We start from the raw sequence: 144,179 nt of genomic DNA, 5'->3' as shown, positions 1-144,179 counted from the left end.
ACTGCATCTCTGTTGTTAGTCATTAGCACTAAAACATAAGTAACATGATAATTATAATTTGAATACTAACCCTCACCTATTCTGTTTCTTTCTCGGTACTCAAATGTGGCATTGGTGCCACGCCCACCTGCCAAGTTGTTTGCCTGCCTATGGTAAAGTCATCCCTGATGGAGGATCACAGGAATCATGGGAAAAAGGGGTCCTTTCATGGCTGGCCAAGCAACGTTTCAGCCGTGGAATGGCCAAATGGGGAGGCAGCTTGATGGATGAGGTCTCCAGGACTCTAAAAATATCCAAATCCTATTATGTGATATCATCTACTGTTAAACTGTACTTCTAAAATCTTTATTATTATGCTGTATTAAGGATTTGTTCTGTTCTGTGTATTGTATTGACCCCCTTCTTTTGACACCCACTGCACGCCCAACCTACCTGGAAAGGGGTCTCTCTTTGAACTGCCTTTCCCAAGGTTTCTTCCATTTTTCCCTACAAGTTTTTTTTTGGGAGTTTTTCCTTGTCTTCTCAGAGAGTCAAGGCTGGGGGGCTGTCAAGAGGCAGGGCCTGTTAAAGCCCATTGCGGCACTTCCTGTGTGATTTTGGGCTATACAAAAATAAACTGAATTGTATTGTATTGTATTGTATTTGAACTTTACTTTGTTTCAGTGTCAACTTTGTTTTAGTCCCAAGAGATTCTTGTGATAGATAAGCCAATGTTTCTGTATTGACAATATTCCCATCTCATGACTACTCTTCTCTCAAAACCGTAGATCACTGCCACTCAAACAGTTAATTACTCCCATAGATTTTTCCATTCTGTCTATACATCCATGTCAGGGAAAATATATATTTTTTCTCTCTTTCTGCAAAAACATTTTACTTTTGGATGGTAAAGTCCATCATACCTAAATAGCTTGCTACAGGCATAAATAATCACTTGTCAAACATCTAAAGGGGAACCTACAGAGGATACATCAGTAGCCTTGTTTGCATTATGTATACCCCAGGAAAGACAATCCAGAAACCACAAATATTTTTCAACAGGAAAAATGTTATTACATGTAACAGAAACATGTAAATACCAAAATATCAACGTAAACACAGTAGGAAAGGTATGTCTAAGTGTGCACTGCTGTAGTGAAGATTTAGTACACATCCTTCATCTGATATGTTTTTAGACAGTCACCTACGCACAGCCTGATGTTAATAATAATAATAATAATAATAATAATAATACATTTTATTTATATAGCCCTGTCAAGATATAACTGGGAGAGCAGAAGCATGTTTCTTTGTGCAGTTTTCCTATATTTCATCCTTTTCCTGTACATGAGAGTGTAAAATGTTGACACCTGACTTGGACAATCAATGCGCTCGGGTGTTATTGCAGGCTACCACTGCACAAGGCTTTGTGACTTCCAATGCCAAAGAGGTTAAAGGATAAGAATCACCATTATAAAGCACAACATCAGGCTAGGTACTTTTTATAATTTATTAATTACGCTTCAGTTTTGAATGCAATTTTATGTGGCAAATTAATACTGCATACACCATGACTGTAAAGAAATAAGTGTTGACTTGAAAAATTCTAAACATATCCTTTAACCATTCCATCAAAAGTTTAGAACACATTCTGCATAAAGATCTTTATCTGTAAAAACAAAAATGCATAACATTTGTAAAAATACAAAAGTTAACACTAAAAAACAATTTACATAAAGGAAAGAGTATTTATTGTAATTCCTTAATTGTAAATAAAGTTTGATCAGAAAATCTTGACTGATCACTTCCTGGGATTCCTAAATATTTTTAAGATCAACTCAGTCGACTAATTCTCTGTTTCATTTGAATAGATGGAACTTCTGTGTTTTTACTTTTTCAATAACAGATAAATTATACAATTGTATATAATAAGACTATGAACACTTAAACTTCATCCTCTTCAGACAGCACCTCATTCCCAACCTCATCCTTTCTGGCTGAGAAGTGTTTGGCGTATATTACAGTATATATGTGACATCGACAATCTAAGGAGGCAACCATTCCACCCCCTTTTTATTGTACTGCGACACCCAGCCACAGGGGATGCACCAACCAGGGTGTTTCTTCATGCCAGTCCCAAGCCCAGATAAACTGGAGGGTTTACGTCAGGAAGGGCATCCGGTATAAAATTTGCCAAATCAATATGCGGACAACAATACAAATTTCCATATAGGATCGGTCAAGTCCCAGGTTAACAATGACTGCCACCAGTACTGTTAGCCAACAGGGTGCTGGCGAAAATTGGACTACTGTTGGCCGAAGAAGAAGAAGGAGAAGAAGAGGGGGGAGACGTGTCCGGAGGCAGGAGGAGAGGAGGAAAGTAAAGAGAGTGGAACTATGAATAGAGCTGCCAGGGAAGAGGAAAAGAGGAAGGCCTAAGAGAAGGTTTGTGGATGTGGTGAGAGGGGACATGCAGGTGATGGGTGTAACAGAACAAGATGCAGAGGACAGAAAGATATGAAAGAAGTTGATCTGCTGTGGCAACCCCTAATAGGAGCAGCCGAAAGCAGAAGAAGATCATGAGGAAGACAGATTAGGGAGTACTGCATGTGTCCAATAATGCAGCTTGATAAGCACGTCTACAATGAGCTTTACAGTCCATTTTTGAGATTTTGGGGTATTTCATTTTTTTATTGTCTGTGGAGTGTTACCCCTAAATACTGATATATATAAAATGTCATTTCTTAGCAGATAGCTACAGGTCTAGATATAAAATTATGCCAAATTTCAACTTCTTAACTAAACGGTAAATGGAGTTTTTGTTAATGAGTCAGTCAGTGAAGTGAGTCAATGTTGCATTATATTTATATAAATAATAGAAAGAGAGTATGGTTTTCAAGGTTCATCAAGAAATATCAGAATCAACAGATGAATGTCTGTGTCCTTCTGCTGCAGCATAGGCTGAGGACAATTTCTCCAAGTAGGTGTCTCAAAATGTGTGGGACTGCACAGTCACCATGAACTTATGACAATTTGTGTCTCACTGTGTACTTCTAGTAGTAGTAGTATGACAACAAATGTTCAGTGAATATTTTTTTGTATTCACATCTGCAGTATACTCAAGAATGATCTGAGTAATTAGTTTTGAAATTAAATTGGGTAAAAGATCTATGAATGGTTTACTGTTTACTGTATCTTATTTTGAAAAAAAATATTACTAAAGTTTATTACTGAAGTTTTCCTTCAGCTATATGCAGAGAACATAACTGTTATGATGTATGTTTGTATGCATAGAAACATTTGTATACAGTGGTACTATGATGTGCTTATACCTCTTATGGATGAAATCATCAAAAATGTAGTAGCAATGCATTTTCTAAAACTCATAACAGTGTAAAACGTAACATACTACACTAACAGCCTAGTCTGAAGAAACACAGCTGATTTATTCATGCTGACACAATTGCTCCTCATTTTCCCTGAACAAAAGATCTCTATGGGAACCAAATGTGTTAGCTTTATGCATTGCTGAGCACCAGTTGAACTAGTTTTCCGAATGAAAGGGCTGTTTCAGACATGCTGAAATAATTATATTACACCTGCTTCAAATTTTAACTGCATTAGAGTTAATAAATATACAATAGCATGGTGCTTAAATGTGACTCAAGACCTGCAAATACAAATTTAACATTAGGAAAGGATTTAGAGTATAAAGCACACATCTTGTTTCGAAGTGAAGTAGCCAAGACAGTCACTTTGTTAACATCTTTGACATGTTCTTGTAGGGTAATCTGTTAAGCAGGTAATACAAGCTTGCATGTTGTACTTTCTTTTGTTCAGTGTGACCAAGTTGACATGTCTTTTTTCTCCAAGTAGGAATATGTCTAGTATTTGGCTATTAATTGTGTTGAAAAGGAACTCTGAATAGAATCATTCCACTTATGAAAAATTATAATTAATCAATATTTTTTATTTAATTTCAGTTCTAATAATAAAATGATGCAAAAAATTTAATGTAAAGTATAAACACCATTTAATGTGTGAATTGTATGAAGAGATTACAGTGACACAAAATGTCTTATACTGTAATTCAATTTTTATTTTGCCTTAAACTCAAACTAGTATTCAGCTGGAGCATGTTTGAAGAAGTGATGTTTGCATTGATTTTCATAGTCTAAAAACAATATAATCACCCTACTGTTTGATTTTTAATTCATTAAGAGTGTAGTACCACTTGGTCTTAGTTTTTAATGGAAATGTGTTACTTTCTGTGATCATCCATCCCCCAACACGGGGTCACGGGGGTCTGCTGGAGCCAATCTCAGCCAACACAGGGCACAAGGCAGGAACCAATCCCGGGCATGGTGCCAACCCACCACAGGCTTTCTGTGATCAATTCATGATAAATTTGTATGATTGATACTGTATTGTAATTGTAGGTGTTCTGTAAAGATCTTTATGGAAATTCATGTTGTTAATGGTAAAAAATAAAAAATGGAATGGAATGGTCCACACAGTATTTCCATGTAAATTACACCTTAGTGATGCCGCAGGAAGTCACTCCATGGAAGATGTTATAATACAATATAACCAATTGTACTGAACAATAATAAAGAATCAAGTACCTCACCTTATTTATTATGTATAGAAACACATGTAAAGTCAGATGAACAAGGAATTGAATGAAATAATAAGTTGTTATATTTAATTTGAAACAAAACACGTCAGTTCAAATTAAGTTAACTAGTTGCAGAGATAGATTGGTTGAGGGGTGGTTTAATACCTCTGTGCAAGTCAATCTTTACAGACCTAGATGGGTGTGTTTTCTTCCCCTTCATATAAAACGTATGCTTTGATGGGCCAAACAACCCATCAGCTATCTATGCTTCTAAAAGTCTTTGATTGTGTATGGGTATATATGCTTAAATTTGTAGACTTATGTGTATGTAATTTGTCACACACATGCACATACGAGGCAGTCAAAGGGCTTAACTGAGGGTAAGATGTCGAGTTGAGGGTTGATAAAGTGCACTAATGTCTTTACTCCCTCTCCTACAAATCATCAGAAGAGAAACCCACTTAAACCAAAATCAAATTCCTTATCCCAGTCCAGACCACTCCCTCCTACTGACCTTACTTCCACCAATTCCCTCACAGACCCGGCTCTTCCTGCCCACCACTTATAAAAGCCAATCACCTCACCTTTTTGTGTAGTTCTGCTTGGGATTCAGTCTTTTGAGACTACTGTGGTGATATAATTTTTATATTTTCTTCACAATATACAGGGTGGATCTCCAAATCTTTTTTTGTTTGTGCCTTCCCTTCTTTCATCATGTATATTTAAATAAATTATTACTCAAAAACTAAGCAAAAATCTTTCAAATCCATAGGCCTAGTCCTATAACTAAATGAAGTAGACTGCAAACAATCCTGGTTAAATTAAACAATTTACATTTACTTATTTGGCTGACACATTTATCCAAGGTGACCTACAACATGTGAGATACTGTACGTTTCTTTTGTTTTTCCAACTGAAGCAGAGGCAGGTGAAACAACTTGCTCCTGGTCACACAGTGTCAGTAACAGGATTTGAACCCACAACCACAGGGTTCAAAGCCTTAATCACTACTCCACACTGCCTACAATTTCTATGCCAATTACCTTTAGACATAGGATATGGGGATAAACACTAAACCAGACTGGGCCAAAAACAATAGGCCTGAAGCCTGCAATAATGCAAAAACAATGCAATTTGTTTGAAGAATGTGGGTAAGTCATTGAACATATGTCTCAGCATTCACGATGGATATCTTGGAAATAGCTTGTTCTTTTCTGTAATTTAATCATCCAGAATCTCTGCACAAGGCAAAAAATTCACCATTGTCCAACAAAAATGGTCATTTTTAAGATGTCAGAGACACACACAAACAGACACCATGCTAAAATATTTTTTTTTCCTTATTTAGAACGTCGTAGAATCAAAATCTTAATTTAACTGTATAGCAAATGTTTGACCGAAACATGAAACTTACAAACTTACTTGGAAGTAAAAATAACTGATTATTGATTTAATACAATTTTTTAAAGAAAATTTAAGGGATAAATTTAATGTGGCAAGTTAAAAGCAAGTAATGACAAACTAAAAGTGCTCTTTTAATAGAACATTAAGTTAAAAAAAATGAAAAAAAAAAACATGTAAAATGGATTTTTGGTTCCAAGTGCAAACCTTTATTAGAAAATATTGATACACTTTTTCCTTTTTTCTGTTTATTGATTTTAAGAATTTTATTAAAAAGATTACATTTACATAATGAAACAACATTAAATAAGATCTGATTCTAGAAAAAAATGAAAGAAAAAAAAGATTTAAAATGACAATCTCTAAAATATAATGAAATATCCAAAATCTTAGCAATGTTTTAGCATTTTCAGTTAATTGAGGACAACATTTATTAATGATGAACTGCTCATTGATCTTAGCCAAAATTATTTAAAAGTGCCTGCTGGTTTCTGAAGAACTTTTGAACTATTCCTCAAGAGAATTTCTATTTTTCATTCTTACTTTCCCTTAGTGTTATGGCAGGTTGATCAGGATTCTTCCAGTTTTGCAAAATAAGGCAATACTATTGCACTCTAACGTGTTGTAATTACTCACAGCAGATCAGTACAAATGTCCCTTTGGGCTCTACAACATAGTAGTTAAAGGATTAGGGATTATTGTAAACCCACAAATCTAATAAACAAAGATTTTATTTTAATAAGTACTGAGCAGGAGACTTTCTCTGAACTTCCAAACCAATGAAACAGGTGTCTGTTGATATTACTCTGGTTTGGGGTCTTGACTACTAAATTTCAAATAGTCCAGCGAGGGATTGTGCAAGGTTCAGTTTTGAGTTGGGTTAGACCGTGTGTCTCACAGATGGTGGAGGAGTGGATTTTACCTAGCACTGCCTGTTAAGAACCAGCACACCTAATTAGAAATTTTTGTTGCTTTAGATGTGCTTTTTCCATTCATTTGTTATGGATAATTTGAAAGGTTAAACCTCATTAGACATTACCATACAGTATATGTGTTTGGTATAAATAATTTAGTGTAAGAAAAATATAAATATTTTTGTTGCCTACTTTTATATGCATCACTCTGCCAATGTGTGACTGTAGTGTTTTGTTAGCAAGCTGCTAAGGGCTGTCTCCCAGGAGGCACTATGTGCAGATTGACACCTTGAACAGCGATAGCCTTGTGCTGTTAGAATCTGCCTTTCTGGTTAATGATTTATATTATTCCACATTTTTATTCCGTTCAATTTTAGCATCTTGGCTTTGGTGATAATCTCATCCCTTTGTTAATGACTCTTGGCCAACCTTGTTTAGATTGTGTTTATATTTTAGCCTTCTAATTTCTGATAATGGTATTTCTGAACTTTTAGATATCAACTCTAATTGCAGTTTCTCAAAAAATGTGTAGCTTTTGGTTCTCTTTAACACACCCTTGTGGTTGCTCACAATCTACTTTATCAGCAATTCTGAGAGGTCGTCAAGCGGGTGGAGAAAGCCTATTCTACAGTTCAGCTGAGCCACTTTGGATAGATATGACTGACATAACAGTCACTCCTAATTTACTTTCGAAAAATCTAATAGAAAGATCCTGTTTAAAATGATGTCTCTTCTATTACACCTGTAAGTATAGTAGTACACTATAGTAGAAAGTAATGGAAGGTTAAAACATGTCTTTACAGTTGTGCTTGAAAGTTTGTGAACCCTTTAGAATTTTTTATATTTCTGCATAAATATGACCTAAAGCATTACCAGATTTTCAGTCAAGTCCTAAAAGTAGATAAAGAGAAACCAGTTAAACAAATGAGAAAAAAATATTACACTTGGCCATTTATTATTAAGGAAAATGTTCGAATATTACATATTTGTGAGCGGCTAAAATATGTGAACCTCTAGGATTAGCAATTAGTTTGAAGGTGAAATTAGAGTCAGGTGTTTTCAATCAATGGGATGACAATCAGGTGTGAGTGGACACTCTGTGTTATTTAAAGAACAGGGATCTATCAAAGTCTGCTCTTCACAACACATGTTTGTGGAAGTATATTATGGCACGAACAAAGGAGGTTTCTGAGGACCTCAGAAAAAGAGTTGTTAATGCTCTTCAGGCTAGAAAAGGTTACAAAACCATCTCTAAAGAGTTTGGACTCCACCAATCCGCAGTCAGACAGATTGTGTACAAATGGAGGAAATTCAAGACCATTGTTACCCTCACCAGGAGAGGTCGACCAACAAAGATCACTCCAAGAGCAAGGCGTGTAATAGTCGGCGAGGTCACAAAGGACCCCAGGGTAACTTCTAAGCAACTGAAGGCCTCTCTCACATTGGCTAATGTTCATGTTCATGAGTCCACCATCACTGAACACTGAACAACAATGGTGTGCATGGCAGGAATGCAAGGAGAAAGCCACTGCTCTCCAAAAAAACACTGCTGCTCGTCTGCAGTTTGCTAAAGATCATGTGGACAAACCAGAAGGCTATTGGAAGAATGTTTTGTGGATGGATAAGAACAAAATACAAAGATACTTTTTGGTTTAAATGAAAAGCATTATGTTTGGAGAAAGGAAAACACTGCATTCCAGCATGAGAACCTTATCCCATCTGTGAAACATGGTGGTGGTAGTATCATGGTTTGGGCCTGTTTTGCTGCATCTGGGCCAAAATGGCTTGCCTTCATTGATGGAACAATGAATTCTGAATTATATCAGAGAATTCTAAAGGAAAATGTCAGGATATTTGTCCATGAACTGAATCTCAAGAGAAGGTGGCCTAAGGTCCTAAGCGCACAAGTTGTTCTACCAAAGAATGGTTAAAGAAGAATAATGTTAATGTTTTGGAATGGCCAAGTCAAAGTCCTGACCGTAATCCAATTGAAATGTTGTGGAAGGACCTGAAGCGAGCAGTTAATGTGAGGAAACCCACCAACATCCCAGAGTTGAAGCTGTTCTGTACGGAGGAATGGGCTAAAATTCCTCCAAGCTGGTGTGCAGGAATGATGAAAAGTTACCGGAAACATTTAGTTGCAGTCATTGCTACAAAGTGGGATCACACCAGATACTGAAAGAAAAGGTTCACATACTTTTGCACTCACAAATATGTAATATTCGATCATTTTCCTTAATAAATAAATGACCGAGTATAATATTTTTGTTTCATTTGTTTAACTGGTTTCTCTTTATCTACTTTTAGGACTTGAGTGAAAATCCGATGATGTTTTAGGTCATATTTATGCAGAAATACAGAAAATTCTAAATGGTTCACAAACTTTCAAGCACAACTGTATGTTTTTTAAGTAAAGCCTCTAACTTGCATGTAGTAAAACAAAGTTACATTTGGGATTACAGTTGTTGAATTGTTACAGTTGATATCAATTGTTCAAATACTATCAATATTCAGATTTCATACCTGCATTAAGTACTTTTGGAACTATCAAAATGTATGATTGTGCTGTTTGGATACAACTGACAGTAACATCTCAGCTCTAAAATATCAGTATCTTCTATATGTTTTGCTATACTGGTCTTCTTATATAATATGCTACTGTGGCTGTTTGTTTGTCTGTCCAGGATTTTAAATCACCTGTAGCTCGCAAACCGCTGATTGACCTGAAATTTGGTACACATATACTACTTGACGTCTACTATCTGCTTTCAGGGTGATGATTGACCTCCAAGGTTATTCCTCTTTTTATTATTTTATTTTATTGTACAATCAATTCTCGGTAGTGGCCAGCAGGGTGGTCGTGCAGTGCATGCTTATGGGCGCCGTTCTCATCCCTCCCACCTTCACCGTCACTTCCCCTACCTCTTCATATCTTAAAGCATTCTTGAGGCAGATTGAAGACATAAGAGCCAGTGAAAAAGTAAAGAAAAACGTACTAAGTAATTGCAGCACAAACAATGACTTAATCAGTTTTAACGCGAAAAGATGCCAACGAAAGAAGAGAAGAAGTGGGCCGCTAGGGTGGAGAAAAGAAGAGCTGTTCAGGAAGCAGCAAGCACATCAACCTCTGAGCAAACAAATGCTAAACATACAGAGAAAGAGGATGAAAACTATGAATGCTCAAGTCAAGTGTATTCACTGCATGTTATTGTGCAGTGCACCATTACTGGGCAAAGTTCATTACCCTATGAATCCTTCCATACTGTCATAATGTCCATAGTCACAACCCGCTGTTTAAAATGAAAGTTAGTTATTATAATGTCCCCTTTTGCTTTTGATATCTTCAATTTTACTTTTCCATAAATGAAGTATAAGGAAAGTATTGTAATTGTTCAAAGATCAGACTTCCCTGACTTTCTCGTATATAAAGTATACGGAAAGTAGTGGAGACCTCCAAAAATTTCATTTTGGGATTTTAATGAATCTTGATGTTTTAGACTGTGGTGGTGTGGATCCTCCTCCATGTTCCCTCTTCCCATTTGGGATCCTATTGAACCTGACACCGTCAGTGATATAACTGGATGAGCTGAGCAAATGGGGGCAAAACACTCTTAAGGCAAGGGGAAAGTGCAAAGTGCAAGGGTGCTTTTAGTAAAACAAAAACCTAATAAATTCAAAAAAGTGTCCATAGTGCAGTGCTTCAAAAAATCCATAAATAAATAATCCATAAAAACACGGTGAAAAAAATGGAGGTTAAAATCCAAAAAAACCAAACCTTTAAAACGAGGTTAAAATCCAACAGACTGGAAACAGTCTCTTTTTAAAAAGCCTGTTGCCTTCTCCCTTTTAACTGACCCATATGAGCCCTGCAACAGGGGAGTTGCCCTATCAGCAGGTGGAGCAGACCTTACTTCTCTCCAGTTGCCTTCCTTTCCCTGGCTCCGTACAACTACCTTACTTGAGTTCCCCAACAGCCAGAGCATTCACGCTGAGGCTAACCCTCCCAAGTCTCATCTACTCCCACTACCTTCTCGGCCTTACGCAGTGAGGGGTGCATTATCCTGGTCACTCCAGCTCTTCGGAAATGCTCAACTGGAGCAACCACTTCCTACTGCCCCCACTGAGTGTCGGCCAAACACTCCTCCTAAGTTGGTCTCCACCCAGCTGCCTGCTGTCCAGCGAGCCTGCTGTCGCTTGCTAGCTCCCGCCTTCCTCTTCTCTCTTTAACCTTCTCTTCCTTTATTTTTTCTCTCCTTCTGTGCTGGCCTGTACTTATATGGCGTCGTGGGCACAGCGTCTCAATCACTCACCACAGGAAACCAATGAAGCAATTGAGAACGATCACATCTTCATATGCAGGTGCGTCTCACTCCAATTACTTCATCAACTCCCTGCGGCTGTGCAAGTGCACCCACAGAGACTGACACGGCCAATGGATTACTTAGAAAAAACGCTATTCTTTCAGAGCTGTGGACCAGCTATATGACACAGACCTCCCCAAGTCCGAAAATACCACTTTTGGAATTATGTCTGTGCATCTGTCTGTGTATGTGTGTGTGTATGGAAACATGATAACTTGAGTCACTTCACCTGCCTGTACTCCAACTGGAAAAAGAAATGTAATCAATTATATCTCAAATGTAAGCTGCTTTGGATAAAGGTGTCGGCCAAATAAATATTTGTACTGATACAGTTTTTAAAAGGTCATTAATTTTCATATCAATTCCCCAAGCCAACGTTAGATGCAAAATGATCAGCTAATAATGTTTTTATTAACATAACACATATGTTGTTAAAATTAAATTAAAGATTGTTTAAATAAAATTACAATTAAATATAGGTCTTTAAATTATTATTGCTGTGAGACAAAAATATTTAATCTCAAAACCATTATGAAATACACACCCAACCCTTTCTTTATTATTGATCTTTATTATTTACATGTGCCTGCAGTAAGAAAGCTCTATTTGACTTCAGTGAGCTAAAATGCGATAACGTTTATTGTTTCTAATTCATCACTGAGACCTTTGACATTCCAAGTAATAAAGTTTAATGACTGACCATAATTATCTGGTTGTTAAAGCCTGTGTCTAAACTCTTAAGATCCACCTCTGGTCACTTCTCTCTTTGGTTTTGCAGCTTGCTTGCATAAAATGGCATGATGTTTACTGCAGAAATATTTAAACGTGGGTTATCCAAAAGAAGAAACACAATAATGTGATTAGTGGAGAAATTGTCTCAAGCATTCATGCCTTACAAGATCAAGCGCCAACCTAAAAGGACACAAGTTATGGATTTTATCCTCTGCTGAAGTCGTACTACACTACAGTTCTAAATAATTATCAGTTAAATGTAATAGCCACTTTGAGATACACCAGATGAACACTGCAGATTAAGGACTGCTAAATCATCAAAACATATACAAGAACATTTGCTTCTCATATTATTATATTTTCTAACCATGTGCAAGAATCTAAATCTGCATACTGTATTAAATAAAGTTTAGTTTATGCCTAAAGAAATGATCTAAAAAGGAATATCTAAGATCTGCAAATATAAAGATGCAATAACATACTTCAGTTTCAGTGCATTTTTTGCTATCAAGTGAATTCCAAACATGGAAGTTAGGGAGTTCCATAAGCACTTTGGATATATCAGTGAGAGTAAGTAGCTACTCTTGAAACAGGTTAATATCCACAAATAGTTTTGTCCTACAACAACTTGTGTTATTTCTGTACTGTTTTTTATTTTCTTAGCCCGCATTCAATTATACAAAATAAGAATTAAAGAAAATGAAAGCACGTAGCTGGGTTAAAATTAAAAGAATAAGCTAGAGGTATCTTGTGACAGTTTCTTGTGCACAATGTTCTCTCCATTTAAACAAGTTTGCAACTTTGTAAATGTTTACTACAAAATCAGTGACTAATACCATGCACCACATAATCATGGAAAATTACATCTGAATGCACCTCTTGGTCTAATTACACTGCCATGCAGGAATGTGCGCTTTTGAATTTGCTGTGTAATAAGCGGAGAGAAAGAAAAATCAGAAAGCTGCTACTAAAAATAAGCTGAAAACTGATTAAAATATACAGTATACCTAAAGTAAAATGTAAATGACCCAACAAACTACACATTCCATGCTCTCAGGTCTAATATTTCACAAAAATAAGCAGTTAAAATCCAGTTCTGAATGTACAATAATATCTTCCATTACACTAGAATTAAGTTAATCTTAAAAAATGTGTGCTCATATAATTCAGGAAGGGCACTGTACAATGATGAATACAATTATTAATTACAGTAACAGAAGCAAATGGAATGGGAATTTGTAATAAAAAGAACAGCTGTAAGCCAAGTCAAAGTCATGCAAAGATGGACATGTACAATGAGCAGGCTGACTCACTGAGAGCAAAGGAAGTCTAAATCAGACTTTGACACAAATGGTGTGTCTCCAGTAATCTGAACCCTCTGACATCCAGACCATTGCATCAGTTGCAAAATAATGCTATGTACAGTTCATCCATGTTCATTACTAAGTGAAACCTATCATCTGTTAAATGCCTGTGCAATTTTAAGACAGACCCAGTAAACCAGCTGTTATTTGGTCAAGAATGCACATACATTTCAGTGATGAAGGACGTGCAATTACTTACTCTAATGTGCTTTGCTGATCAGGAATAAATACTGCAGCTAACAGAGTAAAACTAAAAAGAAACTGATTTTCTCCTTGAGTAGTGTTCTCCAATCATTATTCACTGTTTCTCTTTTAATGATCTTTACATGTTAACTTTTTATAATGCAAACTACTCTTCTGGCTCATGATTCAACACCATTATGACAATATTAGAACTAAGTGAAATGGTCCTCTTCAAAAAAAAAAATCTGTCTTTGTATTTAGGATAGATGAATAAATCTCAAAGCCAACCTTTGTTGGTTTTTCCAGTTCTATAATTTAGAATAAATAAACAAAATAGGAAATTATTGGGTTTACCTAAAACTTTTTACAGTTTGAGAAGGCAACCATACTACATTCCTCTCTGACTCCCTTCTTTTTTTTAAATTCTAAGTTAACCCCCTTGCCATCCTGACTCTGACATAATTAATTCAATGCGACAGAGAATATGCATTTTACATTTGTACAAATTAGACCTTATACTCATAGAGTAGTGACCACAAGAACTCTGAAGAAAGAATAGAAGACACAAAAAGAGAACAGCTTTTCAGTAGTGGGAAGGGGTGACTTCTGGAAGCCAAGGACTAATCGATCATCTGTCATCCAAGTCAAATATATTATTAAAAATCCTTTAATGTATCCAGTTCATACTGTAGATCTTTTACACAGAAGCAACATTAGAGATAACCAAAAAACAGCACCAAAATACAAGAAGATGATAAATGGCTTACATGTATTAAGTGCAACAGCAGATGCTGAATGTATAAAATAAAGTATATATTGATTAAATATTTTATTGAGTGAATGTTATTCTCTATAATGATTATACATTCAACACCAAAATAGAAAATATCAAAGTCAGATAAAATATGTATGCTTACTCTCTGCTGTGTAATTTTCGGTGAAGAGCAAACCCAGCAAACTTTGCTTTGTTGTGAGTTGGACAGAATCGAGGAAATGTTTGGGAACTTTGCAGGACTCCACACAATGCACTGAAATTGATAGGTATGGAAGAACTGAACTAGTTTTGAGCAGATTATAATGGTGCAGTGGTCTTTTAAGAGTCCATGAGAGTTTAGGAAGCATCTGCCAACTATGCTGGGCTGATTATTGTGGGCAAAAATGTGATTTGGGCACTTTCAGCACTATCCACTGTGCCACCGTGTCTCAAACAACAAAAGACAGAATGAATACCACAAAAAAATTGCCACAAAACAACAATAAGTAAATAAAATATAGATCATTGTGCTGACAGAGTTCCAATATTGGGGCACACATTGTTTGTACCATGAAGCAACATTGCGAGATTGGCTCATTTCATTGTTTGAAGTTGTGGCTCTGGGTACAGCTGGAATGTAACTTTTGTTTCATATTTATCCATGCAGATGCTTCACCCTTTTTTTCATCAAGAAGAAAGAAACATCTTTTAAATAGTAATCAATCTTCCATTAGTATTATTTCACATGGTTTCCTGTGTTTTCTGATGAGTGTAGGGGAGAGGGCCCCTTTTAGGATCATTTTGACTTGCAGTTGTGGCACATAGCTAATTATGTATGTATAATTAGACATGCTGTGCTGCACTGCCAGTGCACAGGGGTCAGTGTTATATATCTGGCAGGGAGGAAATCTGGGTGGAGTATTTGAATCAGGTCATGAGATCATATATGTGCAAAGCAGATTAGCAACGGTCGTACAGTAGGCATGCAACGTACATTGTTGAAAGTTTACACTGTTCTCACAAGGCATCATGTGGCCTCGGGGAAAAAAATGTTAACTTGAGCCATACAGAGGGCAACTTTTCAGGAAAATGTTTGGCAAACTAGGTCACCAGCGAACACAGCATGTATTTTATGGTGAATTTCACAGATATAAATTATCTATGATCTACCTGTATATTAGCGACTTTGCATGCATGTGCCTCCTAATATTATGCTGAGCTACTGACAGCACTGAATAACCAATCAGGCAAGAAATGTAATCAGGGTTGTTAGAGGAATGCTTTTCAATTTAGAAAAAAAAATTTTTTGTGAAGTTACAAATATATGTACATATTATTTATGTCTATATTGTCAGTCACATACACCTATTAAACATTTTGAGGGCTCAAAAAAGTAGAAAATATGGTATTGGAGAGGGGAGAAATTGGGATTTTTTAACTGTTCCTGGGAACTGGGAATAGAAACCCGGACTCTTCTGCTTCAGCTCTGTTCCTGTACATTGACTATTCCAACTCATAATTAAACAGGACCCTGCCATGGATACTACCACTTTATTTGTGTTGTCTTAGTGTGTTTTTTACTCTACATAATATATATATACAATTTTTAAATACAGAATGAAAACAACAAAGCATTAATGGACAGACCTAGCAGTCTGATGGGGCAGGCATGGCCCCTGAAACCTTACCAGTAAAATGGGTCTGGATAGATAGATAGATAGATAGATAGATAGATAGATAGATAGATAGATAGATAGATAGATAGATAGATAGATAGATAGAATAGGCTAACCCCATATAATGAAAACAAAATGTGGGTTTGTAAAAAAAAAATATCCTGCAAATGCAAGTCTCTGGAATAGACTGCCTCAAGATGGTGGAGCATCTATGGACTCTTGGCAGGAAGACGTTGGTCCAGGCAGGTGGACACTGTAAGTGATGACAGAGTTGTTAAGATTGTCAGTCTTATGCTCTGCAGAGAGAGAAGAAAAAAGGTGTCAGTCAACATCGCCCTCTAGTGTTCCGTCAGGAAATGACTATTATCTGAGCCTTGAAGCTGCTCCCCATGGTCATGCTTGTGACAGGCACCCTTGTCCCCCCCGCCCCTACCATAGAACCGTCAGGTCAGGCATTCTGAACCGCAAGGTCATAAACTCAGGAGAGATCAACTTCATTGGCATGGCGATAACCTTGATGATGAAGGACTTTGAACGGACAAAGTTGTAGATCCAAGAATCACCAGGTCATGTGATGATTTGACTCATTGTGAAGAGCCATCCATTGTCCAGAGTGAACTCATGACCTAGGAGGTAATAAAGCAACCTTCCTCAATAACACCAAGGTCTATCAGCCTCCTGATCTCAAGTTTCACTTCTGCCTTTTTAGCTTCTGGGAGATAATATGGGGGTTCTTGGACGATGACCCATGGTTCTATAATGATGTGAGCGATCAGGAAAGTACTTCTAGGTCACTCATTCACTACTTCCTGAACGGACAAGATTAGGGCTCAAAGTAAGGGTGTTATTTCAAGTGAAGAAAGAACATGTTGCCAAAAGTAAGGATCGGGGTCCCTTTTCTTCCATGACTTCAATAGGTTCATGTGGTACTCGCTCAGTTGGACGACAGTTTGGTTGTTTCACCAGATACTCAACTAACCACTTCCTCTACTTAATTTCATGGGGGTCTTGCCAATGCAGCAATGATTTTGAATGAGTAGTAGGAATCAAGACCATGACACAATCTCTAGGCAGAAATTCCTGAAGTATTGTGCCGTGTTCATAATTGTGAGCCTGGGCTGATGATACACACTCCGTATGCTCTTTTAGAATTGGAAGAATTTTGTCACATCTATTGTGTAATGGATTTTAAAATGTTAGTGGAGGGCACGGCCTCTTCCTCTCATCCACCGTAGAAACATCTGTGAAATGCACACTGGGTGGCCATGTGATTGTGCTCTGCTGCAAGCTGCTGATGCGGCATGGGGAGAGCTTGAGATGGTGATTCTGCGTCTATAATAAGGACCAAATATTTACACAGGGTGGTTTGTGTCTTTCTTCTATTAATATTTGATCAGTGTCATCTCAGTATCACAGGATAAGGCTGACTTCGCATGACAGACACCCTAAGTTTTCAGGTTATCCCATTGTTGGTTATGATACAGGAGGTGGGCCTGTACCACCGAGTTACTCTATGAATACAGGTCAGACTGGTCAATCCAGATTCTCATTATTGCCAGAATCAATAACAACCTCAGTGAAAAGAATTGGCAGAAGGTTGGCTATTAAACAGTACCTTTCTTCTTACTACCAAGTGCAGTTCATCAGTTCATTGAAACAGGGACAGTAGTTGGTGGTGTGGCCCACCTCCCCACATTTGTAGTAGTGGGGAGGTACAACTACTTCTTCTGTGGTGCAACCACCTGGCCCATTATGCGGTGGGTAGGCTTAGAACTAGTGACACATTCTATCAGAGATTTATGGTGAGCAGGCTTTTCTGAATCCTCATGTCGTGAGGCTGTGCGGTGTCACTCAAAAGTTGCAATCAGATCTTCCATATTTTTAATTTCTTGCCTATGGACCTGCCAGGTGAGAAAATTGGGTATTTACTAAGTTGTCAAACGCTACCTTCTCCACTCCCTTCTACACTATCTTTTTGGGAGTATTAGCTTCTCAGCCAGCTGCCTACTCTGTCCCATAATTTGAAAGCCCTGGCCTCTCAGGGTCAAAATGGCACTCCCGACACGCTCATGCCTACGTCAGGCTGATGCCATACCATAGCAACACCTTGGCCTTTAATTGGTCATACTCAGGATCAGACTGCACATCAATGCCATAATAGCCCCGCTGTGCCAGTCCCCTCAAAAATGATGCCAGTATGTGTGCCCACTCCATACATTCCCAGTGATGATGGCCAGTGGGCAACTCGAACACTAGAAAAAAATTCTCAATATCGTTATTGAAGTGCAATGGCAGTAATATCTAATACATGTTTAGATGTGTCACATGACTGTGATCATTGCATTGAAGATGTTGAGGAAGTGACATTATAAATAGGATGCCAGGTTTAGTTTATGTTATCCTTCAATGCATATGTAACATATTGAAATCTCTAGCGTAATTAGCTTAATTTCCAAGTAGGTGCTAGTAACAGGTTTTGTTTTGGTTACAACTTTCTTTTTGACTGTTTATTTCTAATCTTTCCATTCTTTTACAGTGTCTTGACTTTGAATCTCTGCTTGTCCTGACTACGATTACATTTGTGTTGATCAAATTCTGGTCTCTTTCTATCTCATAACAATCCTTGGACACTTGCATCTCTCTTTACAATACTCAATATTGAAAGCAAAACTCGAAGGTCATAAAAACAATGCCAGAAAGACCTTGATAACTAAATAGCCTTTCCTTAAATAGCTTAAACAATCATAACTAATGATTCTTTGTTTTTAATCCAAAACCTCGGAAACCTGCATTACCATAACATAATTCCTCACGGAATAAAACCAAGAATTACAACACCAGAGTATTAAAATTTGCACTACCTATTGTCATTTAATAACAAGAGCTTTGATAATGTTTGCAATGTAACCTGAGGTGAATCAATAATTTCTTAATGTCTGGTTCATCAATGACTAATTGCCCATGCCATCTAAATTGTAAATCCACACTTCAAGTATCACAATACTGTACATTTAGTTTAAATTAAATTAAACTACAAGGTTTTCATATTTTTTAAAATCAAATTTACTCTCTCCTCCAAACCACATTTCAGAGAATTAATTTTTTAACAGAACAAACTCTATCACCAATATCCCTTTTACATCCACCTCTGTAATGATAAAATCCCTAAATTATAGTTTTTGCACTTTCTAGTAAAATAATATAGGATGTTTGTGCAGCTGTTTTTTCTTACCAGCTGATGTTAATATAACCTTTATGTGTGAGCCAATCAGTTGGCAATCACACAATTAACAAACACTCTCTGTCAAGACAAACAATTAAATTCCTAAAAATCCCCAGTGTCCACTATGAAGTCAATATGTAATTCATTCAAGATCCTGTTGTTTGTCGTCGTTATTGATACGATGGATTGAATTCCTAACAGCATCTGACATCAGAAAGAAACCTGACAATAGGCTAACATTCATGGTGGGAATGGCAGTAAAATGAATGAGGTTTATTCTTTTTTAATGCAACTGATTGATTTATAGCTAACCTGTAATGAAACAGGCAGACCGCTACACATGGCTGTGCGTTAGGGCAGCCAGTCAATAACAACGAACACATTCAGGAACTTTGGAACAAATTGCAGCTGGCAGGCCTTAATGGTAACGGATGCAGGGGACTCAGAATCTTCGACAGCACGCTGTGCCATTTCCATTCCAGTAAACCTGATCAAACCCATTTCTGATCTCCTCTACCAATGTTTTCTGTCACTTAATTAAATACAAAGCATTACACATTTTCAGCGTAAGAAATGTCGACAGCAAAAGTCATTTCAACCTTGACTTGTAAGTCTTTTTTTCTTTACAATATTGTGGGCAGTCTTTTTCATAGGAGATCTTTTTACTTATTTATTTGATGCTGAACTGGATTAAACAGGTTAAGAATATATGTGCTTCTGCACAGTACTTATGTTTTGTTATACAGAAAATATATTCATATATAGTATGAATTACAGTTCAAAGTACAAGTCCTTTCATTTTATCATGTTTTTACATTTCAGGAGATACTCAGAAAAGGCAGACAATAAAAGCCATGCCTCCCTGCATAAAAATGACTAAATATAAAAATATATATATATTTTTAGGAGGGGATCACATTATCTGAGTGATGGAAAACCACAACAAATATAAAGATTCCTTGTGGTACTTCAGAGGCAGGTAATCATGGTCAAAGTCAACCTATTTTATCAGTATGTACCAGTTTCTCCTTATCCATCCATTATCCAAGCCACTATATCCTAACCACAGGGTCACGGGAGCCAATCCCAGGTGCAAGGCAGGAAACAAACCCCAGGCAGGGCGCCAGCCCACCGCAGGGCACACGCAGACACACACCATGCACAATTTAGGATCACCAATGCACCTAATCTGCATGTCTTTCGACTGTGGGAGGAAACCGGAGCACCCGGAGGAAACCCACACAGACACGGGGAGAACATGCAAACTCAGGAAGCGAACCCAGGTCTCCTTACTGCGAGGCAACAGCGCTACCACTGCGCCACCGTGCTGCCCTGTTTCTCCTTATGGACCCTCCTAAATTTTCAATGGTATTCCTTTTCGGTGAGAATGATAATAAATGCATTAATTCATTATACTTTGAGCCATTCACCAATAATGACACCACAGTTCAGTCTTTCTTGTCTGTCTACTTATAGATAGTTTTTGAGTTTCATGCTGTCTTAGCATTGATGACAGCTACTGGCAAGGATTGTATCAAAACAAATTTACAATCATATTTTAGAAATTGGGAGTTTTAATGTTTTAAAAAGAAAGCATGGCAGCTTAATGTCCACACCTTGATTTAATTTTCTACAACATATCAGTTTCATTGAACACATTTTTCCTGTCAATCTAGTATTCTGAGGGTATGTACCCTTATGGAAGAACTCTGTTCCAGCTACAACTTTGCTGGATTGTCCCTGTGCTGGTGTAGTGTCAGACTCTCTTCTCTTCCTTTATGATTTCAAAACAATGACAATTGGAGGGTTCCAGATTGGGACTCTAATGAGCACATTTCTCCAGTTTTGATGTCACTACACTGGTTACCTGTGTCATTCAGAATTGACTTTAAAATACTGCTTATGGTTTACAAAGTCTTAAATAATCTCTCTCCATCTTATATATTGGAGTGTCTGACATCTTATATTACAAATCGTAACCTTAGATCTTCAAATGAGTGTCTGCATGTGATAAGCCTTTTCTAAACCTAAACATTACAAACACTAAGGAACTAATCATTGACTTTTAAAGAATAACCATTTACCCAGAAGAAACAATCATCAATGTCTAGGAAGAGGAGGTTGTTGGCAGTTAAAAATATCTGGGGACAATCATTGTCTTAATTGAAAATAACAGTAATATGACAGCAGCACCTCTACTGTTTAAGAAAACAGAGTCTTTTTACAACACTCCTTTTTAAATCTTGTATCGAGTCTTTCTTTATTGATGTTCTGCTGGCATGGTTTGTAAATCTTAATTTAAGTGACAATTGTACAATGGAGCAGTTAAATAACAAGGTGTCAACAGTCTGACCTAACAGACCAGTTTCATAAGCAGAGTGTGTCCTGTCAGACAGATATCATGCACTACATTTTAAATTCCAGTTATTGCCATCAGGTCACATATTCAAAGATCCGAGTATAAAAAGCAGCTGATTCATATGCTCTTTCATCCCAACTGCTAGTAATCTTGTAAATAAGTTCAACTTTAATAAACATCAAACAAGCTTAAATCATGGGATGAACAGGTAGCATTTGAATCAATCACCAGTCAAGTCTAAATGTTGATTTGACTTTTATACATAATATGTTTAATTCACCATAAGTATACTGCTGTATTTTACTGTACTTATTTTAGCACGTTTTTGTTTGGTGGTTGTATTCTTTGTGATTTGCTTTTAATGGTATGTTGTGGTCTCTCTGTAGAACCCCTGACAAACCAAATTTCTCTCTTAGGACGTTAAAATTTTTTTTAATTTAATTAAAAACTGAAAATAAGGATAATTTATCATTTAGAAGGTGAAAAATCAAAATCATATTGTGTATTGGAGCTCCTCACCGTATGATCTGATACAGACACTACAGGAGAATTCTAGTTCCATAATTTATAGATTGTGGCTTTGGGGAATCTCTATACAACGTGAAGTGCATTGCAGACATAAAGGAAGGCCATGTTGTATCCACAAAGAATCAGAATCAGAGTTATTGGCCATCCATCCATCCATTATCCAACCCGCTATATCCTAACTACAGGGTCACGGGGGTCTGCTGGAGCCAGTCCCAGCCAACACAGGGTGCAAGGCAGGAAACAATCTCCGAGCAGGGCGCCACCACACCGCAGGGCACACCCACACACCAAGCACACACTAGGGACAATTTAGAATTGCCAATGCACCTAACGTGCATGTCTTTGGACTGTGGGAGAAAACTGGAGTACCCGGAGGAAACTGTTATTGGCCAAGTATACAAAGAGTTTAACACTGGTTTTGGCGACTCTCCAATTATTAGGCTAAATACCATATATATACTCACGTATAAGTCAGGTCTTGAAACCCAAAAAATCTTTCATAAACTCAGACCCCGATTACATGCCCGTTCAAAAATCTTCTTGCCTCCTCCAATCTCGCATTAGTTAATTAATTCTCTGAATTAATTCAATGTTATATTGGAAATTGTTATTAAGTGCTCAGCAACATAAATGCAAATGGAGGTTTGGTTTGGGTAACAGGTCTCTATCTATCTGATTGTTCTCTTGACTCCTTTTATGTTAGCCAGTGAACCTGATAATAGGATGAAGCTGAAAAAAATACCCACTCTAATATGAATTTTGTTGTTTCCATGTGATTTTTAATGTTTAGTTATACATTTTCAAAATATTAATGAACTGGATACATTAAAGGATTTTTAATAATATATTTGACTTGGAAGACAGATGATCGATTAGTCCTTGGCTTCCAGAAGTCACCCCTTCCCACTACTGAAAAGCTGTTCTCTTTTTGTGTCTCCTATTCTTTCTTCAGAGTTCTTGTGGTCACTACTCTAGTATAAGGTCTAATTTGTACAAATGTAAAATGCATATTCTCTGTAGTATTTTGATTACATGCACTTTACGCTTTATTAAATTTGTATGTTTCTACATTTCAATGATGAAAAAATTTGTACTGCATTACACTTTATTGTGGATTCTATAAATTCTCATTTTGCTTTCACAGCCTTCAGCTAAAGAAATAGATATTTCTGTATAATCCAATTAGTGGCTATTCTGCGCCCAGGGATCACAAACCAATAATCAAAAGTAGGTTAGGCTGCAATTTATGAGCACTCCTAGAGAAAATGCACCTCCTTTGATATTTTAGATCAATATTTGGTGTGTGTTTTAAACTGAGTGTTGGAGCCAAAAAAGATCAAGTAAATCAGAAAAGCACATTATTCTTATAAAATATTTAATGTGGACAAAACTGCAGAACAGTGTGTAATCTGGATTGACTTTTTAGCAACTGTCCTGTCAAACAAAAATCACAAATTGTCCTAAATGCCACACACTGAAGGGCATATTTGATGTTTAACAATTTTTAAGACGATTGTAATGATATAGTTTGTCCTTGTTCTCATTTATGAAGCCTATCGTAAAGTTTGGAGTTCTCTAATAATGTAATTTTTTTTCCGTAGGCAACCATTATCTGAGAGGAAAAAAGTGTCCCTAAAAATGTGTTTTGAACACTAATGAAAAATGAAGAAATCAATATAGAAATTTAATGAGAAGACTCTAGGCAATGAACATACATATAGCTACCGGGCCACACCATCCTGGCTGCCTGCATTATGTGATTTATATTAGCAATGAATGTGTAGCTCCTGGTAGGTAAGGCAGGATCAAGCACAGGTCAAACACATGCCGAAAGAAATCTCTTGGTCCAAAAGTTCTTTTTAAAAGGTTTAGTGAAAATTCAAAGCAAACAGTCCACACAAGAATTAAGAAAAAATGTTGTTACACACGTAGAATAAAAGGCAAAGAAAAATGGAAAAAATGTCTCTTCTCTAAACTTAGCCTTTTCTTGTCTAAGTTGGTGACTTTAACTTTCATATCAATAAACAGTGTGACCCAAAATTAAAAGAATTTATGAACCTCCTGGACTCATTTGATTTGAGACAGCTTGTTAATCAGCCTACACATAAAGCAGGTCAAATGTTAGACTTAGTAAATACTAAAGGACTGAAAGTTGATGTGAAGCACATCATTGATATTGGTATATAAGACCATTTTCTTTTACTATTTAATATAGAAATAATGATAGAAAACATTCACAAGAGCATATTGTTAAAAAACACTTCTTTGACTCATCAGCAGCTTCAAAATTTACAAACATTCTAAGCAACCAGTCTGTTTGTAGTGCTACCTACAATAGCGAGGATAATGTAAATAGTAAGGTGGAAAAATGTAATACTAAGGTGAGAGCTGCTGCACCTGAAAAGATAGTTAAAAAATCTTCTAGCATTGTTATAACATGGAAGACCCAAAGAGTGTCTGATTTAAAGAGAACATGCCGTAGAGCTGAGCGTAAATGGAGAAAAAACTAAACGAACTATCCACTATGAGATATTAAAGGTTAAAATAACAGAATAAAATAACACAGTCCATCTTGAGAGGCGCTGCTATTTCTCTAGAATTATAAATAACAATGCTAGTAATCCCAGAGTCTTATTCTCTACGATTGATCGTCTGCTAAACCCAGGTCACTCAATGGAATGCTTCCAGAATACGTCCAGTGAAACTTGTAAGGCTATTGCTGTATTTTTCAATCAAAAAATTAATTATATTAGAAATAATATAGTATATCTCTCCAACACTGTGCGTCCTCTTAAGCCCAAGTACTCAGTTATAAACAAATTAAATTCTTTCACCAGGATAGATTTACCTGATTTACTGTATATAAAATAATTTCTCACCTGAGACCCTCCACCTGTGTCCTTGACCCAATACCAACAAGTTTTTTCAAAGAAGTATCGGGCATGCTAATTGATAGTATTCTTGACATAGTAAACTCGTCATCAGATACGGAGGTCTTCCCAGACTGTCTTAAGACTGCTATAGTTAAACCCCTACTCAAGAAAAATAATCTCGACTCCTCTGCTTTTGAAAATTTTAGACCTATTTCTAACCTGCCTTTCTTAAGTAAAATTCTAGATAAGGCAGTCATTATGCAGCTAAATGACCACCTCAATAAACATGCTATTCTTGATAAGTTTCAGAACAAATCACAGTACAGAAACTGCACTCGTTAAAGTAGTAAATGACTTGCGGGTAAATGCAGACAGAGGCCATTTATCTGTTGTCATCCTCTTAGATCTGAGTACCGCATTTGATACCATTGATCACAATATTCTTAGAAATCGTCTTAGTGAATGGGTAGGCCTCTCTGGCAGTGTCTTAAATTGGTTTGAATCCTACCTGGTAGGTAGAAAATTCTTTGTTAGTTGTGGTAATTATACTTCAAAGACCTATGATATTCTATATGGTGTTCCACAAGGCTCTATCCTGGGTCCACTGCTCTTTTCAATTTACATGCTTCCGTTAGGTCAGATTATCTTGGGGCATAACATGAACTAGCACAGCTATGCTGATGACACGCAACTGTATTTATCAATAGTACCTGATGACCCCAACTCTGTTGTTTCACTAACACAATGTCTTACTTGTATTTCTGAGTGGATGAGTAGTAATTTTCTAAAGCTAAATAAAGAAAAAACTGAAATTTTAGTGATTGGCAACAATGGATATAATGAGGCTATTAAAAATAAACTTGATGCATTAGGATTAAAAGTCAAGACGGAGGTAAAGAATTTAAAGGTAACTGTTGACTGTGACCTGAATTTTAAATCGCATATTAATAAGATCACTAGGACAACATTTTTTTACTTAAGAAATATAGCAAAAGTTAGACCGCTTATATCATTGAAAGATGCTGAGAAATTAGTTCACTGTTTTGTTTTCAGTCAACTAGATTACTGTAATGCACTCCTCTCAGGACTACCCAAAAAAGATATAAAGCGACTGCAACTAGTGCAAAAAAAAAAATCCAAACACATTTCTCCAGTTTTGATGTCACTATATTGGTTACCTGTGTTATTCAGAATTGACTTTAAAATACTGCTTATGGTTTTACAAAGCCCTAAATAATCTCGCTCCATCTTATATATCGGAGTGTCTGACATCTTATATTCCAAATCGTAACCTTAGATCTTCAAATGAGTGTCTGCTTAGAATTCCAAGAGCTAAACTTAAAAGAAGTGGTGAGGCGACCTTCTGCTGTTATGCACCTAAAATCTGGAATAGCCTGCCAATAGGAATCCACCAAGCTGATACGGTGTAGCACTTTAAAAAACTGCTAAAAACACGTTACTTTAACATGGCTTTCTCATAACTTCATTTTAATTTAATCCTGATGCTCTGCATATTCAATTAATTATCATTACTATTCATGGTGGCTCTAAAATCCGTACTAACCCCTACTCTCCCTTCTGTTCTTTTTCCGGTTTTGTGGTGGCGACCTGCGCCACCACCACCTAATCAAAGCACTGTGATGTCCCTACATTGATGGATTAAAGGCCAGAAATCCACGTGACTCTCATCATCAAGTCCTTCCATGAGAACCCAGAATACAATGAGGACTAATCATTTATGTTAGGTAGAATGCCTAGAGGGGGCTGGGCGGTCTCATGGCCTGGAACCCCTGCAAATTTTATTTTTTCTGTCCTCCCTAGCCATCAGACCTTACTTTTATTCTATGTTAATTAGTTTTCTCTGATTTTAATTCTTATTTTGTCTTTTTTCTCTTTCTTCATCACGTAAAGCACTTTGAGCTACATTATTTGCATGAAAATTTGCTATATAAATAAATGTTGTTGTTCTTGTTAAACTTCAGTTTACTACAGTTTTTCTACACTAAAGGATGCTTCACTTCACCTTCAGTATGTTCTATACGTACAACACTGCACATGCAATAGAGTATGTTGCATTGCATACTATTGGGCACGTTAAGGCACGGTTTAAAACCATATGCCCTCCATGCCTTACTTATGGCAAGGCAGGTCACTAACTGAGACTAATATGTAGTCAGAGAGACAAGAAATAGTTAGAAAGCCCTGGCAGGCTTTTGAACTGAACTGATTCTTGCTAACATGGGTTGCAAAGCTGGAATCAGTCCTGGACAAGACACCAAAACATTGCAGAACCCAGTTATACACACTACTGCACTCCCTCACACAAGGATAGTTTAAAGTCACAAGTTCAATTATGGGAAACTGGATAAAAGCTTCAAAAGCTGACATTTGAACCCAGGGGCTGTTAGGTCACAAAACTAACCCCTCAGAAATTGTGTGTGTGTTCTGACTTAAATAATAAAAATATATAGCATATGTAAAGAAGCCACTGAATGATTTTTACTTTTGATTTTTAAAAGTAGCCTTATTTTGTGATGAGTTTATTTATTCATTTTTTACAAATGTTACTTATTAGTTTTGTTTATTCTTTGTAATGGATTTGTGTCCCTGTTTGGATTGGTTATTCAATTGGAATAAGCTAGTTCAGAAAACAGATAGAAAATTGTGCACCAGAATCAGGATTACTCTATATCACTTATGAAATTAAATAGGTATAGCTTCAGATTGAAGTTAATATTGATATAAAGGAAGAAACGGGAGATCAACAGATTTTGGAAAAGCGATGTATGAATTTTTGCTTATCTTTAGAATATGTACTTAATAAAGTTTATCACAGATTATCATCCCAAACTCTGTCCCATTCCTGTATTTTCTTATGTGTTTTGACTTGCTTCAAACATTTTTAACTATAGATCTCTACTGTCTTGTAAATGTAAACAGATATTTGTGTGTTTTAAGCTTCCATTACTCTCAAAGCTTCTATGCATCACTACACTCTTGCACATACAAATATTTTAGAAAGGGTGGAAAATAAAACGTTTTCCAAATCCTGAATTAAAAAAAAATGTTTTCATATTAAAATATGTTCTAGGAATAAGAAAGATTGGTACCCAAAATAAAAATTGTAAGAACACTATTTGAAGAAACAATGTAAATGAATAATGAGAGGATAAAACCCATTTTGAATGTCACAGAAAGACCTAGAAATTAATTCTCAGTTGTACATTGTACGTGTAAAAGAAGAACAGTTCTGATATTTATGAAAAATTAAATGCTTCGTGGCTAATATTTATATTTATAAATGTCACTTTACTTTTATGAAGCAAGAGATACAAAGCTACAGTGCCTATAAAAAGATTTTTACACTTTATTGTTATATAACATTGAATCACAGGGAACTTAATTTAGCTGTTTTGACACTAAACGTATCTTTAATATAAAAGTGATAACAGATCCCTTTCAAAGTGGTTTAAATTAATTACAAATCTAAAACACAAAACAATTGATTACCTAAGTATTCACCTAATTCTTTAAGTCAGTATTTTGTAGATGCACCTTTAACAGCCATGGCATCGTTGAGTCTGTGTGCTCAAGTCCTTTTCTTCTTTACTCATCTGGTCACTGCAATTTTCTCCCATTCTTCTTTATTACAACTGTTCAAATTTTGCCTGGTTGAATGAGGGTCATGAGTGAACTGACTTGTTCAAGTTCAGGCAAAAATTCTTAATTAGACTGAGAGTCAGACTCTGATTATGCCACTCTAGAATATTAATGTTGTTCTTAAGCTATTCCTGTGTAGCTTTGGCTTTATGCTTGGGGTTGTTGTCTTGCTGGAAAACAAATAATCTCCCAAGATGCAGTTTTCTTGCAGCCCACATCAGGTTTTCCTTCAGGATTGCCCTGTAATTTGCTGCATTCATTTTATGCTCTACCCTTACAAGCCTAGCAGGTCCTGCTGCATAGAAACATCTCCCCAGCATAATGCTTTCACCACAGTGGGGGTGATATGATTTTGATAATGTTCAGTTGGGCCTAGGCCAAACATGGTGTTTTAGTCCCATAGCCACAAAGCTTAATTTAATATCATCAAATCACAGACTCTTCAAGCTGAATTCAGGGATCCTTGTGAACCTTCTGGCAAAGTCTAGATGTCATGTGTTTTATTTCTAACAGTGGCCTACCTCTTTGTCCCTCTTTCGTAAAGCTGCAACTGGTGAATCACCCAAGGAACGGTTGCTGTATTCACAGTCTCTCCAGTCTTTGCTACTTTGGCTTGTACCATCTGAGTTATCATGGGTCTCTTGGAGGCCTCCCTCACTAGTTTTCTTCTTACATGATTGATCAGTTTTTGTGAACAGCCTGCCCTAGGTGGATTTACAGCCATGCCATACTCTTTCCACTTCTAGATGACTGATGTAACTGGATTCCAAGAGATGTTCAGTAACTTGGCCATTCTCTTGTACCATTCCCTTATCTTGTGCTTTTCAAATACCTTTTCTGTCAGTTGCTTGGAGTGTTCTCTTGCCTTTGTTGTGTAGGTTAGGCCATGACATTGACTTAAGGTGGACTTTCGACATAAAGTTGCACTTATATAATAATCAACAGAAGCCACTTCATTACAGACAAGTGATTTCTAAAACCAACAAGCTACACCAGTAGTACCAAAGTGGTGAACATTTATGAGATCAATTGTTTTAAGTGTTATATTTGCAATTAATTTGGTGCACTTTTGTAGACTTCTGCTTTCACTTTAACATAAAATAGTCAAATTAAATCCACCAATATTCAAATGATGCTGTCCTCTTAGCCTCATCACTTAGTTATCTATGTGCTTTCAAATGGAAAACCTCCTTTTTAAAATCTGGTCCAGCTGCCTACTTCCTCCTTGTGTTTCTTTTATCTTTCTTATTGTTACTGTGGGGTTGTGCATGTACATCTTTGGGGATGTGGGAAGAAAATGAATGTCCCTAAAGAAAGCCAACACAAACATGAGGAGAACATGTAAATTCCATACAAAGAACAAACTGCTGCAGGATTTAAAACCAGGATCACAAATGTATGAGACAACATTGGGCCTCCCTATCACTCCATCATCATAATCATTCTGAAACCTGCCTAACAGAATTCAGGAGGGCAGCATGAGATTGAAGACTACAGAGTACAGTGAAATTTTTAGGTGGTGTTGAGTGAGTATAACAGCCTTTCCTGAAAAATGTCATAACACACTTTAATTTTTTTTTTCATTAATTTTATTGTAATCATTCCATACAAATCAATCAATTTTTACAAAAAATAGGATTGAGAACAAGTCGACCCCCACCCCTGAGAGAGACAGCATGGCCAATGGGGTAAAACTTAAGGCTTGTAAACATACCTAAATTGATGAGTTTGATAAGCAATAGAGATGAATGGAGAAGAAAAAGAAATGCGAAAATAATTGCCTCCTTGGTGCTTTTAAAGCTTATTCTAAAATATTATTGATTATATCCTGCCCTGTTTTGAAAAAAATCTGCACAGATCCACTAACTGAGTATTTTGATTGTTTCCAATTTCAAATAATATAAAACATCGGTTTCCCACTGACTTAAAAGAGGAGAGTTAGGATTCTTCCAGTTTAGCAAAATAAGTCTGCGTGCTAAAAGTGTAGTGAATGCAATCACAGTTTGTTTGTCCTTCTCCACTAAACCCATCTGAAAGAACACCAAACACAGCTGTTAATAAGTTAGGAGGGATTGTGACACCAAGGCTGTCTGAAAAGTAATTAAAGATTTTGGTCCAGAATGATGTTAATTAGGTGCAGGACCAAAACATGTGACCCAGTGAGGCTGGGACTTGATTGTAGCGTTCGCAGGTTGGATCCTGCCCCGGAAACATTTTGGAGAGTTTTAGTTGAGACAGATGTGCTTGATATATAATTTTGAGTTGAATAATTGTATGCTTTGCGCATATGGAACTCGACTGAATTCTCTGCATTGCTATTTTCCACTCCTTTTCTGATATGTTGATTAAGAGATCTTTTTCCCAGTGTCCTCTTGGATCTTTGAAAGGGAGGGACTGTAAAATCTATACTAATAAAAGGCAAAGCCCTCACTCACTCATTCACTCACTCACTCACTCACTCACTGACTCATCACTAATTCTCCAACTTCCCGTGTAGGTAGAAGGCTGAAATTTGGCAGGCTCATTCCTTACAGCTTACTTACAAAAGTTGGGCAGGTTTCATTTCGAAATTCTACGCCTAATGGTCATAACTGGAAGGTATTTTTCTCCATTAACTGTAATGGAATTGAGCTGCAATGACGTGGGGGGGCGGAGTTTCGTGTGACATCATCACGCCTCCCACGTAATCACGTGAACTGACTGTCAACGCAGTGCGTAGAAAACCAGGAAGACCTCTAAAAAGCGCTTAAGAAAACATGCATTATATAATTGAGAAGGCAGCGAAACAATAAGAAGCGAGCGAGTGACATATACTACCATATTCATGAGTGTTGCTACCTCGGAAAGAAAGCAAGGTGTAAACCTAAACTTTAAATTAAGTTCATAGACAGGCTACCGCTGGCGTTTCACATGCCCACGGAATACGGGATACAAGTTTAATGAGAGGACGCAGGATATAAACGAGAGTTTTGATCACTTTGTAACTAAGTTAAAATTGCAGGTGAAGGGGTGTGCTTATGCAAATTCCGAGACTGTGTTTGTGGGGGATTGACAGTTAAGGCGGGTGGGGGAGTCACGTCATCATCTCCCCTCCCACCTCATTTCGCTCTGAGCTGAGCTCCGTGGTTAAAGCAGTCTTGCAGAAGCAACTTTGTGACGCTGCCACTCAATACTCACAGAAAAATCCACAAGTTAATACACACTCTGTCTCTAGAGTTTCTTCACACTGAATCCTCCAGGCACTACTTAAAAAAGGTTACATTGACAATCGTGTTGCGTTATTTTTAAAATCTTTCCTTTTCTTAGCACAAGCACAGCTGAGAAGCTTGATGCATGTGCTCCATAAGCGTAAAAATAATGCATTTAATCACACTTTGCATTACAAGCAAAGGGGAGCTTTTGTCAATGCATGATTTCCTGGTACACCGATTACATTGATCAGCACACCCCGATTCATTTTACCCTCGCACCACCTTAGTTTGAGAAGAAGTATGAAAAAATATGAGGTTAACACAGAAAAACAGATCACCAATTCAAGCTTTATGAATAATCAATTCGCCATCAATAATTGTTTTGGTAAAGCCATCCTCCTTCCATTTTATAATTTTTCCGCCACTAGCCATGATTAAATGAACGGTAACAAAGTAAGAGCAAAGCGAAGGTGACTTATTTAGGCAGGCATATATATGACAGCAACACTCATGACAATGTCAATCATGTTACGTTATTATTAAAAGGTTTCCTTTTCTTTTTCATTACTTCTTTAACACACTACTTCTCCGCTGCGAGGCAGGTATTTTGCTATATATATAATATATGAATTACCTCCAAAGAGCTGAGACTTTTGATATCATGAACGTGTGTACAAAAACTGGGGTCTCCTGCCCAGCAAAAGTCGAGCAGCCAGCGCGCGTGCATAGCTGTGCCGGCCTTTGAGACGCTGAATGCGCTTCTGCCTGTACGCGCGCTACCCGATTCATTTTACCTTCGCATCTCCTTGGTTTGGGACGTATGAAAAAATATTAGGTTAACGCAGAATCATGTTACGTTATTTTTAAAATTTTCCCTTTCTTAGCAAAAGCACAGCTGAGAAGCTTCGATGCATGTGCTCCATAACGCGTAAAAAATAATGCATTTAATCACACTTTCAATTCCAAGCAAACGTGAACTTTTGTCAATGCATGATTTCCTGGTACATCCATTACACTGATGCACACATCACAGCTACAAAAATGTTAGAGTCGGAATAAAGCGTGTTCCTACGACTGATCATTTCGACTACCCGAGCGAAGCCTTGATAAAAGCATGGTTTTGTGTACACTGAAAAGCAAGCAAAATTAGATGCATTACAGAAAGCGGACTTTGTGGCTCTTACTGGGGATCATTGGACTTCCGTGACCGTTAGTAATTCTAATTACATCTAATTACAAAATGTTCAATGATCACACTGTTTTAGCCTAATGTACAAAATAATTTTGGCTAAGGTTACTCAGAGTTTAAAGAGTAAGCTTTTCAAATTACCTTTTATGTTTCTGACTTATTTTTTTAAGAAGAAAAACTGCACTTTATGTTGAAATTTTGGTTATTATTATTTAAAGACAATACTATTCTGAAAATGTACTTAAAGTACTTAAACTACCACTTTATTTTTAAGTCTGCCCAATTTTAACCAGGGATGATATTTTTGTTTCTGTTTTGAATTCAAATGCAGTTTAAAAGCTTTTTTCAGAAATTAAAACAGCTTCAGTTTACAATATTCATGTCCATGTCTATTATTTGATTCTGTCACCCACTAAAACCGTTTTAAATTAAAAAAAAAAATTTGCGATTTGGGGCAAATTTACGTGTGCGATTACATACGATTAATCAAGATTAATTCTTACACAGCCTCTAATTAATTGGATTAATTTTTTAATCGAGTCCCACCCCTAATATATATATATTTAGATATATATGTAGATTTGTATATATATGTGTATATACAGTATATATGTAGATATGTATATGTTGTATATACAGTATGTATATATGTGTGTGTGTATATATACAGTATGTGTATATATATGTATATGTATATATATGTATGTGTGTATATGTATATATATATATAACTGTATATATATGTGTATAGATGTGTGTATATATATATATATATATATTTATATATATGTTTATATGTATATATATGTTTATATATGTGTCTGTGTGTGTATATATATATATATATGCCAGCAACACTCATGACAATGACAAAACAATTACATTGTCAATCATGTTACGTTATTATTAAAATGTTTCCTTTTCTTTTTACTTCTCCGCTGCCAATCGCAGGTATTTTGCTATATACAGTATATATATATATATATATATATAATATAAATAGATAGATATGACAACAACACTCATATCAATGACAAAACAATTACATTAACAATCATCTTACGTTATTTTTAAAATGTTTGCTTTTCTTTTCATAACTTCTTTAACACACTACTTCTCCGCTCTGGCCTTGGTATTCTGCTAGTAATTTTATATATTGCAGAGATGGTGTCTAAGTCCTTGAAATTGAGCAATATTTTTTCCAGCATGGCTGAGGGTGCAGCATGAGGAAAATTGGGCAGGTTCTGTGTTACAAAGTTTCTAATTTGAAGATAGTGAAAGAAATGTGTAGCTGGAATGTTAAATTTGGAATGTAATTGTTCATAGGATGCAAAGACGTTGTCTATAAAAAGATCTCTAAGCAAGTTAATCCCAATTTTTTTCCAGATATTAAAAACTGCATATGTTTGCGATGGTTGAAAGAGGTGGTTCTCTTGCAGAGGTGCCACAGATAAAAGCTTCTCCATCTTAAAATACCTTCTACATAGTTTCCATATTCTGAGTGAGTGAAGCAAAGTGGGTTATCAGTATATTGCTGATAACTTGCATTTATTGGGGCACAAAGCAGGGAATATAAAGAAGTACTGTAGGATTTTACTTCTATTGCGGACCAGGTCTGTGTATGTTCATCTATTTGTGTCCAGGTTTTTATAGCTTGTATGTTTGCTGCCCAGTAATAAAACTGAAAGTTAGGTAGAGCCATGCCACCTTCTGCCTTAGGTCTCTGTAGGGTTGCTCTTTGGATACGTGAATGTTTTGAGTTCCAAATAAATTAGGTTATTGTTGAATCTAATTGCTTAAAAAATTATTTATTGATGTATATTGGAATGTTTTGAGATAAAAAAGAAGCTTAACAATGTTAATTCTTCCAGCTAGAGTGAGATGAAGGGTTGACCATCTATGCAAGTCTTGCTTAATTTTTTCCATGCCAACGGCAAAATTTTGTTGATACCAGAACATTATTCAGACCTGTAAGCTGACCTGGACACAGTTCCCGTGTCATACTAGTTATTCCATGATTCTGGGAAATATTGATTTTGACGGCTTTTACTGCAGTTTTTTTAGTTATGTCATTGTGCATGGTTTGGTTGGCATTTGTTTATAAAATAGGGTCACCTAGTTGGTTCCCCAATATTCAAAGCTGCCTCTCTTGTTTCATCAAATCCAGCCAAAAGAGTAAGATGATTAAGAAAGAGTTACAGTTTAGAGACAATTTATTCAAGTTTAAGTTATGTCTGAAATATGAATAACAAACAGTGGGAAAGTAGTGATTATGGATTCTATAAAAAAATACTACTGTAAAGACTGTACTCAACTGGGTGACCACTGCTCACTAGGTGATCCCGGTAAAATTTCAGGACTGAAAATAATTTTAAAATAGTTACATCACTAACAATCAAGCTACAGCACCAGTTTCAACCTGCGAGCTGGAACAAGACCTGAAATTTTTTTTAAAGAAACCTACTTTATCAGTATTTAAACATGTTACATATACAACCTGCATTGTTAGTTTTCTCAAAGACCCACTTTAAAATGTGTTTCATGTATAGATTTTATCATATATAATTTAGCCAGATTACATTTACACATGGCATCAAAATGCATTTTCAGTGTCTGAATCACATCTGAACTGAGATCAGAAGGATTGCCAACATACACACAGTAATTCCGGATTAAGCTGTCGTTTTTGTTTATCTGCTCAGCACAGCAGAGCATAGAACACCACAGCGACTGTCTTGTAGTCGCTGGAAACTGGGCTGCTCATAATGACCCTAAAATATATTGCTGTCATTTTTCATTGATTTTTATCAAGTTAAAAAGGCTCTCATTATGTTTGATATCATGCAGACTGTGGCTTCCTGTAATGAACACCTAAACTAAAGTGTCACCTATAATTGAAGATGTAAAATTAAACATTATTTAATTTTGTATCTCACTCAATCACTTTAGAGTAGTAGCAGAAGCAGAAACAAACCTCAGTTGCCAAAGTCATTAGAAAATAGCAGCCATTTCATCAGCCAAGTAATGTGACCACGTAAATCTGTTGTTTAATAAACTTTAAGCTATTAATCACCCTGAACCATTACCCGTCAAAGAGCACACTTTTTAAAGCACAGATAGAGATGTCAGCGCTGGCCCCCATTCTGCGGCTTATCTGACTGGTGCCAACACCCCACACAATATCTTTTTATTTTCTGCTGACTCGATTGTTGCCTGTGGAAAGAAAAAAGCATTTGCATTTCCCTTCTGTTAAATGTGGTCATCACTGATGGAAACACTTCAGTGCTCAATCCAGAGGATAAAAAAATAGCACCTGTAATTAACTGTCATCAGTCAGTAGGCCCACAGATAGGTCAAAGTTGCAAACTGAGAAGCATCCTTGATTACACTGAGAAAAAATGGTACAATGAAAATAACCCAGAATGAACCTCACGGGGCAATCAGAGCACCTTGGATGTCACCTCAAAGTTAGGAAAAAAAAGTGTACATACGCTCATCTGTACATGCTGTGACTCACACAATCTTCTCATAAGAAGTTGGATATTTTGGCCTCTAATTCCAAAGTAATTTCATATATGGACAACCTGTAAAAATTGTATATAGAACCAATCAAGCTCTGAATTTACTTTATAGACCAATCAGAGGTTAAGATATATGAGTAAAAGTAAGGAGTGCTCCCAAACCACAATGCAGTTAATGTCTTTTGCAGTTGTCAAACAAAATTAGCATGTGTATAGTTCTGCTTTATACTCTGATTAGTCACATGTTTTAGAGATCAGGAAATGAGTGTGAATTACTACAAAGTAGATGGATCTTCAGAAAATGACAATGAATTCAGGAGGGTTTGGATTTATTCGAAGGTAAGTAAATACCTAAACATTTTTTTTGCATTTAGGCACACATTTACATCTGCATTTTTATAAATACCTCTTATGAATGCCACTCAGGGAATGCAGTGCAAAGAGAGTGAAGGGTAATAAGTCAGTAAATCATTACAAACTGCACTGTGGTGTTGTGGGTCCAAAGTTCGTTTAGTAAAGGCCATTTTTTAAATAAATAATCACAGCTCTCGTGGCAGCTTAGCGAGGGGGTGTTGGGCCATAGCAAGCCACGGGGCGATCTGCGGTGTGGGCGTTTCTCACCAAGTGCATAGGTGAGGGACTGCCCACATCCGTGATTGTTCCCGTGGCTAATGTGCTGCAGCTGCTATGGCCCCTTGCTGTATAAAAGAAGTGCGAGTCAGTTGAGAAGGGAGGGAAAAAAAAGAACGGAGGAAGAAAAAGACGAAAAAAAGAACAAAATGGAAGGAGTGAGAGAAAGAGACGGAGGTTGCTAAAGAAAGCAGGAAGTAAGAGAGAGAGCGCCGGTACAGAAGAGCGAGCGAGGGAGAAAGCAGGCAGCTAGGAGGCGAGCCCACGAGGGGAGCGTTTGGCCGACACTCAGTGGGGCTGAGAAAGCGGTCACTCCAGCTGAGCGACTAAGTAGCTGGAGTGACCAGTGGAGGAATCGACTTGACCGTAGAAGGAGCGGGAGTCGAGAAGGCTTTGGGCTGGTGTAGTCCCAGCGTGAGTGCCTTGGCTGCTGGGAAATAACCCAAGTCTTGGTCCGGTTGGGAGCCTGACGAAGCCAAGGGACGAAGGGCTACCGGACCTGATTGAAGTGCAGCTGATCCTGAAGGTAGGCAACTCTCCTGTAGAGCAGACCGGATGGGCGTAGCAGGGGAGCCGCCATGGAAGCAGAAGACACCGGGCTTTTGGTTTTAACATATTACTTCCTGTACTATTTTACCTTGTTGTTTTTAGAGGATTTTTCTATTTATTGGTTTTAACCTCCACGTTTTTCTTTTAATGGATTATTTATTTATGGAACTATTTTCAAAGCACTGCACTTTACATGGAACACTGTTTTGTTTTGATTGTTTCTTTTAATAAAAGCACTTTGCACATTTATACCATTCCCTTGCTCATATGTTATTGCCTCCACTGACTAGCTCATCGGTGACATTACCGACGGTGCTGGGTTCAAGGGCTCCCGAACAGCGATGACAGCATGGAGCAGAAGCCACATCATCACATGCACATGATGTTGATTTTTCTGATAAATGTATTTAGTGTTACACCAGCCACCACATTATATAATATAATATTGCATATTATTTCTATGCTTTGTTAATATTGCTTACACTAATGGTCATATTCTTCACAATGAGTATCTGTAAAGCAAAGGCCACAGAGCCTACTAAACACAAGAATGTTTTGGAGGACTTATCAGTTCAATTATGTGGTGTTTCTCTGCAGATGTCTCCTAATCATGTACACTCTCCTCATGTGCCTGTTGCAGTTTCAACCATCGCTGGTCCCAGAAAGGCCACCTATGGGAGTAGGAAATGTGTCAATTGCTTGTTAATTTAAGGAATGTAAGGACAGGAACAACTTTGAATAGTAAATATAAATATTGTCACACATGATCGCATAGGGTGCCACTTAAATACCCAATGGGCACCGTGGTATATCATTCCGGGGGATGACGGGGTACTTGCCTCTTTTTCTTTATTTCCTCAGAAAGAATGGAGCACCACTGCCATGAATTCAACCAGACATGCTAAGAGAAACAAGCCACTTCCGGGTTCTTTCCTTCCTTCCCTCTGGTCCCCTTGTCATGACATTGTTACTCCCATCTAACAACATGGTTCCTTCCCAGCATTCTGTCTGTCTACTTCCGGTCCCACCCCATCAATTGTCCATCCATCCATTATTCAACCCGCTATATCCGAACTACAGGGTCATGGGGGTCTGCTGGAGCCAATCCCAGCCAACACAGGGCACAAAGCAGGAAACAAACCCTATGCCGGGCGCCAGGGCACACACACACCCACAGCAAGCACACACTAGGGACAATTTAGAATTGCCAATGCAGCTAACCTGCATGTCTTTGGATTGTGGGAGGAAACTGGAGCACCTGGAGGAAACCCACGCAGACATGGGGAGAACATGCAAACTCCACGCAGGGAGGACCCGGGAAGCAAACTCAGGTCTCCTGGCTGCGAGGCAGCAGCACTAGTAATCTTATGAAAAGCACTGACCAGAATACCTTACAGTATATGGGGCCAGAAACCCCAAACCTGTATGTTTGTTGTGTTCTTTTTATTACAATATGTAAATCGTTTAGAGATTTTCTGATATAAGAAATAAATGCACATAGTTAACTGCATTATAAGTAGAAAATTTGTAATCATGTTGAAAATCATGCTGAAGGTATGCTTCTACAGTTTGGTTTTCCCAAAACTGTTGGATCTGTCAAGGTTCTGTATTTTTTTTCAATGGAAAATTCAAAATTTAAAATTTAAAAAATTTTGAAAATTCACTGAATATTTAAAAGCTGTTTGTCCAAATGTTCCCTATTTACACCACTTTTCTAGCTACCGTATATACTCACGTATAAGTCACGTCTTGAAACTCGAAGAATCGATCATAAAATCAGAACCTGACTTAATACACCCCTTCAAAAATGCAACTTAATTTTTTTTTTTACATCTTCTTGCTTCCTCCAACGCATCGAATTTTGTTGCAGCAGCGCAGTTACCAATTTCTTTCACTACGTCAACGACATTTAATTTAAAACCAGCTTCATATTTTCTTCTGATCGAACGCTCCAGATAAGGGATGCTCTTATGATAAAGGTGTATGAGGGTGTGAATTAAAATACAAATCAGTGCAAACGTTGCTTCAGAATAGTTCGGGAATTACAGTGTGGTCACTCAGGCACGAGAGAGAGCAAGAGCGAGGTTAGGAGCACACGCTGATACAGTGCATTGCCACACCCACATAGAAAAAAAAGGCAGTGTGCTCCGTGGTTACTCTTTCAGGTGGGCGTTAGCATATCATAATCTCTTGTACTAATAGCAGGAGTTCTCCACATTTGACTTACACGACCGACATTATAAAATACCAGAAATTATACGGTAAAATCAAGTCCCGACTTATCCGTGGGAGAGCTTACTCACAAGTATATGTGGTACACTGTAATTGATACCTTATTTTTTAATGCTTCCTATTTTTAAAAGAAAGCTATATAACACTTGGGGAAAGCTTTCATTTTCAGACAACACACAGGCAGAGTTCAAAAACACTGAAAAAATTATTTAGGCCGTAACTGAGTTAAGCTATGTTTGCAACAACTAATTCTGCATTTTAAAAATTACTTTTAATTTTCTTTTCCGAAATACTTCATAGATCATTCTACACTCTTAAAAATAATGGTTGTCTAATGGCAGTTTATTGTTCTTTACTTGGTTGTGTAGTTCCTCATAGAACGTTTGCTTTACAAAGCAACATTTCATTCACAAGTGGGTTCTTTAATTTGAAGTTGGTTTGTTGTACTTTTGAAAGCTTCCTAATATGTAGAAAAAAAAACCTGAAAGCTTTCATATTTGATAGGTTACCTAGCAGGACACTAATAGATTAAGAAACCTATCCTGAGCAATTGTATGCAGCAAGAGTCCTTTTAAAACCCATTGATATTTCACAAATCTGTTACCATCTAGTCATGGTTATTGAGCATGTTACTGTATTGAGCCTGTTACAGATCTACATTAATAAAGGTTCTTTCAGGAACCTTCATGTGGATGGGTCTTTTGGGAACCAAAAATGATTCCCTTATGGCATCGCCCTGAAGAGCCAGCATCTTTACTTTTAAGAGTGTATACTTAATTTAAAAAGGAATACTTAAGCCTAGTAAGTAGTGAGCAGAAGTTGTTTGCATCAGAAATATCTGCAGTGATACATTCAGTGTTTTAGTAACCGTTGGTCAATATTAATCCCTAAAAAATGTCTATTTTATTTAATAAAAATACACAGGCCATTTTTGTAATTCTCCCCATTTCTTTACAGTTTTTTCTCTTTTCCCAAAGCCATTCAGGTTAGGCTGACTGAAAAAACAAAATTATTCTGGTAGGAGTGTGTGTGTGTTTGTATACCCTGTGACTACTCCAGGGTGGTTTCTGTTTGCTCCCAATATTTTTCAGACATGCTTTGTATCACTAAAACCCAATAATTTGACTAACGTAAGAAATAGATTATGATGAGTTAAAAATGACAAGCATAAAAGCTGTATAACATATGACTGTCTGTCACTTGTCTAAATCATAACTATGAGTATCATCATCAGGAAACCAGTCTCACCCAGATATCAGACATTGATTTTTGAGATAACTTACTTGATTTTTATATTTACATAAAAATGCTTGGATTTCACATGTTTAAGTAGTTCTAGAAAAGCATTGAATGGTACAGAGAACATAAGCACTGTAATGCCAGTCAAAAAAGAGAGGAGCGACTAGATCAGGGCATCCAGATTGTACAGCACAATTGGAGGAGATTCCAAACAGCACAGATATAAGCCTTAAAAAAGACAAAATAAGAAACCCAAGCAACATGTAGCTGAGGGAGTTGGTGCAAATCGTTCAAGTAATTATTAATTTTGTAATATGCGTTACCAAACACAGGTGGTGTAACAGAAGTAGCAGCAACAATGCTTTTCTTAATAAATGTAAGTTTAAATACAAGCCCCACTGTCAAAACTGCGGTAAAAGTCCATGAGGGTATACAGAGCTTGTGTAAGGGGGTCCTCACATATTCTAATTGTACACATGGAAGGGCCTTGAAGGACTAGAAAACAATGCGCTGAAAAAGACTATGTGCTTCTTCATAAATCATTCTCACTCTAAAAAGCTTCAAATATTATTTTATTTTTATTTCATAGTATAAGATCTGTTGAAACAAGCTATTTTTTTCTAATCTCTTATCACACAATCTGCCTTTTGCCAAGATGGATTAGTTTTGGCAGTAGCTTTCCCATTTCAATTAGTCCAACACTTTTAATTCCATATTACCAGATGGAATTCATGAAGTTTACATTCTCCCTTTCTTGTCAGAAAATGAATTTGTTTCTTTCAGAATGCATTAAGACAAATGTTTGGAAGAGCTCAGTTAAACAGTCCCAAGCAATGCTACTGTTCCAATATCACTTTAGTCTGTTTAGCAAAAGCAGCAAATACATTAGGAGGTCATTCCAGATGGCTCCTCTTAAACTGCAGGAATGCAAGAAAGTTTTCAGTATACATCCTTGACTCATGGATAATCTGTTTGCTTTTCTGCTATAAACGACTGACAGATAAGAAGAAGAATGGGAGACTTATGCCATGAACAACTGTGATTTGTTTTTATATATGCACATACAGTGTCTCGCAGAAATCACTTGTCCAACAAATGGAAAGCAGACAAAACATCTCTTTAGTTAGATAACATCACTGTTTTGTTGAATCTGCAGACTTAAATGGTTATTACGGGCAAGCGGGAGAGCAAATTGAAAAAGTTTTCAATCTGACACATTTCATCCAAGTGCTAATGAATGTAAACACAGACGTGATAAAAGCAACAAGGCTCAGGAAAGGCAGACTCCATGAAGAAGGTAATTTAGCTCATTTTTCAAATTTTCTTTTCTGATACATTAACCTTATCAGATTTGTCACAGAGAAAGCACGGCTCTTTAAAATGAAATATGCCATTTGCTTCTTTTGGTGAAAATAGCCAGCAATTTAAAATAACACAAGGCTGCCACGTTGACTAGTTAAATAATTTTGATAAATGGGCTAGTGTTTTGTTAACCTTTCAGGCTGTGCAATGGGTTTTTAAATTGTGATTAAAGCTGTCATGCTTCATACAATGTGGCATATGTTAAATATGTAAGCATTTTACAGCCCTATTTGCATGTGAACCTACATGACTGGTCATTTGATTAAATAAAATGCTGCCAAACAAATTTTTGCAAGAAGCTATTTTCTTCATCTTATTAAAGACATGTAGTTGATGTCTGGTGAATTAATTGTCTTAACCATTTCTTTACTTAAAGCTATGCAAACCCTTTCTGCCCATACTAACTTAGTAATTCTAGTATTTTTGAGTACATATTTTTCAAATCGCAATTTACTTTTAGATAAATTAAATATTTTATTTCTGTGGTAGATATTTTAGAATGGCTTTAAAAAATATATACTGATATTTTTCACGTGTTTCGTTTTAGTTATGTATAAAATTCATTTTACTGTGAGCAATGTGTTAATTTTCTTTACTTGTGCTGTATAAAGAAGCCTCACGCCTGGACAAACTTGTTAAGAAGGCAGGCTCTATTGTAGGAGTAAAGTTGGACAGTTTAACATCTGTGGTAGAGCGACGGGCATTAAGCAAACTCCTGTCAATCATGAAGAATCCACTGCATCCACTGAATAGTGTCATTTCCAGGCAGAGGAGTAGCTTCAGTGACAGACTTTTGTCACTGTCTTGCTCCACTGACAGACTGAGGAGATCATTCCTCCCACACACTATGCGACTCTTCAATTCCACCCGGGGGAGTAAATGCTAACATTACTCAAAGTTATTGTCTGCTTTTATTTGCAATTTTATTACTATTTAATCTAATATTGTTTTTTGTATCAGTATACTGCTGCTGGATTATGTGAATTTCCCCTTAGGATTAATAAAGTATCTATCTATCTATCTATCTATCTATCTATCTATCTATCTATCTATCTATCTATCTATCTATCTATCTATCTATAATTCCTACACAAATAAACTGGGCTGAACAACTGAAGCACACATGAATTTTATGACTTGCTTAAACATTTTAAATAAATAAGTGCTTGTGATTGAACCTACAAGCTTATGGTTAATGAAACACCAGAGTTAAATGGTCACTGTACTTGGCTAATTAAATGGCTGTTATTTCCTGTTGTCTTTTTCAACTGGGGTTGGTTTTGGCTTCTTCTAGTACTCTGAAATGTAAGCGAGGAATACAAAATTAAATAATATTTCATTTTACTTCTTTATTTTTAGGTGACACTTTAGTTTAGACTTTAGTTTATTATATGAAGCCGCAGCCTGCAAGCTATTAAATATTATGAAAGCCTTTTTAACATGAAAAATCAATGAAAAATTGCAGTAATATATTTCAGAAATCTTATTAAACTATGTTATCTTGAACAGTGTTGCAGGACCCTGGATTATATCCCAGTAAACACAGGGTGCAAGGCAAGAAGAATTCCTAGACAGGGTACCAGCCCATCACAGCAAGAACACACTCACATACACACACCACACACCCAATTTAGCATCGCCAATCCACCTAAACTGCATATATTTGGACTGTGGGAGGAAACCTGAGCACCCAAAGGAAATCCACACATACACAGGGAAGGCATGCAAACTCAATGCAGAGAGGACCTGGGACGTGAACCCCAGCTTGATGGCTGCCCACTTGAATCTAAACATCACTTAAACAGAACCTTTTTAGTGATGTTAAGATAACTAAAGGGTCTCAACAAGTAGCACACCATGCCTTGATTGAAATAGATCAGTCAGGATAGACTTACAAACCATACTCACAAACCCTGGACATCCGGTGAACCACCGTGAGAGCCAACATCTCCAAATGGAGAAAACTTGGAACAGTGGCTGGTGCACTGAAAAGTTATTGTGGAAGTTGCAGGAAACCCCATTTAGAAGCAAGAAGAACAGGCAAACTCCTCATAACAAATAATGCTCAGAATCAGAACAGAACTAGCTAATGTGTTTTTTAATTGCTTAAAATTGGCTGCATAATTAATTTGCAGCAATTAAAGAAAGTGTATAACCCTTACCACTATAAAAAAACCAAGAATGTCGAATGGTTCTAAATCAAACATAAGTTACGCAATTCCACATTAATGTTACAGGGCAGTACACAAAAAAGTAGCCCAGTCTTAAAGTCACTGTCACAAAGACTTAAAAAATGTTACATTACAGGTTTATTTTGTTATTTTATTATTATGATTTGATGGAGCTATTGTATAAACTTAATGATCATTTTAAAGGCTTAGATGCAAACGCTCTCCCACCAGTAACAAATTAAAGTTTTGTACACTATAACACATTAATGAAAGCGGACTTCAGCTTGACTGTTGTGGTAATCGTGGTGACAGGTTGTGAAGACTTCTTTCCATAAGACTCACAAAGCCTGTGACAACCTCTTGGATATATATGGAACTAGTAGTATGATACTTTTTTTGTGCATTAAGCAATTGTTTCAATAAATCCCTGATGTGTCAACTCAATGGCGCCTATACTAACATACAGCTCCACGACTGAAATATGATTTCTCAATTAATACAGCATTTCTTCTTTCCAGACAGCACACAGATTATAAAATGGTAGAAGGAAATGTTTTTAGCTTTAGCTGACTGCATTTGTTGTTGCAGTAATCAGGGTGGGGCTCTTCACCATGCATGGGTCTACTTTTTCAAACGCCACAATGCATCAAGTGGTAAACTTGATCATAAACTGGTACTTTTTTTAACAATAACAACAAGGTGAGTTTTAATATTTTATGTATTCTTAGGAAGAATAAGGCATTATACAGTAACGTTTTATGAAGTACAGAATATAAACTTTCTAACATTAGAACAAGCACATTAAAACCATTACCCACGCTACTATACGTCACTGTGATGCCTACAATAAATTATGAAGAGAATGGAAAACTGTTCTGTATTTGTTTATAAAATATTTAGCTACACTGTGGTGGGCTGGCGCCCTGCCCGGGGTTTGTTTCCTGCCTTGCGCCCTGTGTTGGCTGGGATTGGCTCCAGCAGACCCCTGTGACCCTGTAGTTAGGATATAGCGGGTTGGATAATGGATGGATGGATATTTAGCTACAGTACTGCCACCATCTATAGTTACCTATTTTATAGTTTTATCCTGTAAAGCTCCTTTGAATGTCTTGAAAGAATAATGTATTTTTACTACTGTTTTTAACTTCTGCGGCCAACAATCTACATTGTATTTCCTAAACCTAAAATGATAACCATGTTCACAAAATATAGCATAATCGACTCTATATATATAAAACCCTAAGCCTAAAAGTGCAACGATTCAGTGTGACTTTTTTGCCACCCTTTACATCAGGCTTCTTTTAAAATCTACATATAGATGTTTGGTATCACTCTTTTCAGAACTTTAATATAATGTTGTTAGATTTTCTACATTCTTATTCCATTTTTAAATTATAAACTAAAAAATATCATGAACTCGCATCCTGCGAGACGAGACTTTGTGCCATGAGATTTAACCATGCCCGTAGCCAGAAATAAAAGACAAAGATTAGACATCTGCTGCACAGGCTTTTAAAAGTTCACAGCACCGCATGAGATACAGATCATGCGGCATGGCAGCAGAAGCAAGCCAGCAGCTGATCGAGCAAAGAGGATGTAAAAAAAAATAGATTTTTGTTTCACCATTTTTAAAAGGGGTTTTCAGAGGAGCGACCACATCTCCTTGGGGTGCGTTCAGCCCCTCTCTTCACAACACGAGTGGCTGAGACGCAAAGAAGCTGGCACATAGGGCAGGTCAGGGGGGTTGGCGAGCAAAGCGAGCAGGGGGTAAGCCCCCTCGTAAAACTATAAAATCTATTAAAGCTAAAAATCTAAACGGCATGCACCTTAAGTTCTATAACTACTCCATTTCAGACATTTACTTCTCCACTGATGATTTTACATGATAGTGTGGTCACATTATGGAAAAATCTATTCAACAGTTCAATCCTGTACTGCACGTGCACTTAAAAGCTACTGTAGGTGTATATTAAATGAAACTAACTGTATACTGTATACATTGTAAATGTGATAAAAACATAACATTGCTTATTTCTACAGATTTTAGAATCTAATATTTTTTAATGATAATTGACCAAATAAATCAACACATTCTTACTCATCTGATCTTTCACTTGTGCTTTTAAAACAATAGAACTCTGGGATATGAAAGTTTCTAAATTTCTAGGCTTTAACCACAAATTTGATAAGGAATTATTTACAACTTTCTATGAAAAATAACCTCTTTTTTCTCCAAGATTAGTGTCAAATATATAGTTTCACCACCTCCAGTTCTGAGGATCTGTCAACCACTTTTACTATTGCCTTCATAATTATGAATACATCAGTCAAGTTACCTCTTAGTCTCGGTTTGACCAGATTGTAAAAAAAGAAAAAAATAATCTCCTACTTGTTTGTTTCAGGATAATCCTCATGTTCTGCTTTTGTGAGCAAACATTTCTGAGGAGCCTGTCTTACAGCTTTCAAAATTAAAAAGATGTGTAATAGTAAACATTGGGTTTCAATTCCAATTTACTTTTTTTTTAATGTTTCTGTTTACTGTAAACATTCTTTAACTACTAATAGGTGTTAATAAATGTCAAAATATTATTTAAATGATGTTAGAAATAAGTGTATACCCAAAATAGGGTGTGTAAATTAATCCATTAAAATTTGCAGGTCATCACAAAGGAGTTTAGATGTATAGCGAGAGCTGCAGGTTTTAAAAAGTATGTCAGAGGTGAGTCAAAAAGGGTAATCCTTATACCCGGGAAAACAAATGCATTGAGTCATGAGTAATCTTTATTTTGTGTACAGTAGCGTAATTAACTGCATGCACAATCACAAGGTGCTTTGCAGGACTAAGAGGATTACAAAACACTTTTAAAAAAGTACAATGAAAATACCAGCAGACACCCGAAAGTTTATCTGACAGATTTTACATGGCAAGTGTGAAAAGGAGTTAAATAAATTCAGGACAGCTAACCAGAGGGCTAGATTTAACAGAGACTAGTTTCAGAGCTGCAATTAAGGCAGAAATCTCTCAGATGGATAAATATTTACATGTTAAGAGTATGCAAATAAATGTTCAAGAGTTTAGACGGAAGTTATACAGAAACTTTGATTCAAAGCTAGGCTTTTACAAAACAGAGCAGCAGCAGCAGATGCTGACTAAAGAGAATGATGGATTACATGTTTAATGAAGGAAGTATCATCAGGGCAGCATGACTGATATGTGTAATATTGTTTCTAAAGTGCTTTATGGTAAATGTTTATTATAAAGCATGAATTTATATATAATAACTATAGGCAAGACATATTTTTTACTTGTAGTAGCAGTGAAATGCCCTTTCCAAGTATAGTTAAATACATTACTATATGTTACTGCTGTGTGGATTTTTGTGTTTCCTGTTTTATAAGACCCTAAAATCTAAATATTCAAATATACTTTATCTCAATTATAGTCTAAGATTTCCAAAGCACAACTGCTTCAGCAAAAATGATAGTATGAGATATGTCAAAAGACACATTTATTAAAATGAAATATACTTGCTTTTATTATGCTTTAGCAATATTTGTTTATATATATTTTTTAAAAAATCACTTTATACTCACTATATTACTTGTTTCATATTTTTCTTTGTTTTGATGCTCCACTCCACTTCTTACACTTGGCTTCTAATCTCTGTGTATATAAAACAACATGTCTGACATCCATACCTGGGCGTAATGTCATCCACTGTCCAGAAGAGGCCTGGAATGGCCAATGAAAAAAGGTAACAAGGTGCACAAAGAAAGACACGTAAGGCCTGGCATATCTGGTGAACAGAGGTTTCTAAATAGATGACGTGATAAAAAAAGGCAGGCTTACCATTGTACCGTTGTTCAGTTTGCTATGCTAGTATATTAATATTCTTGGGTTTTTCAGACAATTAGTGGAATAAATTGTTTTCTAAATGCTTTTCTACATTAAATTATACAGGCTTTGTGACATCTTATAAAGCAGAGATTATTGTACATAGTAAATAAAAAGGACAGATGGGCTCAGTGTTCCTCTGTACTCTTTCCAGTAGGCGCTACTTTACCTCATGTGGCTTTTGCAATTACTGTTAAAAGTGTTTAAATTGAATTGTTTCTTCTCCTAACTTATATAAAAAGACAATTGGTTACCTCAATTGTGTCTCAGTACAGATATCACCTCCAGGTGAATCTCTCCAACACAGAACCACAGTCTCTCCTGCAGTGCTATTATCAATGGCCGTCCCATCATATGGCATAAGCAGCCTAGACCCATTTTATAATATCCCAAACATTTGTTGTATTTTATCAGTACTAGGTTGTTGTACCGTGTTAGCCATTATGAATGTAGAGAAAAGCCAAGCAAAATGACACCTTTTATTGGCTAACTAAGAAGATTACAATATGCAAGCTTTCGAGGCAACTCAGGCCCCTTCTTCAGGCAAGATTACATCTTGCCTGAAGAAGGGGCCTGAGTTGCCTCGAAAGCTTGCATATTGTAATCTTCTTAGTTAGCCAATAAAAGGTGTCATTTTGCTTGGCTTTTCTCTTGTATTTTATCATATTCTAAATATAACTCCTACTCAAATTACTGGTCACCCCTAATTTTAATTGTTGTGGCATTCTCTCAAAGATCTGAAAGGTATCCCGAATTCTGTCATCAGATCACTTTGTCTCATTTAGAATGCTGGAGGACCTTTCTTTGCTGACTTTCATTATATACAGTTTGCAACACTGTATTAAAAATGCAACGTCTTATGTCATATTGGTAAAATTATTTGGCGGCCATGAGATATGGCCTAGTGCAGAGCGGCCAGGATATGTGCTGACTTCCCATGAGCCTAAACTGGATAAGGAAATTTGAGAATGTTGTGTTATTTTGATCATCAAGCTGGAGGGACAAGACACTCTATGTGCCTACCCAGATGGGCCACCTGAAATTGAGACCTGAGTGCTGACGTGCAGCAGGTCATGCTCAGCACTACACCAGTTCTGATCCCTAACAGGCCTGACCCCATTGGCTCTCCAACAGTTTTGACTCTGCCAGGGATGAGGCCCCTGACGGCTTTCCCCTGATCCCATTCATAATGCGAGCAGCCTTCCTATGGGCAGCTGCAGCAGAGCTACTCTCGAGGAGAGCAGAAAGGAGTCCTGTCTGTTGTCTCAGAGCTGCGTGAAGTTTTCTTTATGGTGGCTAGAGTGCCAATCCTGCAACCAACCCCATGATTTCCCTACAAACTGACGGATACAGCTTAACGTACTGTATCTCTTTGAAGAATCCTTGGTTACCGCTGGGATGACTTTGTGTCAAATGAGATGTTGCTCATGTGGGGAATTAAAGCAAACAGGATGCACCTGACCATAATTCGGATTACCACAGCAGTAGGTTCAAATACTTATATGAATTAGAGATTTCAGTTTCTGATTTTTAAAATTGTAAACCTTTATTAAAACATATTCAAGGATTGTAGAACTTCTACAATCTGTGGTCTTTGTGGCCTTGGATCCCTCATAAGTTTATTTTCCACAATATATACTGCTATCTGGAGTTTTTTTGTTTTCCTGTACAGACTGAGTATCTGATTATAATTTGTTAATAAGCTAGACATTATGATTCTCTACTGTTATGAGTAGTTTTTTCTTAGTTTTTACCTTCTTTTTGAAACTCTCTGGATATAGCTATTATTATTATAAAGTACTTTGAGCTGCTTTCGTGTATGAAAATGTGATTTATATATATATATGTCATTGTCTATGTGAGGTTTACACGTATGGAGAAATATTTATGACAAATTAAACAAATAAATATCAAAATTAACAAATACATTGTGAAATGTGACAATATATCTATACTAATAAAAGGCAAAGCCCTCACTGACTGACTGGCTGACTGACTCACTCACTGACTCATCACTAATTCTCCAACTTCCTGTGTAGGTGGAAGGCTGAAATTTGGCAGGCTCATTTCTTATAGCTTACTTACAAAAGTTAGGCAGGTTTCATTTCAAAATTCTACGCGTAACGGTCATAACTGGAACCTACTTTCGTATATACGGCCATAGCCATAGCCTGCAGCTCGGTCGCCGTGTGAGGCGGAGTTGCGTCCCGCATCATCACACCTCCCACGTAATTGAGTGCCTGCCCATATAAGGTAAATATTCACGGGTGAAGGACTGTGCTTAGCATATTCATAAGTGCAGCTACTGCGGAAACCCTCTGACGCTAAACAAGCCTTTGTACACATATCAATAGGAAAGCAAGGTGTAAAGCTTAAGTTTAAATCCACAACTTAATATCGGGAATGCCTGTTAAACATCTTAGATTCACGAGTACCGGTTTGGGTAGTGATCACTTCGATGAATAAAACCTGTTCAAAAAACGCATTACACAATTGAGAAGGCAGCAAAAGAATATGAAGCGAGTGATGCATACAAGCATATTCATAAGTGCAGCTATTTCAGAAACAAAGCACGGTGTAAACCTAAAGTTTAAATTAAGTTCATAGATAGGCTACCGCTGGCGTTTGTCATGCCTATGACGAATACGATATTCGTGAGATACAAGTTTAATGAGAAGACGCAGGGTATAAACGAGACTTTTGATTACTTTGTAACAGAGTTAAAATTGCTGTAATGGAGTTAAAATTGCTGGTGAAGGACTGTGTTTATGCAAATGAATAGGAAGGCAGGGTGTAAAGCTTAACTTTAAATTAGGTTCACAGACATGTTGCCACTGGCGTTTGTCATACCTAAGACGAATATGATATTCGCAAGATACAACTTTTAAGTGCCGGGTCTGAGCTAACATTAAATAAAGTCGTGGACATCGCGAGATTGCACGAGATAGCACAAGCACAGCTGAGAAGCTTTGATGCATGTACTGCGAGCGGCTCATGTGAATTACTGCGGAAACCCTCTGACGCTGAACAAGCCTTTGTACACATATCAATAGGAAAGCAAAGTGTAAAGCTTAAGTTTAAATTAGGTTCATTGACACGCTGCCACTAAATATTCGCAGGCAAATCCACACATTCACGAGTACTGATTTGGGTAGTGATGACTTCGATGAATAAAACCTGTTCAAAAAACGCATTACACAATTGAGAAGGCAACAAAAGAATATGAAGCGAGTGACGCATACAAGCATATTCATGAGTGCAGCTACTTCGGAAACAAAGCACAGTGTAAACCTAAAGTTTAAATTAAGTTCATAGACAGGCTGCTGCTGGCGTTTGTCATGCCCACGACGAATATGATATTCGCGAGATAAAAGTTTAATGAGAAGATGCAGGGTTTAAACGAGACTTTTGATCACTTTGTAACAGAGTTAAAATTGCTGGTATGCCAGGCCTGAGCTTACGTTAAATAAAGCCGTGGACATCGCGAGATCGCACGAGATAGCACAAGCACAGCTGAGAAGCTTCGATGCATGTACTCCGAGCGGCTCACGTGAACTGACTTTGCAGGACTGGGAAAGGTGAAATTAAGTTCATAGACACGCTACCGCTAAATATTCCCAGGCAAATCTTAATACCGGGAATGCCTATTAAACATCTTAGATTCACGAGTACCGATTTGGTTGTGAACACTTCGATGAATGAAACCTGTTATCTTTACAACAGTTGACAAACACGGAATATAACTTGAACACAACACATCCTCCAAATATGAACCTGATTGAAAGAAATAATGATAATCAAATCCTTGATGACAGCAACACTCATAACAGTGACAAAACTATTACATTGACAATCATGTTACGTTACTTTTAAAATGTTTCCTTTTCTATTTCATAACTTCTTTAACACACTACTTCTCCGCTGCGAAGCGCGGGTATTTTGCTAGTAAATAATAATAAAATGATTAGAAAACAAGCAAGAGAAACTAAGAAAATTATTTTATATACATTTTGAGGAGTACAATTACTTGTAAATAGCAGGCAGACTTGAAAGTTGCAGGTTCAATCTCTTTGACAGAATGAGCATATAACATAGCATGTTCAAACCTAACTGAGGGTCACGAGAAATTGAAGTCTATCCCAGCCGGACTGGGCACAGTGTCTCAGTTCAGGCACACTCCTATATTCACAAATGGGCCAGTTTAGTGTTGCTAGGATCTGTGGTGCTTGCCACTTCGTCACCACACTGCCCAGAACTAAGATCTGAAAAACACATTTATGGGCCTTATTGTAAGCTACAAAATACCAGTCACATGAGGTATTAATGCATGAAGCTGTACAAAAGATTTACAAATAAATAGCCTGCAAATTTTAGTAAGAGTATCTAATTCTGTCCAAAGCAGCAATCAGCTGTGACTAAGAACATAAATTTGAGCTGAGAGACATTGTGAGTTACTCTTGCTCTGTTCACTTCAACAGCTATGACAGGAGATTATCAATCACAATGGTACTATTATATGAAAATATTTGCAGTATGGATGGAAAACAGCTGGGATCAGATCAAGCTTCATGGGTTTCAAGAGTGCTTTTCAGTTGATGTTTAACTGCTCAGGAGGTTGCCGTTTATTTTGATCTTCTCATATCTGTCAGAACCCTGCTTATTATGAAAACGTTTAATTTTGTGTTTTGTATTAACATTTCAACATTCTTATTTAAATTATTGTATTTTTGCACCGCGGTATAACATTCTTTTAATTCTAAGCATCAAAGTATTTTAGTATTTTGCTGACAGTTTTCTTTTTACTCTTGATGGAATACACGATCTCAAACTGCTCTTTTTCATTACAGCTTATGGGATAAATACATTTTCTGTAAATTAAAAAAAATATTGCCCTCACTGGAGGTTAATGGGGAATGGTGCATAACCAGAAAATAAAAGTCTAAAAACTTACCAAATACATTCAAGACAATTGTTAAGTATTGATCACATTTTGCGATTACACACACATTGTAAATAGTTTATACATGTCTTTGAACAAAAAGAATGTTATGAGATTCAGCCATTTTAATAGAAGACTAGCTGTGCACACCATCTCAGCATTTGTCTTCTTCTGTAATAATCTTTCACCCCTTGATATGATTTCCTTTTGAAAGACCAAATCACAATAAAGTTTTCATGCCATATGTTTTTTTTAATGTACTTTTGTTTTTATGTGAGAACTTACACAGGTGAATAGAAACTATACCCTTACCATAAAAAATACAGTAGCCTTAATATGCAATAAAATAACAAGAACAATATTTATTTATCTGCGGTGGGTTGGCGCACTGGTATTGGCTCCAGCAGACCCCGTGACCCTGTAGTTAGGATATAGCGGGTTGGATAATGGAGCCCCCCTCTAGGCATTCTACCTAACATAAATGATTTCAATCAGTCCTCATGGTTTTTAGGCTTCACATGGAAGAACTTGATGATGATTATGAAAATGATTATTTTAAAATTCCTTTTGTTGTCAGAAACATGCATTGAAACATGGAAGGCATGTTTTGTTAAATCGAAACATTTGCTGGTTCATCAGTAAGTTTTTAGGATTTTACTTTCTGGCGGTGCCCCATGAGCCTCTGTTGTAAAGCACCAGTGACAGCAAGATATTTTATTAAAACCTATTGAAATGCTAAACTATAGAACACAATTTTGAGTGGCAAATGCATATTTAAGATATTTGTGAACAAATAACTCTCACTTGGAACAAACTGAAGTTGTGCTTCAAGTTGTCTTACTATTCTAACAAAAATCATAGGAATGCCAACTGTGAAGAGGTGCCCAGCTAGCAAGGGGCGCTACCAGGCTGGTACAGGCAAGGATAAATTCCATGTACAATCAGTAATAGGAAGTAGCAAATACACAAGAACTCATCATGCCAATGTGAAGAAGTCACCAGCAATAGGAGGATGATCAGCCTTGTGTCTTTGACAGGTGCCCCAAAAAACTGAAACAAGCAATGCAGAGACATAGACATAAAGAAAGAGAGTTGCAGCCCACAAGAAAACATACAAAAGGCAGGCAACCCAGCAGGTGCCACAGATTCCTCTATCAAGAAAGAGAATGAGGCAAAGGGGTAGTGGAAACCCACAAAAACCTCCTGTTTGGTAGACGGCATCTAATGACAACTAGGTGTGAAGGCTTGGGCCAGGTCTTACTTTTCAAATTAGAGGTCAAGGAAGACTGAACCTAGTAGTCTTCTGGCCAGCTGCAACAAGACATCACATAGTTTATGATTCCCTGAGAAAAGGACCCTTGGTTCTCTGTTTAGAAAATGGGCAGACTGAAAGCTGTCTGATACATAAAATATTTTACAATCTACTAAATGTTTAGGAGTTTAAGCACATCAGAGGTTGCTAGTCAGGTGTCCTTATATCAGAAGTAAGTCCACCCTGACCCTTCATGTTATTGAAGGGATTATCCAGAAGTGATTTAGAGCTGATTGAAGTTTATGGTGGGAGGAAGAAGACAAGATCATGCCAATGACATAAAGTGAAAATGAAATAGAAATAACCAAGTACCCATGCAGGTAGCTTTAGAGATGCTGCATCTTGTTGTGCCTTTTTTGTATTTCATAGTTAGAATTCCCCTCTTGATATCCCCTTTTCTCGTTGGTTTGAGCAATCAACACACCATCTTTATGTGTCTTTAATTTCTGGGTATTATTCTGTGTGTGTAATATTGTGTTCTCTGAATCCAGTAAACACGTCTATCTATCAAAGAAGCTGTTATTTTGCTACTGCTTTTTGTTAGTTCACAGTTACAAAATAAAACATAATTTTAATGACATGCTTTGGCATTATGTTTTGGTTGGACATCCTCTACCTGTCCCCGTGACCCTGTGTTGGGATATAGCGGGTTGGCTAATGGATGGATGGACTCTACCTGTGTTTACCCATTTACTGTACATAATTTTGAAGTTCCACAGCTTCTCCTGACATTTTGCAGTACTGAGGTAAAATACTACTTTTTTCCCTTGTTAAAAGTTTTACTTTAATAGAAAATATACTTTTCACTTGTTGAAAGTAAAGCATTGCAAGTAAAAGGGTACAATGTTGAAAGGTTGCCTGATTAATTGAAACTTATACTGCTTGTATGCATATTTTATTATGCCTAAGGAAAAATACTAAAAATATGGATTTTTTTGACATGCATGCATATTTGTATACTTTTCACATTCCTAATTAAAAAATTGCAGGAGGCAGAAATCTCTTACAGAATTTTAATAGGATAGAGTGGGAAGTCAATAAATCAACTTCTTTTATGTTGCACAAATGACAAGAAAGCTCACTGGTAAAGTGTTTTAAAACAAGTAATGTCACAGTACATTGTTTATAAGCAGTGCAGAACGATGGTCTAGTGGGTAGTATTCCTGCATCACAGCCCCTCAACAGCAACACTCTGGTATTCTGCCCAAAGCTGATACCTGACTTACATATTTAGATTCCAGAAAACACTTGTCTAAAATCCCAATTGGATCTAGCAGGATATAAAATGTATGAATTGATGTAATTGTACACTGGGTGAGCAGTGGAAAATGATGCCGCTTTCAGACCACCTGTAGAATTACTATTTCAAATCTCGTAGAGGGACTTCCTCTATGTATCTTTTTTGACCTCAATGTCTTGTTAAGTTGATTAGCAACACTAACTTGGCTTTGTATGAGAAAAATTAAATGAGGGAGAAAGGACGCCCATTAATGGACTCCCATGTTTTACCTCTAAGCAACTATTTCACAATGCTTAAAATGTAATTCTGCCCTGCCATTGCTATTTTGGCACAATCTGCCACTTTGTGCACCACAGAAACTGTATACCTTCCTTCCTTCTTGCATGCCCAGCAGCTCTGTTCTTCTCCCTGCAGATCAACTGCAGTCCCCTTCTAACCCCATGCTATTAATTCATTCATTGTTTAGCTGCAGGTTAACAGCATTGGTTCATTACAATAATAATTTGCAGACAATATTAGTTCAGTCAATCCAGACTTATATACGCTTACATAATCATTTTCCATCAATTTCCAGAATTTTTTTTTTTATTTTTACGGTTAACTTTCCTAAAATAGCAGGAGAAGGTTGCTACAGTATGATGACGTGAAAGCCTTTTCCAGGTGGTGTATTAGGGATCTGAGTGGCTGGTAGACAAGTAAAACACAAAATTATACAAACGACACAAGTTGGTGTAACCACTGTCAAGGCAAAATTGAAACTAATTCACAGCTGAAAACTCAGACAATGACTTTCTGATTTTTTTTTTTAGTTTGCCTATGGAGTCATTTATAGTATAAGTTCGACTTGATTGTATGTAACATTATTTTATTCAAATAAAAAAAAAGTCTTGCAGAATGAATGCTTAAAGATAGACAAGTCTGAAGATTTGCCAACGCCTTTTAATGGGAGATTTTGAAATTTCACAGCTTTGTACAGTGACATCTATTCAAGATACCTCAACAAAAATTGAACTGTCTTGACAAATTTCTTTGTAGAATACAGTAAATGTGCCAGATTTGGACAAAATTGGTCCACAGGAGGCCAAGTTGTTTCATGCGGACAGACAGACATGGTAATCACAGTAGGCGCTTCTCATATTAGGCACACCTAAAAGGTCAGAAATAAAATGGAAGTAGGATTAGCAATGTCTATGCAACAAACCTGAGATCGCCATTAAGCAGACTGTCCAGAAGGCATATGGTAAGTTTAAAAAGTGGAAGTACAGTTATCCCTTGCAAATTTGAAAATCCGCAAATACGGTTTGGGCACATGATAACTGTATATTCTTAAGTTTGTATAAATTACTAAATAAGAAACAAAAAGCTGTGAGAAACTTAAGATCGAACAATCACTTCACAAACAAATTACGAGTGTGAGGCTGGCTTCCCAGACAAAGTGTGTAGTTCAGCAGTTCTTTAGTAAACTGTAACATTTTACAAAATTTTACTTAATACATATAACAAAATTGTGCGTAAATTTAAGGTATTAAATGACAAAAATGATTAATATTACAGATAAAAAAAGAAATAAAAAAACAGTCACGACAAAGTTCAATTTTGCAATGTACATGATGGTGTTAGAGTTATGAAATTAAATCCTCAGTGAACAGCCTCCTGAAGTAAACTTTTGTTCTACCTTGATGCCCATGTAAAATGAAAACGTTTTCCAACCCAGATGAAATTAGACAAACAAGTGGGCACAGGGTAAGAAAATAAATCCATAGAAAACTGAGTTCCGATGGGAGTAATTGTAATACAATTATGCAGTGAAGTGTAAAAAAATAAAAACACCACAGACTGTGATTCTGCTGGCTTTATATGTGGGGCCGGCTCTACACTGGGGCAACGCCCCCTTAAACAAACGTTCTGCCCCCTTAAATCAAACATCTAGAAGTTGAGAAAGAAAATAATAGATTACCCACAAACTGAATATGGACAAGATTTACTACAGTAGCTGAAAAATCCACTGGAAAAGGCACAATTGAGATGATATGTTTCAACTCTTGTTCGCTCTTTCCCTCCGTGCTCTGTTTGTGCGCAGGCTCACACAGCACAGAGATCCCCAACTCACCCTCTCCCAAGCTAAACATTCAATCACTGTTAGTATACAAATGACCCAGTGTCAGGTCTCTCAGTAGGCAGGGCAGAGCAAAATGAGCTGCGCAACAGCAGGAGGCTTTGAGAAAGTAGCAAATCTCTGTCCTCAAAATCATAGCGATTCATGAGATAATTGACAACAACTAAAAAAATACATCTATATTTGTACAGTCAATGTGGGACTAGTCCATTGTTCTTCTCATAGTTTCAGTCTGATAGAGAAGTGTTTCTTTCTCAATTCCACAAGCACCACTGTGAGCCTGTCTACTGCATAGAGCCGACTGGAGGACCTGTGTCTGTCAGACCCCGACACAAAGCCCCGCCCCAGCTTTCAACTCTGCACTCAACAGTTTTCTCGGTTCATATACTGATGTAATCACAATGATTTTAGTAAAGCTTATTCACTTTCCACCCCAGATTCCAGCAGCTCACAAAGAGAAATGCTTTGAGATGCATCCTTTTTTCCAAGCTTTTAAAAAGTGTGATGCTGTTCCTGCCTGTACCATTAGCTGTAGCAATGATGCTGCTGCTGGTACATCAGAGACAGCAGCTAGCATGTTTACTCCTGTGGCATCAATCAGCACTGCTTCTCCTGTACCTCTGCCAACAATTGCTGCCCCAAAGCAACCCGCTCAGCTACCCCGTGACTTAAATGGCAATACACCTTCCCAGCCAATACTGGGTACTTACCCCATATGTGTATTTGGTGGTACAACATTAAGATCATTCAATCCTGCCTGGTACCGCACACAACCATGGCTGGAGTACTCTGTTGTGCGGGACGCATGCTTCTGTTTCCCCTGTCGGAAATATGGCAGCACTGTTAATGAGAGGGATGTTGTTTTTACCTTAACTGGTTTTAACAACTGGAAAGTAGCACTTGATCGAGACAAGGGGCTACAGAGGCATGTGTCCAGCCACAACCATGTGCATGCTTCAACCATCTGGACTGAGCATAAAAGCAGAGAGGCCACTGGGGGGACTGTGGATTCAATGTTGGTTGGTAAAACACAACTTGAAAAAAACAATTACTATGTCAAGAGTATTGGTAGTGCTATACGGTTTCTCTGTGTAAATGAGTTAGGGCTCCGTGGGACTGTAGAAACCTTGAGACATGATGCAGTGGGTAATGATGATGACATTGCTTCAGGTATTTTTCTAAAACTGATGGAATATACCTTTGAGAAGGATGAGAAGCTAGTAAGCATTGCTAAGGATATCCGAAATGAAATAATTCCAAACACTGGTTGACATGGTGCTTGGAGAGGTCAGGAAAACATATGAAAGTGCTGATTCTGCAGGGTTTTGCCTCAAAAGTGATGGGACCAGGGATAGGTGCAATGTGATGATACGGTTTGTGAGAAATTCCATGCTAGTGGAGCATCTTATTGGGTTGCTTGACTTGCAACAACGTGATGCAGAGTACATCACCTCTGAGATACTGATACACCTTTCTGATGCTGGCTACAGTGCTGACAGTATACTTAGCCAGTGTTATGATGGGGCTTCTGTGATGAGTGGGGTTAGAGGTGGCGTACAAGCTCTGCTCCAAAACAAGCTTGACAGATATGTCCCACTCATTCACTGCTACAACCACCAACTGCACTTAGTGGTTGTGCATGCCATGCAGATTGAGCTGTGTGCAAAAAGATTTTTTAGCTTATCTATTTCACTCTACAACTTTTTTCACCACCACTATGTGCTCAATAAACATGATGCTCCTTGTCTAAAACGCTGCTAGATATCAGATGGACAAGCCAATATGAGGTGACAAGGTGCACTGTGGACAATCAAAAACAAATCCTCAGTATCCTATCTGAGATGACAGAGGATGATGATGCTGCAGTTGACCTGTGCACCGAGGCATCAGACCTGCTATGCCAAATTAAGAGGCATCACTTCTTTGAGATTGGAAAGTTCCTAGTGTGGGTGCTTGATGTCTTGAAACTAGCAAATGCTATTCTACAGTCTCAGTCAGTTGATCTGTGCAGTGCTTCTGAGGTTGTTAGTGCAGCACTGGACTCCTTAAAAACATCTGTGAGGATGACTGTTGGGGAGTGTCATCTCCTGCTGAGGATGAGTCACATCCAACAAAGAGAAGGAGAACAATGAGCAAACATCTGGGTCAAAGTGGTGTGCTCTCAACTATGGGCCATACAGACTCTAGTGACCCTACCATTTCCCCCAATCAGTCTCTGAAAAGATCCCTGCTCAACATACTTGACAGGGCCATTTCAGAAATGGAAACTAGATTTTCACACAAGAATATTGACCTGATGAGAGCCATATCTAGTCTTGCACCCAAATCTAGCGCATTCCTAGATCCCACCCTGTTGCACCCTCAGACTGTGATGGCTGGCACTGTAGCAGATGTTGTAAGTCTAAAAAATGAAGTTCTTGTGGCAAAACAGATGCTGCTCAAGAGTGTTCAAAGGAAACAGACCTGTCCACTGTGTGTAAACTCCTGCAGGAGCACAAGGAAGCCTTTCCTGAGTTGCATAAATTGTATGTAACAGCCCTGGTAATTGGTGTGTCTTCAGCATCGTGTGAGAGTTCCTTCTCCATTTTTTCACAGGTCCTAAACCCCTATCGTCGCACCATGTTACAGTAAAGAAAGAGGAATTTGGTGATCTTTGCCCATGAGAAGTTCATAACAAATAACTTGGATATGGATGAATTTGTAAGAGTTTTTGCAAAGGGAAACTGGAGACTGTTGTTGTAGAGTAGATTGAGGAGAAAAGAGAGTGGAGCTGTTCAGTTGCAAACAGAGAGTTCAGTTGCTTGCAAAACAAACAAGCTTAAAACAAGACAAAAAAAGAAGAAAAAAGTTAAAATGTTCTGTTCTAAATCTGTTGTGTTCTACAAATTATTGAGAATTGTAGGAAAAGACATGGTGATTTTTTTTTAATTACTATGCCAACCCTTTTTAGTTTTGTAAATATTGGCTATATTGATAGATTTTATTTTATTCTTACTTTATTTTGAAAATTTATTTGAGAATTAGGCCATCCAATTAAGATACATTTTATGTTGTTGGATGGATATCTGGATGGATATTTTATTTTATTTTTTTTATTCTGTTTTTCAGTTTTATTTTTCAAGACTTGAAATTGATTTTTTTGAAATTGATTGAATTGATTTTTTTTTATAACTTGGCCTACCATTTTTAGTTTTGTTAATATTGGCAATAGTGAGAAGTGTTATTGTTGGGTTCGAATATATTTGATATAGGCCATCCAATTAAGGTAAATGTCATGTTTTTAGTTGTTATAATCTGATGAGGAATATTTTATTTTTTGTTGTTTTATTTTTCAGTTTTCTTACTGAGGGATTGCCACCTTATCATGGTCAGGGGGTTTACATGCTTCAGTGACCCTAAGAGCTACACCTTAGCCTTGGTGGGCCACCCAAGTTGGACAGGTCTTAGGGTAAAGGCCTGACAAAATGCAATCCAATTACGTGACAAAAACAGTTATCTAGAGCACCCCCACCCCACCACACCCCTTTCCCACCTCAGTCGCCACCATGTGACCCTTCACATCTGCCCCCTCATATATGCCTGTCTAGAACCAGCCCAGTTTATACAGTGGTGTGAAAAACTATTTGCCCCCTTCCTGATTTCTTATTCTTTTGCATGTTTGTCACACAAAATGTTTCTGATCATCAAACACATTTAACCATTAGTCAAATATAACACAAGTAAACACAAAATGCAGTTTTTAAATGATGGTTTTTATTATTTAGGGAGAAAAAAAAATCCAAACTTACATGGCCCTGTGTGAAAAAGTAATTGCCCCCTGAACCTAATAACTGGTTGGGCCACCCTTAGCAGCAATAACTGCAATCAAGTGTTTGCAATAACTTGCAATGAGTCTTTTACAGCGCTCTGGAGGAATTTTGGCCCACTCATCTTTGCAGAATTGTTGTAATTCGGCTTTATTTGAGGGTTTTCTAGCATGAACTGCCTTTTTAAGGTCATGCCATAGCATCTCAATTGGATTCAGGTCAGGACTTTGACTAGGCCACTCCAAAGTCTTCATTTTGTTTTTCTTCAGCCATTCAGAGGTGGATTTGCTGGTGTGTTTTGGGTCATTATCCTGTTGCAGCACCCAAGATTGCTTCAGCTTGAGTTGACGAACAGATGGCCGGACATTCTCCTTCAGGATTTTTTGGTAGACAGTAGAATTCATGGTTCTATCTATCACAGCAAGCCTTCCAGGTCCTGAAGCAGCAAAACAACCCCAGACCATCACACTACCACCACCATATTTTACTGTTGGTATTGATGGAGGAGTCGTGAACACTGACCTTAATTGAGGCAAGTGAGGCCTGCAGTTCTTTAGAAGTTGTCCTGGGGTCTTTTGTGACCTCTCGGATGAGTCGTCTCTGCGCTCTTGGGGTAATTTTGGTCGGCCGGCCACTCCTGGGAAGGTTCACCACTGTTCCATGTTTTTGCCATTTGTGGATAATGGCTCTCACTGTGGTTCTCTGGAGTCACAAAGCTTTAGAAATGGCTTTATAACCTTTACCAGACTGATAGATCTCAATTACTTCTGTTCTCATTTGTTCCTGAATTTCTTTGGATCTTGGCATGATGTCTAGCTTTTGAGGTGCTTTTGGTCTACTTCTCTGTGTCAGGCAGCTCCTATTTAAGTGATTTCTTGATTGAAACAGGTGTGGCAGTAATCAGGCCTGGGGGTGGCTACGGAAATTGAACTCAGGTGTGATACACCACAGTTAGGTTATTTTTAACAAGGGGGCAATTACTTTTTCACACAGGGCCATGTAGGTTTGGATTTTTTCTCCCTAAATAATAAAACCATCATTTAAAAACTGCATTTTGTGTTTACTTGTGTTATATTTGACTAATGGTTAAATGTGTTTGATGATCAGAAACATTTTGTGTGACAAACATGCAAAAGAATAAGAAATCAGGAAGGGGGCAAGTAGTTTTTCACACCACTGTATGTCTCACTTTTAAAGCTAACGCTCTCATTTTGTTTAACTTAGCAGTCCACGGTGCAAGCGTCAAAGCTCCCTAATGATGCAGTACACCCAGGGTTGCTGGAATTTCTAGTCCATTTAAATAGAGCTGCTTCAGAATTGTGTGTGGTTTTTCAGCAATAGGTCACAAAACTTGCAAAATAATTCCTAATTAATTACTGGAGACAAACCCATGAATTGGTAGATCCATGAATTGTAAATTTGCAAATCGTAGGGAAACCCAGTACTGTGACATTATGCAGTATATTATGAATAAATATACTAGTGAGAATAAGGTAGACATTAGAAAATTAAAAAGGAGAACACTGAATGGGTTATAGAAATGAATAAAGAGAAATAGAAAACATTTTTCTTATAGTAAAATGATGTTGAGTTGGAACATTGTATCATACATAACTATAATAATGTACTTATTAAGTGATTTTATTTTGTTTATAAGGTGAATATAATCAAATTTCTTTTTTAAAAAGATTTTCCTTGCTTTGCTAATTCACAGAATTATCCTTCCTTTTCTTAAGATGCACTACAAATATAACATAACATTCTCAAACCAGCTCATTCAAATTCAGGGTTGTAGGGGACCAAAGCGCAGAAGCAGAGTGCCAGAGAGTGAATCTCCCAGACACACCCACACTTACACTACTGCTGTGCCTATGTGGTATTGACAATTAATCTAACCAGCACTTCTTTGGAGATGTAGAAGGAAAAAAAATGGTTCAGATATGATTTAGCAAAATATCGGTATGTTAAATGTCTGCTTTATCTGAAATTCTTTTAAGAATTAAAATTTCAAAAAAATATGCCAAAGATGAAGAAAGAAAAATAAAAACATAACTGTTACAATCACTACATGTCTTAAGCAAGAAGTGTGTAATATTAAATAAACTGAATAAGAAAAAAGAAACACTCAAATTCCACTAAATTAAATAGAACATATCTAAATAATTATTAAAGCTTTAAATACTTCCTGGCTTTTTTGAAAAGGAGTTTTAAATAGAAACAGGCCAGAAGGCCTGCTGCTAGTTACATCTTGCCTCTGACAAAAATGACAGTGAAGTCTTCATGGTGGGCCACTTAGACAGCGGTAGCCAAAGTGCCAGGATTTCCTCCTTTACAGACACATCCTGAATGCCCTAAGGGAGGGAAGGCCTAAGCACATCTTTGTCAAATGCTTGTTTTAATTTCCGTGAATGATTTGTTCTTGTCACCCAGTGGTTTAAAAAGAGCTATTATGTGTATTTATTTTTCTTTTTCTCTGCTTCTTCAAACTTTTCTCTTCCTAGACAACCTTTTAATTTAAACTAAACATTGGCTGATGCTGTCATATAAGGAGCATAGTATATAAATTGTGATGTGCCTTTAAGAGCGACAACACTAATTTTTCTGTATAGTTGGTAAACTTTGTACTCGGGGTATGCCTTTGGATATTGAGAGAATGTGCTGGTGGCAGGAGATGTTAAAATTATATTGCTGGATGGTTTTGTATTAAAGTTACATTTGCATTTAAAACTGAAGTGTATATTTTTTTAAAACCCTTACAAAATACTCTAAATGCCAGCACTTTTAATAACTGTCAGTGACTTTTTTAAAGAACACAACTATGCACTTAAAACTACTGGTTCTTTTAATGGCACTTTATGGTTGTTTACTAGGTCCTCATATAACTATTGCTTGACAAAGCACCATTTCATTCTGGTAAGGGTTCTTTGCATATGAAGTTTGTAAAAAACTTGCTAATATGTGGAAAAAAAATGAATTCTTTAATGTATGGTAGGCTACCTAGTAGGACACTAACAGGTTTGGAAAAATTAGATCTTAGCCTTGTGATAAGGTATGCAACAAGAGTCTGTAACAAATCTGTTACCATCCATTCATGGTTATTGACTGAAAGGAGTCTGGTCACTGATCTAAATTAATAAAAGGTTCTTTATAGATACTTCATGCAGATGGGACTTTAACACTAGAATTACCAGAGGCTATGAAAAAACTCGTAGATCTGTCCCACCTTAAATCGCTTCTCACCTCTCCGTCAGCGTCTTTTGTCCTTTGAATGTGTATAAGCAGCAAGCAGTCTGCTATCACATCCCCCACCGGCGCACAATTTTCTCAGCTCAAGTCTGTTTACCTGCGTGTCAGTTGGTTGGACTTGTATAGAGTGAAAAGTCAAGCAAAATCACACCTTTTATAAATACTATATCATTATTTGGAACACATGCATTTCATGTGTGTTCCGTGTCTACTGTACAATGATCTATGTACACACATCATTAAAAAAGAAACGTTTTTCATGTTTTAGTAATAATTGATAAAATGTAGACATGAAGTTTATAATGTGTGAAGCCTGAAGTCCAAATAACAAAGAAACACTTTCACAAAAGGTACAAATATAACAGAACAAGTGTGCTTTTACTCAAAAATATAACTGCAGAAAAAGAAGCCGCCTTAGGGTGCGACATTGACACGCATTTACTACGACTGCTTCAGTGGTGCAACAGTATCAACTGTTGACTGGTTCTCAAAACATCACGGGTTCGATCCCCAACGAGTCTGTTTTGAGAAGTCAGCTGCCTTTACTCCTACTATTTTAGAAAAAAAAACATACATTTGATTTCAGTCTGTAACAGCCGGTATAATTGTATGATACTTGTAAAGGTTAGCTTTGTTTTTTTTTTAATTCCGCTTCATTCTCTCAGTCGCGTTCATGATCCTACCCTAGCCCACCCATCTGACACTGCTGTTTTCACATAAAGACACGCTATACTTGTGATTAGGCTGTAGGAAGTAACTAAATCCAAATAAATAACATTCAATCTGGCTCTTATATACAAAGTACAGTAACAGCAGCTTCCACCTGCAGCTATAGACTCTTCAGTTCGCAAGCGATTATCCACGCTAGTGTTTACATCAGGACGGTGTATATTCCCTAAAAAGAAGTCTGACTGCATTCTTGTACCAATGCTTGCGAACTGAAGTGCCTGCGTGCACTTTTTGTGGCATTACACGTGTATTTTTTGAGCATGCCCGTGTCGCTCAAACACAGGAAGCTCTGCAGTGTACTTGTGACTTTAGACTGTAGGAAGTAAGTAACTAAATCCAAATAAATAACATTCTATCCGGCTTTTAAGTAAATAACATATAAATGTTGATGTACAAGTTTAACAAATCATGAACACTTTTATTCAAGACTATAACCGAAGAAAAAAGAAAGCAAATGACTTACTTCTTACAGCCTAAAGTCACAAGTATAGCGTGCCTTTATGTGAAAACAGCAGTGTCAGATGGGGGTGTAGGGTAGGATCGTGAACGCGACTGAGAGAATGAAACTGAATAAAAAAAAAAACTAACCTTTACAACTATCATACATATACGCTGGCTGTTACAGACTGAAATTAAATGTATTTTTTATTCTAAAATAGTAAGAATAAAAGCAGCTCACTTCTCAAAATGGACTCGCCGGGGATCAAACCCGTGAAGTTTTGATTACCAGTCAACAGTTGATACAGTTGCGCCACCGAACCAGTCGTAGTAAATGCGTGTCAATGTCGCACCCGAAGGCGGCTTCTTTTTCTGCAGTTATATTTTTGAATAAAAGCGCATTTGTTCTGTTATATTTGTACCTTTTGTGAAAGTGTTTCTTTGATATTTGGAGTTCAGGCTGCACACATTATAAACTTCATGTCAGCATTTTGTCAATTATTACTAAAACACGAAAATGTTTCTTTTTTAACAATGTGTTTACCTAGATTGTTGTAGACACAGAACACACATGAAATGCATGTGTTCCAAATAACGATATACCATTTATAAAAGGTGTGATTTTACTTGACTTCTCACTCTGCACAACTCCAAGCAACTGACACGCAAGTAAACAGACTTGAGCTGAGAAAACTGCGCTGGTGGGGGATGTGATAGCAGACTACTTGCTCCTTATCAACACATTTAAAGGACAAAAGACGCTGACGGAGAGGTGAGAAGCGATTAAAGGTGGGACAGATCTACAAGTTTTTTGTAGGCTCTGGTAATTCTAGTGTTAAGAAACCAAAAATGGCTTCCTTATGGCATCACTCTGAAGTACCTCTCTGACACCTTTATTTTCAAGAATGTATGATTGTGCTATTATTTCTCCTTTCAGATACCATAACTTGTGTTCCATTCTGACCTTTAAACGATCCTTTTATTGGTTTGATAAGACTGTTTGACTTTTTTTGCTTGAATACTGTGCAGACTACCCAGTGTTAATTAGGGGGTTTCATTGGTGTTTCAGCGTTAGCTCCAGCAAGCTATAAAATACTTAGCAAATGGCTGTCTTCTACAGATTAATTGCAACATACAAAGATACACAATATACAAACAAAAGCTACACCACATTGTACTTCTGACCAGCATTATGCAGATCAGATTCTTCATGACACATTAAAATTTTACAAGCAGAGAACCATGTCTTATTTTTTTAGGGTAAATTTAGGAGAAACAAATTGTCACTAGCTAAAATAGCTATTTCACCATATGGATTAAGGTAACTGTGTGCCGTGAACCAAAACAACAAAACGATGCCACAGACTCGTGCTGCAGCTTAGCGAAGAGCATGGAAGGCAGAAGCATGCCATTTTGAACAAAGCTACACAGAGTAATTTATAACACCATAATACGTTTTTACCATTTATTCACTGGGACAACCCAAAATTTGATTTTGACACTTTCAAGGGATGAAAAGACAGAATTGGAGATTAAGGACTTCCTAGTTCCTGCCTGTATTTTACACCTTGCTTTTAAGGAAATACACTTTTGTAATGAAGTCAAAAAGCCATGTTCCATTGTCTTTTTAACTCATATTAAAGATTTATTGTATTTTTTTTAGAAATACTACAGTCTTTGCCCTTTGTTAGTGATATATGTGTATTTTTTATTGCCATGTTACCATGGTGGTGCCCTTCTTCCTGCAATGTCTCGATTAAAACAAATCACCATCCCTCCTCTTTCTCACTCATTCCTAGGACTTTTAATACTACCAGTAAAATATAAAGATATTTTTATTTGAAAAGTTTGCAACTTAGTAAAAATCTGAATGCAGCTGCGTAAGTTGCAACAGATGTAAAGTGTAGTGATAAACAAAATGTTGTTTTACAAATTAAATTGAGAAACAATATACAATTTGAGAACATATGTCATAATTATTTTCAGAATGAATATCTAATAAAAAATAGCAGAATTGCACTTTAAACTTTGTCCCTTGTAAGTATATATTGATTTCGAAAGTGAGCTAATTGGACCAAAATGATTTGAAAAAGCTTGGACATTCTAAGGAACACAGAAGTAAAGGTGATTTTCTCCCATAGCAGGGAAATGTGAGCAGAAGATGAGGGAGAAAATATAATTTGGAACTACGAGGGATGTTCAAAAAGTTTCCACACTTTTATAGTTTTGCTGGACACGGTGAAGGTGGGAGGAGTAGTAATTGCACATTAAAATTTTGTACGACTCTGGGAAAATTGCATCACAAACGAAGGTGACTGTAGAAAAGTGATGTCATTTGTTTTTGAAATTCTTAATAAAGTTAAGAAAAGTGCGGAAACTTTTTGAACATTCCTCGTAAAAAACAATTCAGGTAATATGAAGCAGTTAGTGTATAAATCTTTGGTTTTTTCAAATGTTTAAAACATTAAGAAAATCTATAACATCTTCACTGTACAAAGACTTTTGGAATCAATATTTGTTATTGAGAATTTGTCTACTCTGGGTACGAAAATAATATCTTTTGGAATTGGCATTTGTTACTGAGTATTTATTTTTTCTGTTGAACCAATGTGATTTTTTTTTTACTCACTGCCCTTTCATATGGACTGGAAGTTTCACTTAAAAAACTAATTAACTTTTATTATGTAATCAGGCTTGGTATTGGGAGCATAATTCACAGCTATGCTGTCCTTAATATAATGAAGTTAGGTTATTATCAGCAGCCTCCTTTAAACAGAATAAAGGTCACTGTGTCAAAAAAGTACCATCTTTACTTATCTGTGCCAAGTAAACAGAGTTGGTCTTGGCAAAGGCAGACAGTTGCAAAAACTATCAGCCCTCATCTTCTCCTAGAGTTTTATTGCAAAAAAGAAATTGTGTTTAATCAAAAACATGTACAAGTGAATTTTTTTTACAGAAAACATGAGTGTTTATATCATTATCCTCATTTAATGAAGTCAATTAAGAATGAAAAATGTGGTAAGAAAGTGTTTTAGTTCATTCATGATTAGAGTTCACTTATTAAATGTTTAAATCCAATTTATTTTTTGGCAACTGCAGTGCTCGCAATTTTTCTTTAATGCTGAAGCTTAGAGCGGTTTTCACTGTGAATAACAGAAAATCATAGCTTGCAATTAATTTTCAGAACAATCTAGCTTCGTCTCATTTTTAAATTGGCCTCATATTAGGATATTCTTATACTGCTACATCAAAACATGTGTTAATTGTACAAATTTTAGTGAAGGACATTCCTGAGACTATTTGCTACATTTTTGTTTATTCAATACCATTATTTTTGTGTATTTTACATTGTATTGTTGTTCTGGCAGTTCTGGTGTCTTTTTTTTATGTTCACCACCGTGTTTATGAATCTTTACATGGCCACATGTGGTTGCTATGACTGCTACATGTGAATTGGTGATCACGTGAAGCATTATATCACCATGCTCTGCAGATGTAACGCGGCAGTATTATTCCAAATATTGGACCGAACATATACAGACAAACTTAATTTGAAAGAAGGATTGAAGAAGTCAAGCTACTGTAGTATTTGGTTCTGGCAATAATTATTGTGACTATGATTTCCCAGCTTGGGTTTTTGGATATGAATCACATTGTTTAGGGATTTAGACTTTGGCTTGACTCCTCCCAACAACTTTGTATGCTTCATACACATCATTTCCATCTCATGGCGTTTCTGGGCTCAACTAAACCCTGTACATGGGTTTCTGTGTAAGTGCTTATTTCGGTTATTTGGTAAGCAATTGATGAAAGTTGGCAGTAACAAGACTGAAAAATCAGTTGCACATTTTTAGGTTCCCACAATGTATACCTTGCCTCTGCTTAGCTTAGTTTATTGATTTTTTTAAAAGTTTGTCCTGTTTCACTACGCGGGTAGAGCTGCAGGGGACAACTACTTTTCTATAACTCTGTGATGACCAGTGCGATTTTCTATGCTTTGGTGTGCTGGGCTGGTAGCATCACTTCAAAAGAGGCCCACCGAATCAACCAGATAATTAAAAGGGAATGTTCAGTTATAGGAAACACTCTGGACCCCCTGGAGGTAATAGCAAGGTGAAACTCAGTGCCGTTATAAACAATGCTTCACATTGACACACTACCACAAAGGACTTTCAGCCAACAAATCATTCAGGAGAAGTGTATTAAGAAACACTACGAGGCCTCCTATATGCCAACAACAATACACCTGCATAATTCCTCACTGGGACTATGACAACTAAGTCAGAAGTTTTGTTTCTAATTTTTTTTGCTATATAGTATTCAGACCAAAGTGTGTGCGTAATTATTTATTTACTTACTTATCTACCTGTTTATGTATTTATTTATTTAAAGAGATTCTGTAAAAATACAAATTTCCTCCCCACAAGGGACAAATAAAGTTCCATCTATCTATCTATGTATCTATCAATAACTCTAATTTTTTTTGTATTTACAAAACTTGTTTTGCTCAGGTTGAGCAGAATTGTTTCTAGATGGATACCATTCCTGATGTCAGCCTTCTATTTGATTTTTACCACAAGCAAGAGGGACAGACATCTTAAAAAGCTTGCAATTTTTAGAATTATTTTACTTTGTGATTCACCCAAATTATTTCAGTAGATTCAGCGGCTAATTGTCTTTTATTTATCAAATAATGCCTCCACCTCTACAATAATTATCATACTACTGTGAATGCAGAAGACTGCTGCCACTAGAGGATTACCTTATGCTAGTATAATTCCCTAATTTTCTGTAAAGTATTTTTCTAAATGCAAAAAATATGTAAAGGATGTCTGTTTAACCTGGGGCTAAATTGAATCAACTGTAGATAAAACAAGTGATCTATGACTTACAAGTCAGCTGTCTGCAACAGGTTCTATCTTGTTATAATGTGTACAGTTTGTAAAATTTTTTATTACACCTTGCACGGCGACTGCATGTTTATAGCTGATGACTCTGCAATTTCAAACTCAAACATTCCTTCAGCTGACACCTAGAAGGTACTGTAGGCACAGAGCAGAAAACCAGAGACAGTCTAATAACTAGTAAAAGGCACTTGAAGTAGTTAATGGTACACAGAAAGACTTGTACTGAGCGAATCTGACCAATCATTCTCTTTAGTAGTTACTGGATATTGTTATAATAGTAAAGTGTATGTTGACAATTTCAAGTTAGTTCCTGTAATAATTACATTATAATTATGAAATTTCTGGCTGCAATCCAAAGACTAGTATCAATTCCAGGAAGAAGCAGAACATTTTTATTCAAGACAAATAGACCAGAAATATAAATCTTGTCAAACTTAACAATATTTAGCTTCTGTTAGGGACGTTCATTTTTTTCCCACAGTCCAAAGAAAACCTCAGATCTTCCCAATATACTGTAAATGAGCGTAGGTATAAGACTAAAAGAGCCCTGTAGTCAAGTACTATTGCTGTGAATTCCCTAAAACACTAATGTAAAACATGTTCCAAGAATAGATGATTGGATTAATACTTGGCATAGGATGTTTTGACTAATGCAATATTATCAAATCAATTACAGATAAATGTGTAACATATCTACTAGAGTCAAAAGTCTACAACCAGTTGCCTATGACTACAACCTTGTATTTAATACATTCACAATCAAAAAGTTACATGGCATTCCTTGTATCTGTCAGCGCTACAAAGGAACAGTTTGCTGTTTTACAAGTATATCTGCTCGGTGAAAATGCAAAAAATTAAATTTTCTTTTTTGCAATGTCTGTTTGGTTCTACTTCTTGTCAAATACAATGTTGTATTTGTGCCGTCTTCTTTGCAGTTAACATAGTTCTTTCTGCTGTATGAATGAATATGAATATTCTTAACTTCCACTATGCAACTCAATGATATCCATTCAGCAAAAATGGTGCAGTAGCACACTCTTTAATTTTTAGATTTTAAGTGACCACTTTTAGATCTGGGCTGCATGGTGGCACAATGATAAGCGCTGCTGCCTTGCAATAAGGACACCATGGTCCATGTAGAGTTGTCCAGGGGATTGTTCCTGCTTTGCACCCTATGCTTGCTGGGATAGGCTCCAGACCACCACAATCCTGCACAGGATTACGTGGGCTTAAACAACAGTATGACACTTTTGACCTCAAAATGCATTTGTTTAATAAAGGAACTTATTCTTTTTGCAAAACTGTACAGTTAAGTGTTAAAAGTCTACAAATCTTATAATTATGGTGACAATAGGGAGTGGATTAAAACACATCATTATTACATCTAAACAGGAAGGTCAAAACCATGACAAACCCTCCCAAAATTATGAAAAACATTTTTGATTAAATAAAATGAACAATTCTTCACTAAAATACATAATTAAATCAAACACATATACAAAGCAATAATTAAATAGTCATTATTTTATTAATTGAACAAGTATTAGATGTCTTGTCCCATAATACCAAATCATTTTTAAAAAATTGGCCAACCTTTCCAAAATCTACTCCCACACATGGGCCAAACTGTTCAAAAGCTTTAAGTGGGCATAATCATGAAAAAAGGAGAACCCAGCAACAAAATACTCCTTTAACTTTTAGAAAAACAAATAAACAAAGGGAGAGAAACCACATTAAACACTAGCTCTTTGAAAACATAATAACGATTTACTATAAGCAGTAATTAAACACAGCAAAATTATCAAAAATGCAAAAATTTGGGTTATGCCACAAAAAGCAACCAATGCAAACAAGTCTAAATCCACTATCCAGATAATAGAAACATAAATAAAAAGTTGGATAACCAACTACTTGCAGATGCTTATTCTATTAAACTCAGAGCTGATCTGGAAGACTTGACCCTCTGTCTGAAGCTCAATAGGTGGAAGGCCTTCCTTGAGCTGCACAACATGGTGGCCGCACCATCTCTGAAAACTCTATTATACAGTAGGGGACAGGGCACATAACTAAACATATTATAAATACAATAAATAAACAAAATAACTTTCAACACATAATGACAAAAATGAATAGTAACACATAAAATAATATCAAAGCATAAAAATAACCATTTTTTTAAAAATTAACATGAGACAGGTATAAAACCCGGGCTAAACCATAACAAACACATTTTAAATAAATAAAATCAGAACTAAGCAATTAAACCCCAGAATAATTAACAACAGAGGAAATTGTAAGAAATTAAACAAATAACAAAAGGTAGTTACCAAAGCCAAAAAAGTAAAATGTTGAAAATGTTCAAAAAATTAACTTTTACATAGGCAATTTTTCAGTTTTTTTGTCTGTTATGTTAAAAGTTGATAATTTTACTACTGAACGTTGTGCCTTGTTTGTTGATGCTTTTGTGTTTGATTAAGAACTACCTGAATGTTTTGATAATTAGTGTAAGTAGAAAACATAATAAGCTCTGCCATTGCGTGGCTATACATGTTTTTGTTGATAAGAGAAAAGAACTGGTTTAAATTAAATGTACAATATACAACTGCTACCATAATACACATATTGTTTCAAAGGCTATTTCTAAGTTCTACAAACATTCTGTGCTATTGGCTCCAATTTATGATGCCAGAAGTGCTGCAAGCTAAAGCAGCTGATTTTGGAAAACACAATTTTAGTTTTACAAACTTTGGAAAATAGCAGAGCTTTAAGAGATCAGTAAAAAAGCTAATCAGAAAAAGAAGAGAGGTGAAGGAAAAACAAAGGGGAGATAAAGTACGAGTGAAGGAGGAAAAGGAATGGGAAGTGAATCCAAGAATGCTCCGAGTTATTGCTTACCTTCAAGCAACACAAGAAATGGACTATTTGGAAAGACGAAACATCTACCAGTACTGGGATGTATGATATTTACACTTTTTTGCCAATGTTTACGGCACTATTTGTGTGAATAACACCTAAGGATTAACATTTATTAAATCCTGTTTTTGTGATTGCATATTTGCTCTAAGTTAACAAAGTTCTTTTCTCAGCTAGGTAACTTGGTGTTCGAGAGTTAAAGTCCAAACAAGAAGACTACAGTGATAGTCATACCTGGTTGAAATTACTAACAGAAAGTAGTAAACTGTAGTCCTGGCTGCAAGCACATTAAAAACTTTAAACTGTATAACCCCAAAGTGATCAGGTAAGTTAAAGGAGTGCCAAAAAATTAACATTATATTTTGAGTCCAAATTAAAAGAATCTGTGCATTTGATAAAGGAGATTTGTTTTAAGTATTGGTGTTCCTAGAGGCCTTTTCAGACTAAATCACCGAGGGAAGCTAAAAAAAAGGATCCACTGCAACTTTTCTCCAATTAATCCTGTCAAACTTTTACAAAAAGGATGTGGAAGAATTAAGGAACTACTTAGGCCAAAATGTACAAAGCAAAAACATAAACTAGAAAAGAGAGCAAACATTACTGAAACCTAAAAGTAAGTCTCAAAGGAAACAAGACCTTAAAATAAACAAGTGAAATACAGAAAGGAGAGAGACGAGAACCAAAAACACAACTGCAAAACGTACTAATACCACAGCAATAGGGTAACGGTCACTGCAGTCTGTTATTAAGTGATAGCTGAACCTGAGATAGAGATTATGTGGGTGGCCCCTCCCTGGGTATGTTGGCACAAAAAATAATATGAAGGATTAGGTTAAAATCATAAATCCAAATAGTAAACACTACAATAGTATAACTTGGGAAGCATAAACCAATTTAACAATGAAATGCAGTGCTGAATAAGGTTTCATCTTTTTAAAAATGTGTGGTATAACATTTTTTTGGTACATAATTTTTAAAGTTATGGTTTTACCCTACTTTGGGACACCTGATCTTAAAAATCTGTAAACTTTTAAAAATTACCTACCATTTGTAAACCTAAAACTCATGTTTAAAATTTAAAATAAAGGCACTTAATCTTAATTCCTAAAATTGAAAATATTATACTTACTATCTCAAAACCTAAAAATTCAAATGAATGCCTAAATTTAACATTAATACCTAAGGTCCCCTAATCCTAATAATACCTACAATCCCAAACTCCAATTCCTAAACCTAAAATATAAACCCATGCCTAAACTTAAAATTAATACTTAAGGGCACCTAATCTTTGTAATCCCTAAATTTTAAAATGTTATACTAACCATCCCAAAACATAAAAATACAAACCCATGCCTAAATTTAAGATTAAGATTAAAAAAAAAATTAGGGCCCCTAATCCTAATAATCCCTAAATTCCCCAATCTCAAATCCTTAAACATAAAAATATAGCCCATGCCTCAACTTAACTTTAGCACTTAAGGTCCACTAACCTTAATAATTCCTAAAACACTTAAAAAATCATATCATATACAATTTTTTAGAAAAGGGGCATGCTCTAGACTTATTCAAAAAAAATCATATCATATACAATTTTTAGAAAAGGGGCATGCTCTAGACTTATAGGATTTTTATTTTTAATTTTCTGCATTCTAAATCAAGAAAGATTCCATAGACAATTATTTGAATTAAAAGGGAAGAAAGCAATACAGGAAGAAAATTCTGTAAAAAAAAAAATAAAGTGAATGAATAATAATAAAAATAAGCATATTAATAAATAACATTTTCATAATTTTTAATTTACTTTTAATTACACATTTTTATTACATTTTTTACTACAATACTATTCAATAAGATGAACAATTTATAAAGAAATGGTTAAGATTAAAAAATAATGGCTGTCAATAAAGGTTTTTCCCTCCTACAAACATATATTCCTTTGCAGCAACACAGTCTAATAACTGCTGGTTGCACAGCTAATTGCAAAAGAATCTAAACTAATAATCTTAATAAATCTTGTATAGCCTCTGGATTTTAAGGCTTTGAATAGTATCCTGGTTGCTTCCCAAAAGTCTTCTTCTTTGCTGCAGATTCTTTAAATCTCAATATTTCAGACTTAATTATTCCCCTAAATATATGTTTTGGAAGGAAACTTTGTTTACGAAGAAGGCTATGTGTTGTTGGTATGTTTAAAGAAGACTTTGGTTGCCAAACATTGCTTGCTTTAAAAAGTATTTTGTTGAGATATTCTACTTGGGCAAGATCTATGTTTACTTTGACATTGATGTCTTTCCATTGGTAGTTCAGTGTGTATAAATATTCTTCAAATTCTTCTTCAAAGAGAGTGATGTTATATCCCCCAACGTCATCCAGACATCTAAAGTGTTTAATTGGTATTAATCAACACTCTGAGTGAACATCCTGTTCCCAATGAACTGTAAAAAATATTTGCATACATTGGTGTAAATTTCTTGCCCATAGCTGTACGTTTTATTTGGAGGAAAAATTGCTAATTTAAGTCAAAGTAATTTCTTTTGTGGGAAAGTTCCAGAAGTTTCATTATATATCTTTGTCGATTCTCTTGTTAATTGTTTGTTAATGATTTCTAGGCCTTTGTCATTGTTGATGGTGGTATACAGATTTGTGACATGTATTGTAAATAAAACTGTTGACTTTTGAATTGGCATTTCCCTGATTTTTTAAATGAAATCATATGTATCTTTTATGAAGTACAGATAGAATGTTGAGAGCAAATTTAAATGGTAATCAAGGAATTCTGCCACTGCATAAGATTCACTCTCACAGTCCAACACAATGGGTCTACCTGTTTGTATTTGTATATAAAGGATCGACCCTGTTTACATTTTTTGTGAATTTTTGGTAATATATAGAATCTTGTTGGTCTTGAAAACTTTGAACCCTTTAAATGTGATGCCTGTTTTTGATTAATCCTTTGTTATACTTTTCATCAATTATGCTGGATGTTTGTTGTTGGATTTCTTGAAAATGGGCTCATTTAATTTTATTTGTAGTACTGTTCATTATTCAATTGTCTGTTGACTTCCAATATATAATCTTCTCGATCCATGACTACCACTACGCTTACTTTGTCAGCAAGTTTAATAATCATGTCTGGAATATGTTGCAACTCTTTTATGACCTTTCTTCCTCTTGTTTTTTTAAATTAGATTCTGGACTTCTTTTTGTATTTGGTTGTCCTTTGGTTCCCCAGTCTGATTTATGAGTAAAGGGAGGATTATTGGTTTACATGTATTTTTTTTTTCAAAGTAGGCTGCCAGTTTTAATTTTCTATGGAATTCATGGATGTCCGCCAAAAGGCTCATGTGGGTTCTAGTTTGGAGTAGGGCTAAATGCTAATATTCTTGATAATAATGTGTTTTGTGGTAGAGAAAGATTAATGTATTTGGAGTGGTTTAAAATATCTATAATGTTCATTCTGGTTTGTTCATCCCAAAAAATGTTTTTGTTTGGGACATAATTGTTTAAATATTCAAGACCGACATTTATGCCATTTCTTCAGTCCATTGAATTTTGTCCTTTTGTACTGTGGAATTTTTTTCTGGTAGTTTTGGGGTGTATTTTTCATTTGAAGCAAATTTGTTATTGATGTGGTCCAACATGTGTTGTCCAGGAAAAGGTAGTAGACTAGAGAAGTTACAACAAACTGCAAAATAAACTTTCGAGATTTTATTAAGACTTTTTAATTATTTATTGTAAAAGGAATTACCATATTTGTAAACCCATAAAAAATGCCTTACTTTTAACTTGTGTATTGGGTTGTTTTAGTTTTTTCATTATGTGACCACAATGATAGATTTTTGCCTCTGTAACTCTGAATCTTCATATTTTGGAATCCTGTTCAAATTTGTGTCCCCCATTAGAATGGTGGGGTTTTAAACTGAAAGTTGCCAGTCCTTTGTGAATTATTTCTGTTTTGTCAGTGAGGAGCATACAAGACCGTGAGCTATTTCAGATGTTCCCATTTTTCAATTTTGGTTCTTTTAAGTAGTTTTTTTTAACCTGTTGCTTCAGGTTATCTGCATTTGTGTTTTTCCCATGTTGTATGCAAGATTCTGTGCTTAATAATGGTATGGATTGTTTCCCTACATCCGGTTGTGTAGTGAGATGATTGGGATGAATCCAAAGAAGCGATTGTGCTTTGTTTCATCTTCCCATGTCCAGAAGAGAAAAATAAATCATATTTTAATGGAATCCCGTGGAAGGTATTGTCCAGTATTAGTGAATATACTAATAAGTAATTCCCATCAGTTTTGCAATTTACAGATTTTGCACTGTCATGACAAATCTATTCGTACACCTTGGACGACTTTCACTTACACATGGCCAGCCATGATTACCCTTTCATGCATTCATTCATTACCAGGATGTTTCAATATAGGTCTGTGTGTATATGATAAATAATGAACTCTATTGAAACTCATATAAAACATAAAGGAATGTATTAGAAAGTAAAACATGTAAGTTGTAACTGTTAGTTGTTTTTACTTTCACCAGCAATATGTCTAAAGGTCTGCATTTGAACATTGACTTGAAGAACTTGAGCATGGCACCATGCAGAGTGCAATTGAACGTTTCTTTGCATTATGATTGTTGCACACAACACTTTTGGTAGTTAGTGACCGTTTGAGCTCAGTGGGTAGTTGAATGTCCATGTACAGCTGTTCTGCCAGTCAGGAAAAGTTGCACACCTTGTAATGAAGTAACACCTTCAGGGCAAGTGTCTACTTTGTAATCACTTAAATTGATTTTTGGAGAACAAAGAAATGTAGTCTGACGCATATTAACTTGGTCAAATTCAAGTTAGGCCAAGGCAAATGAGTTTAGAAAAAGACATAGTCTGCAAAATTATAAACATAGACCATTACCACCAGAAAGCAACTCAAAATTTATTATTCATTTATTGTCAGAAGATTTTTCAAATGCTGTGTAAAACTAAGGCCAAACGGACCTCTAGTGACTGTGCAGAAATTGCCATCGTCAGATGTAACTGAGGGCAAAGTCAGATACAGTATGTGGCACAACAGCCAAAGGTTTTGGCAATGTTTTACGGTACTGGTGATTTTTTTTTGTGTGTGTGTCTGTCAGATATTTCAAAATGTACTTCCCATGAAAATGTTCATTTGGATTCACAAACACCAAACTAAGAAACTTCAATTTATATTTAGTTTTATTATAATCAAATTTTTTTGTAGTTACTTTGCTTTGAATATTTGACGATATAAGGATAAAACAAAGACAATTCTAAGTTGCCAGACAAATTACGTATTTGAATAAATCAAAAATGTAATCACCTTGCATGCATGGAAAAGTACAGTTATTGGTTCCAAACTTCAACCTTCAATTTCATTGCTTAAAACATTTGTATTTATTCCTTGAAATACAAGGTGTAATTGAAAGTGCTGCTCTGGGATGTGACACGATTAGCTTATTTCAATTCGAATATATATATAAACATTTGTAAACAATCTAATCCAAAGCTCAAGGGAGATTTATTTAAGCTTCACTGATTCGAAGAAGGATTACAATGAACAAATGAAAAAGGCCTTGGGTCTTAAGAGTTAACCACCTGGGAGCTGTCCAATGTTAATTAGGACTGATATGTCTGCAGGCAACCGTATTTCTGCAATTTACCAAATTTAAATTTGCCTCCAATTGTGTTACGGTTCAAGGAATTTCAGTGATTGGTAAAAAAAATTGGAATCCTTGCGCAAGATAAAAATGTAAAGATAAGCTAATCACAAAACATTCAGCTTTACTCTGCTACTCTTTTAATTCTTTAGGTGAACCACCTTTATTCATTTACTGCAAAGGTTAGGTGGGTGGTGGGTTCGGGGGTTCCCAATGCTAAACTCATATTTGTTTTCCATTCTGAATTAAATTCTAACTTTGCTACAATAATTGTCAAAATGCAATGCAAAAGAAAATTATTAATGCCATCATATTGCATGCTAAAGGTAAAGTGACAAAGAAAAAAGTGGAGTGAGAGTAAAAATATTTTTAAAAATCATCTGGTGACAGTAAGTAAAGCCATGATAGGTCACTTGGGCTGTGTAATACAATGGATATCAAGCTTTTTTATGGTGCAGTCCCCATTATTAAAAAAAACCCAAAAAAAACCTTATCATAATTGATATTTTCTGCAAAAAAAAAGGCAGGCAAAACAAACTTGTTGGATTTGATGATGCTACTAACAAACTTATAAATATTCACAGTGACGTTGCCAACTGTGTATAAGAAAACAAAGTTGTATGAGATAAGGGGTTTGACCTCCATGTCAGCCCAATGTGAGCAAAACAATGACCTATGCTTCTTCCTGAGAAGAATCTAAATGATGTTAACTGAAAAGAAAACAAAGCAAAAGCAGGAATACATGATTATAGTAATAGCATACTGTATTATGATGTACAGTATGTTTCTGTGGCTTTGATGCGATTGGTAAGTTTGTCTTTGGTGATACAAAAGAAATACAAATGTGAAACACACAAGGAGGAGCAGCGTTGTAGGAGGCATGCTGAGAATCAACTTCAAAACCGGCAAGAATAAAAGTGGTCAGGAGCCAAAGAAGGCACCTCAAAGTGACAGTCTAAGAAGCAGGTTTTACAGGAATGCACTTAAGAGATAGGTTCACAGGTATACCGAGAAATGGCACTGAAGGTACACATGGGGCATGAGATTTCAAATATTTTTAAATTTATTCCATTAACTGCCTTTGATAGCTAACATAAGTAGTAAGACATAAATGACAAAAGTCAGTCGTTTCCCAACCTGCTATATCCTAACACAGGGTCACAGGGGTCTGCCGGAGCCATTCCCAGCCAACACAGGGCGTAAGGCAGGAACAAAACATGGGCAGGGCACCAGCCCACCGCAGGACATACACACACACACACCATGCACACACTAGGGACAATTTAGGATCGCCAATGCACCTAACCTGCATGTATTTGAACAGTGGGAGGAAACTGGAGTACCCAGAGGAAACCCATGCAGACGGGGGGAACATGCAAACTCCACGCAGGAAGGACCCATGAAACGAACAATGACAAAAGTAATACTTTAAATATTGGGGTACTTTTTTTAAAGAAAGTAATCCATTGCAAATTGCTTCTCTCAAATTTTAATGGGATTACTTTACTCATTTATGGAAAATGTAATCATATTAACAATTACCTTATTGTTATGTTATTTTTTAAACCATGCAAATGTGTGTCAATTGGAAAATATAAATATGACATGCCATGTGTAACCAATTGGAAACTATAAATATAACACACAAATGTCCCCTTAATAGTTTAATAAGTAGTGAAAATGAACAAAAATTCAGCAATTAAACAACAAACTGCATAACTTGAACTAGCACTGTACCATTTTAAACATTTAGTTTTGTTCTGACTCAGTGAGACAGTAAGGAAGTTAGTACAACGACCAGGAGAGAGGAGATTAAATAAAAACCATGCCAAAGTTCATTAACTAGGAAACAAACCCATCTTTAATCAAACCAAAGTGTTCACAAACATATCAGGAAAGTGCATAAAAAATTTAAGAATGACAGCAATCATAATATTAATATGTAAAGTTCAGTTAATTTCACTATACAAAGATTTGTCATAATTTGCAGGAAAGTTAAAAAGATGTGACAGAATAATTGAGATTTATCTTGAAATATGGCAGTACATTTTTACAACACCTAATGTTTATAGCATTTACATTTGATTGAATATTGAAGACCTTTTTGCATATGTGAATCTAATTTCTTACAAGTTCTTTCATCAAGAGGCTGAATTTCACAATAAACCAAAATATTAATGTAGTGATACTAGGTTTAATTGTAAAGGTTCAGTTCACATCACATTGCTTTTTTCAAAGTTTTGAAGAACTTCAGAAATATTAGAATACCTGCCCTTCAAGACATTGGGAACATTTATAAGTAAGGCTATGTGTAACAAAAATAACAAAATTCTTGTTAAATCGGTAACTGGAATGTAATTACAAGAATTTAACCTGAAACCAATTAAACTACTTTCTTACTGGAAAAGTAATTGGATTGTGATGCATTACAGTACATTACCACCATCTTTGAATGAGAATAAAGTCAAGTATACATGTATAACTTAAAAAATACTTAAAAAGGTAAATTTGTCAACTTCAATGTGCATGCCCATCTGTGTCAAAAAATAATTAGATGTACTGGTATAAACAGATAGGAAAACTGAAGTATTTTACAGTACATTACATCCTTCTATATAAAAGCGGTCGGGATTGTCCTTCCGTCCCGTGAGTGGAAAGCGTAGCGGTATTCCGCTTATCACAGACCTACTACTTGCAGCTTGCGGTACGAATTGACATGATGTGAGCCGAGTTCTGGTGCTCCCATCGTTCCCTTGCTTTTGTGCGCGATGCACTGGAAAAATAGACAAAATTATGTCTCTGAAAATAATTAATGTTGATGGAGTACAAATGCCTCACCGCGTAGTAAATATCAGGGGGGTTCAAAAGGGCGACCTCAATATAGAAAAAAAGTTTAAATTTCATCACAAAAATAACAGAAACTACGAGTATTAAAGTAATACTGCTCAATAGCAATATAACCAAATGAATGAGATTGTATAAAATATCAAATTGATCTACATATTGAATTGCCTTAAAAAGTGGTCAACTTAAAAGTCGGTCACCTTAAAAGGCGGGTCAGCCTAGTCAGTTAATAAGTATAGCACCCTGACAGAAAGTATGAACAAGATATGATCTCCTCAGCATACTCCCTCATTTTTTATTGTCCTTTAGATTGCTACTTTAGTGTTTTCGATTTTAAAACAACGCAAAATCTAAAATGTACATTAAATTTATTGTATGTACACTCACGAGGACTTAGAATGGGAGCCACCAAGTGCATTCACACACCATAACTGGAATTGAGTCTTTTGGCAACTGTACTTTCACTAGGATGTGACTCTACATTTGAGAACTACTGGTTTAATGTGGTACCATTATTTATTAAATTATTTCTAAATTGCCCATAATCTAAGTCATTCATTATTAAAGTAGATATGAAAGTACTGTAGTAAAGTCAAACAGGACAAACAATAATGCAAAAATTATAATAACCAAAAAATGTTCAGCCCTAACTCTTATTTGTTGTATAATAAAATGTACAAGACATGATAACTGAATGTGTCAATATTTACTATTACTTTAAATGTAACTTAGTGGTGCTGTTGTGCTGAGCCAATGCTCTGCTATAAAGGTTCATTGCCATTGTGGATGTCTGTAGATGTTTCCAAAGAAGTACATAGTATATCTGGCATAGACTAGAAGTTTCTAGAAATCAATGTTGAAAATGTGTGAGACCCCACACACAACAACAGATTTCACCTGGTTTTTTTTTGTCATCTAGTCTGACTTAAGGCATTTTTTTGAGATCATTTTTTTTTTTATTCCATACAGAGGAAGAAGAGGGTACAGGAAAATATTTTAATAATATATAAATCTGACCCCACCCTCCACTTGCAAAGTCCGTCTCCAATTATTGGAGCACACAATGGAAGTTTAGGTCTTCAAGGAACATTGTACAATAGTAGATTTAAACTTTTAAATCAGATTGTCCTGACTCTGGACAGACAAGTTCAGCTTGCTGCAGTTGTTTGAGCATTATCTTGTAGTAAATAATCAAAAGGATGTTTTGTGCATATTGCACTGTGCCTTCTTTCACTTATCTCTTATTGACTATCAGTCTGTCATGTGACATTAAGATGCATATGAAAAATCCATTGCTCACCCTGTACTGTAGGATTTGAGTAATAAATGTAGAGAGTGTTTAATATGTGTGATTTGAAATTGGGTGGCTCCAGCTGGCTTATGAGTAAATCAATGAGGTTAACATTAACCTTGCATACCACATTATTAATCTAGGAAGATAATTATTTAATACTTGCCCAAAACTGGGACTCCTTTTGCAATTCTCAGATGGGTTGAATATGGCCTAAAATCAGCCTGATTATCTTGTATTGTGTGCCTAGCATTATGTTAATTGGCATTTTTTTCCTAGTTAAACACGTTTCTTGATTAATTCAAGTTCACATCTATTCGGAGAGCACAACTTGTCTAAAATGGATGATTTCAGAAGAATAATATTTAACATGCCTTCAATCAAGAGTTAGTTCCTGTCTTGCTGACACAATAGATTCATACTCCTTACTACTGAATAAATAATAATTTATTTGTATTTTAATATTACACTGAATTCTTAGTGTATGATCATCTAATGTATCCAGTCTATAATTTTCCAATAAAAGAAATTAGTGATAACATGGGGTAAGGGCCTTTTTGGTGTATGTACTAGAGTTTACGATCCTTTTTTCATCTAATGTGGTCAAAATTAGCATTTTTAGTATAGATATACTGGGATACATGAGGTCGCTGGAAAGGGTTGTGTGGTGCTCTTGATAACTATGCAAAAGTGCAAAGGTCCAAGTCTTTAGTCCTGGTGCTTCCTGTCTTGCTGTATGGTTGCGAGACATGGACACTATCCATTGACCTGAGATGAAGACTGGACTCCTTTGGTACTGTGCCTCTCAGCAGAATTCTTTGGTACCGCTCATGGAGTGGTTGCTCATGTTTATCCCAAATAAGGCACTTTACCTGCATTGTGAGGGAGCGTCATTATGGCATTACAGCCATGTGGCACAATTCCCAGAGAGTGATCCAGCTCGTAGGATACTCATTGTTGAGGACCCGAGTGGCTAGACCAGGCCAAGAGGTCACCTACGTAACACATGGCTGCAGCAGATAGAATATAATTTCTGGAGGGTAGGACTGGACTCCGTGTCTGCTTGGGGGGGCTGAGAAACCAGGATCCCAAGCTGTTTCGTTGTGTGGTGGGTGCGGCAATGCACTGTACCCATTGCATGCTCTTCAACTCGACTTGATCCCTCTATCCATTTTCAGACTTGTTTAGTGTTATTCAGGGTCATATGAAGTTAAACATTTTTCCTGGTGTTGCTGTGCACAAGACAAGAACTACAGCAGTTTACACTCACACACACACACACATTAACGCACAATATTTGCCCAGACTTGGAAGGGAATTAAACTGTTCATCTTTGTGGATGTAGGAGGAAAGCCCACGCAATCATGGAGAGAAGTTCCATAATATAGTGAATATAGTTGGCATCGAGCCCTTTACCCATTACTTTGAGATTACTTGATACTTACATAACCTAACCACACTGCTTTGATTTTGGTTTAATAATACCAGTCTTTTGTTCTTTTTAGATTATTAATTGCATTGGTTCATGTATTCATTTTAGCTACTGTTTCTGTTTAGCTTTCATATTGTTTATATCCATCTACCTTTTTTTCTGAAACTTTTTTTGTGATGACAAGATCATGGGGTTAGTGTCCTAAAAAGTTTACCTAGTACTCATCATTATAGACTATTAAATTAGAATTCAATAGTCCATGTAGGTGACACGGTAGGATTCCTTAGCTTTGCAAAGTTCAGAGCAGCCAGTGTTGACTGGTACATGCCAGGATGATACCACAGTCAGACGCAGAGTTTAAGGCAATACAAATGAATGACAATACAAGTGCAAGATATTAATATTAGACACTTGAAGTCTTATGATTCTGTATATGGTTACTTACAATGGATTTGTCAAAGCAGCACAGTTATATATTTCAGTCTTTACATGTGCTTGATCTGGAACGCAGCACAGAACAAACAGCTTTAAAGACAAGTCACCGTTGAGTTAGTGAATGGATGATGATATGTATTGAGCAGCAGTTGCTTTATTTCTCCTGCATGTGAAATAAGGTCAGTACGTTCAACTAGAAAACAGAGAAAACAAGACCACCCCCTTGTAGTCTGCAGAGTTGCTAAAATGCATTATCTTGGTCTTGTGTAAATCTTTTAGCGACCATAGAAAGCTAATTACACAGTTGGCCAAAGAATGCAGCCACCAAAAGCCGAGTTCATTAACAAAACAATAGCAATCACTTGTAATTTGGCTGCCTTTAGGACCTCACATTGAAAAGCCTAATGGAGAATACTGAAACAATGTTTTAGTTGTTAAAAAAGAATTGCATTTTCTGCTTTCAAAATTGACCACTCTTTTGGTTTATAGATAATTACAGGAAAGCTCTTTAATTTGTGGATTTAGCTAACTTTGTGTGCCTACACAATTCTGCCTGTCGTCTGCAATTGTATGCCCTTATTCAACCGTGATTTTATTCTGTTAGGCTAGGATGCTAGCAGCAAATCTTTTCAAGGGTACTTGGCTGAGGAGTGGGTTGGGGGAATGGGAGGGGAAGTCAAAGAAAGAGAAAACCAATAATTATTGTTCCAAATAGTTTTGCAACTATTTCAGAATATATTAAAAGGTGTAGATTGAATGGATAGCATTAATAAAACTATAGTTGGAATGTAAATCGCTAAAAGACAGCCACGTTGAAATTCATGTGAAAAAAGAAGAATATAATCGAAGCCTGTACATAAATGGACCTGTTTCCATTTTATAATTGTGACTGTGCCATTGTATTTGAATCTTCTTTAATTCAAAGATGGCCCTTTAAAAGTACATACACTTTTTAATTGTACACAGTACTCCCAAAACTTAATTTTAGTACAACATGTGTTTAGAGATTTATGTTCTTAACATGTCTTAAAGTCATAACATGTTGAAAGAATTGACATATAATTTTTTAGAACCTTATTACCACTAAGATATAGTATCTCCTGTTTGCAATAATATCAACTGTAATTTAATACAGTACAGTTAGTAATAATAATAAAGGTTAAGTAATGCAATAGGAAAATAATTCATTAGCGCACACTCAACCAGATGTTAATGTCACCAGTTTTATGTAGTAAGTAATGCAAATAAATATAGTAACCATTGGTAGTTAATCTGCCTAAGACCTCAGGTGAAGGACTTTAAACGACAAGGCTGCCCATTAAATAGCAATGTTTGGCTTGCTGGGTGACCATGAGCAAATGAGTTATATACACTTATCTTGTACATTGCCTTGGATAAATCTTTCAAATGAATAATAATAACCATGACTTTGCTTAATCTGTTTTTATCTTTGTTTGAACAGTGTGTACTTTATCAGTTTTATGTCTCAGTGTAAGTTTTCCAAAATAAAAATTTTAGGAAATGCACTGGTGTCAGTTGTAGGCTTCTTACATTGTTGTTTGCTGTTCATCAGTCATTACTAATTTTCTCTTTTCAATAATCTTTTGAATGATGTATTTTATTTTAAGATACAATAAAATGCTTCAAAACCAACATGTGGTCCTTTTTCGGTATTGAACAGCTAGCTTGAATGCACTTATACTAATTCTCCCTCTTTTTTTATAACTACTGACATATTCAAGGTACAACATTGAGCAACTGCAGCTTCACTAAAAAAAAACTTTACTTTGTGTAGCCAACACTTCAAAAATGATTCATAAAATAGAATTCTCTTATTTTTTAAGTGTCTCGAGTTTTTCAAATTTTTCATTGCCTGCTGTTTTACTTTAAACGGTTGATTATGAATGTATATATAAGCTAGTGTTGTTGGTCCTTGTCTCGTGTTTTTATATTTACACAAGGATTTACTGCACACAATTTAAGCTTTATTTATTTCTTTTTGTTTTCTCTCTGTACTTAAGACTAACCAAGGTACCCGACGTTGCCTAGGAATAAATAAATGGGGAAAACTGCCTTTTGGAAATTCCACATGGCTAAACTAACTCTTAATGAGACCAAAAGACATAGTGTTAGAAAAAAGCTTTAATCCATCAGGTACATTTCATTCATCTATCATGACTGCATGTTTAATGAGAAAAGTGAAACTGGTATAAAAAAAATTTAATTCAGTAAAAATCGTTTCATTTTTAAATGATGCTATGGGGATGCTATCCCATTTTTGCAAGAGTTCAGACACTAGCAAGCCTTACTTAGTGCAGTTTGTCAGCAGGGAACTGATAGCCTAATGATCAGTCTACAAAGCCAATAATCAGCCTTATAGGTAAACATGGCAGAACTTGTTCAAATGGATGCCGTGGACTCTGTTTTGTTGGTGTTAGTGTATAGAATGTAACAAAAGTGACAAAGGTGTAAACAGAAAGCGATATTAGGAATGGTGCGGTGATTTCCTGATGTTTGCACAGCATTCTCAAAGGCTGGGTTTTAATTCAAGCATCTTATTTATGCAATAGCTGAAAACAGGACTTTTAACCAATGAATATGTGGCAAAGGTAATCTTCAATTCAAATTTGCTACACGATATGAGGGGGCTTCCTGTTTGTGCACTACTTTAATTTTTTGGAGATATTTATTCAATATTTTAGCAAAAAATACATGCATTTTTTCATGTTTTGACTGTACAATATGAAGACTTGACAAGTGAATTATGCTATACTAGCCAACCCGCGGCGTACCATACGCCGCATAATCAGGCCGTTTTTTTAATAATTTTTAAGCACAGGGAGAAAATTTAACATTTGCGAAATCGGTAATGTAATAAATCAGCAAGAAAAGCAACATTGTAACAATGCATGGAACGAACCAACACACAATCGTCCGTGCGGCGTAGCGAGGTGGGAGGGGTGTGTGTACAAAGTGCAGGAGCATCTAAGAAGACGCATGTTTGTCGCGGATGCGAATTGCTGTATGTAGTGTGTACAACACTTTGCTATGGTGCACGCGGTCGTGCATTGTAACCAAAAACTCGTTTTTTTAAGACTTTTTACTTCATTGTATTTTAACCTCAGTTGTAAAGGTTGTTTTAATGATCCCATGAGATACCCCTCGCAAACAGTTTCACACGCTGCATATGGTGATTCACCTCCGCGAGAAACATGCTTCTATTAACAGTCAACGTGTGGGAGGGGGGTGTGTACAAAGGGTAGGGTCAAAAACAGTGGGAGCATATGAGTCGCACTTAGTGGCAATTCCACGGTTTGCAGCTCGAATGGGGTTCAACGGCTTACCCATGCCTAGACACACGCTCAATCTCATGCATAATTATTTATTGAATGGTAAACACCTCTGGAAAGACACGGTTGTCTAAAACAGGTTAGTGTGAGAATACAACAGTAAGTGAATGAAAAGATGGAACTCTGGAGAGAGCAAAATACAACGCAATAGTGAACCCGCGGCATAACAAACGGCGCATAATTATTTATTGATGGTTGAACACTTCTGGAAAGACACAGGGACACCCCTCGCAAACTGTTCTACACGCCGCATACAGCGATTCACATCTGCGACAAACAAACTGTTTTACACACTGCATACAGCGAATCATATCCGCGACATGATTTTTCCTAGATGGTCCTGTCGCGTCCACCCTCGCACTCGAAGCATACACACTGCCTGCTCATGTGCCCAGTCGCAAGCTGCGTCCAGCCTCGTTCTCGAAGCATACACACCGCCTGGTTATGTGTCCGCTCACAAGAGAAACTCACGGATAGCCGCCCACCAGCTGCCTGTGTGTGCCTCTGTCTGTCAGTGGCGCGGCTTTCTCTTGCCCTGCCTCTGTGTGAACTGGTCAGGCACAGAGAAGGTCAGCTGCTGACAGAGCGTCTCGACTGTTGCAGGGCCTGCATTGGTGAAGCAGGTGAGACGGTAATGAAACAGAGGCACAGGGCTTATTGGTTTTTAAAGACTGATTTCTTCATTGTGCTTCAACCTCAGTTTTAAAGGATTGTTTTAAGGATCCCATGGGATACCCCTCGCAAACTGTTTCACACGCTGCATATGGCGATTCACCTCCACGAGAAACATGCCTCTATGAACAGTCAACGTAGCTCGGAGGTACATGACATTAACCTGACCTGCTCTGCATGTGGTCTCTACGACAGACGAACATAAATGACGCCATTTTTTTTTTGTGTCGTCGCGTCCGAGTTGGTGGGCGTGGCCCTGCGAGTTGTCATCGTATCCAATGGTCTTGGAGTTGGTGGCCGTGGCTCCTTCCTGTGTGCGCCATAGGTGTCTCACATATCGGCGGCTTAGTGAATCCACGCCCCTTCCGGCGAGCTTTTCATGGTTGTCTTGCCTTAGTGAATTATATATATAGATGTTAGTGAAGTATTCCATTAAAAATGTATTCCATATCTGTAGTGGCTCAACAGCTTTCACAGACAGCAGCTCAAGTGATGTAAAAATGGCAGTGGTATTTTATTGCCAGTTGTGGAGTGTTTGTGACATAACATTACATTTTTAAAAGAAGTACCAGATGGAGAGTGAAATTTGCCATTGAAATATCAAGGTGAAATTGTTGGCTGCTTCAGGCAAGGATATAGGGCAGGTCTGGAGCTTTGCTGATAACCTATAGGCCTACTGTTTGAGAAGTTTTTAATTTTTATGTAATAAAAGTTCTGCGGTGGGCTGGCGCCCTGCCTGGGGTTTCCTTCCTGCCTTGTGCCCTCCATGACCCTGTAGTTATAGGATATAGCGGGTTGGATAATGGATGGATGTAATGAAAGTTTTTTCTCATCCCATCTTCTCAACTGCTTCTCCTAGTGAGAGTTGCAGTGGCAAGCTAAGAATGTCATCCCAGACTTCCTTGTCCCTAGCTGAAGATTCCATTACTTCCTGGAGAATTAGCAGGCATTCCCAAGTCAAACAGCAGATATACTGTAATCCCTCCAGCGTGTCTTGGGTGTGCCACAGGGACTCAAGTAGGACAGGCCCAGAGCATTTCCAATGGAAACTTCCTGGGGAGTGTCCTTATGAAAGTTCCAAATTATTCCAGCTGGTTCCTCTCGAATTCAGAGGAGCAGTGACTCTACTCTGATGGTCTCCCGACCACTGAGCTTTTCACTCTGTCACAGAGTGTCAACTCAGCAGCCTTGCAAGGTAACCTCATTTCTGCCGCTTGCAATCTAGATTAACTGGTACACCAAAAGTTTTGTGTTTAGGCTTGGCTCCAGTCTGACCACCAAGTACCAGTGCAGCACTCGCATAATGGCTTCTACCATTCCAATTCACTTATTGTTGTCGTACTAACTTATTCCATCACTAATGAACAAGAATCCAAGATACTTGAGCTCCTCCACTAGGGCAGTTGTTATCCCTTCATAAAATATAAATATGTGTACAGCGTGCTGTAGACAAAATATTGTAACAAGAGTGGAGCTGTCCCAACAAATTTCTTGAAGGAATAAGTATGCCAAATTTCAACAAAAGTAGTCCTCTGAGAAATTAGTTATTTCATCTGGATAGTCAGACATGGCTATTGCAGTAGGTGCTTTTCACCTTATGTCTCAATGCATGCTCAATAATCCAGGTAAGGAAATTCTAGAAAGTTGATTCACTTTCTAGAATTTCCTTACCTGGATTATTGAGTATGCATCAAGACATTTTGACTCACTTTGGCAAGAATGCCTAAAGCTTGTACGTGAGTATGAGCAAACAGCACATAAAATAGCAGATTACAGGAACCACCTGAGATTCAGCCTCAGATGTAGACAGAGCGGAATTACACCTAAAAGTCTACGGATGAAATCGTCAGTGAAGGGTTTCCGAGCTACAAAAATCCTACAGAAGGCACAGAGCCAACCGGTAAACGAACGGGTGAGACAAACTAACTTTACTATTGAGGTTTTGAAATCTAAAGTGGAGCAGATCCGACAATGGCTTTTATTGCTTTCAGATGAGAAAATGCTTCAACAGGTGATTGAATTCACTGAGAAGGCTTGTCTAGCACAGCACGAAAAGTCTAAGACTAAGGCAGCAGAGGAAGTTTTTTTTTTTTTAATTTATTAATTTTATTACAATCAATACATAGCAATCAAGTTTTTACAAAAAAAAAGAATTATGCTAAGAACAGATCGATCCCCACCCTTGAGAGAGAGAGCAAGCCAAACGGTGTAAAATTTAAGGCTTGTAAAAATACCTAAATCAACAAATTCTCTGTGCTTTATAAACTCATTTCAAAATATTACTGATTAGATCCTGCCATGTTTTGAAAAAAGTCTGCACAGATCCTCTAACTGAGTATTTGATTTTTTCCAATTTTAAATAATATAACACATCAGTTTCCCACTGACTTAAAAGAGGAGAGTTTGGGTTCTTCCAGTTTATCAGAATAAGTCTGCGTGCGACTGGATCTCATACCACAGATTATACCCAGGGGAAGCTACACCAAGTCTGTATGATTTACTGAAGATACATAAACAGGGGGCACCATTAAGACCCATTGTCCGCATGACCAATTCGGTTACATATAACAACTCAAAGTTCCTGGCCACTGTCCTCAACCCGTTGGTAGGCAGCTCAAAACACCATATTCAGAACACTTTGGATTTTGTGGAGAATGTGAGAGATGTCATTATGGAGGCAGATGACACTATGGTCTTGTATGATTTTACATCTCGATTCACTTGCGTTCCAGTTACGGAAGCAGTGGAGGTGGTCTGTAAGAGATTACAGGATGACCCCACACTCAGAATAAGGACCACTCTCAGCACCGGCCAAATGTGTCTGCTCTTGGAACTGTGTCTTCAACACATATTTCATATACAAAGGCCAGTACTACAGGCAGAAACATGGGTTCTTCAGTTTCAACTATTGTTTGCCAATCTGTATATGGAATAAGGTGGAAAAGAGGGTGCTTTTTTCCTATCGTGGAACACCACCGAGCCCTTTGTTCAGGTATGTGGACAACACCTGGGTGAAAATCAAATCTCAGGAGGTACCACAATTCACTGACCACATCAACTCAGTGGACAAACACATCCAGTTCACCAGGGAGGACATGAAACATGACAGGCCAGCTTTCTTTGATTGTGAAATTTCCATCAGCAATGGGGGACATTTGAAAGTTGATGTGTACTGTAAACCAACGCTTACGGATCAGATTTTATGCTTTGACTCTCACCATCCGATAGAACACAAAATAGGTGTCATCAGGACTCTTCAATACAGAGAAAACACCATACCCGTAGACACAGCAACCTGGGAAGCAGAAGAACATCATATCAAAAAGGCCCTGAGTAAATGTGGTTATCCCAGCTGGACTTTTGTCAAAGAAGGGAAGAAACCTAAAGAATGCTCTAAGCAATCCAGGAGAGAGGAATGACAACCGCTGCCTAAGCAAAAACCTTCGATGATCCCTTATGTGTCAGGAGTATTGGAACAGCTGAGATGCATTTTTTCAAAACACAAGGTCTCGGTGGCTTTCAAACCCCAAAACATGATACAGAAAAATTGGCTCACCCCAAGGATCGGGTGCCCCAGCACAGACAGAGTAATGTAGTTTACTCAGTTAAGTGCCAAGAGGATTGCCGTGAATCATACATCGGGGAAACCAAACAACCACTGGCGAAGCGGATGACACAACACAGAAGAGCTACCTTGTCAGGCCAGGACTCTGCAGTCAATTTACATCTACAGGACAGTGGTCACTCTTTCAATGATGAAGATTTGCACTTCCTGGACAGGGAGGAATGCTGGTTTGAGCGAGGAGTCAGAGGCCATTTACGTGAAAAGGAACGACCATCTCTGAACCGAAGATGGGCCCTAAAGGTACATCTTTCACTATCTTACGGTGATTGCAGCCATTCCCCAACTCCCTGTGAATGGTACTCATGGCCATTGATCAATGGACAATTTGCATATCATTGATCACACGGCCCATTGTTAGTCAATGGTGCTAGTTCAGTTATTAGGCCAAGGTACTGCTTATAAGTTTGGGGAAACCTGCAGTCAACTGATACTGAGGAAGTTACTTGGATGAGTGATGAAATGTTAGGTAAACAACTATGTCCAGATGAATAGAATCAACTTTCTAGAACTTTTCACCATATATGTGAACAAAGCTAAAAAAAAGGTACAGAGTCAGGATCCCCACACAGATTTTTAAGCTTCCAGTTATGGGAAATATGCACCATACCCATTCACCTTAATCAGTGATGGAATTAACTAACTGTATGCATTTGAGTAGTTTAAATAAATACGCCACTTTTCAAGTGAGTTCTATAATGTCTAAAAGAATAAATAAATAAATATGAATTGATAATTAGATTGCATAATATTAAGTGGTGCTCACAGGGTAATGTAACTGAAAATTGTAATCACAAAGAATTTTTTTAATTTAATTTTATTGATATTCTTTGAAGAAAACAACATTTCATACAGTTCTATCAAATTTAACAAACCATTATTTAACCACCGTGTGAGAGGCAGAGATAATACAACATGAGCAAATCTTTAAAAAAAAACACCAGAGAGATAGAGAATATCCTTTTCCCCAATGTAAATGCTTATTCTAAGAGTTGATTAATTAGATCTTGTCATATTTAAAAAAAGTTTTGAACAGGTCCTCTAAGTGAGAATTTAATTTTCAAATGAAGAAAATTTTCAGCTCATGCTGACCTGATCATTAGAGGAAATACTGGCCACTTGTGGTTGTGACTCTAGCTGAGTGTCATCTAATATATAAGGGCTGCAAATGACTGGACCTTAGCATCATTCTCTATTATTTCCACCAAGAATGACTATAAGAAAGAGGGAAGTCATAATATTTTTGTGTAAGAATAAGGGCAACAAGGAACCGTATGGTGATCATGGAGTCCAACATTGACGGAAGTCATCAAAGATATTCACTTTAAGAACATCACATTTATATTGTATTAATAAACTAACCTTCATAGCATGCACAAGAGCTTGGCAACATTTTTCATCAATCAATTTCATTACATTACCTATGTACATTACATAGAAATACGGTAGATATGGTCATGCGTAAACTCAATGGCCAGTTGAACTGTTAAAAGGATGATATTCAAAAACACTAAAAGGTCAATCACACTTCAACTGGCTGTTCTGTTTAGTCTTCATATATTTCTCAAATTAGAAATAAACCAGGAGCACAAATGCACAAAGGAGAAGAATAATGCTTCTAAAATCGAATGTGATGCTTTTCTGCATAAAACTGTTTATTTTACTTTTTTGATACCATATGTATTAGCTGGATAGTTCCTCTTGAAGATTTTTGTTCATAGATTCTAATTTTCCTCATTTCTAAATAGTTAAATACTAGACTTTGTCAGAATTAGCTAAACTATGTCCTTAACAGCTCTAAAAACCGTACCTGGGCTTGCTTGTGCTGTATTCTGTGGTTTTTTTTTCTGTTACTTTTGATATTTGCAATAAAACAGTCACATTTTTTTGGTTATAATCATTGTATTCTTTGCTTTAGTAATTTTTCAATTTGAAAATGTTTTTAATACAGTCAATTCACAACGTAAGCTGTACAATTTTGATATGTTGTAGAATATTTAATTTTTGAATTGAGGCTAAAAACAAAACTTATTTTTATTCATAACTCATTCTTGATATCCTTATATTTTGTCTCCTTTCAAACTAAAATTGAAAACATGTTTTATCTTGTTGATTCTGCTTTAAATAAAATGTTTTCATGCTTAACCTTACTTCTTGCCAATTTGATTGATGATGAAATTATTATTTGTGCAATGATGGACATATTGTGCAATTGCTTGTTTTAAAACCTTAAATTTTCAATGTGTACTCCGCTCAGTCCTGAGTAGATCAGGACTAGAACAACAGTGCGTTGTTCTTTGTTAACAGAAACTTAAATAAAATACAATAGCTTGTTGATTCACATTTCAGCCTACCATCACGCTTTAATACTAAAATGTGTAAATATTTGTGAGTTTCACATACAGTGTGTTACTATGTAATTACATGAGCAGAAATACAAGATCCGGAAGTTCTCCTATTGACTTTATTTGCTCAAAAGCCTGCTGCTAATCTGTTTGCTTCTTTAGAAAGTCAGAAATGTTACTTAAAACCGGGAAACAAGTTGACAGAGAGGTCACCTGCAGTTAACGGAAGCAAACCATGAATGATTCCTGCCTTTGGCTTTACTCACTTGTATTTGATTCTGACCACCAGTTGTGCAGTATAATTTTATCAAATCTCAAGAAGACAGGATTTGATTTATATTACATATTTAATAGCATCCTACACTTCTATTCCATTACTGTAAAAAAGAACCAATTTCATTAGGACACAACGCAAATCACTAAATTTCCTACATAAAAAACCTCAGTGATTTTGAGAGATTGTGTTAAAGCCCAGCTAAATAGAAGCTCTGTTTTCCACATGTTAATTAAAAAAAAAAAATAAAGAGCCAAAAATGCCAATAAAGATTAAGAGCCTGGTTTCAAGGACCTTTGTTTACGAGTGAATAAGCAAATAAAGCTATGCCTTTCACACTTCCAGCCCACACAGCATGTCACATCATACTGTTAAATCCTCACAATACAGCAAGGCATTTGATATAACTGTGGCAGTGTGTTTTAAAGCTTAAAAATTTAGCATTTATGTTCCAGGGGAAGCATATGAATTAATTCAGTTGGAATGATTAAAAAACAAAGGCTTGAGTAAAAATTGTATCTGTAAATTGCAAACAATTTCAAATACAGTAGAAAAAAAATATACAACATATACCATTTTGCTTTGCATATAAAAAGTATTCACCCTGTTGAAAGTTATCACCTTTTATTGTTGATACAACATTCTCACAGTTGATTTAATTTGGATATTGTTGACATAGATCAACAGAAAAGGACTATTATTAAAATTTAACTAAATCTCTCCAAAGTGTTATCTAAATTAATAATAAACATGAAACATAAGATGATCGATCACATATGTATTTACCTCCTTCATATCAGTATTTAGTAGTTGTGCCTTTACAGTTATAACAGCTTTGAGTCTGTGTGCGCTTTGCTCATCTCGAAACTGCCATTTTTCTCCATTCTTCTTTGAAAAACTGTAGAAATTCCATCAGGTTGAATGAAGATTGTGAGTGAACGGCCTTTTTCACCTTTTCTTTTTGAGATCTGGACTTGGATTCAGCCACTCTAGAACATCCATCCATTTTCTAACCCGCTCAATCCGAATACAGGGTCACGGGGGTCTGCTGGAGCCAATCCCAGCCAACACAGGGCACAAGGCAGGAACCAATCCTGGGCAGGGTGCCAACCCACCGCAGGACAAACACAAACACACCCACCAAGCACACACTAGGGCCAATTTAGGATCGCCAATGCACCTAACCTGCATGTATTTGAACAGTGGGAGGAAACTGGAGTACCCAGAGGAAACCCATGCAGACGGGGGGAACATGCAAACTCCACGCAGGAAGGACCCATGAAACGAACAATGGCAAAAGTAATACTTTAAATATCTTTAAGAGTTATGACCGATCTCATGGTGGCTCACTATTTGTCTTTTTGCACAATCAATCAATTTTGGTGGGCAGCCTGCTTTAGGCAGATTTTCAGCTGTTTCATGCTCTTTCTATTTCCTAATGATTGGTTTAACTGGACTTATAGGGATATTTGGTGACTGGATATTTTCTTGTATCCATCCTCTGTCTTCTGGCTTTTAGTCACCTTGTCATAGTGTTGCTTTGAGTGTTCTTTTGTCTTCATTGTGTAGGTTAGACCATAATACTGACTCATCCCAAGTGGGATCTTTCAGATACAGGTAGATTTATACTACAATAAACTGAAACCTCATGGACTAGACAGTTGATCTCCATTTAGCTAATTATAGATTTTACACAACCACCATTGATGAATTATATTAAAGGGAATGAATACCAGACTGAATTAATCATGTTCTTTTTTACACTGGTAATTAATTTAGATCACTTGCAGAGAGAGGTCTGTTTCACTTTGGTATAAAAAGGTCTTCTTTTGTTGATCAATGTCAGAAAAGTTAAAGAAAATCCACATTGTATAACAATAAAATGCGAAAAAGTCCAATGGGGTGAATATACAAGGGATATCCAGAAAAAAAGGTTACAACAGCTGTTAAAAATCGAAAAATGAATATATTTCAACCAAATTTACAGGGTATGTTCCAAAATATGTGTTTATTTCTCAACATAATCGCTGTCAACTTCGATGCACTTCTTCAGCCTGGGCACCAGCTTTTTTATACCCTCGTCCGCTCCACCACCGAAAGCCACTTCTCCACCGTCTCCTTCACCTCCTCATCGTTGGAAAAACGTTTTCCACCCAAGAATTCTTTCAGTTTGGTGAAAAGGTGAAAATCTGAGGGTGCAAGGTCCGGGGAATAGGGTGGGTGGGTAACAATATCCCATCCAAAGGACACAAGCAGGTCCTGAGTCACACGAGCGGTATGGGGTCTGGCGTTGTCGTGAAGGAGGGACACACCACAAGTCAGCATTCCCCTCCTTTTGTCTTTATAATCTTTTTTTTTTTCAATTTTTTTAGGGTCTCACAATATGTTTCAGCATTGATGGTGGTCCTTTTGGCCATGAGATCCACCAACAAAACCCCTTTTCTGTCCCAAAAGGCAGATGCCATAATCTTCCGCTCTGAAAACTGAACTTTGAATTTTTTGGCTGATGGGGAATGGGTATGGCGCCATTGTTGGGACTGCCTTTTGGACTCAGGAGTATAGTGACATACCCAAGTTTCGTCTCCAGTCACAATAGAGTCAAGGAACGCCTCACCCTCGATTTCATAACGCTAAGGAAATTCACGTGCAGCCAAAACGGGATTTTGGCGATGTTCTGGAGTCAACATTTTTGGCACCCATCTTGCACTCAGCTTCCTGTAATCAAGTTTTTCAGAGACCATTTTACCCATGAGACTTCGTGAGATGTGTGGGAACATTTCATGAAGGGTGTCAATCGTCACACGACGATCACTGCGAATTTTTTCATCAACTTGCTGCAGAAGCTCTTCTGAAACGAGAGACGGCCTTCCACTCCTTTCTTCGTCATGAGTGTCAGTGCGACCTTCTTTGAACGACCTAACCCATTTGTAAACATACTGACGTGACATTACCTCAGGTCCATAAGTTTTCTCAAGCTGACGATGGATCTCGGCCGCAGATTCGCGACGTAAAGTGAGGAACTTGATGACCGAACGAATCTAGCATCGGCGGTAGGTGGAGCAAACGGCCTCAGCAGAGGTTGACGAACTCGCTTGCTGTGATAACATTTCACAACTGACTGACGCGGTTCCGGGCTTATTTTGACCGTTGGGACCCCCCTACACGCAGGTATGCCAACCTTCGAAAAAAAAAATTCCCTGCACCCTCCAGGGCACTTGTAACCTTTTTTTCTGGATATCCCTCGTATATGTCATGGAAGACAGCACATCTCTACCAGAAGTTCCTTACTCAGCCATGACTGTCTTGTAATGGAAGAATGGAAGGAGAGTGCCTCCCGGAGCCATATGCTCCCCCAGGCCGACAGGTTGCAACAGTTCTCTGGGGGGTTTCCCATATGCACTCCTGCAGGGCTTCAAGGGGATAGGAGTTCCAATAGGCAGCCCTGCTTGGTTTCATGGAGGCCACCAGAGGGAGCAGTGAGGACAAGTTTCCATCTTGTTAGGGAGGTTCTACCTGACCTGGAAGTGCTTCCTGGACACATTATGGTGGCACCAGAAGTACTCCCAGGTCTGGTATAAAGGAAGCCACTCCTTCTCAATTCAGTTGAGTCAGAGTCAGGTGGAAGAGGATGAAGCGCACTGAGGAAGAAGAGAGAAGAGACAGAAGAAGACTTTTGATGATAATAATGGTGTGCAACCTTTTGAAGAAGCCTGTAAGACGTTTGTGCAAATTGAATCACTTGTTTGAATCCAGTACTTGTGTATTTTGTGTTTGGGGTGCGGCAACGTCCTCTACTGGTCACTATATATGGTATATATATATATATATACATCCCGGCCAGAAAAGGAAGCAGACCTGGAGGGAAGAGATGCATGGACAGCCCCTATAAAATTAGAGATATCACTGGGGAATTGATATTCCCCTAGCACACTAGATGGCAGCAGTCCCGGATATCCACACCCAGTGGGAAGCCAGCAGGGCATGCCGGGAAATGTAGTCTGACAGAGCAGCCCTGCTGGGGTCACGGGATGCCGCAAGAGGGCGTTGCAGAGAAACAAGGTCCCTACTCTGATAATGGATTTCCCTGTGACCCGAAAGTGCTCCCATCAGGCGAGTCAGAGCTGGGTGGTAGAGAGCAGTTCGATGGTGAGAGAGTATATTGTAGAGAGAGAAAGACCAATGTTTTTGTGCTTTGAGTAATACCTTTTGGAGGTATTTAAAATAAAACGTTCATTTAATAGATAAAGGACTTTGCTTTTGTGATCGTTTTTGGGTTTGGGCACGCTGACGCCCGGGTGTCCATCTCAATATATATACATATATTATCTAACAGAACTTGGGAATGTTTTATTTGGGCAAATCACCAAACTTTATAAAGAACCCATTTGATGAATACCACACAAGATTAAGCATTAAAGAATCAATATGTACATACTACTCTATTTGTAGCATACCTATCACAGTGTATATTCAGTATATATTGCATTAGGAAAATCTGTCTTTATTGTTTTTAGGTTTGAAGGCAGTCTCTGATATTACTGATTATATCTTTGCGATATATACATTTATGAATACAGTCAGACATACAGGTGCTGTAGTTTCATGTTTTATTTCCTAATTATTAAACCATTTTCAGTGCATGCAGACATTCAATAACAGTGCTCTATTTTTTTTCTCTGCAATTAGAAATGGTGACCCATAGTGCATGATGCTGGGTGCTCTTCTGTTCCCTCTATATGGTGCACATATGGAAGCAATTTATTAAATCTCTTTCCTGTGCTGAAAATGCTTAACTATATTTGTCAATAAAAATGAATGATGTTTCTTTTGCTATGTTATTAATTATCTCTATTGGTGTAATGAAACAGTGGATTAGTAAAAATCATTAGTACTTTTAATGGGCAGTAATTCTTTAAATAGCAAAACGATGCTGACAAATCTTACTTCAAACGTTTTGATCTTTATATTTGGCTGAATCGACACAAAATTTAAGTCTAAGCTTTGACATCAATCTTAACCATTAATTGTTATATTTTCACACAGCTGAAGTCCTGCTTTCTGCAGTTTACAATGATTATTTATACAGTTTATTGACTTTAAAATAGTAGACGAGTGTGTTTAGAAAATTGACTGATGGATTGACTACTATAATTTTTATTGTTACATTGCAAAATTGTTTGATCAGTGCAGCTAATTCCAAACACATCATCAATGATAATTACAAGAATTAAAAACATTCCTGTCTAAGCCTCTCTGGAATGCGGTATATATTAGAGTAGGAAGGTCTGTATTTATCGGTTTTAGGTTTAACGTCATCCTTTGACACTCTGGCACTGTGGTTTAGTTATTTCCTAGTTTTCACATTATTGTGTACAGTACATTCACCTCAAACTAGTTCTTAGCTTTCCAAAATGAAATCAATTTTGAGACATAAATGTAACCATGGCTGTGGTAATCAGTTTACAAAAGTAAAAGATAAATTAAAATTCTTATGGTCCCCTTTTGTGATTTTGGCATGATTATGATGGGGGTAACTCCTGCCTGCCCCAGTGGGTTTCTAAGAGTTACATTATTATGAGCCCTGTTCTCTCATTTAAAAGAAGGATAAAAGGGTGAGTTCCATTTACCAAAGTAATAGAGTGTCATTGGGATAGCCTCATCTTCAGATCTAAGGGAAGAAATATAGGATTCATTCTGGCTGTGAAACAATAGTAACTTTTTATCCTTAAAATACTTAAACAGTTGTAAAAGTTTGGCAATCCCATTTACATATTTTCTAAACTTGGAAAAGACTGATGATCAAATGTTTTACCCTACAGTATCTTGTAATAAGTACTGAGAGATTATGAACTTCCAGATGCAATGCATCCTAAGACCTGGTTCCTAAATCTGCCAATAAGAGTTGTCCTTTCATTTTTACAATTAGGTTTAAGGCATTTGAAGATGATACATGATAGAGTCACAATTGCATCTTAACTCCTCTCTTGTGTGTGAGATATAAACACAGAGGATTTTAAAGTTGAAGAACTAAACTTTTTGTGTTTGCAGTTTCTAAGTTTCATTTGACATTGCTCTCCAGTGCACACTAGAGTTTGTGGATGAGTGTAAAAATTGCAAACCCTAGACAAGGAAATGTTGGGGTGCCAAATCAGTCATCTCTGTGGTTTAACGAAAAATACAGGCACACAATGGCATGAAAGTAACAAATTAGAAAAAAAAATATCCCTAGTTGGGCTCATATTAACTCCAGGTTATAAAGGGTGGCCAATGAAAAAGTTGCCCGCCTCCACTGAGACGACTGCATTACTCGGTGAAGAGGAAATTTATCAAATTTGGTACCCACATTTATAGAAGATGCTGAAAGTGATCTCCTTGTGTGTCAGTACATCTCTGTGCCCGTTTCAGCATGTTCATGTACAGTACACTCTTTGCACACTCTTTGTTCATGGACACTTTTTTGCGGGCCACCCTGTATCACAGGAGCTCTGCTTGTGTCATGCTCTGCTCGCAGAGTAATATCTCCTTCTGCCAACCCTGTGATATATAGCCATGAAATCAGAAATGGATGAATCAGGTGCCCTCAGGGTGTGTCTTCACATAGCTGTTGGAGAAATAGGGGAAGACATGATTTGCAAGAGCACCCCCTCTCGACCTGGGGTGGTACCACATACCTTAGAGTAGCCCTGAAGATGATCCACAGACACGTATGTGTGACAAGTGGTTCATAGCTGAATGTGATATATCCAGGGTAAGATTATAAAATTGAATATATACTGCTCACAGCAAAGTGGTCAAGAGGTTGGATGCCATTTGACCAACATATTGGGATAATGTGTGCAATAAGTGACTTTGACTATAGTATGAATGCTGGTGTAAAATTGTCCCAACATTACACAAAAAACAGACCACCAGGATTTTCCTACAAAAGATTCCCTAGAGTTTAAGAGGAATTTTGTGATAAACAACAAAAACCATATTGAGTTTAATTTCTGTGGGAAAAAAACACCTTGTTAATGAGAAGGATCAGGAAGTCAATGGAAAAGGGCCAGGTGCGCAACAGCATTAGAAGACCACTGGTGGGAATAGAAACTTTAGGATAAATGAAATCGCCAAAGGCTGGAAAATGTTGCCATAGTTTCTGGAAAGGGTCAATATTTAGAATAAATATGAATGCACGGATCCATTTTTACTTGTGTCAGTGATACAGGATCGTGGTGGTAGGTTAATGGTCGAGAAATTGTTTTCTTGGAACACATTAGATTCCTTATTACCCTTTATAAACGCATACTTCTAAGAGGGTTATGCACTGTGTTATAAAGCATGCATCATCAAGCTGGTTCCACAAACATGGCAGTGGATTCAGTTTACTCTAGTAGCCTGCACAGTCTACTCCAGTTGGAAACATTTGTGATTTGTAGCTTGATTATGTTTATAGCTTTATAGGGTATTGTAACATGTACAGAACATGCTGAAATTCTTATTTTCAAGTGCTAATCAACATGCAAAACGACACCACTGTTGATTTGTGAGAGAAAATATTGTACCTTTCCTTACATGAAAAATTTTATATAGTGTATATTGTCATACACGTGTGAGTAGGAGGAAGCTGTATGGACCAAGTGAGGGTAATTCCACATCAGGCCAGGGAGTGGAGGGGTGTACTAAACCTACTTCTGTGACTCTACAGACCAAACATGGGAAAAACCTGCCTGATTCAATCTTGAAGACGTCACTTTCAGTTCCAGTGCCCAGAAACACATCACTTCTGGTTCTGGCACCCAGAAGCATGTCAGTTCCTGTTCCATGATATCACTTCCTGTCCTGGCCTTTAAAGCTGCCATATTCTCAACAATAACTCAGTTTCAGTTTGGAACTCAACCAGAGCATATGAGTGCTATTCTACAAATACCCTATTGCAGCCAGGGTTTGGCTTCCCCAAACCTTTTTCTTGTGTTGAGGCTGGTTATTTTCACAATGTACAGTGGAACCTTGGGTCATGAACGTCTCGGACCACGTACAAATCGGGTTACGACCAAAAGTTTGCCAAATTTTTGCATCTGTTCACAACCACACACTTGGGTGACGAACAAGCCAATTTCCCTTCTGGTTCGCACGCGCTGATGATTTCCGCACGTGTTCAGTCTCTCCCTGTGCATTCCCTGTGCAGCTCTCGAGTGAGAGAGAAAGAGAGCGCGAGAAGGCAGTTAAAGAATGCAATACGGCTGAGAAGGCAGTTAACGAATGCACCGGGCTTGTTTTTAAAGAGACTGCTTCGAGCATTGTTTTAATCTCGTTGTATTTAATGAAGACTTTTTTCTATTGGATTTTAACCTCCACTTCACTTTATTGAAGGATTCTGAAAGCACTGCACTTTATTTCATTTAGACTTTTTGATTGTTGTTTTGTTGATTTTAATAAAAGCACTTGGCACTTTTTGCACTATCCGATTGCTCCATTGTAGTGCCTCACTGTCGTGCTCATCGGTAACATTACCAACGGTGACGGGTTTAAGGGCTCCCAGAAGCGAGATGGGAGCAGGCAGCGAACCCGCATCGTCACAGACTTTACCTTAAAACTGTAATTGCCTCTCCACCCAGTTCCTCCTCACATCCTTCATGCCAGAACTCGACTCATGCAAGGTTAGTTTTTTTGGTTGTTTATGGTTAGTTTTTGTATATTTTACGAATTTTTCAAATGTTAATTTTTTCCCTGTGCTTAAAACTCATTAAAAAAAGTGTTTACAGAGAGCGGCTCGTAAGGCTATAGTGTGAACTCTTGCAATGTTAGTTTTCTCTGTTCAAGGTTTTTCTCAGTGTTATTCAATGTTTTTACATTTAGTTTACTATAACACTGTGCATTCTATGGTATAATTAACTATTTTTGTGCTTAAAAATCTTTAAAAAATATATATTTACATTTAGCTCGTACGGTCCAGAACAGATTAATTGTATTAGTTTCCACTGTATATGAATCGTCTATACAAACTGCATGATGCTATCAAGTCTGCATGATCTAAAATTTCTAAGGAATGTTCCCAGCACTTTGTTGAAATTACTACTCAAAAACTTCCGGCAGTCCGGAAGACAAAGGGGAGTCCTACCTCCTACCAGATATGTGCACTTTACAGTAGCCGTTAAGTGTGCATTGGAGGTTCTTGGCAATGTATAATAAGTAATAAAGTGAAATCTATTTTAAAATGCATTTAAATGACTAGCAGTTGTTCAGTGCAACACTTAAAAACCAATATCTAGGGTATAAAAATATGAATGATGTATAGTGCATTAGCTTTATATTAATTTAACATTAATTTTGACACTGTGTTAAAGTTTAACAATATAGGAGACACTTCTGAAAGGAACTGAAGTGAGGATGCTGAGATGGATTCTAGGAGTCTTACTGAAGGAAAAGAAAAGGAATGAAGAGCACCATTGGGGATTCCTGTATTATGGACAAGCTGTGTGAAGCACATATGAGGCGGTTTGGTCATTTGCAGCGCAAAGAGAAAAATAACTATAGCGAAATAGTTATGAAGGCAAACATATATTGACATTGTGGTCTTAGTAGGCAGAAGAAAAGATAAATGGACCAAAATCTAAAGGTGCTCCACCTCACAACAGAAATTTTGGCAGACAGATGTAAATAGACAAGGCAAAACCCATGTGGCTGATGCCTCCCTAGTTAGGGATTTAACAGCCTCTAGGAAGGAGAGAGAATGAGATGGAGAGCGTAAACCTTCAAATACCACACATTGTAGTATAATCTGTCTTTTCAGGATTGTAGGTTTCCAGTGTAATTCTATCTACAACCCTGGATTAAAATATGTTAATCATAGATACAAGGCAAATATGATTATGTGTTTTTCCAGAACTGGACATGTCAAATTTAGAGATTATTTGTATTCCCATTGCCCTTTGTACGTTTCTCTAGGGAACCCAGACAAAGGCTCATCACCAGAATGGATTACAATGCTGAAGATCCAACAGACAATGAGACAACAGTTATAATAGTTACACATTAGTAGGGCAAGAGATTGGTCCGTCATGTGTGATAGGTTGTCAACATGAAAGATTTGTCAGCACATTAGTATTGTCATTCAGTGTGGAGATTTGGTATGATAGCATTGTCTTCTTTTTAGGGGCCTGCCCTTTAACCTCTGAGGCCAGTATCTGTTGTCCAAGTGACAAAACTCCATTGAAGCTGACCGGCTCATTGCAGGTGGGATGTAAGTCTTGCTGAGAACTAGTGTATTTCAGGGGGTTGGTCTTGGGGTTAGCTCTTGCATGCTGCAGTCTCAACAAATTGTTCATACTGTGTGTTCAAACAGTGTGCTCTTAGAGCACAAAGAAAAAAAGTTACTGAGAATTTATTTACAATAATAATAATCAAGACATCTGTTAGAAACCCTTAAAAAATAAAGGAATTCAATTTCAAACTACATTAAGTCACTTAATGCAATTGTTTTTTCTATGATATTACATAGGAAATTTCTATTTTAAATTCTTCTATCATATAAAGTGTACTGAAGTAAACAGTCAATAAATAAAAAAATTCTGTGCTTTTTTGCAACAAGATAACTGAAAAACCTACAACAATGTTCGTGGTATTTTCAAAAATACTAATACGAATTAAGATAATGCTTTTTTTTAATAGCACTGTAATCTTTACACAGAGGAACACATTAAACGTTTGGCAATTTTAAGTCTGATGACCTAATTATTGGGTTTAATTGCGAAGTTAACATTTCATTTAGAAAGGTTAATGCTGTTTAATGGTTGTGAATTAATTTAACAAGTCGTTAAGATCATCCTCACCTCCAAGGCATTCCTTTCTCCTTGCATATAATTTGTCACTTAAAATGATTTGGAGTTTCTTTTTACTTCATGTTGCTTTTAACCATGTCAGCTTCATGTGTATAGCTGAATGCTGTTCAAAATAAGTGTCTCATTATCTCTTTTTGATCAGAACAATTATGAAGTACTGCATATGACTGTTTGGCTGTCACTGCAGTTCAAGCTCATTTGCTTTTAATTATCAGGTAGAGAAATTTAAAATAAGAAAAGGGCAAAAAGTAACCCAGCCACCTCATACACACTGGACACTGGCTGCAATATCTTTGCCATCTAGCACTTACATCAATCAAAATGAAGTGCTTTATAATGGTGATAATGGCACACATTGACTCCAACATCCCCACCGATTTAGATTCCAGTTAGCTTTCTACCATAGCAGGACCCTTAAGGGTGTTATTTTCCTTTTTCTACAGGCAGCTTTGGCACACACAGATGTCAGATTACTTTTCATATAATAATGTCCAGCATTCATCCTATCAAACTCATCTCTATACTAGTTGATCTGGACTTTGTCAATAGTCTCCATACTTTCATTATAGGCTTTCTAACTGCAGTTGACAAGATTTACAAAGAGCGCAAGAGAAAAGAATATTGATCTTCATAATGTTTTCATCCCTGTATCAGTGCTCCCAAATATTGTGCTACACTGTTCTCAGATGAGATTCTTGAAAACATTGTAACGTAAGAATGTATTAATTTACAAGGGTTTTCAAATTTATTATAACTACATTAAATCCTTCAAAATCTACATGCTCCCTGACCCACTCGTTAATTTCTAGGTGCTTATTAAAGCAGCGACCACTGGCAATAACTGTAGTGGCAGACAGCTGTTACCAGCCAGAACACAATAAATTTACTTAAGTTCTAAGTAGAATACTAAAATTTATACTTGAGGTGATGTAGAGAAAAGCCAAGCAAAATGACACCTTTTATTGGCTAACTAAAAAGATTACAATATGCAAGTTTTCGAGGCAACTCAGGCCCCTTCTTCAGGCAAGATGTAAACCTCGAAAGCTTGCATATTGTAATCTTTTTAGTTAGCCAATAAAAGGTGTCATTTTGCTTGGCTTTTCTCTACATTCATAATGGCTAACACGGTACAACAACCTAGTACTACTTGAGGTAATATAATTTTATAATGAAATGCATCAGTACATAAATAAATAGTTAAGTAAATGTAAATTATTGGTGCCAGTAATAATTACAACTTTATAAGTTGATAATATTTATATGCTCTTTAAAAGTTTTGACTCCTCTGTTTTCTAAAATTGCAGCTGGCTTTACTATAACGGAGATGTATTCCATATTGCAATTTGTTATGGTGAGAAGTGGGAGAAAAGAAAATGGAAAGACAAGAATTTGGGTTGGTACATTTGGAGATAGAAAGTATGGCTGCAATAAGCAAAACCTACTTAAAAGAATACCTTTTGAATTATGTATCAGTATCTAATAATATCACATTCAAAAAACAACACTCACACATTACATAATTTAAATCACTGGGCTGAAGCTGATATCTGTTCATGCTTGTAGTGTCTCCAGGAGCCCTGTCACACTTGCCATATAGGTTCACTGCATCGAATGTATAGGTGATTTGTAATCACCAAAGCCTTTTCAAGGACATTGTAGCATAGTGACCTGGGAGTGCCCACTATGTCCTTGTTTGTGGGCCAAATCAGCTGACTCAGAAGGCTAGAAATTGTTCAATTGTTGATAGACCACTACTGAGTGTTAGCATGGATAACCTTTGTGCATACTTGTTAGTTACACATCTGTAAATAACCCCCAGAGAACAACAAAACAAAACACAGCACATCCCATAGTGTGGTGGAATGCAAAATTCAAGCACAGCTACTGTATATGGAAAATGTGCAGCTGTTATCTTCATAAATCATGGGAGGCATCAGAATCTCCATTACCTCGTAATGCTCTGGTAGCTGTAAATGCAATGCTACACAATACTGCCATTAGGTACCATTGCCAAAGCAAAGGAAGACAGGATGGAGTTTGGAAATACTAAATTTCCTGATCTTAGTGCAGACGATGTCTTCCAGCCTGGTGTGGATACTAGGCAATCCTTTAACACTGCCATTTTTACATGATTATTTTGTTTCGTTCAATAATTTGTAATTAAACTATTTGCATTTCATTTGTATTTGAGTTATTCCCTACAAACACACACAGTGCACCATCTGAAGGAATTGGAAAAAATTAATGCATAATTGAATTTATTTACTTTCATTTAGAGATTGTGGAAAAAATAGATTATATGAATTTAATATATATGCACATTTTTGCTTTGCACCTTCCCCCACCATAATCTATCATCTATGGGGGAGGAGTGAAAGCTTTAGATGTGTCAAAAATTTCAATCACTTGTTTTCAACAGATCTCAACATTTTAGGGTCCCATCTCGATGATGAGTGTGTGTCTGTCTATGTTTGTCTGGGTTTCACAGTTTCTTGAGGACAGTCTACAGCTACAATGGATGGAAAAATGCCAAACTCGAAGCTCAAGCTTGTTATGAGATGAAAATGTGCTGATTAGTTTTTGAGCCAAATTGTGCAAGAGACAGAGGCTGTCTATTGGAAACCTCAAATACCATAATTCTGCAATTGATTATGAATTCTTCTCAGCAGTTGCTATTGTAATGACCTATTTTATGATCAGAAAGATCAGTATCCAAGTGGTAAATAAATACTGAAACTTTTTAGAATATTCAGGTAACTTGGTTCCTAGGGTGCAAAACCTACTGACGCTTACAGACTGAATTTTTATAATTGCCATCTGGCTACCCAGGATGGTGGCTATGTGTCTGAAGAAAGAGTAAACTTAGGTCATGATGTGATGGCTTATTCTCCCTAGTGTCTTATGTTGCATATGTTTTTTTTTTTTTTGCTTTTGTAAGTCTGCGGCATACCTTAATAAACAATTACACGCTGCTCTCATTTAAGATAAAAATAAGCTCTATGCTGGAAAATTGTGGCTTTCTTTTACAGCACATATTGTGATTTATTTTGTGTTAGTCTTAAAAAAATGCTTGATTTTACTTAGTTATTCATTTTGCAATACTATGTTTATTTCATATTATTTTTCACAACTTTATTTAATCTCATCAAAGAAACAAAAACTTTATAATGAAAGTGTTGCTCTTCAATCGCTTTTCTAAGGTACAGGTTTATAATGCTTTTTGCATGCAAACTGAGAGGTACTTTATACTCACTTGTAAAGTGGCTGACTATGTTGAATAGGTTTTTGAAACCCATGAAAAAGTAACTACCAATGCCCATATGAGATCTTCTATTATAGGCATGCCCTTTTATGGCTCTGCCTATATTCTGCTTAATGGTCTTCTGGCTCCACACCCCATTCCCAATGTGGCACCCATCACACTGTACAGATGATACACTTGAGTGAATTTATCACTGTAGGCAAGCATACATTAGTGTTTTTAGCATGTGCTGGAACTGCATATTGCCAGTGTTCTAATTAATTAATTTTTCATAGATTTATTGACATACCAAGCAAACAAGCTTATATTATCAAACCAGTCTTGCCCTACAAGGATGCTGTATTACCCAATACATATTCAAACTACCCTGTAGAAGAATTGCTGTAAATGAAACCATTTTTATGTTTCTGCCAGGGATTCTTCTCTGGTTCAAGTGTTTTTTCCGTTTATCTCAGTTTTTTGTTGTTTTTCAGATATCATTTTGTATATTTTTTTATTAATTCTATTTGCGGTATTGTTCTGTCTGTGTGATATTTATGTTGTATTGAACTGTTTGTTAATTGTTTTCCTATATTGTATTACAGTGAGATTATATGCAGCTTCATTTGTTATCTGCCTTGACTTCTTTATGTGGAGCCCAAAAGGAGAGTTGACATCTGATTATGCAGATGAGGGTCTCTGCCCAAAAGTATAAAGCCTGTGTTCTCACAACAGTTTTGGCATTGATTTGGTTGGATTCCTGTGTGGATGGTTTATGATTTAGATTTCTGGTTTGCGGGTGGCACGGTGGCGCAGTGGTAGCTCTGCTGACTCACAGTTAAGAGACCCGGGTTCGTTTCCCGGGTCCTCCCTGCGTGGAGTTTGTATGTTCTCCCTGTGTCTGTGTGGGTTTCATCCAGGTGCATTGGCAATCTGAAATTGTCCCTGGTGTGGGTGTGTGTGCCCTGCGGTGGGGTGGCGCCCTGACTGGGGTTTGTTTCCTGCCTCGTGCCCTGTGTTGGCTGGGATTGACTCCAGCAGACCCCCGTGACCCTGTAGTTAGGATATAGCAGGATGGATGGTTTGCTGGTTTTAAGGTGCTCTTCACTGTTTTTACATTAACTGGATTTGCTTTCTGACAAAAACTATTTTTGATCTTTTTTCTTTTGTTTTCTTCTTTTCTTTGATGAAATTTTAAATATTCAGGGAAATTTGTTTGTGTTTGTTCCTTATTTGTGCTTTCTTTCTAGCAGGAATCATGCTAGGGAAAATATTTTGTGTGAGTTTAGGAATGTTCCTGAAGTTGCGTTTCTTGTACTTTCTACATAATTTGTTTCTAGAACATCTATATTGGAGATGAGGAGATCATGTGACATTTAAACATTTAACTGTAGTATATTATATAGGAAGTTTCTATTTAATGATAAAATGTTTTAATCTATCTAATTAACTTGTAATCTTTAGATCTACAATGATATAGGATGTATTATGGATTATACCATTTACCAGTATGCTGATTGATGCATACTAACTAACTTCTTTTAATTTAATTTCTGTACAAACTAATTTCTTAACTGTGTTATGCAAATTATCCTGACCTTATAAACTGTACTCCTGTATTTGTCGGAATGTATAGATAACTCAGCTGTCCATATGTGTGTTTCACTGGGTCCAATGCTATTATAACGGATGTCCATTGTGATCACATTGCGTGCCAATCACATTACGTATTTTCTGATTGCAAAATAAATGAAAATAATTTGCTAAAATTAATATTTTGTTCATTGTTGCATTACTCATGCTTGCTTTTTTTTAACAGTTCTTTGACAGCTTGTCTTGATTAGTGACTGAGAATACATTTAATAACATAAATATAATGCACTAATTTAGAATAATTAATCTGAATCAATTTTAAAGTTAAGAGTATAGCCTAAACTGTTTATAATAATGGGAGACATTTCAACTATTCAGTCAATCATTGCCTACAGCATTAAAGCAGTTACTGCTCAAGTCATCTAGGCATTGGTGGTATGCGCTCACTGAGTAGTGATATGAATAAGGGTGGAGTGGCTGATGGCACAATTAAAGTGGATTAGTTGGTCGTTAGGTGAATTTGTAGACAACAAATTGCCAACAGTGTAAAGCATCATCTTTACAATTGCATTTATGTTTAAAGTAAGATATACACATACATACTTATAAAAATTCTTAAATCTGATTCAAATCTATCAAAATCAAGATATTTTGAGCAGAATATCATAGTAGAGCAAAAAAGTGAGGAGAAGAAGAATGTGATTGGTTGAAATACAGTAGAAAGCACAGGTAGAAAATTACAGAGGGAAAAATGAAAATATATGGGTACATGTCATGAAAGCAAATTGCAGATACAGAAAATTGTAAATTACATACACAGCCTGAATCAAAAGGGATCTGAAGAGCACTCCCTGGTGCTATACTTGCATGAAATCTGTCTCAGGCTGCTTTATCTGAGAATGAGTAGTAGTAATGTAAGGCCAGGGCAACTACCTTTTCCTAAAGCAAATAGACAATGTGAACATTGTGGAAGAACACATCAACACTTGTGCATTTCTGCCCTTCTCAGTAGTATCATATGTGAGAGCTGAGAGATTCAGAATAGTTCATTTAGTGATAGGCCTAATGATGGACCTAAGCCAACAATGTTCTGTATGATTTAATAAAAGTGAATCTATATGCATGCAGTAGCTTGTTCAAATGAATATTTTTCTTTATTATATTGAGATTTGAAATACAAAGAAGTAATACTAGTTTTTAGGAGACCATTAAAAATCAAATGTTTCCTGTTGTTCGTGTCAGGAATTTTCAGTGATCAAAAACTATATACTATTGTCAAATTAAGGAAAAGTAACACACCTAATGTTTTCTGGTGACATACTTTGTACAAAGGTAAATTAATGATTTACTATGGCTTTATCTACTGTGAATTTTTTGTGGCTAAACCAAGAGGGGGAGACATGATGAATGTATCTATAATTAAAGTAATTCTTTTATTTGTGCTTTATGACAGGTGCCAAAGTAGTAGTCTGTGAAATTCAATTATGCTTGTTTAAACACCACCTTTAGGATAAAGGAAGTGCTTAATTCTTTATAATCTCATAAGATAAAATGTACCGCTTGCATGATTTTTGGTGAGCACATACAGTGAAAAGGAGTTATGGTTTGAAATGAAAAATTCAGCAATTTACATAGAGTATGCACAAAAGTATTTTACAAATTCTTTGTTTCCTGTATTGTTGCATTTTTTAATGAATATTTAGGGTACTCAACCAAAATCAGTTATTGAGTGAACCAATATTTTTTTTTCTAACTTATTTCATTTATCTAATTAAAGATATCTTAAACCAACTGTACTGTGCAAAAAAAAAAACTTAACACAACCCATTTTAAGGCGGTTGAATACCATTATGAACCATAAAAGGTATCCCTACCCAAAATGCACTTCACTTATTTGAACTTTACTATCAGAATCAAGGTGTAAGAACAAAGATTTAACAAGAACACAATTCCAGCAGTACTAAAGAAATCAAAGGCAAAATTCTTGATATTTATCATTATGGAAAGGGGCACAAAGTCATTTCTATGGCTGTGTGACTGCACTGAACAACAGTGAGAGTCATAACTGGAAACAATCATTAATCCTCCCATTATAGTGGGTAAAATTATTGCCATGGTTCTGTGTAGAGGTGGGGGAACTTTTGGGCTGCATGTAAAGCAAATGCAGCACTCCATGGCATGTACATCATACAAACAGTCAAACATGGTGATAATGTGATGGTGTGGAGATGCATTTTGTCTCAGGACATGGGATGACATAACTGAAGTAACCATGAATTCTGCTCTGTTTCAGAAAATTCTTAATGAGAATGTCTATTCATCCATCCTTGAGTTGTAACTTGAATTTCGTCATGCAGTAAGACAATCCAAAACAGAAAAACAAGTCCACATCTGAATATGTATAAAATAAGAAAAAATAAAGCTTTCTGCTGGCTTAGTTGGATCTATACCCAAAAGATTGTTATGGAAGGACCTCTAATTAGCAGTTTGTGTGTGAAACCTAACAATATTTCTGAATTAAAGACTTACAGGAAGCAGTTGCAGCCATTGCAGCTAAAAGTCGCATTACCAGTTAAGAAGAATAATGGGCAATTACACTATTTGTTTTTGGTAATGTTTTTCATTCAGTTTTTTTAAGAGTTATTTGTTCACATAACATACCCTTTATCTAAAATTGGATTTTAGTTGAGAACCTGAGAATTGTCAAATTTAAGGAAATCAGGAAAGGGGGTAATACCATTTTACAATACTGTGTACATAGTCATTGAACAAGATCTCTCAAATCTTTCTATATGATATGCTTCCGTGGCTGTTCGTTTGTCTCTCCAGGATTTTAAATCACCTGTACCTTGCAAACTGTTTGACCTATTGACCTGAAATTTGGTACACCTATACTATGTGACATCTACTATCCGCTTTCGGGATAATGATTGACCTCCAAGGTTATTCCTCTTTTTATTTTTGTTTTATTTTATTGTAGAATCAACTCTCGGTAGTGGCCACCATTAGCATCACTTCCCCTACCTCTTCATATCTTGAGGCAGATTTAAAACTTAAGTGCCAGCTTAAGTGAAAAATTAAAGAAAATATACTAAATAATTGCAACACAAACACTAACTTCATCAGTTTTAATGCGAAAACATGCCGATGAAAGAAGAGAACAAGTGGGCCGCTAGGGTGGAGAAAAGAAGGGCTGCTCAGAAAACAACAAGCGCATCAACCTCTGAGCAATCGAATGGTAAATGTACAGAGAAAGAGTCTGAAAACTATGAACGCTCAAGTCAAGTGCATGCACTGCACGTTATCGTGCAATGTGCCATTACTGGTTTCAAAATCATACGTCTTTAAAAATAGAGCAAATTTTGGATATCTGTTTTTATAAAATGCATAGAACAGCTCAACATTTAAAAAAATTTCATCAGAAATAGGTGAGAAATAAGTAAAATTGGGCAGATTTTGTTTAGCCAAGTTTCTAATTTGGAAATAGTGGAAAAATTATGTTGATAGGAAGCTAAATTTGGAGTGTAATTGTAGGATGCAAAGACATTATCTATGTAAAGTTAGGTGGAGCCATGACACATTCTGCTTTAGGTCATTGTAGGGTCACCTTTTGGATGCATGGATATTTTGAATTCAATATAAATGAGGTTATAATTGAATCTAATTTCTTACAAATGTTTAAATTAATGTTAATGTTTTTGGGGATGCTTTGAAATAGAAAAAAAATCTTAGGAAGGATATTCATCTGTAGATGGAGGGTAGACCATCTGTGCAAGTCTTGTTTAAGTTTTTCCATGCAGACAGCAAAAATTTGTTGAAAATGAGCTTTATGTTTACTTGTGATATTTACCGCTACGTTTTGAAACTGATCTGCAATGATAAAAGGGAAGGTGTCCAATCTAATGTTGTGTGCTAGAGAGTTCATTGGATAAAGCACACTTTCATTCAAACTAATTTTGAGGCCAAATATCCTTTAAAATTCTGCTAGTGCTGTTAGGACTGCAGGCACAGTATTTTGTGGATCTGATATATACAGTACCATATCATCTGCATATAGTGATATTTTCTGTTCTAGTCCTTCTCTGATAATCTCAGAAGCATTTTGAATGTGAAGAGCCATTGGCTCAATGGCAATTGAAAATAGATAGCTGTGGTGACAGGGTGCACTTGTCTAATACCACGTTCTAGTATAAAGTAGTCTGAAATAATGTTGGTAATACAAACGGAAGCTTCAGGACTGGTATACAGTAGTTTGATCCATACATGTATATTTAGGCCAAAACCAAATTTGTGCAATGTAGTGAAAAGGAAGTTCCAGTCAACCATATCAACAATAATAATCTCTCTGGGGTGTTAGACTTTGTGTGTGGATATATTTTACATTAAACAGACATCGAAGATTGGAAGCTTTTATCTGTCTTTAATAAATCCAGTTCGGTCTTGTGCTATTACCGAATGAAGCACTTTCTCAATCCTTCTAATTAGAACTTTGTAGAGTATCTTATCATTATTCGGAAGTCAGATTGGTCTGCATAATGCACATTGTAATAAGTCCTTATTTTTCTTAGAAAAGATGATAATGCTTGCCAAAAAGTTTGAGGTAGAATATTATTGTCTCTAGCTTTTATAAATGTTGCTAATTAAAGGGGAGCTAACTTAATTGAAAGTTTTGAAATGTTTTATACAGCAGTTGCACTTTCTGGAGCGTTAATGACAGACTCAAGTTAATCAGCACAGGCAGCATCAATAGTGATATATTTATTTGTTATTAAATTATTTTTCTTAATAAAAGAAAATAAACTTTATTTTCATACACATATTATAGATTGATGTGAGATAAATACATTTTAATTGGATATGCCGTTGTAGTAGTTGCACTTCACTCCTAAATATACACCAAGGAAGGCAAAAGTGAACAGAAATGGTATGTTTCTTAATAAAATTACTATTGGGAGCCCTACACCAAAGGGGTGACGCAAAGTATAAAGAAACAAAAATGAAACAAAGTCATGCTGCCTTTCTGGGATACCCTATGGTAAGAAGTTTTTGAACTCCTGTTTACATGGGGTGGCTCTTTGGCTAACTAATTTGCCCACCACAAAATATAACTTATTTCTTCCATTCATTCTCTCTCTCTTGCTCTCTCTCTCTACAGTATGCCCTCTTTTTGTCACACTAGTTAAGTGTTCATTGATTTTCCTTGTGACTGTATTCGGTAAACCTCTGACAATAAGGTAGATTCGGAGGCAGCCCTTTATTTGCCCCAAACGTCAACATGCTAAAACGCCCTCCAGTGGTTCTTAAGAGTATTGAAACTGTTTACTGCACCTCTGACCTAAGGAAACAAGGTTTCAAGGGTAGCTCTCCTGCTATCAGTTCTATTGGAGAGAGAGCACTGTCACCTCAAGTTCATTCCCTTCTGGAATCATTTGCCCTCTAGAGATTCATTTTTTTAATCTTTTGAGCAGCAATATCTGAAATTTCACAGATATGTGACTATTTTATATTTTTGTTAGTCATAGAGATATATGTACACCTCAAGCTGTCATGTCTTTGAAGAATATTGCAATCCTTTATCTACAAAGATTTACTTTTTGTAGTGTTTTATAATTTTGTCAATCTCTTCATATGTTTATTTTTCCATAACTTTTTTTTTCACTTCCCACACGCAACATATATTCATATATCTTTTACTCAAAAAATTCAAGGTAACACTTAATCATCACAGTCTAAAACCAATCTAGTTAAGCTTCAGGGATATCAATTAGTTCAGTTAGGAAGCATAAGCAATTGTGAATCAACAGGAATGGTTTTGAGGGTGGTGGCCACACAGAATTGCTCTCTCCTTATTCTTCCTTACTGATTCTTCTTTACTTTTGAGGAGGTACCTGTAGCTGCTTCAGGTTACAGAGTTAGTCTGGCTTCTCCGGGTTGGCACATATGTGCCATCACAAGAAGGTTTGCTGTGTCTCTCAACACAGTCACAAGAGCATGGAGGAGATAAAAGAACAAGGACCGTTACACATGGAGAGCTGGACAGGGCTGTAAAAGGGCATCAACCTGGTAGCAAGACCGATATCTGCTCCTTTGTATGAGAAGGAACAAGAGGAGCACTGCTACAGCCCTGATGACAGAATTCTTGTATCTATTTATTCTAATGCTCCAAGTATTCTCAGGTGTCTCTTCTATGTACCCAGCCCCTGTTGTCCATATATCCCTCTCTTTTGTCAAGCCTTTAAAAGCTAGGTTTCCATCACAGTTTTTATGTTCATCTTTTATCTTAAAGAAGAAATATAGTCCCAATCCTTCCAACTCTAAGGACTCAATGCAAGTTTTTTCTAGTCTTGATCTTAAAATGGAAATCTAGACTCAAGCTTTCAAGCGAGGAAAGCTATACTGCCACTAAATGGCCAGGCAGTTTTGATTCTTCTTGCTAGCCCAATCTGACCTCTCTCTCTCTCTCTTTATTCTTATTTAAAAGAGGGTCCATGTAAACCCTAGGAACTCCAACTTGAAGGGCCTATGGCAGGGACCGATAATGAGAACAATAAATAAGGCAGACAAGAGAGGTGCTAATGCAAAAATTAGTTATTTTTTTTTGCCATAAATGATTAAAAGAAATACTCACAAGTAATAAATAGGTGCAGCAATAAATAATGTTCAATAAAAAGTGTGACATTGTGTCTATTAAACCTGCACAATAAATATTTAAACAATTCAATTAATTTTCCCAATCCAGCATTGTATACTTCTACAAGCAAATGATGCAAAAGGAGTCTTGCAAAAAACAAAAATAGTCATTTAATTATGCTCTAATGGGCTCAAGTAACCTGTGCATCACTCTCCCTTTCATGAATGTTTAGGGAGTGGAATACGTGGACAATCTACACTCTCTGCCTTGCCTAATCCCAGCTCTCCTATCATTGACTTACCAACCAACACCTGTTTTAAGCCCACACTGGCCGTTTTCAAAATTTCCTGACATGTCAGCTGACCCTGGACTGGACTCCAGCTCCCAGGTCATATGCACATGAATGAACTAAACTGGGGTTTCTACTAGCATGTTCAGCCCTGTTAAAATCTGTGTTGGGGGCTACACACATCCAACAAACCAGCCAGGAAAACCATTAATTACACAGTCCACCCGCAGCCCCTCACCTGGCAATTGCACCCCATTTTCTTTTCTTCTTCACAAGGGTGTTGTGAAATTGGTTACACTTTTACAGTAGTGGGCAACTGAATTTGTGAGAACAGAATTCTACAGATAGTGAAGTTTTACTGCATTACACTGTGAAATTATCACTTTCATAGAGTTGTAGTGAGCTGTATTGTCTGTGGCCCATTATTGCTAGAAAGACATGAATTCTAAATGGTAAATGGCCTGTATTTGATATAGCGCCTAACTAGAGTTCAAGAACCCCCCTAGGCGCTTTACAACACAACAGTCATTCACCCATTCACACACACATTCATACGCTGGTGATGATAAGCTACTATGTAGCCACAGCTGCCCTGGGGCACACTGACAGAAGTGAGGCTGCCGAACACTGGCGCCACCAGCAGGCAAGGTAGGTTAAGTGTCTTGCCCAAGGACACAACAGCTGCATTCTCATGCCGGGAGCCAGGATCGAACCTGCGACCCTCCGATTGCTGGACAACCCGCTCTAGATGTGGTTCTTTTTATGTGGTATTATATAAAGTATGTATAGTTCACTGTAGTATATTTTTAGTCATCAATATCCTCTTTGTGCTCAAAAAGCGCAATGCTGTGAAAGTCCAGAAAAGGTAATATCTTGAGATGAAGAATTACCCTTTTTCTGTATAGTTTATATTAACATTTTTGCACAGAAATTAGAAATACATAAAATGACACTAAAGGCTGATTGATTCATTGACTGATTAAAAACACTCTGGGTGGTTTCAATTTAAGAATTCCCTAGAATACAAAAAAATGAAAAGTATTTCATTAAAAAAAGCAAGCAGTGTACAAGAATTTTATTTTAGTGTATCTTTGTGCTGTCTGTTTGAGGAGCTCTGCTAAATTTACGGCACTTCCACCTAGGGATTAGGGCAATGCATTGGGGTAAGTATTGTATTGCAAGAAACTTTTAAATATTATTCTTTCCATATATTTTATATGAAACACTTGCTAACTCATTTCAGGAGTTTTTATGAATTCAATACTACCTTTCTTGTCAAACATGTTCAGCAAAAAAAGAAGAGTCTTGCACCATCGTTGTATGTTAACTCCAAATATGGTTGTCCTTTATTTACATCTTCAGGTTGAGTCCCGCATGCTCTTGTTAATGCAGCTGGTTAGACTGAAGAATTCTAAGAGAGCACTTAGTTTTATCAGCTAGGTTCAAAAACTACAACGCATTTCAAACAAACCAATCACCATACAGGTAAATGGTATGGTCCAGAAACTCACCTCTGTTATTAAGTATTATGTAAAGTCACAAAATAGTTAACTGCTGATTAATGGCTGATACCTTGTTAAAAATAAATACAAATTCTTGTATGTTCACTCTTATCAGAGCATAAAATGTAAACTTAAATGTTATACATGGCCTCATTTTCAAATTTAAATGTGTTGGTACAGATATCAAGATGCCCTAGTTAAATAGGCAGGATGTTTTAAGCACATTTTTCTTTTACACCCTGCACTGTTTCATTTAAGCATATCAGTTAACCTTTTTAACAGACTTGTTCAGATTGTCTCAACAAGCAAAACTAATTCTAATAAACACATCCAGGTCCAATCAAAAATACATTCTACTATATTTTAGCAATTTATCCTTATTGCATTCATGTACAGTACCTGATCCCATGCAGTTGAAAAATACAATAAAATTTAGTTGTAGAGTTAAACCTTATGCAATGAAGATACTCTAGTGATGTATTATTTTTCTAATACGAATGCAAAATACAAACTCAATAAAACAATGACCTCAATTAAAAACAACATATAAACTTTGAATAAAAGACTGGTTTCAACGAATGCCCATAGAATTTGTAGCCCACTAGCACCAGGTTTGTTATCTTCTGCTCCAACATAGTGGTACCCTTTCACTAGAAATTCATTATGGCTCCAGGTCTTTTATTTCCCTCTGTAATGCCCAGCAGCTCTCATACTGGGAGAGTTTGCACTTGGTTAACAAATTATGGTAATGAGCTAATTATTCAAGTAAAATTCACATTTTATGTGTTAAGCTGCCACCCTTTCTACTTGCAGTAATAGGGATATATACTAACCAAAAGAGAGTTAATACTTAGGATGTGACTTTCTGCTGAATATTAGCATAAAAGGTATCATTGAAATTCATTCCAAACATTTTTTTCAGCCAAGCTTTATGTGCCTTAAATCCACTCGCCTATTCTGCCTGTTAGAATAAATTAAAGCCTTGCAAGTAAGCTGCACATGACAGAGCTGAAAGGAAACAAATCATTAATCTTATGTTGTGTTGTGACATGGTTTGTTTTTCAGAACCCCACCTCCTATCAACCTTTCTATTTTTTGTTTTTCTTTGTATATGTCTGATACTTATTTTATGCACATCGAGGGTTGTTCGCCTTAACAATGCCAGTCGATCAAATGCTTACAAGCAACTAATTACCTTGTCTCCTTCTTCAGCTAAGCTTTTCCTAGACTTGGAATCAATACAAACAAATGTCAGAGTTCATCGCAGGAGGTGTGTTACAAATGTACTGTAATAGAAATACACAAGAAATGCAAACATTCAGGAAGCTGATGCATCAGTTTATTACCAACAGCCTAATGCAAGGCTTTGAAATGCCACTCCCTGACTTGTTACAACAGAAAATATTTCCAAACCCTTTTGTTAAAACCACTCATTACATAATTTGTGGCTGAAAAAGTGAAAAGGATTTTAATAAAGACATGTTAACTGCAGCCATTGTTGAAATTAATTGCTTCATTTGCTTCTTTGTTTCAGTTACTTCACTTTAATTGGCTCATCAGAAAACCATTCAAACCAGTTTTAACACTGGCTAGAGACAAACTCTCTTAATCCAATTCAGTGTAGTAAGAGACCTGGAGACTAGCTCAACAGCATCGGGCACAGAGCAGGAACCTTCATACACCACACTCATAAACACTCCAAACCACTCAAGGTCTATTTAGAGCTATCCATTAAATTATCACATAGCGTCCAGGCCAAGCATCCACATTCAGGGCTCTGAAACTGTGGGCAAAAACAACCCTGGTGCCACTCAAAAAAAAAGAAATACAAAATCAAGAGGAGGCAATATTCTAGGTCCAAGCCTTTATAGATTGGGAGGGCTTCCATTTCTCAGGTATTTTATCCTTTGTTTTTGTCACATAGTTAAAGAAGAAGCTCAGTTAAAACCACAAATCACTTTCTGTTTGAAAAAATCTACAGCTGCTTTGGCTTGCACAGATCTTGTCTGAAGTATATTTGAAGTATGAGCCAAAGCCCAGACTTAAACCCCACAGAGTTTGTGCAGAGACCACATGAAGATGGCAGTTAACAAACACTTCCCATCTAATCTAACAAAGTTTAAGAGGATCTGCCTGGAAGAATATGATTAACTGTCTAAATTCAGGTATGCAAAGCTTGTTGAGACTTACTCAAGAAGACACGGAGCTGTAATTGCTGCCAAAGGGGTTTCTAAAAAGTCCCAAACTAAGGGTCTAAATATGTGAATGACAGATTTTTGATTTTTAATACATATTTAGACTTTTCTTAAAACATGTCTTCACTTTGTCATTATGAGTTATTAAGTGTAGACTAATGGGCAAAAAGAGCAAACATATCCATTTAAAACTAAATCTACAAAACATTAAATTGTACAGAAAGTGAAGGAGTCTGAAGAACTGTGTTAATTTTTTTTATCATAATTTATAATTTGTGCACATAGTATAATTTATTGCCCAGATATATATTTTCTGAAAGAACCAGGTCTGGCATTCACATATACTGGTAGAAATTCAAAGTCATGATCTGGGGCCGCATGCATAACGCTATGCGTAGAATTCGCACTATAACATGACATAAGCACAAAAGCGGAAATGTACTTATGGACAACAAAATCCAGATGCATAAATCTGTGCGTTCGCCAACTTCCATGTTCTTCCGCTATATAAATCCCGGTCAGTGTGGAAATTAATGCACGTGCCTGCTGCCCCACCCCAACTCCTCCCAGAATTATGCCTCTTTGAATATGCAAGTCAATATAAATAGACCTTAAGCTCAGTGTTTCTGTGAAAAGGCAATGGCAAAAGTACGAGGAAAAATAGAAGAATTTCAGCGAATACCAAGTGGTTTTAAACAGTGGCATAAACAACAAAAGGAAGCTGATCGAGTAACATAGCGTGTTGGATAAACTCGAAAGCTCAAGTTCACAAAGTTGCACAATGTCCAAAATAAAAAAAGTTGTCACATATCAAAGTCGCCGTGAAAAGGCGAGTCATAGCCCACCGTCTGAGTGTCATATGAAAGCTTATTAGGGTACAGAGAAAAAAAAGGCACACACTGTGAAAAAAGCACAAAATGTCAACTTTAATCTCTAAATTTCCACTTTAATCACATAGTTTATTTCGTCATTAAAGTAGAACATCATAAACTTCAGATTAAAATCGTTTAATTTACTAGTTTCTGAAATCTCATCGTAACTAAAGTAGCACGTTAAATGCTTCGTTTTGTATTTGAACTTATATGTGTGTGAATCACTACGTGCTTCCGTTCATTCTCTTTCACCGACATGACGCGGAATCCATTACATTCGTGATATTACAGCTCTCTGAATAATTAAAATACTGAGAAGTATACGTGATATCATTGTCATGGTGATAGGAGTTAAAGCATGTTATTAAACATGGGAACACGGTGGCACAGTGATTGTTCAAGTCTTACGCAAGATGCTTGCTGCGCCATGCGTGATCTTCGATGAAATGCTTTATTAAAGCACTAGTCTTTTTCAAATGTACTAACCCCCAATTCCTGTCCTTACTTCTCTTTCTCCAAATACCCAATCGCCACACAATCAGCTCTGTAATAGATGTTAAGCCATCTGTAAGCTTAGAACACCAATTCTTCAAAACTTTTAAGGAACATTGAAATATCTTCGTAATGTTTAATTATTCTATCCATCTGTCCTTCCAGTGTCATGCTAGCCACAGCAAGAATACAGCGCAAGGCAGAAACAAACGGTGAGCGAAGCTCAAATTACTTGCTAGCGCTGCGGCACAGTGTAGTTAAAGTTTTATCTGTATAATATAATAAATATATTTTGCTGCATTTCATCTTAAAAATGATATCATCATCATATGTAAATACGAGCTTTATAAAGTGGCTCAGGTTGTGCAATATTATAACTATCATAAGTACAGTACAAACAGTTCTACAAGGAGCACTTGATGGACTGATTGAGTGTGTGTATAGTTCTTGGGAAGAAAATGTTTGTGAACTGCTGAGTCCAAACAGGAAATTCTCTGAAGTGTTTGTCAGATGAGACCAGTTCAAATAGCGAATGGCTGAGGCAACGTGTGCTTTAAGCTGTGTACCGATAATTCTCTTTCCGATCAGCTGCTGTACTCCTGTGATTTACACTCAGATGCAGTGATATAAATACTCTGAGTGGTGCAGTGAGAGTAATATGGAAAAAGATGATCCGATGTGCCATCCCCTAACGGGAGCAGCTGAAAGAAGAAGAAGGTGCAGTGAGAGTAACAACGCTAAAGCAGTTATGGTATTTGGAATAGTTTAACCATTCTGTGGACCATTATATTGTTACAGGTTAATTACAATCAGATGCATTAAACTAATAAACAATATACAGTTAATTTCAGTTTTTTTAGCCGTGTCAGGGATGTGGATCTGAAAACGAAAGGGAAACCACACAGGAAACAGTAGCATTGCTTTGATGCTGGATGCCGCCAGTCTGCAAAACCAAGCACAGGACATTTCATAGCCCTTTCTTGTTTCTGATACACTGTGCGCCATGTTTATTGTGTTTGGAAGCTAATATAGCATTTTTGTTAATAATGCTCAAAGTGTATTTTTTTTAATTGAATTGGTAATTGAAGTTTGCAACTTACTCTGCTGTCTTTTATATATAAAATTATTTCTTTACCAGATGTAAATATTCTGAAAGGTCAATGTCTGTCTTTCATTTTGATATACAGAATATGTATATCTGTGATGGAGTGGTGGCTCTGAGGTTAAGGATCTGTGCTGTTATCTGGTAGGTTGCCAGTTCAAATCCCATTACCAGAAGAGATCCTACTCCGTTGGGCCCTTGAACAAGACCCTTAACCCGAAAATTGCTCCAGGGGTGCTGTACAACTGGTAATCCTGCGCTTTGATCTCCAAAGATCATGCTAAAAGTCAATTCTCTCTCGGGGATTAATACGATGAACTAAATACCCCCCTGAACAAAAACTGAGATAAACATGAAGAATTTGTGGCCAGTTAAATCAAACTAACAGAAAATGGTCAAAGTCAAGACTGAGTTTAAAGAGTTAATAAGAAAATTGCTTAAAATTGTCTGTTACTGATGGTTTTTGTTTTCTTAAAAAAATCCAGGCACAGGATAATCCACGTCTAAAGGTAAAATCAAAACCTTGTCTGATGTCATAGTGGGTAACATGCCACAAGTGCCCTAACATGAATAACAGAATCCAATAGTGTATATCAACAGTGGAATACATTAACAAGATGCAAACTAAACCAAAAACAAAGGCAAAAATTATTAACTCTTTCCCAACTTGGAAGAATGCCAAGGAACCAAAAATGTATAAGAAGGATTTTCTTATTTATTAAAACTGACATGGAAAGGACAATTTTAATGAAGGCACAAATTAACCATGTTATATGACAATGCAAAAAAAAAAAAACCTACCAGCAGAATGGTCCTATCTTTCAGGATCTTTATCCACTAAATGTAGAGTGGCTATCCCATTTTCTCACCTTCTAATGTCACATTAAATATATGCTATTTCAGTCCGTTTTAAATTTTTTAGATGCTGACCTTTATTCCTGGCCAAGTGAGTCTTTGTCCATTCTATATTCTCATTCTATGCTCACTAGTACACAACCAAAGAATGGCTTATGATCAGTGGCGATTTGTAATGCGGTGGACTGGGGCAGTGACCCTCCAAATATTTTAAAAACCCTACTTAAATTAATTAGGTAATGCAAAATAATCATGAAATTTCTTTGTGCAATGTGTCTGGTGTCACCGCATGTCAACATCCATTAAAAATTGATTGCAACTTGTATTTGTTTAATTTCTGTGTGAATGAAAAAAAAACAGTGTGAATACAGTGATTCCTCGCTATATTGCGCTTCGACTTTCGCGGCTTCACTCCATCGCGGATTTTAAATGTAAGCATATCTAAATATATATCAAGGATTTTTCGCGGATATCTGCGGACAATGGGTCTTTTAATTTATGGTACATGCTTCCTCAGTTTGTTTGCCCAGTTGATTTCATACAAGGGACACTATTGGCGGATAGCTTAGAAGCTACCCAATCAGAGCATGTATTACATATTAAATAAAACTCCTCAATGATATACGATGTGCTTTCCGCGCGGTGCTTGATTGTTTGCTTTTCTCTGTCTCTCTCACTCTCTCTGCCTGACGGAGAGGGTGTGAGCAGAGGAGCTGTTTGCACAGAGGCTGTTTGCCTAGAGCATATGGACACTCCTCTACAAAATGCCGCTTTATCGCGGTGCTTCAGCATATTTAAAAGCACAAAAGCACATATTGATTTTTTGATTGTTTGCTTTATTCTCGCTCTCTCTCTCTGACATTCTCTGCCCCTGATGTTCTCTGCTCCTGACGTTTACTTCTTTGAAGAGGAAGATATGTTTGCATTCTTTTAATTGTGAGAAAGAAATATCATCTCTGTCTTGTCATGGAGCACAGTTTAAACTTTTGACTAATGGGTGTTATTTCATGTCTAGGGGGCTCTAATAATGTTAACAGTGTGGGAGAGTTTATAAGGGCTTAAAATATATAAAAATAACCATACAAACATATGGTTTCTACTTCGCTTATTTTCATCTATCGCAGGGGGTTCTGGAACACAACCCTCGCGATCGAGGAGGGATTACTGTACCTGTATTTTCTGAGTGAAGGACACTCTGTTATGACAAATAGAGTTGGCTAACTGGAAGTGGTGTAAGTAATGCCTTTTTTTTGCTTTCCCAGTTTATTGTTAAAGTGTCAGTACTGAAGAGTTGTGAACAACAACATGGGTACAAGACAGTGACGTGGGGTGAGGTTTATGGCGTTTAAGGCAGTAACAAATATATGAAGCCAAAAGAGTAGTTTATTCACTATTCAGTTGGCAGCCAGCATACAAATTGACTTCTGGTTATGTTTCACATCTCATCAGCATTCTTGACACACACATAGGTAAGGCGCATATTTGGCTAAGAGAAAACGTTACATTTATAGCAGTGAAAGCGCATTTGCTTTGCACCCTCCATGTGTTCTAAATTTGCAATTGCACAATTCATTCTTATTCAATACAAATGAAAGTATTGAGTGGTGTAAAAAAAAAAGGATTTCAATTTTGACCTTAATTGAAATATTTAGTTGTTTTTAAAAGCTTTTAATTCTGATGCTTTAATCAGTTTTAATACAGACTGTTCAACAAAAGGACAACAAGAAACACAAAATAATATTTTATTTACGGTCAAAATTTTGATTATAAATGTTGGATTTTTATTTTTAGTCTGATCCCATTTTTTATAAGATTGAAAACTGTTTATTATCTTACCTTTAATTGTAAATGAATTCCATGTGTCTACCCTTCTCCATGAAAACCACTGTCAAATTCTTGTACAAGTCCTCCTTCTTTTCCTTTAGTTTTAAAAATCTTAATCTTCCATTTTGGCAGTCAGTCAGAACAAAAAAATAAACAGACCGTGCAGTGCACTTTACTTTCTGATATCGCTAACTTATTGGTGCAGCGAGCCTCTGCGTAGAAGAACAGCAGCAGCAAGCACCTGTTGAGCTCACATGCGTCCCCTTCGGTGTGGCTCGGTACTGTCTGCCTCACCTTGTACCTTTTCACTGCAGTTTTATGTCCGATCAGCAAGATGAAATATGTCACACACATTCATTAAAGATATTAGCCAGATTGTGGAAACATGTTTGCAAACCTTATATTGGTAACATACAGAGAGACAGCAACAGACACGCGCCAATTGCATGCATGATCCGAGTGTGTGAGGGAGCGTGCAGTCTGAGGTGAGGTGAGGTGAGGCTAGTCACTGCCGCACCTCCTGTTTCTCCCCTGTATTTTAACAGGAAATACGCCAGATCATATAAAAATTATCAGTTATTGGAATCCGACAGAAAACAAATTTATAGCACATTTATTTTATGTTATCATTTTTAGTGTTTTTACTTTTCATGATGACGGGTGAGAGCCTCACCTGCCTCCCCTGACCGCAGGTCCCTGGTACAAGACCTAAAACATCTTTCTTTTCATGAAAGCAGCCGCACTCATCTAGTATTTTTCAACCAGTGTGCTGCGTCTCAGTAGCGTGTCGTGAGACTACCTAGGTGTGCTGTGACATAGAAATAATAATGTTGTGCATTTGGTTCTGAACTTGAGAGGGTCAAGCTCCGCAGATGGTCGAGACCTGTCTGAGGAGGATCAGTCTACCTGGAGAAGCTGGCATGATGCTTATGTTGCAGACATGGCACTTTGAGCTTTTCAGATGCTGCTCCTGGCTGCTAGGGTGTGTAGTTGCCAGCCATAGCGCTGGTGGATAGTGGGCATACAAGTTGCCTCTGAGGTAGAGAGGGGCGGGCAAAGGGGCGAAGAAGCTTGGCAATGCCATCAAAGTGCTCACTAAGTGCTGTGTGTGCGAATGCTGATCTCAAAGATCTTTTTTTTTTTTTTTTTTAACCGGCTTCTCCAGTTAGTCCCATCACTTCAGGCAGTAAGCATGTGCATGAGGTACGTATTTTGTATATTTGTTTGAGGTTAGTAAGATAGTGGTGTGCCTTGGGATGGTTTTGGATAAAAAAAGTATGCCACTACAGAAAAAAAAGCTTAGGAAACCATGGTCTAGACAATGAGGCTAAATTATTTTGGCAGGCATAGTGAGATGACTCGATTTAGCCAGAAAGTAACTGAGAAGTTTTCAGGCCTGAAGGAAAGAATGGCAAAATTTATGTTCAAGGAAATATAGGTATTTTGATCATAAAGGCAGAATAACATTTAGGTTGGACTTGTCATGTGGGTGTAGTACAAGACAGGTTAGAGGGAGAGTTATGTTTTAAGATGTGGGAGTCTGTGGGTCTTGCAATGTGAATTTGTGGCCAGTTGAGGTAAATCTGGCAAACTTGCATAGTACTGGGCAGACTGGCAGCAAGTGTAGAATAAAGTTAAAGTGGGAGTTACTGTTTAAGTGTGGTAAATGATAAACTGGGAAGCAAGACCCGAGAAAAACCAGAGAACTAATGATTGTATGATTTGGATTTATGGAATGAAGTGGGAATGGCCCAGGAATGGGCACTCTATTGGTGTGTGTTTTGTCAGAAAGAAGAACTGGGCAAGTTGACCAAGGATTGGGCAATTTAGGGCCAGGTGTAATAGAAGGTGTGGGTGCCAGGTGCACCTGTTCCTTTCCACATCAATAGAGCAAGTTATGGGAAGAATGAGGGGACTGTGGATGTCACAGACTGAAGGTTTGTAGAACAGTAGAAATGGAAAAGTTTAAATCAGATTGGGCAACATGATGGAAAGGGTATATAATACATTTTAGACTAGATTTGTCCTATGGGTCTGGTAATGGGCAAGACCCAGAGAGCATGTGGAATTACCAGATAGGTAGATATGAAAGGCACTATACAATACATGGATGTGAAAGGCACTATATAATAGATATATAGATGTGAAAGGGACTATATATTAAATAGATATATGTTAAAAGCATTGTATAATAGATAAGGGCTGCTTCAGTTTGCGTGTCCCACCCACATTTTTTTCACCAGCCTCCACTACTTATGATCACTTATATGGCCACCAAGGCACAGAACCCTCTGATTTTCTGCTCTGCTCTCTCATGCAGATCAGGCTTCTTTTAATAACATCAGTACAAATGCTATTTTTATGTTAATTTTATTTTAAAATACACAGAACTAAAGACTAGTGCAATAAAGCAATAAACATACCTTCGGTAACATTACCCATAACCCTGACCCTGCATAAATTTGTGGCTTGATAATTTCCACAAAAACTTTTCTTTTTCTTATTTATAAATTATAAATTAAATGTGTTATGATTGGCTATTTTATTTATATTAATTTACCAGGGTGTACTGAACTTTTAGTGGTCTCACCATCCTCAAATCTCCAATATAAATATCTAGAGAAGGACGGAGGTCTGCTTAGTGGCATGTGCTGTCTGTGTGATATAAACAATCTCTGACCTAAAATTAAACGTTTATATCCGCAATGATTGCTGACTACTGTAGTCTAATGGAACACCATAGAACTCGCCAAACAATCCGTTTCCTGCAAATTTGCTGCTGCATAATGACTTCCTGTGTTTATCTAGTGCCCTTTTCTTGTGCTCTTGTGCTGTGTTTCATCCAATGAACTATTATTAAAAACATTTCTTTATTGGTTATGAAAATAGAGGAGAAACTCAAAGCAGCTTATGATATACTAAAATTAAAATAAAAAGTCATCATAGAGCTAACACTGATGCACATGGTAAGTATAGGGGAATATTTTACTGCCATTATTTTTAAAATATATATTTAATAATCCATAAGAATAAATGTCAATAAACTGAATATACAGTATATTTATTTTAATGTATTTTCTAGAATATTACATTACTGTATACACTGTACTTTACATTCCTTCAAGAGAAATATTTGCTAAACAAATAAATGCATGTCATCTGTATATTGCATGTGTCACATAAATCATGGAGAGAGGAAATTCCAAATTCCAGGGGACATGTGGAGAAGTGTAGCCTGGGGACAACAGTGACATTCAGTTATTGGGAACAGAACACTTAGTGTATAGAAATGCATCTCACAGCTTGTAAACTTTGGTTAAGTTATTTCAGCTATACATTGTCAGGTCATTCTTACATTGTAGATTTTATTCTTTTTCAGAAATATCATCCAAATGATTTGATACTTGAAACAGATGTGTAATTCTCAGTTCTTCACTTTTTTCTCTTCAGTTTCCTTCCTAATACAGGCAGTCCCCGGGTTACGTACAAGATAGGGACTGTAGGTTTGTTCTTAAGTTGAATTTGTATCTAAGTTGGAACAGTTACATTATTTTAATAAATACTATTGTTGACCGACTGTAACCAAGTGCTCTGCCAATGAATGATGGAGTTTGACCTCTCTCTGACCTTTTTATTATTTCTACTTTATTTGTTGATGTTTTTTCTCTTCTTTACTGTATCACCAGCACTTGCATCAGATATATGTTTCAGAGACATTCTTGAACATATGAGGACAAAAGGTTAAGATGAGCTCTTCTGCACAGCACTGTACAGGCTATCACAGCAGGAAGGCACCCATTGTCAACACGTCTGATGTACTGACAAGAGACAACTTCCTGCTATGTGCGTAACAGTACAAGCAGGCTTGCTATTGAGAATGAATGGGGGCGGCGAGGGATGGTTCATCACCCGCCCACCACACAGTCACCTCCACTACAGTATGCTGCCTGCAGCATCCGCCCACCGTGAACGAACACGGTGTGGCCAAAGGCGGGTAGTGAATCGCCCACCACCGCCCCCATTCAACAGGCAGCCACCCAATACACACTACAATGCTACCCCCGCCGCCCCATTCATCCTCAATGGCCTCCGTTCAGCCACAACTGGGTCACTGTTTGCAGCATTACTAGCTGACCACCGAGAACGAACGGGGCAGCCGTTTGTGGTGGGCGGGCAGTGAAACGCCCCCCCTCCACTCCATCCAGCCTGCATCCAGTCAGGAGCAGTAGCTGTGGCGGCGTAGTGGACGGGCAGCAAACTGCCCCATCAAGCCTTCATCCTGCACACGAGTGATAGCTGTGGCCCCGGTGACTATGGACCATGGGTCACTGCTTGCCACCGGGAACCGCCCAAGGGACACTACACTGCGCAAGCAGTGAAATCACCCCCCTCCAGCCTCCGTCCAGGCACCGCTTGCAGCGTCCCCGGACCAAAGATGATGAAGCGGCAGTTATTGAGGCGTATGCGTAACACCTGCGGCCCCGTTCGTAAGTCGTAGGTCGGATGTCCGTAACCTGGGGACTACCTGTATTTTATTAAACCAGATAGCTCCCAATGAAAAGTCACAGGTGTCAGTGGTGACAAGTTAGATGAACAACTGCCTGTTCCTTTGTCATTTGCATGTTTCTGCTAATAAGGAGCAGTTAAAAACAGTGAACATAACTTTTTAAGACTAAAACAAGAAATTATGGGTGGGAAATGTTAATAAGCGAGACGGCTAAAATGAAGCGTTAAAATTATTCTTTGGAAATAAGTGTTTCATCAGCATTAGATGACTTCTCATTAAGAAATTGGGTCAGAACAAAAACTCGCTGCCACTGTGGCCCTCCAGGACCGACAGGGCTCACCTCTGCTCTACAGTAGAACACAACCTAGGATATGAAAACCACTCGTGGTCCGCAGGGAGTTACAGGGATGTATCTAAGAGAAATCACAAAAAACAGCAAGCATGAATGAGGGCAGATAGAGGGAGAAATAAAAACAAGCCGTCACATGTACAGATATACCTCAAAAAGCATACAATTCTGCCGCATTTCAAGGCAAAAAAAAGTTAAATTATTAACATTTTTAAGTGTATATTGAATTGGTTCAGATATAAATTTGAAAGCTTGGTGCTTTGACCGATCAGTTGTCTGCTCTGTTGTTTTAACTTGTATTGTTGCACATTTGAATGAAGGAGTTGAAATGATAGCCAGTTTGATCATCTTTTAACACTAGAATTACTGAAGCCTATGAAAAAACTCATAATCCCACCCACCTTAAATCTCTTCACACCTCTCCATCAGCGTCTTATGTGTTGTAAATGTGTCCATCAACACAAGCAGCAAGCAGCCTGCTATATCACCCCACTTCTTATCACCACAGCTCAGTTCGCAAAGAAGGTTCTCAGTGCACAGTGCTTATCTTGGAGTGAATTGCCTGGAGTTGTACAGGGTAAGTAATATATCGTCATTTGGAATACATTATTTCATGTGTGTTCCATGTCTACAACAATCTATGTAAACACATTGTTAAAACATAAACTTTTTCATGTTTTAGTAATAATTGACAAAATGTAGACATGAAGTGTATAATGTGTGATGCCTGAAGTCCAAATATCTATATATAATACCCAGGATTACGAGTTTTTTCGTAGGCTTCTGTAATTCTAGTGTTAATAGACCACAATGCCTAGCCCTGATAATTAAACAGAGGTTTCACATTCATCCAATGAGTGAAATGAACATGACTACAGTTGCGCATCTAACTAGATATCCATTTTCTAACCAACTTATCCAGTTCAGGATTATTGCAGGTGAGTGTCTCGGCTACACTAGGCACAAGGCATGAACCACTGCATGTGTTTATTATCTTGAGTGGTGACAAACTGAGCTACTCTCAATGTTCATTCCAAAATAAAATTTATTTAGTTTTTTTACAGTATTTACATTTGCCTGCACATTTGTATAGGTCATCTCGTAAAGCTTTGGAACACATATCAAATTTCTAACAATATGGCATGGAATACATTAACAGAAGGGCATAATTTCAGAGATGCACATTTACTGGGGCTGATAAAACAAAATAGAATAGTTAGTGAAATTGAATTAGCAAGCACCACATATATGTTGCTGAAATCAAATCAATGTAACTAAAAGCTGTCAAATGCTGTGAAAGCACAAACAACAGATATTTGGATGGCACAGGAGTGAATGGGATGCAGCCTTTATTTTTGAGTAATTATTGCTATCCAATTCCCTGGAAAATTTCTAGATTAGTATATCAGGCCTAAGTAATAGCAAAGTCTGATCGTTTATGTTTGGCAGCTTGAAAACAACAGAACAAAGTCTATTTTACAGACATTTTGAAACAATGATAGTCTAAATGTAAAATGTTAATTTAGTAACAATGCATTTTTATTCATACAGGTAGCCTTAAAGTTGAGACAAACCTAAAAATGATGGGAAAATTAAAGGACTCATCAGGAGCTGTCAGGAGTTTGTGACATTTGAAACGTGAGTCACTTTCAGTGGTTGATTAAATCTTATTCTTTAAATATTATTTTTGATTAACTAACTAATGGAGTATGTCACAAATCTGACAAATTGATTTTCTGAAAAACCTGATTTGAAAAGTATCCTGCTATAAAAGTAGCTTGTGTAAAGAGTTTATATAAATCAAAATATATTGAATTATTTTTGATACTCACTGATTCACATAACAAAATTATTGAATTGTTCAGTATTGGTTTTAAGCAGCGTTTACTCTTAAATTCATAGACAGAAACTGTAAGTGAAAAAATGTAGTGTGCATACATTAGATAATCCGTGATGATCATATTATTGTTTATAAACCTTATACTGAACCCCCACAAAGCCAATAAAATTTCCCCATTTTTTGTTATCCAGGGAGAAATATCCTCTCTCTGCAACTTGGGAAATTCAAGCTTTTTGTAAATAAAAGGTATTTACATTTTAGGCTTTCTAAGTTGTATTGCATATCAAACCACACTACTGTCCCTACATTAAAAAATAATCACTGTAATTTACAATTTAAAACGAAAAATGGTGGTACTTTGTAACATTTTAAATCTGTTGGTGCAGTATAGCAAAATAAAGCATCCTTCATGCTGTGCCTTATGCACATCCTTTTACTTTGTTTTATTTTTTTAGGATATTTATATGTTTCGGGCGGCACGGTGGCGCAGTGGTAGCGCTGCTGCCTCGCAGTTAGGAGACCCGGGTTTGCTTCCCGGGTCCTCCCTGCGTGGAGTTTGCATGTTCTCCCCGTGTCTGCGTGGGTTTCCTCTGGGCTCCGGTTTCCTCCCACAATCCAAAGACATGCAGGTTAGGTGGATTGGCGATTCTAAATTGGCCCTAGTGTGTGCTTGGTGTGTGGGTGTGTTTGTGTGTGTCCTGCGGTGGGTTGGCACCCTGCCCAGGATTGGTTCCTGCCTTGTGCCCTGTGTTGGCTGGGATTGGCTCCAGCAGACCCCCGTGACCCTGTATTTGGATTCAGCGGGTTAGAAAAAGGATGGATGGATGGATTTATATGTTTCAATTAAATATGATAAACCGGATGGCACCCCAGTATTTCACTCTGTTCCCGACAGTAAGAACTCAGAAATTTGAGAGAAAACTTTTCAGTCCATCTAGCTTGTTTGTTTAGCTAAAAGCTAAGGTGTCTCAATATCTCATCCAGAAATATTCAGGACTGTATACTGAATTTTGTCTAGACACATTTCTCCTGGACACTTTTAATAATAAGTTAAACCAATACTGTTAATTGTTCCTCGTTACAGTGTAATTAAACTGAGCATTATTTTATAATTCAAGCGGCAGCACAAGGGCCTGTGTCTTTCCATATCATACTACTTTCAGCCTTGTAAGGTATGCCTAATATTTTAAATACATATTAATATAAATAAGTGAATAAATAAATCTTTAAGTACTGTTTACATTAAGATCTAATGTTTGTCTGTTCAGATATGTTGAAAAAAATCAACAATTTCCATGGGGTGTACTTACTTTTTCATATCAACATATACACTCACCTAAAGGATCATTAGGAACACCATACTAATACGGTGTTTGACCCCCTTTCGCCTTCAGAACTGCCTTAATTCTACGTGGCATTGATTCAACAAGGTGCTGAAAGCATTCTTTAGAAATGTTGGCCCATATTGATAGAATAGCATCTTGCAGTTGATGGAGATTTGTGGGATGCACATCCAGGGCACGAAGCTCCCGTTCCACCACATCCCAAAGATGCTCTATTGGGTTGAGATCTGGTGACTGTGGGGGCCATTTTAGTACAGTGAACTCATTGTCATGTTCAAGAAATCAATTTGAAATGATTCGAGCTTTGTGACATGGTGCATTATCCTGCTGGAAGTAGCCATCAGAGGATGGACATGGTCAGAAACAATGCTCAGGTAGCCCGTGGCATTTAAACGATGCCCAATTGGCACTAAGGGGCCTAAAGTGTGCCAAGAAAACATCCCCCACACCATTACACCACCACCACCAGCCTGCACAGTGGTAACAAGGCATGATGGATCCATGTTCTCATTCTGTTTACGCCAAATTATGACTCTACCATTTTAATGTCTCAACAGAAATCGAGACTCATCAAACCAGGCAACATTTTTCCAGTCTTCAACTGTCCAATTTTGGTGAGCTTGTGCAAATTGTAGCCTCTTTTTCCTATTTGTAGTGGAGATGAGTGGTACCCGGTGGGGTCTTCTGCTGTTGTAGCCCATCCATTTATATTTCATGATTTGACTTTATACATTCAGATGTTGTTTATTTTATATATTTAATCATTGACTTTATATATTAAAAATTGACTTTATCTATTCTAATCTATGATTGTTATGATTTTGTTAAAATTTTCTTGATCTTTAGGATTTTTTCTTTTTTTACATTTTTTCTTAGTGTTTTGAATGCTACTCTTTCTGGTTTCACCTTCATATTTTTTCTCTGTTTTATTTAAAGAATTGTTGCTTTATTTTTAACATAATTTTCACAAACACCCTGTGATGGACTGGCACCCTTGTCCAGGAGTTGTTCCTGCCTTTTACCCTTTACTTGCTGGGATAGGCCCCAGTCCTCCATGACCCTGCTTGGAATTAAATGGACTTGAACTTGAAAGATGATATGATATGGAATGGTATAAGTTTAAAATACTGTTTTGTTTATATTTTGGGCACCACCATTTTGTAACCCTGTTGCTAAGACATGGGTCTTTATTGATAACCCTTAGAAATGGAATCACATGACACTATTTAACCAGGTGCTGTATGTTTTCAGTGGTTTAGGTTTGTGGGTAACCTATCATTTCTGGCTCTTTGAAATTCCTGGTCTTGACTTTTTGGCTCGAAAATTCAGACTTTGAGTTTTGATTATGTAATAGGCATAGTTGCATGATCTTTAGTCTTCTTGATTTTGGCTTTTTGCAATATTTTGGCTTATTTTTCATCTAATGCTCATGTAGCTTACCCGTTTTTTTTACCGGCCCTGGTAGAACCACAGTGACTTTATACATTGAAAATAAACTTAATACAATGTCACTTGTGAATACCCAAGGGTCCACTGAAAACTCAGCACCCCAAAATGACAGTGGATGCTGTCAGTAATGTTATCCTCTTGTTTTTCCACGCAAAGAAGACAACCAGTGAGGACATGTGCACCCAACAATAGTGTGTCCAGCATGCACCATCCATTCCAATCATTTTATCATAAAAAGCAGCAATCCAGAAAAGGTGGCATCTCAAAACCAATCAGGGGACAAGCATGGTATGACTGATAGAACAAAAAAAGGTGACGAACTGACCTCTGCATTATACAGTTTCAGCATCCTTTTTGTTGTGCCTAACGCACATCCTTTTACTTTGTTTTATTTCTTTTCCGACATTTACTTTTCAATGAAATTGTGTTACCAGGGTGGTACCCCAACATTTCTCTATGCTCCCAACTGCCTTCATGCCTCTGGTCACAACAGTTTATCCAGGATTGATTTTATACACAGCATTTAGACAGTGATTTTATATATTCACAATTGGAAGACATGAAATCAACTCAACTAAACAGTGTTAATGGTAAGGTGGAAACGTTTAATGCAAAGGTGAGAGCTACAGTTGACATAGTGACCCCTGCAAAGACAGTTAAGAAATCCTCCAGCACGTTTATACCTTGGAAGCCCCAAAGAGTGTCTGATTTAAGAGAACATGCCACAGAGCTGAGCGTAGATGGAGAAAAACTAAACTGATAGTCCACTTTGAAATATTGAAGGCTAAAATAACTGAATATGACAGTGCAGTCCACCTTGAGAGACAGTCCAATTTCTATAAAATTGTAAATAATAACGCTGGTAAATCCAAGAGTTTTATTCTCAACTATTGATTGTCTTCTTAGCCCAGTTCACTCAAAGAAATGCCTCCTAAAAACTACTAGTGAAACTTGTGAGGCTTTTGCTATATTTTAAACATAAAATAAATATTATAAGTAATACAGTTGGGTCCATAAATAGTTGAACAGAGAACTTTTTTCTGATTTTGGTTCTGTACATTACCATAATGAATTTTAAATGAAACAACTCAGATGCAGTTGAAGTGCAGACTTTCAGCTTTAATTTAGTGGGTTGAACAAAAAGATTGCATAAAAAATGTGAGGCAAATAAAGCATTTTTTTAACACAATCCCTTTATTTCAGGGGCTCAAAAGTAATTGGACAAATGGACAAATTAAATAACTGGAAATAACTTGAAAACCCTTTGCTGGCAATGACAGCCTGATCTTGAACTCATGGACATCACCAGATGCTGGGTTTCCTCCTTTTTAATGCTCTGCCAGGCCTTTACTGCAGCGGCTTTCAGTTGCTGTTTGTTTGTGGGCCTTTCTGTCCGAAGTTTAGTCTTCAACAAGTGAAATGCATGCTCAATTGGGTTAAGATCAGGTGACTGACTTGGCCATTCAAGAATTTTCCACTTCTTTGCTTTAATAAACTCCTGGGTTGCTTTGGCTGTATGTTTTGGGTCATTGTCCATCTGTATCATGAAACGCCCAATCAATTTGACTGCATTTAGCTGGATTTGAGCAGACAGTATGTCTCTGAACACCTCAGAATTCATTTGGCTGCTTCTGTCCTGTGTCACATCATCAATAAACACTAGTGTCCCAGTGTCACTGGCAGCCATGCACGCCCAAGCCATCACACTGCCTCCACCGTGTTTTACAGATGATGTGGTATGCTTTGGATAATGAGCTGTTCTCCATCTTCTCCATACTTTTTTCTTGCCATCATTCTGGTAGAGGTTGATCTTGGTTTCATCTGTCCAAAGAATGTTTTTCCAGAATTGTGCTGGATTTTGTAGATGTTCTTTAGCAAAGTCCAATCTAGCCTTTCTATTCTTGAGGCATATGAGTGGCTTGCACCTTGCAGTGCACCCTCTGTATTTACTTTCATGCAGTCTTCTCTTTATGGTAGACTTGGATATCGATACGCCTACCCCCTGGAGAGTGTTGTTCACTTGGTTGGCTGTTGTGAAGGGGTTTCTCTTCACCATGGAAATGATTCTGCTATCATCCACCACTGTTGTCTTCCGTGGACATCCAGGTCTTTTTGCATTGCTGAGTTCACCAGTGCTTGCTTTCTTTCTCAGGATGTACAAAACTGTAGATTTTGCCACTCTTAATATTGTAGCAAGGAGAGCTCCTTTGACTGCATGTTGTCTGTTCACAGCAAATTTTTCCACATGCAAGCACCACACCTCAAATCAACTCCAGGCCTTTTATCTGCTTAACTGATAATGACATAACGACGGACTTGCCCACACCTGCCCATGAAATAGCCTTTGAGTCAATTGTCCAATTACTTTTGAGCCCCTGAAATGAAGGGATTGTGTTAAAAAATGCTTTAGTTGCCTTACATTTTTATGCAATCTTTTTGTTCACTCCACTGAATTAAATCTGAAAGACTGCACTTCAACTGCATCTGAGTTGTTTCATTTAAAATTCATTGTGGTAATGTACAGAACCAAAATTAGAAAAAAAGTTGTCTCTGTCCAAATATTTATGGACCTAACTGTATATCTGCCCAAAGTTAATCCCATTGAGCCCCAGCAAGCCCATTTAAGCAAGTTAAATTTCTTCACTGAAATACTGAATATAATAATTTCTCTACTGAAACCCTTTAATACCAACAGGCTTTTTCAAAGAAGTCTCAGATGTGCTAATTAATAGTGTACTTGACATAGTGACCTCATCATTAGATACAGTGGTCTTCCCTGACTGTCTTAATGCTGCAATTGTTAAACCCCTGCTCAAGAGAAAATAATCTCAACTTCTCTGTTTTGGTAACTTTAGACACATTTCTATCTTGCCTTTCTTAAGTAAAATTCTAGAAATGGCAGTCATTACACAGCTAATTGAGCACTTGATTCAACATTCTATTTTGACAACCTTAAGTCTGGTTTTAGAGGAAATCATAGTACAGAAACTGTGCTGGTTCAAGTAGTAAATGATTTATGGGGTTAATGCAGACAGACAACGTATATCTGTTCTTGTTCTCTTAGACCTGAGTGCAGCATTTGACCCCACAAACCATAGTAGTCTTATAAGTCACCTTAGACAATGGATGGGCTTCTAGGGCAGCATCTTAAATTCCGTCTTACTTGACAAGTAGAAAATTCTTTGTTACTTATGGTGGTTTTACTTCATAGACCCATGATATTGTATAAGGTCTACCACAAGGATCTATTCTGGGTCCACTGCTTTTTTCAATCTACATGCTTTCATTAGGTCAGATTATCTCAAAGTAAAAGGTTAGTTACCACAGCTGTGCAGATGACACACAGCTGTGTTTATCTATAGCGCCTGAACATGACGCACTTGGCTCTCTGATCCAATATCTCTCTTGTATTTCTGATTGGATGATTAGTAACTTTCCCAAACCAAATAGGGAGAAAACAGAAGTTTTAGTGATTAGCAAATATGGATATAGTGAGTGTGTTAGAAATAAACTTGATCCCTTAGTTTTAAAAGTCAAGATAGAAGTAATTATTGACTCTGACCTAAATTTGAAATTACATGTTAACCAGGTTGTTAGGTCTGCATTTATTTCATTTAAAGAATATAACAAAAGTTAGATTTCTTACAAATTTACAAGGCACTGAAAAATTAGTGCAAACTTTTGTTTTAGATTACTGTAATGCATTCCTAATAGGACTTCTTAAGAAAGACATCAGTCGGCAGCAATTAGGGCAGAAAGCAGGAGACAGAATCTTAACTAGTAAAAGAAAATCTGAGCAAATCTCAGTTTTAGCTTTGTTACAATGGTTACTCGTGTCATTCAGAACTGACTTTACAAAGCCTTAAATAATCTCACTTCACCCTATATTTTGGAATGCCTGTCCCCCTCCATCCCAAGTCGTAACCTTAGATCTTCAAATGGATATTGATTGTAATTCCAAGAGCCAAACTTCAAAGAAGTGGTGAGGCCACCTTTTGCTATTATGCACCTAAAATCTGGAATTCTTTACCAACTGAAATTCGCCAAGCTAGTACTGTGGATCATTTTATAAAACTGCTAAAAACCCATTATTTTTATTTGGCTTTTTTGTAGCTACATCCATCCATCATCCAACCCACTATATCCTAACTACAGGGTCACAGGGGTCTGCTGGAGCCAGTCCCAGCCAACACAGGGTGCAAGGCAGGAAACAAACCCCGGGCAGGGCACCAGCCCACCACAGGGCACACACACCCACATACCAAGCACAAACTAGGGACAATATCGGATTGCCAATGCACCTAACCTGCATATCTTTGGACTGTGGGAGGAAACCGGAGCACCCGGAGGAAACCCACACCGACACGGGGAGAACATGCAAACTCCACGCAGGGAAGACCCTGGAAGCGAACCCAGGTCTCTTTACTGCAAGGCAGCAGCGCTACCACCGCACACCGTGCTGCCCTTGTAGCTACATTTTAGTCTTATTTCCTGATAGTCTATATGGGCATAGAATTATCATATTCTTCAAGGTTCCACAATCCATACTAATCTCTATTATTCTCTGCTGTCTTTTCCAGCTCTTCTGTAGTGGTGATTCGCACCACCACAACCACCTGGTCAAGGCACCATGCAGCCCCCTGTGTTGATGCATTGAAGGCGGGTGTCCCAGCTGTGCACAAGACCAACATCATCAAATACTACCATGTGAAGGCTGAAAACAAAGAGCACTAATTTACAACCATTTATGTTTTAAAAGTCAAGCTACCAAGTAGTATGGTAGACAGTAAGACGTTAGGGACTTTCAAAACTTGACTTGATGTTTTCTTGGAGGAAATAAGTGGATAGGACTGGCAAGCTTTGCTGGGCTGAATGGCCTGTTCTTGTCAAGAGTGTTCTAATGTTCTACCCACATTAAAAGAAAGAATTGAACGCATTATCCTAAGAAAAAACTCGACTAATGTTCTAATGTTAGGTAGAATGCCCCATGGGGGCTAGGTGATCGTTTTGGCCTTGGAACCCCTGCAGATTTTATTTTTTTCTTCAGCCTAACTGGAGTTTTTTTTTTTTTGTATTTTCTGTCCTCCAGGCCCTCTCACATTACCTTTTTCATTTGCTACTTATTCTTATTGCCTAATCTTCTATGCTTTCCATTTCATAGAGCTTTTTATATAAATAATATAGATGGATAGATAGATAGATAGTGTCACGCACGCGCGAGTAGGAGACCGCGGATGGATCTTAACACACCTGGGAAGACATTCGCCGGCAGGGAATGGCGGGGTACTAACCTTTTTCCTTTGCTTTCTTACAGAAAATAGACGCTCCGCCACCATAAGCCGGGTTTGCCCGCACTACGTTACTTCCGCCCTTCCTCCTCCATTTTCCTGACGTCATCGATCCCATCTTCCCCCACGGTTCCTTCCCAGCATTCCTCCACTTCCGGCTCCTCCTTCATAAAATGGCCGCCGTCGCCATGAATCAAGGTCGAGTATACACAGAGATTTTTTTTTATGTATTTTGACCATTTTGTTTTGTACTGTGGAGAATTGTGCAGTATACGGGGCCGGAAACCCCAAACCTTTATGTTGTGTCCTGATTCGTCTTTTACAATACATAGATAGATAGATACTTTATTAATCCCAAGGGGAAATTCACAATATTGAAGTAACATACATTTTTGTCATCATGCAAAGCACTATGAGCTACGTTGTATGAAAATATGCTATATAAATAAATGTTGGTGTCATTGATCTGTGTTCAAATTATAATCATGATAAAATAAAAATAAAGCCCCCTTGGTTCAAAGAACTGTTCATTTCTTTGTTTTTTTTTATTAATAGCAAGCAAGAAATTCTTCAGTAGATTACCTAGATATATTGTAGACTGAAGTTTTATTTCTATGTATTATACTATATACTGTATACTATATCTGGCCAAATGATGGCACAATAATTGTAGTGCTGTCCAATACCTCCAGCAACCAACATTCAAATTCTCTCTCTACCATTGCTTGTGTGAATTTTTTTTTACTGCCAGAGCCTGTCTGGTTTACTCCTGCTATTTTGGCTTTATTCCACTTTCCATAAATATGCATGTTAGGTTAATTGGGACTGAAAATAATTCCATAAGTCTCTCTGTGTTCATCAGTTTTGATTCTATCTCTAGATGTGTACTGGCACAATACAAACCTGTAATGGAGTAAGTGTATTTGGGAAATTATATAGATGGATGTATTATTGCATTTGTAGCTTATAGCAGCCCAACTCCACTTTGTATATGAAGTATACAACAACCATTGCCATTAATAAGTACTTGAAATAATGCCAAGGATTTAATCTATTCATCTATCCATTTTTTAAACCCACTTATTACAATGTAGGCACAGTGGGAACCAGAAAACTTACCAAAAGAAACAAAGACCTATAAATATGAAGACCCATCTTCATGCCCTCCTCAGGCCTATTTCTTCAACAGCTTCCAACACATAACTGTGTGATACAGAACCACCACCTGTCTGCTGGCTCCATTTCTCATACATCTGCTTCAAAGCCCTAATTTGGTTCATGAAGTCTGTCTTTTTAATTTATTATTGTGTTCAGCTACTTTTTTCATAAACACCAAAAAGGCCCATTTAGGCATCCTCCTCAAAAAGATTGGCTACTTCAGAGACATAATGTCCATTTAATGCTGAAGACACTCAAATATATAGTTGATCTCCCAACAGGACTACTACTGAGGACACACAGACTACAATTATTTAATGGGAAAACGCTCTTGGTTCTGCTTGAGCTTCTTTTCACTCGTTGGTCCTCAAACCTCTTGACCTGTGAAAAGACCTTCACATATCTAAATATTCCCTGTTTACATTTTTCACCCAATAATTTAGTATCACTGCTTCTGTGCTAGACTGGCTTAAATTTGACTCTTTTTTCTGGCATTTTTGTGTTTCATGATATATATTATTGTCCTCTTCCACTTATGTTCCCTCTTCAAAATTTGAATGAGATTAGATTTGCCATTACTGCTCATCCTCTACCTGGGATTAAACCCCAGCTCCCACATACACAAGTTCTTTGTGGGCTGGACTCAC

At 37.0% G+C, this 144,179-nt stretch overlaps 1 long non-coding RNA gene across 2 annotated transcripts; it reads left to right on the top strand.

Annotated features, from left to right (window-relative positions):
* The first annotated feature begins 42,420 nt into the window (after positions 1-42,420).
* LOC120530021 lies at positions 42,421-136,232 on the top strand. 2 transcript variants are annotated; one of them, XR_005633876.1, is made up of 3 exons: positions 42,421-42,473; positions 134,006-134,092; positions 136,195-136,232. It is a non-coding gene; the product is annotated as an uncharacterized LOC120530021 (long non-coding RNA). The 2 variants fall into 2 exon arrangements; XR_005633875.1 differs by lacking the exon at positions 42,421-42,473 and adding an exon at positions 130,490-130,564.
* The last annotated feature ends 7,947 nt before the right edge of the window (positions 136,233-144,179 follow it).

The sequence above is a fragment of the Polypterus senegalus genome, chromosome 5, assembly GCF_016835505.1.
Source record: "Polypterus senegalus isolate Bchr_013 chromosome 5, ASM1683550v1, whole genome shotgun sequence".
Lineage (NCBI taxonomy): Eukaryota > Metazoa > Chordata > Cladistia > Polypteriformes > Polypteridae > Polypterus > Polypterus senegalus.
Note: the sequence above shows the minus strand (reverse complement) of the source record. Positions and strands in the feature narration are given on the sequence as shown.